This window comes from Pagrus major, chromosome 23 (assembly GCF_040436345.1).
Source record: "Pagrus major chromosome 23, Pma_NU_1.0".
Taxonomy (NCBI): Eukaryota; Metazoa; Chordata; class Actinopteri; order Spariformes; family Sparidae; genus Pagrus; species Pagrus major.
Window position 1 is genome coordinate 7,100,377 of NC_133237.1, and position 144,179 is coordinate 7,244,555.

The 144,179-nt window shown below is 41.7% G+C and overlaps 3 protein-coding genes across 7 annotated transcripts; 1 reads left to right on the forward strand and 2 right to left on the reverse strand.

Annotated features, from left to right (window-relative positions):
- Positions 1 to 12,181: 12,181 nt before the first annotated feature.
- Positions 12,182 to 16,378, reverse strand: LOC141019906 (uncharacterized). 2 transcript variants are annotated; one of them, XM_073494933.1, is made up of 3 exons: positions 15,207 to 16,378; positions 12,844 to 12,929; positions 12,182 to 12,443 (listed from the first exon to the last, which is right to left on the reverse strand). In XM_073494933.1, exons 1-3 carry the CDS (start codon positions 16,288 to 16,290, stop codon positions 12,345 to 12,347), a joined length of 1,269 nt encoding a protein of 422 aa, XP_073351034.1. In that variant the 5' UTR covers positions 16,291 to 16,378; the 3' UTR covers positions 12,182 to 12,344. The 2 variants fall into 2 exon arrangements, with proteins under 2 accessions (XP_073351034.1, XP_073351033.1); XM_073494932.1 differs by having other exon boundaries at positions 12,182 to 12,446.
- Positions 16,379 to 19,951: 3,573 nt separating this feature from the next.
- LOC141019049 (uncharacterized) lies at positions 19,952 to 54,120 on the reverse strand. Of its 2 annotated transcripts, none has more exons than XM_073493824.1 (8): positions 53,968 to 54,120; positions 30,929 to 30,980; positions 29,630 to 29,710; positions 27,157 to 27,275; positions 25,529 to 25,664; positions 24,504 to 24,528; positions 23,013 to 23,093; positions 19,952 to 22,237 (listed from the first exon to the last, which is right to left on the reverse strand). In XM_073493824.1, the coding sequence occupies exons 2-8, from the start codon at positions 30,971 to 30,973 to the stop codon at positions 21,381 to 21,383; spliced, it is 1,344 nt and encodes a 447-aa protein (XP_073349925.1). In that variant the 5' UTR covers positions 30,974 to 30,980; positions 53,968 to 54,120; the 3' UTR covers positions 19,952 to 21,380. The 2 variants fall into 2 exon arrangements, with proteins under 2 accessions (XP_073349925.1, XP_073349924.1); XM_073493823.1 differs by lacking the exon at positions 53,968 to 54,120 and adding an exon at positions 41,957 to 42,234.
- Positions 54,121 to 61,184: 7,064 nt separating this feature from the next.
- plppr2a (phospholipid phosphatase related 2a) lies at positions 61,185 to 118,905 on the forward strand. 3 transcript variants are annotated; one of them, XM_073494335.1, is made up of 8 exons: positions 61,185 to 61,699; positions 67,449 to 67,569; positions 94,633 to 94,821; positions 111,411 to 111,531; positions 112,131 to 112,381; positions 112,601 to 112,777; positions 114,038 to 114,181; positions 115,138 to 118,905. In XM_073494335.1, exons 2-8 carry the CDS (start codon positions 67,501 to 67,503, stop codon positions 115,171 to 115,173), a joined length of 987 nt encoding a protein of 328 aa, XP_073350436.1. In that variant the 5' UTR covers positions 61,185 to 61,699; positions 67,449 to 67,500; the 3' UTR covers positions 115,174 to 118,905. The 3 variants fall into 3 exon arrangements, with proteins under 3 accessions (XP_073350436.1, XP_073350434.1, XP_073350435.1); XM_073494333.1 differs by having other exon boundaries at positions 114,038 to 114,165; XM_073494334.1 differs by lacking the exon at positions 115,138 to 118,905 and adding an exon at positions 114,870 to 115,016.
- The last annotated feature ends 25,274 nt before the right edge of the window (positions 118,906 to 144,179 follow it).

Here is a 144,179-nt window from a genome sequence, read left to right on the forward strand (position 1 = left end):
CGAGCTTTAATTGCAGTCTGATGTTGTTGAAGAAAATCCTTTGTTCATGTCTCCTTTATTTTGGCTCAGGGAGAAAATCCCTCTGCAGTGACACAGTGTGCTGCGGAAGTGTGCTGCACCAACACAGCATCATCAAAGTACATGCCAGCTTGACCTCGTTTCACCTGCTGTATACAGCGTTATGTAATGTGATGACACTGAGTGCCATCAACCGGCATTATACAAGATAAGAGAGGCTGACGTTGAATTTGTTCATGTCAGATATTAACAAATAAAAATAGGGTCTTTTAATAAACACAACTCTCTCCTGACCCCCGCACATGTTTATCACATTAAATCATATTAGCTGTTTACCCTGCCTCTTGGTTCTGCTCCATCTCTTCTACGATTACACAAACACATTGCGTTATATACACACTGTTCTTGTGGCTTATGTTGTGTCACTTTTGAACTTGACTAAAAGGGAGACTGTGTTTAAAACAAACATGGAATAAAATGTTAAAGGTACCGCACAGTGTTTTTAACTGGTTATGAAAAGGTCTCAATTTAATATGAATGCCTCTATATGACCTACATATGCGAGAGACCATCAGTGAGAAGATTGGCTAGCTCTTATGGTTTTTATAGTTATTCTCAAGGCCTGTCTCTGAGTCACATTACAACTTCTGGGTTGGATAAGTCATTAAATTAAAAAATAATAAGAATTTGGTGGAGTGCTGAAGATAAATTTAAGGGACTCTGTAGTCTGGTGGTATGGCACTACAACAAAGTTTACTTTGTTTCACCATCGTCATATTACAGTAACTACATGAATTAAGAAATATATACATTAACTTATGGCTATGCATCCAACAAACAGCTGTGTTTAAAAAAGAAAAATAGTGTTAAAAATGTGTTTCGACTTTAATTCATTCACTTACAAAATAAACGCACTCACTCGCCGTATCAAGATCTTTACCTCAGAGGCAGTGCTGCTCATACCGCGTTTGTCCACAGGGGCCGCCAGAATCAAAAAGAAACGAGAGCTCGTTGTAGCCGCTTTAATCGGTGAGCTCTATAGGTGCAGATAGGCAGATATTATTACTTTCAGACAAAGCTAGGCTAGCTCTTTCCCTCTATTTCCAGTCTTGTTTAGCTAAGCTAAGCTAAGTGACTGCTCGCTATCACTTTATGTTCATCTTGCACATATGAGAGTGTTATCAATATTTTCATCTAACTCTCAGTAAGAACGTAAAGAAGCATATTATAAAATGACAAATTAAATGTTAAGTCGGCACTTTTCTCCTACAAAAATCTGCATCTTACTTCCAAATCTATATCTGGGAACATTCGTAAAAGCAGTCCACATTTAGCTGTCTTAATAATTATTTTTCTTGGCCGGCGACTAAGAAAATTGCAGTTTAAAAAGAGAGCCCTGCTCGTGTTATGAATCACTGCTCCCCTGAGACATGTATGCGGAAACGCATTTATGTAACAGCTTGTCTATACCACAGACACACAGCCGAGCCTCTATCCAAGGCTCATGCACATGAGGGATGTATTGCGGTAGCTATAAATAGACTATGACTCAGATTGTTTGACTTGGGGGGCTGTTTCATAACAAGCAGAGCGTGTGCGTGTGTGTCTCTGCGCATGCGGGTATATGTTTATTGATAGCATGTTGTCACTACGGTCATTTATATATGGTCCCTCTATATGTTTCAGTCATTCCTCAGCTTACTGCATCAGTTATGATCCCCAGTGTGCTCCAAATACCACCAGCCAGGTGATGTTCTCTTTATCTGGGAAACCACAAGCAGGTAACCTCTCCCACAGTTACGACACACACCCTGCTGTCTGCTCTGTAATCACACAAAAATTTCAGCATCGTTTGAGCATTAGCCCCTGACACACATTAGAGGAAAACATTTGGAAAGGCACTCAGACCAATTGTGAGGCAGAAGCCAAGAGCCTCAGACCCGCTTTCCTCCTCATGTTTCTATTCTTGGGCTCTGAAATACGTCACGCTGTTTCCAAAGCAACCACTTTTGATCATTTGGGGAGGAGGGGGGGCTCATAAAACAAATTACATATATTAGAGGGGACGTGTCTTGGGAGAATGTGGAAGTATTGATAAAAATACCAGGAAAATCTTTACAACATGCTCACAACTGTGGACAGAATACAAGCAAAAGTCTTCTCAAATCTGTCATAATCACTCACACCATGCAGGACAGGGTCGAGCTATATCCTGAAGTGGTCTGGAGGAGCAAAGAGCTGTGTGACATAATGATGACAAGTTTGTTTTGTTTTCTTCTGTTGACCCAGAATTCAGAGCAGCTGCAGCGCACTTCAGTCTGCTGCACTCCCTGTTGTTTTCCCTGTATGCTTATTACAGTCACTATTGATATGCAAATGCATAAGAACAAAATAATGGATTGTATTTGCAAGTCATTTATGTAAAACCAGAGTTTAGCGTTTGTTTTCAAATACAACAATGTAAAACATTAAAATCAAACAGACAGAGAATTGTAGTTAGAGAAAAGAGACTGTATGACTCTATTCAAACATTTCAGTTACATGATGCTTGAGTCGCATGGCTGAGAGTGTTTGAGCCGTTTCTACCAAACAGCTTCTGAAGAGCTCGCGGTCAAATATCAAAACAAAAGCCATCTTTGTGATGAAACCATTTGACCTTTTAATTTATTGTTATTTTTTGTTAAGAAATGTTGAAATGGGAAAAATTATTCTGGGATGAGAAAAAGTTCAGCACACAAAGCCCTCTCCTTTCTCTGACATGCTTGTCCCCGCTAATAATTTCCAAACAGTCCCTAAGATGTCAAATTTAGTGCAACCAAAGCAATAAAAGCAAGTTTAGGAACATTTATTTTGACCAAAGATTTAAAAGGAGATTTTAGCAAGTCACATAGTGTTTTCTACCTCACCAAGACAGAGTGTTTATTTATTCCCTGCATTCCCTGCAACTGCACAATGTTATCAGCACTATCAGTCATTTAAGATAACTCTGTGGACACTAAATAAACACATTCATCCCAGAAGCTGTATACACACACATTTATCTCATCCAGCCACTGGATTACGCTGGTGTCATAATGAACGTCGGTTCATAACAAAAACAGATATAAATCACAGCGCAAGGAGGAGTTAGGTGTCGGAGCTACATAACATATTTGATTAGATGCCAGGCGGGCAGTGAGCTCAGAAGGGGGAAGGGGGTTGATTATTCAGTTTGGGAACAACGGGTGTATGGCAGAGGAGTGCATAGCTGGTTATGTAAAGCATGCTTTGCGGTTGCGTAATCTGTTCATAATCAGAGGGTAGCACAGATATAGATGGCCCAGTTTCTGCAATGTTCATTCCAGCATGACAGTGGCACAGTGTCCTGAGAGCTCAGGTTCACCCGAGGCAGCCTCTGCATAGAGCTTGACATTGTTGAACTTCAGCCATCGTAACAGAGCTCGATAGTCATTTCCCATGAAGAGACAATTAATGCTGTTTGTTTTTCTCACTGCGTGAATATGGACAGATGTTGATGTTGCTTGTGGCGTGAGTCATTGTGTGTTTGTTCAATAATCTCACCAGTCCCTGAAGCCCTTTGCCATGACACATAGTATACACAACATAGTACAACCCCTCTAAGCCATGTCACACAGATTATATCCAAAGTAGACATGCAACATTATAAACAATGTTGTTACGTCTCGTTATACTTCCCAGGCTCTGAGTGTATAATCCCTCAGTGTGCCACTTACAAAAATCACACAGGATACTCGTGTTTCTCTTTTGTTTTTTTCCTTTGTTAATCGTTGTTTTTCGAGCAGTTCCAATCTTATGTGGAGCGCTATTTTATAATACAACTTGCAGCTACAAGACACAATTACACATCAAAACACATACAACCAACCTGCCCCTAAAGGATAAATCAGCACTTTGGATCTTGGGCCATAATCACCAGATTCAGACTTTGTCTTTAGTACGATCAAATTAATTCAAGTGATGGACTAAACAGTGTGAACAGTCACTGCACGTAGATGTACCATGATGGAAACACAAAGGCTGGAAGCAAAAACAACAACACATTTTTTTAAGGTTGATACTGAGACATTCAGCGAAGTTCCTCCTCAGTAACCTAATCTGTTCTTGTCCCATTCGGACATGATGTTCCACAGGTCTTATTTTTACCTCCAGTAGTGAAGATTGACACTTTACATGACTTGACTGTGGATGGGAAAGTGTCGCATTGAAGTTATCAAGTGGATACAGTATGCCCCTGAGAACCTTTTAGATGTTTGTCAGCAACACAGCAAAAATTGACACAGCAGCCTCATACCTAAACAGCTGAATAGGTCGATTGCCAGTCACTCCCAAAATCACATACTTTATCACCGTTTGCCAAAGCAACATGACTGTTGCAGCGTATCAACAACAGGCATAATGGACCTTCGTGGTACACTCAGTTCAGGCAAGAAAAATACTGGTTTAGGCACTAAACGTACTTGGTTAAGTTTAGGAAAACTTTGTGGTTCAGGTTACAATAAGACTTATGTAACTTCAGTTATGAATGTACCTACTATATTACATAACGTCACTACATTAGTAAGTTGAAAAAACTCACTGTTTACTTTTGGTTTCACACTGGACACAAACTGTGGTCTCCTGGGTAAAAGTTCTGTGCACGTTTGACCCGACTATCAGCCCCTGACCTCCTCCCTATTTGGAGTATTTCGCTCTATATACTACTTCGCCTGACTTCCTCCTTTACTGCCGTCTATATAGGCTGTAATAAGCTGCTTTCAAAGTCCCCCGGTATGGTCATTTTCCTGATGAACACGGCTGATTAAAGTGTAGCACTAGTTAGTTCTATAAGTATGTTAAGGAATAGCAACAGTTACTGTTTCTGTTTCTATAAAGAGTAGGACAGAGCTGCTAACGTTAGCCTTAACCTTGATACCGTTCAGGACTGGCCTACACTCAGTAAGGAACTACTACACAGTGGATTTTCTAATCATGAACAGGCTTTTTTTAATAGTATAGTGGTAAGTTACGAAACAAACCCTGTGGTTTGTAACAAAAACAAACCTTGTGGTTTGTTATAAAAGTGTGTCTTGATTAAGAGTACTCACTTGTACATTTCCATGAAACTCTTGCATAATGACATTCTCACTTGGTGAAAACAATGTCTGACATCAGTCTGTCACTTTTGTTCCTGCTCAGAGGAACATCCTCTGTACTTTGAGGACAGTTTGAAAAGCTTTGACATTGATGTTACAGGATGAATTTAAGACTGCGTGGTTGTTCCTTTGTCTTTTCTCCTTCATCTGATGCATCAAACTGCCACGGTCTTCATAAAAAAAAGAAGCAGAGTTTATTATGTGAGCCGTGTTTCATAACATGACGTGGATCTTGTTGCATGAGTCTCATGCTCCTGTGACCAACTAAGGTTAGGTTTCCTGAAATTCCTTTGGCTCAACGCTCACAGTATCTCCTTTTCAAATCCACATTAAAATCATGATTGTGAACACAGCAGAACTTAGATGATAGATTTATGATGTGACATGAGGACTTATGTCTGAATAATTTCTGTCAAAGCTATAATCATGAAACTGACTTAACAAAGATGTCTTAAATGAGTCTCATTTATGGCCATGATATCAAGGCTGGGCCGGTCCTACGGGTAAAACTTTCCACAATAAGGAACACAGTGTACTGCAGAGTGCACTTTTCCTGACCTTGCATTTTTTTTTATTCTTTAATAAGTCTTAGCCTAATCCTGACACAGGAACCAAGCTGGATGTATTTTCTAATATTTATGTAACGTTCTATATGCTCTGATGCAAAAAGACTTAATCCTACTTACCAAGTAATCTTTTCATTTGTTTTCGATTCTCACAGCATAAACATAACCGATCGGTTGTGTTTGTTTTATTCTCTTTAACAAAGGCACAACAAAACCCTCATAGGCGGTTGTGTTGTCTACAGTTTGCATGTGTCTGACAAGCATTCTGTTGACGCCTTTTGAAATTTCAAGCATTTTTGTAACAGACCTAATTTCCTCCTCAACACTGAAAGCTCTGAGAGTGGTTATACTGTAGTCGTTCTCATGGGAGGCTTCCTTTTTTGGTTTAAGGATCTTCACTTTTATGTAACGCAGACCGCATCCTAATCCCAGTGGTGTTCCATACAGTGGATTGAAAGGATTTTTCAGGGAGTCATGCAAGAATACTGTCATTCCTTTAAATCCTAAAATAGAATGGGAGGCAGTTCAGCTGCAGCGAGCAGAGAGGCAAACCATGCAAAAAGGGCTTTGAACAATTGGCTGAAGGGGCTTAACCCAAAGTGAACTGCTCCGGATGCCCAAAGCCAACGGCCCAGGCCAGCAGCCAAGGGAAGGAGGAACAATTTAAAAGATCAGAATCTTGTTCAGGGAAAGGATTTGCCCCAGAGTGATCTCTGAAGTCTCTGCGCCCTGAGACCACCCTGCTCACCCATGATCCAACCATTCACCCTGAACAGCTACAGCAGCTTTGTATTTTCCTACATTTTTTTTTTCACAAATGACAATTATAAATTACAATTCAGGCAGATTTTGGACTTCAACAGATATAGTAAAGAATATGAGTTGGCAGGAAGTGTTTTATCAGGAAAAAAAAGAAAGAAAAAAAACCTCCTGCACACTGTCCACAAGATAACCTGATCAAGGTCTAAGTACCGAAACGTTGTTGTCATTAAACTCAATTTCAAGTGAAGTGGACAGTGTGCAGGAGATTTTGTCGGCCCTCGGTCTTCTCCTACGTACCTGCTGATCTCAAGGTGTGTAAAAGCTGTACTCTATGTAATAATTGTCCTCATCACTAACTCAGTACTTTCTGAAATCATCAATTACACTGTCATTGAAGCAGATTGTGGTTTACGAGCCGGCTACTTTTGGAAAGGCCAGAATTACAGAGTAGCTCGTGGCTATGCTGTCGTGGCCAAGTCATGAGGTTTCCCTCTGTAGGTTTAGTTTCTTTGGGTTTTTGATGTTTTTTTCATCATTTATTGGTTTTTGATGTCCACATCTTTTCCCCAGTAAGTTGAACCAAATGTTTCACATGTGGAAACGTTAATGCACAAGTGAAAAAGCCGATGAATGTGAAAGAAAACGTAAAGCGATAGAAAGCCAGTCTCTTATGGAAAATGTCCTGTTCACATGGGACATCATTTCATTTTTGCATGCTTAGATTATAGTTCACACTTTAAAATAGCCAGTTGCATTTGAAAATGCGTGAAAATGTGTAATTCACGTTCAAAGAAGCAGATTTGAATATTTTTATGTGGCATGTTTCGTTTCCAGAAGAAGTCATTCACATACTGTGAGGAAGGTTCTCAGTCATCCAGGCCACGGTAATTCTAAGTGCTATATCGTAGGCAACTGGACTTGTTTCATTCACATATAAATATACAGTATGTAATTCACATGTGAAAAAGTAAATTTCAGGTGTGTGAATCTTCATTCACATGGGAAAAAAGCCGACCACTTGTGAAAATGTCCAATTCACGGGTGACATTGTTTTCTTGTCACGTGTTAAATTTTGAGTTCACACGTAAAATAGCCAACAGCAGGTGAAAATATGCAATTCACATGGAAATTTCACATGTGACATTTTTGTAAGGGACATTACAGTTTCCACTGATAAGTTTAAATTACTGTTCTGTACTGAACAACTGTACTGCACAGAATCAATCAAGAATAAATGGATTTTGTAAGTGTTTTTTTTAAACCAAACCGAAATAAAAAAGAAGAATGTAATTAGAAATAATAAATCTGAAATAGCCCTGGTTATTCTGTAAAAGATATTGTGCAATAAATCCATATTTGAAGAGACTTTGAGGGGCAAATACGTGGAAGTACCAGTAAGGTGCGGTCAAGTCAAGTGACGGTATGATGTTGATGAACTCTTGCACAGCTCCTGTGACACCGACATTTTTTTGACCAGCTATACAAGGAAAATGCAGAACAATGGCTAAATGAAATTCCTGAAAAATGCAGCAGCGTAACCTAGACAGGTCTTAAAAATAGAAAACCAAGCAGGCAAGCAGACAAAGAGGAATTGAAGCCTTGTACCAAACACATTCATCATCTCATCATGCACGACTTCTTTATATTACTGTTGGCTGTTGTAATGTGTGATCATGGAATTAGACAACCGAGTTTTTCATTGTGCATAAGAAAAAGTGCCGGGAGGCGAGAAGAGGAGGAGGGGAGTGTGAAAGCGAATGGAAGGGTTTGTTGAGGACAATGCCTCAACTAAAGCAGGGCCATCTGAGGTCTGTTGAGTCTGGTCTTACCTCATGCTCCCACAACCTAATGTTTATTCATTCATTTCACTTCAGTAATTCAAGACGAAGCAGGGGCAAGATAAACACTCAGAGCATGTCTCTCTGGAGTGGACTGAGAAAATATGAGGAAATATGCACAGTTTCTGTTTAAACACGCGTAGGACAGTGTATTTCTTGAAATACTGCATTTGAGGGATTCCCAACCTTTTGTCTGACGGTCGTGTCAGATGGACTGAAGTCGCGCTTCATCAACACCACGATGCGTTCCAGATGTGTTCGTCTCAATTGATTTGAAACTGGATCATGTTAAACACGGCAGACTGTATCAAAGTGTGTATTGTTACAATATTTCTTCATACAATTTAACTGTCAACGTTCAGGTCATTTGTTAATACATTCTTAGCTAACTAGGCTTATTTCAACCATAATTAGCCGAGGCCTACTTTTATCTATTTGAAAAATGTATCCTCTACTTTTAGCTAATTCAATTATTTATCATTCAGCTATTTCACAACCATTTATTCTGTACTTTTAGCCAAGCTATTTATCCATTAGCCCACTAATAACTATTTTCTACAATTCATCTATTACTTTTAGCTAACAGTATCGACCGTTTATACCGTTTTAGCAAATTATTCTAGCAGTATAACAGCTGTCTAAAAGCTATATACCCATTATAGTTATGGACTATTGCAACCATTTATCCATTAGCCTACTTTTAGCTATAACTCTGTCAACAAATGTAACCGTTACTTTGAGCTAACCATTTCTTCTGTGCTTTTTGCTAACTTTCAGCCATTTATCCATTACTTTAGCAAACTCTTTAAAAACATTTAACAATACTTTAAGCTAACTCTTTCAACATTTACTTTAAGCTAAACATTCATTCTATACTTGTATCTAACTTTCAGCCATTTATCCATTACTTTTAGCAAACTATTTCAACCATTTATCCATTCCTTTTAACTATCAGGCTACAACTGTTCAATCTATTTTGCTATCTGTTGCATCTTCCCGGCTCACTTGCTTACTACACACTCTGATTTGCAGCATGTGTTGTTCAGGGGACTGAATACGTGGATTGAAAACAAACTAATCACATTTTCCCTACCATTTCGGAGTCTGCTACATCTTTCCCATTTCCTGTAGCGTTGGAGCTACATGTTTAGCCTTCCCCTGAGTGAGACCTTAGTAATGTATGAAGTATGTGGAAGGGTTTAATTTGGAGCTGAGTGAGAGTTCCTTGATGATGGTTCCTGACGGTAGGAAGTCGTGTGGGTGGAAAGAATGAGTCATCCATCATCTGTCCATTGCGTTAGGTTGCTGCTGCTGCTGGTGCAGAGCCGAATCTAGCCCCATCGCACGGCACTGAAGGAGCGGTGATGTCAGAGCTGTCGCTGTTCTATTCCCTCATCAGCTCCCACTCACAATGCTCCTGGTATTTGTGAACTCAGGGCAGGGTGGAATACAATAATAGCACTGAGTGGAGAGTACCGTCTTCATTTAGCCCCCTGTCAGTGTGTTGTTGGGCCTATTTTCTCATTTCTTGGTCAGCTGTCAACCTTTTTTAGCTTTTTTTCTGACTGGAAGCTTGCATAGTAAGGCTGCCAAAAGTTGGGGCTGAATGAAGAAATTAAAATGAGTATTTTTCTCAGAAATGTGGGAACATTATGTGTCCCTGAGTATCCACCCTCAACAGATTTGTTTCTTCCCCACGGACAAAGTTTTTTCCACTCCTGTTCTGCCTCAGTGTGTTTGTCAGAAAGAGTGTCCAGTGCTGGTGATTCAAGAGCGGTTTGAAATAGATAACATGCTTGTGAGATTCATCTCATTGACGTGTTGTTTGTGTTGTTACCAGAGCAGAGATTGTTTCTTTTATTAAGAACACCCAGCCTTAACGGAGCTCTGTACATGACAGCCCTCATGAATGACTCAGAGTGTGAGCCAAACATCTGAAGAAATGACCACCCACGTGCTTTTGCTGAAAATGACGCAGATGTTCTCTTAAGCAACTTTTATCTTCATCTCAATGTACAAAGAATTGATAATAAATGTAGCTGGTGGCTGTAGTTCTGTGAAGTAAGTGACTCATCATTGGAGAAATTACAAAGGTTACGTAACTGCTGTACTTTCTCAGCATATGTTTAATTCCTGCTTATGCGGTGACTTCTAGGTATTGTTGCTAATCCTTAACAGCAATTTGAACAAATCTTAATATGTGTAATATGTGTCTGGATAAAGTGATGTTACGTTACAGGTTCGTGTCAAAAGATCTAGGCTTTACTGTCCTGTTGGAGATATGTTTATATTTATTTTTTGTCATTTTATCTTACAATCTGCATGAAAACTTCAACTCTATTTATTCAGCTGTTTACATGGCGCTTCAAATACTTGCGTACTTTGGCTGAAAAGGGACTCTAATGGTCAGGATCATGTCATAAGACAAGTTGTCCCTCCAACACTCTCTTGATTATTAAGGCTATACCGCCCTCTTCTGGTACATGATGCAAAATCTTCACGTCCACACCGGAGAGATCATTTGTTTGAGTTATAATGTTTATATACAAGGACTAATTTAACAAAGCATTGAATTTCCTCTGTATGGAAAACAATCTGAAGAATCAAATGTAGTTTTTTTCATGATCACCAGCAAGCCTTTTTAATAAGATCATTAGTATTACCTAGATTTGTAACATATTGATTATTGTCTCCTCTTTGAGCCAGTTGTTTAAATAAAACCTGCAGAAACATGCAAAGTTGAAGAAGGAAAGTCTCTTTGGTTCACTCACAACTCACTGAAATCCGAGACATGGGGTTATCCAGCTGTCCAGTCCATTAGAGATTCAGCCATATCAATTTGAGGATGGATTCAAATAAAGCAAGACACCAGCAGGACATGTCAGCTTGTGAAAAATTCCATCAGAGCAATTTGAAACTTAAGGCAACTCTGACATTTTGGATCTGAATTAGAGATGTTTAAGGAAGCCATCTTAGAATGTCCTAACATCTGAAACCTTGGCCTGGCCTGCTGCTTGTGGGTTGGTGAGAAGTGCAGCCAATTAACACGGGGATATGTGAGCCAGGAAGGGCAGAGCGAAAGTCCATCCTCTGTTGGCAGAGTCGCCGGGGCCAACAGATGGTACTTACACTGAGGCTAAGCAGATTGCTTCTGTCAGTGGAGAATTAGAAACCAAACTCTCTCTAGTAGCCATGATCTCCGGTCAAGCAGGGGAGTTTTACTGATGGCTTCATTTACCATCGACTTCTTTTATTTAAGCATGACACAATATAGTCTTTGTAGTAATCAAAACAGGCTTTTCAGCTGCCACTTTGATTGACAATAAGTTAGTGATTGACCTCTAGAGGGCACCAAAACAGTGATTATATTTTTCATCTAGCCTGTGGAAAGTATACTGTAGCGCTCTTTCTACCATCACCAATAACCATTAGGCAGTAAACTTGTCTTTACTTGTCTTGAGATTATTTTTTAGGTTGACCAGCATCCTACATTCCCAATAATTCAATCTGAAAGTTCCTTTCACTACTCAATCCCTGCCCACTAGTCACCCATGCCTTTCAAACTCAACACTTCCAGTTTGTAACACAGACCTGACCTTTATGTGTAAAATCAGTGGAGTGCCCCTTTAATATCTCAACTGTGATTTCTGAAAGTAGTGCGGTACAAAAACGATAGAAAAATAGAAAAAGAAATAGCAGTGGGACCTCAGATTGTTGAACAGCAGTAGGTTTGGTTTACATTACCTAGCTGATAGAGACTGAAAGAGAAAAAAGAGACTGATCAAAGCCATACTTTTGCTTTATTTACCTGCTGATACAGCTAATGTTTAAAGATATCAAAAAAGGTATATTTGACATGGATACAAAGCAGAGTTAGAAGAGCCAGAAAGCATGTACGATTGAACTACCTCCAGGATTTTGATTATAGTGATTAATCTTGCACTTGTGTAGCTTTAGCATGGCAGATTATTCTATTTGAAGTGTTGAAGACATCGGGATGGAAAATATCAGTTCTTTTCCTTTGAAGGCTGCCCGTTGACCAGGCCGGCCTCCCAGCGCTGCCACAGAGGAGCCTTCTGTCTTCCAGCTCTGTGAACTTTGGACTCCTGCTGTGAGATAAGACAGAGCAAATAGCGGGATTTAGAGTGGGAGATTAGCTGCCTATTCTTGAGTTTGAGATCAATTTCAGAACCACTTGTACTAATCCAAGCTTTTGTCAAACAAATAGTATTGCTAATTATTCAAATCTAATGTCCCTTTTCAGCATTTTAGGATCCAGTCATGCAGGAAGATACCCCATGATACAGAAAGCCACATATACAGGACCATATTTGAAACTCATTTCTACATGACTTTTCTTCCTAATATGGCGAACCTCACCTTTAGTAGGCCTTCATAACAGTGCTTTCAAAACAATTCATAGCAATGATAATCCTGTAGTGTTTCCTTCACACTATGTTCTTGCCAGCTATTTAAGCTATTTAGTAATTACACCTGACACATCACCTGTGCCTGTTCAGGTTTCGCCTGGTCTTTTTTGGAGGGTGGCGGCCAAACCCGTTCCAGTTTCCCCCTGGACAGTCGTCTGTCATCTTGAAGGACAGGAAGAAGAAAGGAGCAGGTTAATATGAAGGGATTTGATTTCAAGCAGCAATTAAACCATTAAAGGCACTGACCCAAAGTGTTGTGTTATGACGACCTGGGAATGAGACTCGACAATCGCCTACTGCACCTTTAAACCACTGAGGATTTCACAAATTTAACAAGACTGAACCTCGTTTGTTTGTCTGCCCTAATGTAGGCAGCAAACCATAGCAGATCGGGCTAACTAGTTTACAACCCACAGTAGTAACAGCGGGAGCACTGCTTCCAAGGCCAGCCAAATTTCATGTGACATTACTTTGTGGGTTTTCAGATTATCTGTCTTTATTTCTCCATTGTGTGGGAGCTCTGTAGGCTGATGCTAGCGGCAGAGGTTAGTCCTCATCATAAATCCTTGCTTGTGTACGTACAAGATAAGATAAATGAGCGAGGAAAAAATGCTCACGTCAGCCTCCGACTTGTAGGCTTGTTACGAGTTGGAGATATCGATGATCATCTCCCACTTAATGATAAGAACTGCAGAAATGTCAGCAAACTGTCTGCAGAATGGCCACAAATGCTCCCCTGCTAAGAGTTACTTCAAAATAAAAACCAATATGAACAGTAATAGGCCTACCGTCAATTCTGCTAAAGCTTTACTCTAGTAGCTAATTTAGACAGGTTATTTGTTGTGATTTATTAGATTAGCACTCAGGCTAACCACCACCTGGGACATGTAGCTCTAACTTTATGATATCCTGTATGTAGCCATTTTCTCAGTCAGTTTGTAACATCAAAAAGTAAGCCGGAGAAAGAGTTTTCAAATGAGAAACCTCTTTTGTCAACTGAAATCAAGGACCTATAGTTTTGAAAATTAAACTTGAAGATATCACAAGGTTATACAGTCTCAGACAGTACAGGATTGTGTCAAGGCTGGTTAGGATAACACACTACAACTTATTTGACCTTAAGTCATTTCCTTCAGTTTAGCCAAGTCCCAGACATATTATATTAATGTCACATGTAGCTTCATCATCTTCACCTTGAGTCAACCTACACATCATTATCGAGCCGCTGTGGCTGAAAATATTAACATGGTGCTACATGATGACACACTCCCTGGCTGGATATGCTGTTTTGTCAGGCCCCCCAAGCTGTCCTGCTGTGCATGTGGGCAATAACAGCAGACATGAATAAAACATGCACTCAAGCTACTGTACATACTTTCAACAAGACATATCAACTGTCTGAAGTAATCTGTATTTACACAACACTATGACAGAACCAGAACTGCCCATGGCTCAAGCTGCGCTGCAGATAGTAGTCTTCATGTTGTCACTCAGCCCGCTGGCATCAGCTGACTCAGATCAGGGCGCTGCCAGAGTGATGTGCCCTTAACCGTCTGTGACAGGGCTGACACTAAGTTGTCGATAAGATTCCTTAGATAACACTATGTGATGGTAATGTAGAGAGGCATTCATTAAAGTGCTCAGACTGACTGTCAGAAGGCTGGGATGTGCAATGAATAAAGATCTAAATGACTCCCATCAGACATACTAGTATCTGATGCATCTCACCATCCTGATGGAAATAAACCATAAATATTTTAATATTTTCTACTTATGGTTTCTCAACATTGTCGGTAATATTCATCCAAATGATCAAATTAGGTTTCACTGAAATGTTCTTAATTTGGGAATTAAGAATAATGAATGTACAAATTAATGCAAAGTCACTCACAGAATACAAATACTCTGGAGGATCAAGTTTTCTGATCATCCACTAAAGTAAAAGTAGCAATGCAACAATGAAAAACACTCCCTTACAAGTAAAAGTCAGACATACATAAAATAGTATAAAAGTATAAAAGTGCAAAGATAACAAAAGTAAAAGTACAGTTATGCAAAATAATGGCCGATTTGAGTGTTATTTTACATATTCAAGAGATAAGAAGGGCACATGTGACATTTTGAGTGAAAATGAGTGATATATATCAAATGAAACTTCTTGATGAGTTCTTTCTTCTACAAAAGAGGCACATGTGAATTCTAATTGAATCCAGGGTTATTAATGAATAACCAAAACACTAAACACTATGAACTTTTTGGGGCTCAAAATGACAAATAATAATAATAATAAAATGTTTTTAAACATTTCAAAATATTGTTCTTTAAATATATTGTCATCCATGGATTTAAATATTCAAGACTGAATTTAATAAACAAAGTCAGGACAAAGTGTGGTCACCTTTGATACTCTTGATACTCACAGACACCGTGCAGACTAACCTTGTTCATGCGCTGATTTGAATCGTGACTTTTCTCCGTCTTCACTGTTCTGCCTGTTCTCTCCGTACAGAGTGCTTCTCTGTCTGCGCAGCTCCTCTTCTCTTTCTTTGGCCTCTCGGATGTCCTTCTCTACCTCGGGCTGCCGAGCCAGGGCTGGTCGCAGCTTGTAGAAGGGGTTTTGTTTGATGATGGGAGATCCTTGTATTGCGTTCACTTGCCTCGTCTCCATCTCAGACGCATCAGCGCTTATGGAGTCCATGCTTCTGTGCAGGCGCACATGCTTGTCTTGTTTGGGGTAGGGGAATAAACGTGTTTTGTCTCGAGAACCACCGGTTGGGCTCTTTGATCTTAAGTCTTCATGGATTCTAACTGCCTCAGAGGTTGATTTGTACAGCCTGAGGGAATGTGTTCTGGAAACGGGGTGACTTTTGAGTGAGAACATCTCCAGGCTACGTGTGCGCTCTAACACAGATGGGTAAACGTGACCTTTCCTCAGTAAGGTAGGGGATCTCCGGTACCTTGTTGGACCCTCTGGGTTATCCTGCTGGAAAGCCTCAAACAGTAGTTTTGTCTCCTTTAATTGACGGACTTCCCCTTTGCTGTACCCCCCTGGGATCTTCCCCTGGTTGACCAGCACCAGTTCTCTCTGAGTCTCCTGACTTATCTCCTTCTGCATCTTCTGCTCGGAGAACTGCCAGTCGCTGCGCTGACCTGGGCTGACTGTGGTGGCAAGCGGCTCAAGAGAGATATTGCTCTTAAAGGGAATCTCAAGCACATCTGGATCATCTGCAAGGTTGAAGAGACCACCGGCTTTCTGCAGGTTCTGCTTCTCCTGTGCTGCCTCATGGATCTGCTGGTCAATGGAGGTCTCAGAGGTTGAGAACTGGTGACAGGTGGAGGGAAAAGGAATTTCGGCAGAATACGCTTCATGGGTGTCATCAGAGTCACCTGCCTCTGTTCTGGCAGTCATGTCATGCTCAGGCTGTAGAGGCATTGCTGACGAGGACACCCTGGCTTTCGTTTCAGCGTCTTTGTTCTCATTCTTTTCATTGTTTTCCCTCTCCCATTCTCCCGTTAGGTTCATCTTTCCTCCCTCATCGTCAACAATGTGAGATCTACTCTCTCCCGTCTTATCTCCAACTGTCAGATCCCCTTCTGTTTCTGTCAGATCATCTTCTTCAGCCCCAAGTACACCACTTTCTTGGACAAGCTGATGGGAGTTATGAGGGCTCTCCGGTGAACATTCGTCCTGTCGTAGCTGCAGTTGTTGCAGACGCTGAAGAAGTTGCTCTCCTTGTTGGATTTCAATACTTATACTCCTGCGTCCATCTCCCTGCTCTCCTTTTGTAACCGTCTCTTCAGTGCCTTCAAAGATTGGGAGCTGGGGCACTTGTGTTTCTCCACTCTCTCTCCTCGCCCAGTTGTACTTTGTGAGGTTATAGTCCAAAGATCTGGTGTCAACATACTCTTCATTCTCTGTTGGGATCTCTGGTACCTGTGGTTGACTGGTTGTTGCCTCCATGTTGGTTGGGTTGTGTTTGCAGAGTTCTTGTGGCCCGCAGGACTCAAAATCTTCATCTCTCATACTGAGATCAGTCATTGTTGGGTCATTTGTCTCTTCACTGTCGCAGTCGATGTTTTGTGTCGTTAGTTTTGAATCTATCTCAGCAAGACCAAAAATGTGTCCGGATGTTGTTTCGTCTTCTTTGTTGTCAAAATGCATCTCATTTACCAAGTTTTCATCAATGCTTGAGGGTTCCTGTTTTGGATATTTGTCTTTCTCTGCTTCACTTTCCCTCAAGTTTTCCTGTCCTCCACTCACACTGACCTCTGGTTCCTCACTTGATTCTTGCTCTCTTGGATGGTGTCCTCCGGATGGATCATAACATGATTCCACCAGACTACCTGTGCCCTCCATGGCTGTCTGGTTTTGATCCTTTGGTAGAGTGGAGTCCTTGTCTTTGGACAGAGATAAGGTGTCCACAGAGTCCTCAGAAGTCTGCACTGTACTTGCTTTCACTTCATCCGCCTTGTTGTATGCTGCCATTAACTGCTCCTCACCATGCCAGTCTAAGCCACTTGGATTACCTTTAGCCGCTGTGGCGTCAGATGCCCCATTTGCAAGGGTCACACTTGAATTAGTCACAATTGCGTCTGTGCTGCCCTCTGCTGGCAGCAGAGGAGCCATGGAGGATGGAAGAGGTGGTGGGACAAAGACTGCATCTGCGCCCTCATCATCCATCACACCGTAGTACCTTCTGATGAGTGCAGGGGCAGGGGGCGTGAATTGGGTTTCATCTTGGGGCTTCTCACCACAGGGTACCGATGGGCTGTCTGTGTGGTCTGACACAGGGTTTGAATCTGTCTTCATCTCCAGACCACCATCATCCTTGGACACCAGACCTTGAGGGTTGGGTCTGGGATCTCTTGTTTCCATGGTTACAAGCCTTTGAAGCAATTTAAGGGTGTTTCTTCTTTATTTCCCTTTAAGATCAATGTGAGAAAGTGACACTAAAATCCTTTACTTCATTTACTTTTACAAAACAGAACAAGCTTGTTTGGATAAAGACTATTGTCTAGTCTAGCTATGAGCAAGATATGTTAATCATATATTTGCAGTGTGACTGCTACAGGGCATAGCCGACACCTGCGAGGGGTTCCCATTGTGAAAATGAATTGATGGGCCCCCGTTAACTCCATTGTTAATCTCATTGTCTCTGCAGTGTGTATCAGTTTTCTGTGCCGTAATACTATCTTGCCCCAGGTTGGCTGTGATAACCTGATTCCAAATTAATTTAGGAATATAAACTCACAACCTGATGGCAAGTAGTGCTCAAGAGCAATGTTTGGTATTTGTTCTCATTCGCATACAGGAGGAAGCACATGCATACCAAGGGTGTACATATTAAAAATTCCTGCCTATGGGTTCACAGTATTTCGCTGAACTACAGGTGGTTGAAACATGTATGCAAGAAACGCACCAATGTGCCGACAAAGGCATCGAGGAAGAAAACTGCAGGCAGGCAAACTTTAAGAAAAATCGTCTTTTGTAAACGTTTATGAAGCTAGAAATGTGTTTAGCATGTATATTAGGCCTTAAGGATACACACAATGTGTTTAAGTAGGTAATTACTAACAGAATTTTTGTTATTTTACAAACAAACTTCAAAGGGCACTTAAGGCCCTTATCATGCCTGTTACATTACCACAAACCAGTTAACACACAGTAAGCCTATCGAGCCTCCAGGGCCCTCTGGGACTCTGCAGCCCCAGGACATTTGCTGTCTGTGCCCTGTTGGTAATCCAGCCTTGCTACAGTGCCTTCAGAAGGATGTGAAGTGTGCAGATCTTTCTCTCAGCTTTGATGTTTAATTATCAGTATTTTTTAAGAAGCTAAATCTTAAACCCTTCTGCCTAAAGTCATTGCAACAATAGTAATTAGGATGTATTTTTTAAAAAAGCCCTGAAATAATCAAAAGCTACATCACTTTCTGGTTGTTTTTTTTTTGGCAGGGCATGGAGTGTTGTTCTGTGTTGTTTGGGTGACTTTCTCCCCCCATGCTGTGACCTAGCACAGCCAATTATGCTGACAAAGGGAAAGAGTAATCGGCTTTGCTGTGTCTGTTTTGGCCTGCACGCTATGTACAGTATTTGAAAGCCTGGCCGGCCAGAGACTCTCATCATCTCGCCGGTTCGCCTGCTGAGAATTATGATTTTCTATCATTGTGTCTGGTATAACAGACATTAACTCATCCAGCTAATGCCTGTTATCCATGAGCCACATTGACTTGAACTGTCAACTGGACATGTGTTGTGTATTTACACTGATGATGCTGAGGGCACACTCTGCAGCACCATTGGATGCTTTTTAGAGATACAGTGTATTCTCCTTAATATTGATATAGCTTTAGCGTTATCTTGTTCCTTGAGTTGCAGGTTTAAATCTATCAGTCTATATTCACACCTGCATTTAGGGGCTTAATGCCAGTCACACTGTATTTCAGGATTACCAACAGCAGCACCGTAGTGTATATAAAGCTCAAGCAACAGGAGATATTAATGCGCCTTAATGAGCTTAACCTGTTTATTCCATCCTCCTTTCAAGAGACATTTTCTCCGCTGTTGTTATGAAGGTTCTTAAAGATTACTTTAAATGCTATTCAAACACTTTGTCACACTACTTAACTGACACTATGCATGCAGTTTCATGATTCTATTATTCATTATTTGGTCACAGATGTGATATTGACTATTGTGTTAGTAGTTTACATGTACTTATTGTGTAATTCTTATCAATAACTACACGTAAGCTTTTATCTTGCTATGACCAGCAAAAGCTTAACTATTTCCTGGCACTCAATCAGGAAGAGAAAAGCAAAGGCCAGCACATATTAGAAACATGTGCTAGAAATTATAAAGGAAGAGACTCACCTGACTGTAACGCTGCAGTCATCTTCAGTGCGTGATAGTACCGACCTCAATGGAAATATGAATGATCCAGCTGAGCTACTTAGCACCTGTACCTTCCTGTCCTGTGTCACGTGAGCAAACAAAATCCTCCTCTTTGAGAAGCAGAACGCTGTTCAAATGAGCCACAGCAGCATTGTAGTGATTCAGGTGTATCTATATGTATATATAATTGTGCAACATAGAGATGTGGAACGTCTGCATACAAAAGTGTTTTGTTTTGTGTTTATGTAAAACTGTGAGTAAAACTCTAAAGAACTCAGACACAATTAACAAAGTAATTCTAAACTGTTTTATGAACAATATTCCAGTTAAAATCCACAATTAATCCATTTTATACCAAATTACAGTGATAGAAATAATAAAACACTTCAGCAGATATTTTTGATCATCCACAGTCTTTTCTCACATGTTATATGGAAGTGGCTCTCAAACTCGGGTGCGGGGCGGGCGAAAAATATGTGGTGAAAATAAGTTGAATGAACAGGATTTATGCAGGGAAAATAAACAAACAATGGTCAGCACAAAAGCATCAGCAAACTCTTACAGCACTAAAATTATTTTTTTAGTTGTTGCTTCCCCTATGATTGTTAATGATTGATAAAACTTGTGGGGTGGGAGGCGTGAGCTTTATTCGTCTTCTAAAGGGGGGCCTGAGAGAAAAGGTGTGAGAACAACTGTTCTAATTTTACTGTAAAATTATATCAAAATATTCTATATATGGAGATCAAATATAATTGCATTTCCCTGTACTATTTTCTAAATGCAGTTTCAAAGCTTTTCCCACAATGCCAGGAGGTATAATTCTGGTGGAGACATACCAAATCCTGTTACTTTAAACTATGTTTCGAGTCTAAAATACTCAAATAGTTTGACATTTTGAAAAATACCTTAAATGAAGAGATCAATATCACTCACATGTCATATGTACCAGTTTATTTCTTTGTGCTAAGCTACCTGAGAATGGCATCAGTTTTCTCATCTAAGCCTCAGCGAAACAACAATTAGGGTATTTCCCAAAATGTCGAACTATTAGTGTAAAGCTTTTGACACTAAAACACACCCTGCAGGCTTAAGAAACTATTCTGACAATACCCCCCCCCCAATTTTTTGTATCTCAGTGGTAGTTACAGCCTTGAGTAGCAGTGGCTAAGAAAGTAAAAAAAGTATCAAAGGCTGTTAAAACTATGACAAATCTTACTTTTTCTAATTAACATTTAATTACCCCAATAAATCATCTCATCGTTACTGATTACTAATATTTTTTTCCCAAAGCTATAACATCTGCATATTCTGCTCTTTGGCAAACGATGTTAAATATATTGAACATCTTTCGCTGATGAAGCACAGAACAAATCTGAAGGCAGAGAGACATTTGATGATGAGATGATGTCTGCGTGCCTGCAGGAGGGCATGTTGAAGTTCTCAGCTTTGTCCACCAGAGGGAGGAAGTGGATTTTTATAGTCCCTCAGAGCTGCTGTCAGTCCACAGCTATAAAAGACCTACAATATAAAGCATGTCTCTCTCTTTGGCAAAGTGAAGTGAAAGGTTGGATGCTCAAAGCCAAAACCAATGTAATTAGATGATACCAGATGGTGGTACATTCTCTTTTACTACTCATTAAGGCAGCAGTGCAGCATATAGTGTCTAATGGAAGGCACAAATATTAAAAATGATAGGCTTCAGGCTAATGAGGGAATCTCTTCTTACATGACAGAGCAGCACTGACAAGTCTTGCGCTTGGAAGTGCCTCCTCCTTCTGCTATACTGGGTAAAGATGAATTATGCAGCCCCTTATCACCCTCCTCTCCCTGCACTTTAACTCCTGCGGCCCCATTTCCTTCCAGGGGAACGTCCTGAAACACTTGGGGTTGGGACTCTTTCCCTGCCTGAGGTGTAGCAGACATTTCAGGGCCAATGACATGTTCTTCTCCCTCCTCTGTGATAATCACTCGTTCCGCAGTGAGCATGCCCTCGAGGTCCTCTTGGCCTTGGTCGGTTGTAGAATCAGCGTATCCCAGGAACACAAGAGTAACAGGGCCGTCCTCCAGGCTTTGATCCTCCACGTGATCTACTTCTCCTGCAATGTCTCTAACCACCATGATGCTTCCGTCCTCTTTTCTCTCCTCCCTTCTTCCCATGCTTGCAGCACAGTCCTCCATCCCCAGCTCAGCTTCCAAGGCGTAGCTTCTAGAGCTGTCTGAAAGTGTATTATCCTCTGCTGACATGGCATGACGGGTAGAAAAAGACAGGACTTCTCCCTCTGGGGATCTGCTGGCTTCTACATTCTCTATCTTTGTCTCTGCCTTATGTGGCGTCACTGTGACCTCATCCAGCAACACTTTCATCCCGACCCCATCAATGACGTTCAAGATCTGCCCGAGCTCTTCAGTTGAGGGTTGACCTCCAACCCCACCGACGGTGTGGATACTTTTCCTGCCATCGTCGAAGATGGCGGTAGCCATTGGAGCACCAGCCGGTGAGGACACGGGGGCCACTGACCTGACGACGGTGGCACCTGTCCTGGGGTCTCTCTCGACTTGCACTGCCAGTGTTCCCATGACTGTAATAAAGGAGACAGAACAGACTTTAAATCTAGATGATAAAATTAAGAGGGAATACAACTTTAAAGGTTATATTACAGATAAATATTAAAATTCTCTGCAGTTGAAGTCAAGTCCTTGTTTTTATCTAATCAAACTTGTTGAACTTTCTTAAATGTATCATAGGCATGGGTTTAATTAAGAGGTGAGAGGTAAAAAGGTTAATTCCAGGTCAGGATCAGAGCTCTGTGTATCTAATGTGAGCCGGCACCATAGACAATATATAGAGACACGATCCGCAACTGCAGCAGCTCTTTGCTCTACACAGCCATCCAGCGGGCATAAAGAATTAACGAACAGAAATAATAAAGTGGGCTAAATATAACATTGTTTCCCAGGCTGCTCACCTCAGTGCCATCGTTAAGTTGAACCCCGAGGGCAGAGCCATATTAAATAAAGGGGTCATCATTTGCAAGAGGAGAGAAGACTAGACAGATAACTGATGATATTCTGATGTTATGTAGCTGAAATGTCTTATATTTATCATATTCCACAGTAAGACATTTGGCGTCTGTTACACCACTGCTAGGTCACATAATCACAAAGAGCTGTAGTTAGACGGGACCTTTATAAACTCATCATGTGACAGTTATTAGAGCTAAAAAACACTTACTCAACCAAATTTTAAGCCAAAAGTACTGAACATATGACCACAGTATCCTTAATCTGGTAATTACACCATGCTCTATACTGAGCATCCTTTTACAGTTACAACAGTCTCCTCTAGAGCCTCACCTGATCGCCCATCTTGTCTACTCTCATGAAACATCCTTTGTGCCATTTGTATGGAGAAGTGATCCTCAGTCTGTTTATTCACTGAAAAAGAAAACATACATTGTTGTTACATTTATATATCATATTTGCTTAGAAATCAGTATTCTTGGTGTTTTTGTTTTGATTTGTGTAATAATTTGCTGAACATTTTAATTACCAAATAGAAGAAATTCAAGTCTAGCTTCCTTACTCCATGATTCTGTATGTTAGTTGAACTACTGACTATGTGTTGTGATTCAAAGCACAGAGTAATGAAGTGTTGAGTGTACAGGACCAGCCGTTCCTGTGAGTTTTGACAGTCTGATTATTTGCTATTATCACAACTGAACCCATGAAACAGAGACAGCTAATGATAGCTAGGCTGTCTCCTTTGTTATAATGTGAGGCGAACACAACACTCAGTGTGTAGAAGGTGCCAACTGATGACACTTTCTAAGGTTGAGCTACATTTCTATCTTCCACTTTCCGATTGGAATACAAATGTAATGTACAATGAGTCCTCTCAAATGGATCAACACTCAGGATCAATACTTATTTGTATTTACTGCAGCCGGCAATAGCAACTGGAAGGTTAAGAGACGAAAACGAAATCAGAATACCAAAAGATGAGCAGGCCGCAATGTCAATACAGAACAGTGTTATCTGCTCACAACACTGGCTCCTAAATGTCTGATAAACACTGCCAGGGGAAACGCCTTCACGGAGGCCAAAACCTTAGACACTGTTTCCACAAATATGCCAATTTTTCTGTGAAAAAAACAAACATTTGCTCAATAGCTGCAGTATCGTCATAATTTCCTTATGCAAAAACTGAGGAGAATTAAAATTTAAGCTTATTGTTTTTAATTTTCTGTTAAGCTTTCAAATTAAAGAGTGAAACAAAGCTTTAGGAGGATTTAAGATGCTAATACGACTTCAGAATGAATCCCAATTTCAACCCAACATTTTTTGAATGAAGTCTGGAGGGAAGAAATTCATTAGTACGCTCAATTTATTAAAATATTCAACTGCGTTGCAATGTTTAACTTTAGTTCTGGCCTGCGGGCCACATCTAGCCCAGAAACAACCTCTGAGTGACCCATAAATCTGATATTTAACTCAATATGTCAACTACATATATAGTGTCTATGTCTCAGGCACACATTTCAGATCGGCTGAAAAGCGTTGGGATAAATATTTTGCTCTCTTGGTGTTCTTGTCCAGCAGAGTGAGTCATGCAGGCAGAATGTAAGTAATGTTGTAACAGTCAAAGTAGAGCTGTTTCTCAGCCGCGGCTCCATTCTGTCACCCTGATTTCGATGACTATTCTTCATGCAAAGACTTAGTTATGGTAAATTATCATCTGTCAAGAGAGAAAAGATTCTCGGCAGGCACAGTCATGAGTGTGACAATGAGGGGATGGAAGCTGATGGTAAGCTGATGACGACGATTACAGCCCAGCTGACTCCTTACCTTGTGCGTCCTCGTCAGTGCCAGCCTGCGGGCGAAGAAAAGAGACAATTCTAAGTGCTCTCCATGGTCGGACACTTTAAACAGACACTGAGTCTGCAACTTTAAACACATACCTCCACTCCCCTTTCTGGAGCCCTGCCCTACTTGTGCCCTGCCATAAATATTTCACAGACATCTTTAGAAGTGTTGAACCGAGCTGAGTCCCATCATGTTAAGAGATGCTGAGGTTATTTTGCCTAACAACAATTTCAGTCCTGCTGTTGGTTGCCAGTGTTAGACTGAGCTAAATGTGGGCTGTACAGTTAAGCCAAACATTTGGTTGTGTAGAGTGCAAAGTTCATGTGCTGCCATATGATGCATTTTCTTGGTGTAAGAAAAACATACAATGTATGATAAATACAGGCTAATCTTCTTGTATTAAACAATAAATCCCGGTTAACTTTAGGTTACTATGGAAAGAATCTAACTAAGAGAAAAAAATTTATAAATGTATGATTTTCCTGAAAGAGAACATTTGTTTCATTCCTCATCAAATTCAGTGTAAAGCTGTGGTTTGATTTACTCATGCAGCGCTAAATCCTTACGTCGTAGCACTGTTCTCAATGTTTTATTCATGATACATAATTGGAAGCACTCACATCCCAGCTGTACAGGCTAGTAGATTATTTTCTGTTTGTTGTACTATTTATTTATTTAACGCTCAACTGCCTGGGATGTGGCAAGAGACCAAACTGAATATCATTGTCATCCTCTGACCTCTATTTCATATTCATAAAATAAATGAGATTTAAAAAAATTCAGCCTTTTAAAGAGACTTTTAGCTAAAGGGGGGCTTGGTGTTGTTGTTTATTTTCTCAGTGCCATTACAGCAGCTCAAAACATAAAATATTTTGGGGCTGTTTATTTATGTCTCTTAATTTTCAAACTTCAAGTAAACCTGTAAAATGTTACACCGAATATGACGAAATCTCTCAGAAGTTGCTATTTTGCCTGTGTGTGAATTTATGATACTCTGTCTATCTCACCTGATAGTGTTTGTCTGCTCTGGCAGCGGTTGAACAGTTGACAGATTCTTTGTTTTCTTCTTGTGAGGCTTGTTCCTCTTTTCTGGCATCAGCTGCCTCCTCGTCCTCAGGCGTCTTCTGACTTTTGGTTTGTTCCCTGACACACAAACACACACATGCACACACACACGCACACACACACGCACACACACACACACACACACACACACACACACACACACACACACACACACACACACACACACACACACACACACACACAGGCTCAGACGTAATATGTGTCTACACAAAATGCTGCACATTAGAGCTCGTAACATAAATGATTCAGAGCAGCGCACCAAGAAAAAGAAACACTGGATACACTGTGTGTGTGTGTGTGTGTGTGTGTGTGTGTGTGTGTGTGTGTGTGTGTGTGTGTGTGTGTGTGTGTGTCTATGCCCTGGCCTAAAATCCATCACATCATCTGTCACATGGCTGCCTTCTATTTGGTCTTGTCATGGTTAACATTGAAGTGTATCTGTGACGAAAATACTGTACTCCCTGCTTCATGGCAAATATTTCCATCTTTAGAAATGCACATGTGATCTCTGCATATTTTCTTACTCCGTGCCAACAGAGTGCAACTTAAAGGTCGAGTGTGTAGGATTATCTGGATTTATTAACAGAAATGTAATATAATATTCATGATTATGTTTTCATTCGTGTATAATCATTCCACTGCAATGTTTCAACAGTTGCCCAGAAAGGACAAAAAAAAAAACTGCTTCTTAAGAGGGCCTTTTGCATTTTTCATGTTTTTAGCAGCCAACGTAAGGAAAGATGAGGCGAGGGAAATTCAGTTGGTTGCAATCTGCAGTGTCACCGCCAGATGCCACTAATTCCTACACACTGGGCCTTTACCAACACAAGTGCTCCAGTGCCCCCTATCATGAATGTCTTGAACACTATTAACCGCTTTCAACCAAAGCGAAACAAGTGCTGGTTCTGGGCTGGTACTAGTGCTGGTTCAAAGTTGGTTCAACCTGTGAACCTTTTAAGAACTGGTTTGCTTTTCCATGGGCATGACAGCCACTATAGAGTCACATCATTTGGTCACTGTATACAGCATGTCTCCAGTTTCCCAGTATTGTTAGGAACAACTATGTATCTGTGGAACCTGGAACAAATATGACAACATATGACTCTTAACAAGTGTTGCTCCTGGCTTTGCATGCCTCCAATTGGCATCCAAACATGACTGGTCCTCTGACCACTATTGCCTCGATTGGTAAAAATAGCTTAAATCTTTTTGTTTATTTTCTAATGGATAAGGCAGAACACGCTACACTAGCTCTGGTTTTCTAAAAATGGTGGTCATCAGCATTTTTAGTTGGTCCTTAGTCACAATAACCTCATGCCTAGGCCCTGATGTAACCAGTTCTTTGTTCTAGACCAGCATAGTGTTGGTGCCACTCAGCAAACACTTTTCCTGGGCTGGAGCCAGTTCTTTGGCTATCAAAACACAAAAACCATTTTCCAGAGTAGGCACTGGCTCCAAACCAGCACCTAAACCGCCTTGGTCAAAAAGATGTATATGACATTGTAAAGTTGTGATTGCATCTGAATAAAGCAGTTAAAATGAGGCTCACGTTTCTGTGTGCTGCTCTGCTTCGTCCTGTAGTGGTGGACGGGGCCTTGAGATGTCAGGCGATGCAAGGACAGGAGCTGGAGCTGTTTCACTGAGCCACTGCTCCCTCAAGTTCTGCCTCTGTAAGAGAATACAGAGAAAAAAATCAAGGAGAGTTCAAACTAAAGATCAGACAGACTTAACTTGCATGACAGCTGGAATCACGATCTTGTGATCATGTGATCTAAAAAATTAATATTGCCAGGCTTTTGTGCTTGTGGCCGAATACAGTGGTTGAACCAATCAGCATCTTATGAAGAACAACTGGCAGCTAAGTTTTTATTACTTTATCCAGTTTGTATTTTAGGGAGAGTGCATATTAAACAACAAGCAAATAAGAGCAAGCACAGACATGACATGTAATTTACAGAACAGTTTGCGAAAACAGAACAGCAAGGACAACCATAGGCAGAGACTGATTTGAGAAATAAGACGCAGTTAACACAGATAAGTACAGTAAGAACAGTAACACAAATTTTGGTCAAGCAAGAGAAGCAACTGTTTACATTTGAGCAAGAAATCACTCTTATTGCAGCCCCATACTCGGCTTTAACATGTGGAGAAACCCAAAACTTGACAGACCTACTGCCTTGTTAAGGTTGCTAAGCTATGATTGGACAGTTCTTGTTCTGGGGATGGGTCTTGAGTCAATTTTGTTGCACCATATTCGTAAACAGACATAACCAAAACAAACAGCACACCAAGCCATCTGCCTGTATTGACACACAGTCGGCCACCTGGCAGCAATCTGCCATTTAGGCTTCTCCACAGACCAAACTAGGCCTGGCCCTGTGGTGCTGCCATTTTGGATCTTGCTGAGGATGAGTAAGACCAGAAAGTGACAGTGAAAAGGTGTCACAGCTCTGCACCACAGCCCCGAGCCCCACACATCCTACTCCTGGAGTTAAAATACATCTGTCACTCTTTCCTGGCTGCGGTGTGAGCAGGAGTGACAACCTGAAACCTGACAAATGCTTTTTTTTCAAACACTTGAAGCCCCAGAATCTTGATAGATGGGACTCTCCACACATATCTGGGCCATGTATCCATGTACAGGCCCTGCTGTTGATGGGTGGGAGCAGGAAAATACAAATCAGCAGTAGTTGCAGGAAAGACGCTGAAAATACCGTCTTCTCCTTTGGGCTTCAGTAGAAGAAAGCAACACATTCTGCCTCACATTTAACCGCCACAGAGATGAACGAGACGTTGTGTCTTCAGGCAACACTCATTCAACTGCGGCGGGGATGGGCTGTCCCTGCCGCTAGCAATGCACTTACCCCGAGGCAACGGGTGGTTTGAGAAAGCAGAAATGTGTTGCACATTGTTGTGTGGGAGGCTGTTAGAGTGTGCATAATGCAGCACTGGGCTACAAAGATAATGTAATTTGTTATGTGTTGTTTATTTTGAAAAGAGCATGTCCTGAAGGGAACAGTGAAGTGGCTCTGTGCAAAGAATCCCCAGCTCATACAGAAATAATGTCCCTTTTTTCCCTCTCTATCATCACCACTTCCACTCTTGCAGTGGACATCCGGAGTTTTAATTTAGTTTATTTCCTCCAGTGGGCCGGGTTGACATAGTAACAAAGAATTTTTGGTTCTGGAGCAGGGATTCTAATGCATCATGCGCATGTAACTAAAAACTATTTGCTTATGTGTTGCCGGGAGTAAATCTGCGTCACATTGAAGTCCGAGTGACCCCACCCAGAACACTTGAGATAGGGCGTCGACTAGCGAGCCGCTAAGCTTGGCAACAGTCATAACACGTGAAATGAGGGTGGGACACACCGACGGTCAATTTATAACATGAAGCAGCTGTAAAAGAGGGAAAGAATGAAAACAAATCGATTGGGCCCGACCCTCAGTTTTCAAAGCTTTTAATGAAAAACATTTCAGGATGAATCCTTATTTGGTTTGCGGCCAAGAGATAGATGAAAGGATTTATACGACTCTTATGTCTGAGTGATAAATATGAAGCTACAACTAGCCGTTGGTTAGCTTAGCTTTGGACAAAAACTGGAAACAGGGAAACAGATAGCCTGGCTCAAAATCTGCCCACCAGCATGTGCAAAGCTCACCGACTACTGCATCATGTGTTGTTTTTTATCTGCATAGAAACCATGTGTGAACCAAGTGTTTTAATTTGTGTGTCTGTATCCTAAAGCACAGACTTTAGTGTAGTATAGGTCTTCTCGTCCAACTCCTGGCAGCAAAGCGTCATGAGCTTTTTTTCCAACATGTGTGCTGTTTGGTAGATTTTGTTACCAGGCCCAGGCTAGCTATTTCCCCATTTTCAAGCCTTAACGCTAAGCAAAGCTGACCCACTGCTCGCAGTAGCTTCACATTTATTGTACAAACATGAGAGTGGTATCCATCTTCTCATCTAACTCTTGGCAAGAGAGATTAAGCAAAAACTTAAATCCGTGTCATTTAAATCACCTTTTTCTGGGCCGTCTTAAACCGCTCCTCCTCTGTCTCCCTCCTCAGCTTCTTCTCTTCTTCCTGCTGTTGATGTCTCTCCTGGCCACAGAAGAAAAAGGGAAATCTTTGAAGAGGTAACGTGGGGAAAAAAAAGAAAATGCAACCCTCTTGGAGAGGATCGTTCCTTCCTGTCTGGGTTGCTGAAGTGTGTCATGAAGGAGAGGTGCGATAACTTAGCAGTTAAAGCACAATCACAGAGAAAACTTACTGAGACAGTGACATCTCTGTGAAAGAAAATCTCATATCACAGCTGATAAGGCAGTCAAATCCACTGCTTTAAAGTGTCTAATATAGTCTGAAGACTGAATCTGTACTCAATCCCAACGGCCTTTTACTTGACTGCAGCAACTTTCGCAGAAAAATTCTATTGATAGCGACTGTCTATGCTGCCTTGTGAGGATCTACGTTGTTTGGAAGTCATTTCTGTAGCCTGTATTCACACATAAAAGACAATTAATTCAATCTTTCCAGTAATGTTATCACTACTTACCCCTCCAACTCACACAAAGTCTTCCTGTAAGTTATCTCTTAACAGCAAAACACTTGAATTATTCCAAAAAGCGCTGGTTAATGTGAACTGAAACAACAGCTGTATTTCTTCTACTAACAACAGAGAGAACTTGATCCAAGAACTCTGTGCTTATGGTGGGTAACACCCGCTTTTTAATATAATTCTCTGGTAACACCCCTCTGCAGTCATGGTCCCTGAAGACAAGGACTTCTTCTGTGTGAAAGCAGAGTACTGAGAACGACCAAGAGAGAGAGGGGATATTTTTAGGGGATGTGACCGACAGATTACAGGCAGGCAGATACAGCTGGCAGAGTGCAGGAATGCCGAGAGAAATAGTTCAGTGACGCAGCACATTGCATGCATGCTGACACTGTATCTGTACTGTTAATGTAAGCTCCAAACATGCTGAGGTCCACTCCGGGCCTTCGCTGTCTCTGCTGAAGTGGGTCACCCGTGTTTGGGCAGATTTTTACGTTCGAGCGAGGTCAAGCAGCATCCACTCAGGCCCTGCAACCTTTCATTTCACAGTTCAGTGATTATTGGCCAGAAAGTTAACTGGGGAATGTTCTTTGCGTGTTCACTTCAGGCGGCGCAGATCAAGCGAGACCGTTCCACCGAAGTGACATAAGACAATGTTGGTACGGTGAGATTATTTTGACATGAGGTGAAAGGTCCAGTTGGTTTAAGGCAGACAGAAGTGGTCAGTAAAAGGGCAAATGTAAAGACAGACAGGAAGACGTTCTCACCACTATGGCTTGCAGCCTTTGTTGGTACTTCTCTGCCTCGTCCATGCTGGGCCTTAAAACAAATACAAAAGAAATACTTAGAGTTGGAAAGGACAGGGGAGCAATACAGTTGCAAACATCAAAATACAGCCAATACAAATGTGCTGCAAAACAGGGAACAGTAGAAATCAGCAGATCATATGCCTCATCAGAATACTGTACATCCAGAGGACTTTAAAACCTCTTAATAAAAAAAATATTGGATTAGACACATCATTTTTCCAGCGCTGATTATGAAAGTTGCAAAGGAGTGAAACACCTCGCTCCTTTCTCATCTCTGTTGAGAGCTGCACATGCACAGTATCCACTGGGTAGCCATCAGTTAGAGTAATCAAATAATGTTTTGATTTGCCATCTGCAAGGAAGGTTGAGTCAAAATAATCTACAGCATGTTTGTTCATGGTAACAAAGGAAAATGTCAGAGTGGAGCTCTCTGGCAGAGGAAGAAGATAAATCAGGCTTTGGCTACAAAAGCAATACTTGGGAGTACTTTCATGGGTTGTGGTCAATTGGTTGACGGTATAAAAATATCAGATTATCCCCTGCTTCTTTTTTATTTGGGATGATAGTGTGACCACGCTGATGAAAGTCTGATTCCCGTCATTCTTTGGGTGTGGTGTATTGGACTTGCATCCTCCACATTATGAACCGCACAGATTTGAAAGGAAAAGTCTGTTCGCCGCAGGTGATTCAGTGATGAGCCTTGACACTGTAAAGAAAAGTTTGGGGCACAAACTTCACCGGTTTTGCCTCCATGTTAATGAAGAGGCAAGTACTAAGGAATATTAATAGATGGAGGAACACTCACTCACTGAGATAGAAAAGAGGATGACTGATAAGTCACTGTACTGTACTACTTACAGTGGATATTGATCCTGACTCATAGATTAAATATTTAAGACCTTGCTGTGTTCAGGCTTACAGTCAGCTCTGACAGGCATAGTGGGAGTGAGTGGAGCCTGTAGTGTGAAGCTATAGACAGATGTCTCTCACATTCCTCACACATTTTACCTGCACGCTGAACTTATCTTAATGCGGCCCAGACCTTTTTTCATACTTAGTTTAGCGATTTCATGGATTTACCACCATCACTAAGTTACTGTACAAGCAACCCTGACAGTTTTTCAGTTTTTGGAAACATCTTGTGACTGTAGGATGTCTGTAATCAAGCAAAAGTAAAGAAAATAAAAAAAAACGACAGTAACAGGTAAAAGAAAGAAAGTGAAAGTAATTTTCCTTTTGAACCTTAGTGATGCAAGATAAAAGATTAACAGATATGGCAGATGATCATATTAAATGCTTCTAATACTTTAAACTGTAACCAACCAATTTTTTAACCGTGATATTATCAATTCAATTTAAGTTTCTCCAGAGATATTACGCAATGAAGCTTAATATAAAAGTAATGCTCCTTGGTTCATAATCCTGTAACAGACTTCAGACTTCCTGCACTCACATCACATCAAAGCTTCTCACTGTGAAGGACCGTCTCTTTGAAGTCAGCGGGCTTATAAACCCTTTGAGATGTATAATAATTTACCATTAATGACTGTTTGTTGGTTCATCCGAGATGAGGGAATATCGGCTTCAGGCCCCCCGTGTGCTGCCTGGTGAGTCAGCGCTCCGCCCAGCTAGGGAGCGTTAACTTCAGATTCCTATCTGAAAATGAGGTGATGGAGTTCTGCTGTCCCTGTGTGCTCTTTTCTCAGCCATCGCTGTGACCTCTGTGCAGGGGGAGTATTCATCCCCAGTGGGAATTAGTACCACATTATCAGTATTATATGATGAATAACTACATTAAAGCAAGATTATGTAACTTCACCTTAAAGTAAGAGCTTCAAAATCAATTTGACGGTACAGTGAATTTGAAATAGGGTGAATGGTGTCTCCGTCTCAGCCTCTCCACCCCCCCCCGTCACTTGTTTCTGCACAATGTAACTTCAGTGAGACATTATTAACATTGTTATGATGTAGTGAGTTTAATTTGTAGTTAGCACCTACTGTACATCACGTCTGGCGTCTTTCCATAGCGGCACCCTGAGGTTGATATTTCTGATTTTGAGTGAAAAAGCTATAATTATTGGATGGATTGTCACTAATTTGATACAGATATAGTAGAAATTGTGTCCATCAATTCTTTGGCTTATGACAAAATACCTGCAAAACTGACAACATTCCCATTTAGCCTCAATTGTACTTTGTTTAGTGTTAATATGCAAACATTAGCATGCTCACACACAGCAGAGCACCCTGCAGCTGGCCTGAGGATCCTTGTAATTCTCACTTTCTATCGTTTCTTGTCAGCCAAATCTAAAAGCTTGCTTGCTCTTCCTCTTGAGCCAGCTCCAGGAGTGCCTTGCTAGTACTGTCACTGTGAGCCATGGACATATAATGACAACTGGATTCTGCTCAATGGTGCATGAAGCCAAAAAGTTCGACTTCCTGGTATAAAATGACCCGGATCTTCTGCACTGTGGGGCCCATAGAGTGTGTGCACGAGAGCTGAACTGACTAACTAGTTTAACCCCCTGCTAACTTAAATGCTGATGAAATGATTTGATCTTTCCAAAAGTTATGGGACTGAATGGATCAAACTATGGCAGTGAAATTAGTCATTTTGCAGGAGCAAAAAAAATGTTTCCATTGTTTTACTGCCACTTCTTTCACAACATAAGCTTATGGGACATTTCTCTTTTTGGACCCCTGTGCATCATGTGACGTTGTAATTACCTGGTTTGGCCACTATGTCAAACTGGCATCAAAGCCTGGTGCTTGTCCTGGGGGTCTGCTGTGAGCATGTTAGCATGGTGGCATTAGCAATTCATTGAGGTACCAATTTTATGAGATCATTTTAACTCATAGAGGTCAAATTAACAAAGATTTCCTCAAGAAAAAGTTCACAACCTCACAATTTCTAACTTGAGTTATTATTCAGTGCCATATGGAATATTTTGTTTTACTGTGTCCTCAGTTCAGATTTGGGTTTGCCCAAAACATGCTCTGCTTTGTCTAGTCATGATGCTTCACATTTGCCGCTTTTAATAAACTGTTATGGATTCAGATATGAGTCATACCAATTTTGAACTGCCCATGGGAAGAATAAACATTCTTGTTTAGAGCCCTGTTTTCACTGTCTTTTATCTCCAGCTGTTGTCTCTCGTCACGACTCTCATCTGTGTGTGTGTATCTGTCTGACTCGAATCACTTAAGGAAAAACACAGATTTGATTGGCTGAGTAGCATCATGCGAGTGATTTGCTCAACACATGCAGTTTCCTGAACCACTAGTCCCATAAAGGCCAGAAAAGCTGCAATGATTTACATTGAAACGCTCTGCCAAATGTATTAATTTTTTTATTATTTATCAGTTATAGGTCTGCGTCCAGACAAGATAGTACCTGTGGCCAGACATAGATAGCGGTTCGCCCATCAGTGATCTCAGGGGGATAGAGAGGGATGGCAGGTTAACAGGGGGGCGCAGTTTGGTCATTTGCTAACAAGGGGGACAGGCGTTCCCTGTACAGCTGTATCTAAACACAGAGTTAAGACTCGTAGTCATGTTTTTGTGGCTATTCAACCCCAATCCAGATCTTTGCTGGTTTAAGAGGAACACGTCTCTCAACCTTATTTGGCACCAGCGCTGTATTTTTCCTCAAGATGTGCCATGTGGGACAGCTAGCTTCCTTTTTTCCGCAAAACAGCTGTAAGCCAAGTAGCTTTCGCCGTACGTTACCACTTTGTTCAACTGGTTAGAGAACTGGTTATCCCTGTGCTAAAGGCTGAGATGTATTAGCATTTGTTTTTGGAATGTCTTCATTTGTGTGCTGAAGACCTGGAAAATGTTGTGTTACCAAATCTACATGTCGTCTTTTTGGGTATTGAAACTTTATTAAAAAATTCAGTTATGAATATGGAAAAGAAAAAAACTTGCTCACCCTTGCCAAGTTCTTAAGGCCCCCCAGGGTGCAACATGACCCAGTTTGGGAGCCAATGCACCAGCTCATTGCTTAGACCGTACATATCATGGCTGCATTTATATTATATTATATACATTTATATTATAAATTAATTTTTGACTGCATATAGTCCATATTGGGTTATTTTTCATTCTGTGTACATCTTTTGGTATCATTCATTCATTTACAGTTGGTATGTCAGTAGGCACTTTGTGGCTATTTACATGTTCCGGTTAGTTGCCAAACTGCATTTTGCCGTAGAAGTTGCCGCGCAATGTAAGATTAAAATCCCACAAATCTCTGCAGCTCGGCTCCAAAGATCTGGAGGAAATCCTTCTTAGGAGAGTGCAGGCAGTTACAGCAACATGTTAATGCTCATAGATTTGTAATGAGACGCTCAACAATAACATCTTGTGTTATGTTCAGATGTACACATGAATATGGAGAAAATAGAAGTCAAAGTGGAGATGAACACAGTGGGAGTTGGAGGTACAGAAGTAGCAGTAGGAGGATGAGATGTAGCGGTGACAGCTGTACGGTGGTGTTACTTTATAATTTCACTGACGGAACTTTGTCACTGAAAGCCAAGTGACTTCATACACAGAACAAAGCAGCGCAGAGATCAGAGGAAACAAAGATCAAGACGAACTCGATCTGTGACACATAACAACATTCGGCGCGTCCACAGGTGGGCGGCGTTCTGCGTCTCTGTGTGTCATATGAAGGAGGAATAATGAGGAGCTGTGACTGTTCATGAAGCTGGAGCACTGCTGGGAGTTTTCGCTCTGTTTGAACATGAGAAAGAAGCTCTTTGAGAACCACAAGGTCACTGACAACCTCGGGGGAACTGCTATCTCCTCATGACAGCAGCCTCTGCACACACACATTCACGCAACAACACAAAACAGCAGGCAACACACTGCCTCGGAGTGAGTGAATATGAAAATGATACTGTATATGCGGTGGGTGTATGAGTGCGGGAGTGTGTCGCCTGGAGGTTAATGAGATGAGATATGTGTGACAGGGGTGGTTGATGTTTAGTTGGCAGTGTAGACTGTGTTTCACATACTGTACATCGTTATTCTCATGGCGGCCCTGTGGCTTATATGATGGATGTTAATCATATGAGACCATACGTTTCACTTCCTGTGGACACACAGAGACAATGAGAAGAAAGCTAAACAGCCTGATGATAAGAAGGTCACCGGCTAATAGTGCAAGGATGAAGAGGTTTGGAGCGTAAAAATGAACAAAGGCGAACAGATGTGGATTGAATTCCATGGAGGTTTATGACCCGGGAGGAATCCCCAGGGTCTAAAGAGCAGAACAGGAAGTCTGTTTGCATAATACACATGACTCACAGTTGGAGCTGCAGCCGGTCAGTAGGCTGACAGTAATTTTAGTGTACTTTTAAATGTACTACATGAACTTAGTTAACTTATGGTTATTCATATATGCCCCTCAATTAGTCTGTTTCTGACTTATTCAGGTCGACAAAGTCATAAAATTAAATCAACTTTGTGGTGGATTGCTGAGAATGAAGCCTGAGTCCAGCAGTACGGAACTAAAACATTGTTGACTTTGTTTCACCATCGTCATATTAAAGATTTGTATCCTGCAAACAGCTGTGTTAAAAAAATAATAATACGTTGCTTCTACCTTTCGCTCGCTTCCACATCAAATGCACACTGGCCAGATCAAGACTTTTATTAAGTCAGTGTTGCCAGCGAACTTGTGAGTGAGGCGGAGCTGCACGGAGAGAGTGAGAAGAGAAGAGAGACCCACACTGGCAAGGTGTTACAGAAAAAAGGGGTTACGCTCCACAACTTCACCCTCTATCGAAATAAACAGTGTTATCTAAGACAGGCCTATTCCACTACTTTTTTAGAGGGGCCATATTTGCATAAAAGGTAAGTGCCAAGGGGCCGGACTTTTACAATCCTTATGTCTGACCTGTAAAGTTTGGAATTTAAATGTATTAAAACGTTGCCCTTTTTATTCTTTCACTCCTCTTTTTGTATTAGTTTTCACAATTAGAAAAAAAAAACACTATATACACAAAAGTACAGGGGGAAAAAAACAATGAACCTTTTTAAACTTAGAGGTAAGTTGTCAGTTTGATTCTCCTAAATTCCCTCTGCCTAAACAGCCTGAGTTAAAACCTTTCGACAAAATAGGAGTATTTTGGGGCTTAGCAACAGACATAACTAATGAATGGCCTTTATTGGCCTACTAACAACATGATCAAAGGGCCAGAATGAGGTTGTTAAAGGGCTGCATCCGGCCCATAGGCTGCCAGTTGAATAGGTCTGGTCTAAAACTACGTATCTTAAATAGTCGTTGTAGCACCCAGCTCTACAGGTGGGCAAAATAATACATCATTAGTGAGGACGATATTAATTACATTATCGGCACGTGCCTCTCGCCCTAAAGAGGGAGGCTGTGTGCATTTACACAGGAGGCACAAAAGACAGGATTGGTCAGGGATCTACGTATGTTAGTAATTACTGTGTTCATCTACACATGCGAAAGGTCTAAAAGACAGCATCCTCATGACAGATCCTGTGCTCCACCAGAGCTATCCAAGATATTTTTTATTTGAGAAGCTTAAAGTTTAAGTCTATGTTTACTCTGGAGAGTTTCCCCTTTCCTGTCAATTTTATACAGCTCTTAGCTTTGCTGCCACATGGGCCACGATATTTGCTGCAGTGACACTACTGCGCATGGAAACATTTAAAATGATTGAAAACAACCATGATAATCATCAAAGTAAAAACCAATAAGGCCAAGTGAATTGTCCATGAGCATGGGGGTCCCTTAATTAGATTAAATCATTTGTTCAAGTGGGAGGCAGGTGGAGAATTCCTGCGTACATGCGGATATGGATGATGTCAGAGCCAATCAGCGTATCACCACCGCCAAGTGCGTCTTTTGGCAAACTAAAGCAGTTGTTGATCACTCACAACCACGATCAAGCGAGTAGTAGAGCTTGATGTTTCTGTCGTGAGTTGTTAGAAACCAAAAAAGGGGTGTAAAGCAAAGTGAATATTGGACTTACATTAATCAGGAGGATAGAAACACGTAGCGTTTCTTTGAAACCGCTGAACGGGTACATAAGAAACTGGAAACCTGGTTCACTGTTCTGTTTACGAGTCGTTTCAGCTGTCCCAAAACAAGTTTTACAAGTTTAACTAGCTGGAGGACTGATGTTGTTGCATCAGTCCCTGAGCACACTATTCCTTCATGGCTCAAATCACCAGATTATTGTATGTATGGAGTGCTGAAGCTACAGAACTACCTGCCTCTTTGAATTTTGCAGTCCCACAACTCAAATAATGAAAGCGAGACGGCTAAAGCTCCCGAGTTTTGAATGTTGTAAATCATTCATTCCTCATCATTCATATTCAAATAAGTCATTCCTCCTGGAAATAATAAGTTAATAGACTTCACCAGATTGTTAAAAAGTGGCTTAAAAAGTCAAAAAATATCCCTCTAAAGTGGATATCACATACAAACTATTGAAACTATCGCTTTCATACATTAAACAGTATGGAACAATACTCCTCTTGCGCTCCGGTGGAGCTGAAGGACATGCAACTAATTTATACTTTATAAATTAGCAATGTAGAGAATGCCGATGTCTTATTTATAAACACAGTCCATTAAACCATGAACTTGCAAAACAATTCCCTCCACCATTAAAAAAAGAGACGGGAAGCTACCTGAATACAGAAATAAACATCATTAATTATCGAGACAGTGCACAAACAGGACATACACGTTACTGAAATAACACACGTTTCTTTTGCTTCACACTTTGCCTTTGTTGATAAAGTTTGAGTTGGTTTTTTACAGTGTTTTAAGGAGGTAACATTTTATATCTTAGAACATATAATAATGCTTGAAGCTGTATGTGCAGACAAATCCACAGTAATCATGTACTGAAGATATATTTTTGGGCTGGAGAAACACAGAGGAGAAAACATGCTTTTTGTTCTTCAGCAAGAATTGACCCTCGCTCTTCTGTTCTGTTCAGTGCAGGAGAAGCTGGACAACATGCAGAAATCATTCCTGCTGTCTGTCTCCTGTGGTTTTCCTCTTTTCATATATACATTTTTTTAATACAGCCACAACTGGAAGCTCATTGTAAAAAATGAAAATGTTTACTCAGGCTTCTGATGCCCACAGTTAAAAGCGCACATAGAGCAGAACACATAGCGGTGGGTAGGTAGAAAATGCATTTCAAGCTCAGCGTCGTGCTCAAGCAGCTTTTGATGTTCACATTAACAATTGAAATCAAGGAAAAGGATTCTTTGCCTTGCTCTCTGGAGCTTTTGGAAGGTTCTCCCAAATTGCAAGGCAGGTAAAATGAATTGTGGATATTTTTTTGACATTTAAAATGTCTCTCTGGCCGTTTTAGTGCACCATCATGATTTGTGTGACTTCTCCCTCGTTGTATAGGAGAAGCATTTTCTGCAAGCCAAAGAAAAAGCAGACACATGGATTTTCAAAGCCTGTATCACTTACAGGAGGGGCGATGTCTTATCTCCTCCAACCTTATCTTCTCCCGGGGGGTTTGAAATGGCCTTTTACAGCTGTCACTTCTTTTTATCGAACGACTTACTTGTTCAGGTCTGCTAAGAAGTAATGAGAGTGGGTGTGAAGTGCATTGGCGGTGCGCGGGAGATGAGGCACTGTATGATTCTGGTTTTTAAAATATAATTAGAACAGAAGTGCCTGCTCTTCTTCTAAAGAGGGGGAAAAAAATCAAACGACAGACTTCTTCATAACTATCTTCAGAGCAGCAAAATCCCAAAGGGAAGGCAGTTAGGAGGTAGAGATGAATCTTTTATTCTGTTTTCAACGTAAGGCATAACAGACTTGCTCTGTTACCGCTTGTGCTGTCACATGTGATAACGCAACCACAGATTTGTTTGCAAAGTTCATCTGAGCCTGGTCAGTTAAGTAGGGGAAAGGCCAAGATGCAGATGTTTGAGCCTCTGTGGGGACAGAAACTCCCCACTGTGTAAATATTGTGTTGTTCCAGATTCTCCTAAAACTGGAATCCCAAATATGGGAAGAGGAAAAATATGCTATAGGGGTAAACCATCCCTTTAAAGTGACTAAAACCAATGTATTTATAACAATCAAATGTAGTGTGGAAAGACTTCTAGTGACAAACACACAGGGCATTATCACAGAATTACAGTGTCAGTGTAGCCTCTTTTAGCTTGTTTTGGTTTGACGGCACGCAAATGTACTGTTTTGGCTCACTCTCACAGGTTTTTCAACAGGATAATGTTGCTGCGCAGCTACTGGATTTGCAAATTGTCAAAAATTGGTTAACACTGTACACCATATCAACTTAAAAGGTGACAATGTTGGTGTTTTATTCACATCTTGTTTCATGCCCAATGTATTCATGCAAGTTTGACATTTGCAGCATCTGATTTGCTACTCTGATCATTGAAACATGTACATATACACCAATCAGCCACAACATTAAAACCACTGACTGATACAATTCAATATTCTGCAGGCAAACCTTTGGACCTGGAACTCATGTGGATGCCACTTGACAGGCACCACTCACCCAAACACAGCTGCAGATTAGTCCACCCCCTTATGGCAAAGGCACTCCCCAATGGCAGTGGCCACCCCAGCAGGACAACGTGCCCTTCCGCACCAAAAAATACTGCCCATCAACGGCCAGAGGATTGTGACAAAAAGCTCAAAGCATCGACCTGGCCTACAAATTCCCCAGATCAAAATAAGATCAAGCATCAGTGGGACATGTCCGACCAAGTCTGATCCATGGAGACCTCAGCATGAATCCGACTTGGCTCTGACCCATCAAGTCATGGACACAGGACCTTCAGGGATGTACTGTGGTGTATGGCTTTGGGCATTGGCTTCAAGTCCTGTGGGTTGTAAGGTGGGACCTCCATTGTTAGGACTTGGTCTGCCATGTCCCATGCATGCTTGATCGCATCGGGATCTGAAGAAGTTGGAGGACAGGTTGGCTCCTTGAGGCTTATGTCAGGTTTCTTGGGCCATTCCTAAGCAGTTTTGAACTGATTGTTCTAGACAGCAGCCAGTCTACCTGATCAAGTGCTACAACAAAGAGAAATTTCTGTCTGGTAAAAATGAATGTTAAGTGTTTCTCTATCTTTTGTTTTTTCAGTTTGTTTAGTCTGTTAATCTCATTTAGGTCAAGAAGAATGAGACTATGAACATTTAAACGAGGCGGTCTGGGAGAGTGACCTTTCTTTGGCATGAGTTACTCTGACATTTTCACCCACACATAAACAATGTTTGAGGGGTGGATGTATTAAATTATAGATACTGTGCTATAATGGTATACTCCAATTGACAATCCAAGAAGCCCACCGACTTCACACAGTGATTTTCCAGGTGTGCAGACATAGGAAAGTAGGTAGGAACTTCTCTCTCAAGTGTTGTGCACAACCAAGTGCAACAGTATGAATGCCTTCCAGAAAAAAAAAACTGCTGTTGTACAGCAAACAAACTTTGCTCCCTGTCCTCTATTGTGGCCATTCGCAGCAGTTGGAAACACTTTTGCATTGGAGCTGTTCAGGTGAGCTGCCGCACAACCTTTTTTTTAAAAATCAATATTCATTCATTCCTAATATGGCAAATAAACTTGTATTTTGTGGCAAACATGTAAACAGTTACCTATTTACACATCCAGCAGACACAGAGCAATATCTGCATTAATACCCTAAATATACTCTGGGCAACTAGTATAAACTGGGTTTAGCAAAGTTTTTTTAAATGAAAACAGCTGCTTCCAGCTGGAAAACACTCGAATGAGAGCAGAGAGACTGAACCAAAACAGTAAATTGTGAGGCCAAAAACTAAACATGAGGTAAAAGACAGAAAAAAAAAAAAAAAGATTGTAGAGAAAAACTGTTACGGTGGCTTGGCAAGGTGTATTGTCAGTTACTGTCATGTCTAAAATAACACAATAAGATAGCAAACCTACATCAAACCTAAAGAATCTGAATACTCACTCAGAAACGTGACGCAGAGGTTATCGTCCAACACCGCCATAATACAGAGATCACTGTGTCTGACACAAAAACCAACATGACAGCTTTGTGTGGAGTGAGTCATGACTCAGTGTTGACCAGTAATGGCAGAGTTTTAGCACCAGGTCCACAGTGGCTGTCCATGTGTCAGACGCAGGGGGAGACTGGGTGGCAGCCAGGACTGGCAGCCTCCTCTCAGCTGATACCAGAGTGCTTGAAGCGTGAGGGGAACTCAGATCAATGTGCTCTGTGAGACTTCCCTGTGGCAGGCACACCCACACACACACACATATGTGAATGTGCATAACACACACTTGGATTCATTTATTAATTCATACCTGTGTTCTGTGTTTTTCTACACATGCAGGTGTGAGCATACATGTCCGTACATTTATGCGTCCATTTACTTCATATCGCATTGCATCACATCCTTCTCATGCAGGTAGTTGTGCGCTCTGTCTTGTTCCATGTGAATATTCCATTTCACTTCAGCCTTCGAGGTGCTCCTCCACTGTCAGATGGGTTTATCTGTGTGTGGTTGTCATCTTGCGGCACAGATTGTGAGCCATCGTGTGTGTCTGCTCCCTTCAAAGGCCTGCGTGCAGCCTGATGTCAGTGTGACTTACTTCATCATTGGCTCAAATCAGCATCAAAGCCCCAGCAGACGAGGCTGCTGCAGATGGCTGCTGTGTGCTCGGGTGCCTTGTTTGTCTGAGCGGCTCTGTCAAGTACTTGTTAATTAGAGAGAAGGGGACGCCCATGCTTCCCAGCAGGGTGAACGTTGCCCTGCGCAGCCTTCACTATTTAACCCCTCCCTTCTGCACAAACAACAGATCAGTGAAATATGATGTTGCTCACTGTTGCACATTATGTGCTGAGTACTTTTCTGTCTCAGTTTGCTCCCCTGTGTACACTCAGACTTCCTCTGAGCACCCCTCAGTGCACACGCTCTGATGCTCTCTCTGTTTTGCTAGAGAGAAAAATGAGGTATTATCTAGAATTTGTCTCAAATGCTACTGTAGTCAATACTAATCTGTAGGAGTGGTCAAGCCAGTGATCAGTGTGTACAGAAACGTTGCATACACTTTTCACCACACATAAACAGGTATTTATAAAAAAAAAAACAGATCTGTGAGAATTGAATGAAATAAAACAAATAAAGAAAAAAAAGAAAAGAAAAATCTCACACATATTTCCAGGTATTCATTTTGTTTTCTGGAGTGAACCAAGTATGACCTGGATCCCTTTTACACTGGACACTGCTGCGTTCGTGACATCGATTGTGACACACCGGAAAAAACATAGAAAGGAGGCAATCTGATTTTTTAAATTTTACCTGCGTCTAAAAAAATTTGCATATACACACTAACTTTGTTGTAAAAATGGTAAAAGAGAAGTGGAAATTAAACATATGCTTGAGAGGGAATCTAGTAATAAAACATGATTTATTCAACGATACAATGTTAACCTATATCACAAAGCCTGTCTTGATGTGATTTCAATTAGATTTAATTCAGCGGCCTGCGATCATTTACAGATGATATTGTCTGCATTTTACATTGGATAAATTATCCTAGCAGCTAGCAGACTTTTCCTCTACTCATAGTCTAACAAATTACACAGGCGCAAGGGTTGAATTTCAGTCTGCGTGCATGCTTCAAGAAAAAAAGCAGCTAACACTACTGTAGTGAGAGCAGTTAGTTAAGTGAGTTAAATTGCACTTATTCTCTGTCTTTGATTTCACTGACAGGTCTTATTGGTGCAGCAGTATTGATATGCAAACAGTTGGCTCAGAACACGCCTACATCTATTTATGACAGAGTTTGATGATGGTTGAGATTCACAGAAACAGAACTATAGATATGCACAGCTCTGTGACAGTTCTTGCAGGCATATGCATATTCCTGTCTTTATGGTTTGCCATGTTAATGGGCCCTTAATAGGTTCAGACATAACCACAGCATCTGCACTGCCCTGACATGTGTTACTGTTGGTTTACATTTAAAGTGCGAACACAATGATGGCTGGACAACTATTTGTGTCAGTTATATGCTTGTTAATTAACTTTTTACTTTGTTTGAGGAAAAAGTGTAAAGATTGTGAGAGTTTTTCAGGACAAATGGCATTCACAAACTGTTGACTTGGCAACAGCCTCAGCAAATTGACACTAGTTGCTGTTTCAGCCTCTTATCAGCTCCTATAGGACAGATGTAGCATGTTTGTGTAGTGCAAGAGCTCACACACTTAACATGCCATGGCAGTGTGTTAAAGTGGTGGTGTCATAACTCACGCTGGGATCACCATGCTCACTCTCCGGCTCAGTATCACCTCGGGCAGGCCATTATTTAAATGTTGCCACAGTTGCATTTCATGCTCGTGCCTCCTCTGCTGTGACACGCCAGCCATGGCAAATTGAGCTCATTCCAAGAAGTGAACCAGTCTAAAGATAATGAGGGGGTACTTGTGTGTGTAGAGCAGACGAATTCAACACTATGTATGCAATGATATCATAAAGCTCATATAAGCAGTGCACTTCATAGGAGGAATTATTCAAAACTGCACTGAGGGAGGTGGAAATGCCCTATATATCCATCAAAGTAGAGTACTGAAAAAGATTATGAGACCTAAATATCAAGTAAAGCGATGTGTAGCTAATGTCCTAGTTTGAATGTCAAAGTTACTTTTACAGCTAATTTCTCCTGTCATACGCCCTTTTACACAAACTGTGAAGAAAAAATACCTATCTAAAATGTGGGTACATACTATTTCTGGCTCTCAGTCTCCTGAAATACCCATGGCTTTGCTTTGGTCAGAAGAAGCTGACCTCTGCAGGACTGAGTGAATCTCATATGCTGGCCCAGTACTTAAAAGCCTCCTAATCTTTTTGCTCCTGCTGCTCCTTCTTTTTTAGGAGTCAGCTGAACACTCATAATGCACGACTACGGCTTGGCAAACTTTGCTGTCCCATTAATAATCACACAAAAGACGGTTAATTTTGTTAGAAATTGATCTCTAAATTAACAATCAATACATGGTGTGAAAATGAGTGCTAATGGAGCTCATTATTTCTATAGCTCTGCTATGAAATTCCTTCCAGCCAGATTAAAACCACCCTGCCTTCCAATCGAGCTGACCATGGCATAATCAGTATAAGTCTATATCAAGAATCATTAGTATCAATAATAGTAATTACTATATGGATGGCAGCGAAAATAATGAACATTTATTTACCAGGACATTAAAAACAGCAGTATAGTATAACGACTCAGTGAGTGTGTGTGTGTGTGTGTGTGTGTGTGTGTGTGCGCGCATGTTCAGCAGATGAGCAGTGCAGCCTCACTTGTTGGTGTCTGACCTTCCAAACTCACACTCAGCTCTTTTCCAGGCCCAGATCTACTCAATCAAGTTTAAAGTTATTGGCAAGTTACCACAAAAGCTGATTAAAGCAAATGTAATTAGACATTTGCTGCATGTTTGAGCAAATGTGTGGGAGAGTTATTCTGTGAAGACCTTAGTCAAGCTATTTTGGTACATGGCTGACATCCGCACTGATCTCTGACCTTAACTTTTTAAAGTTGCATGCCAAAGACAAACAAAGAACCAAGGGTGGACTTTACTCTCCGGCAAGGTAGGCATCTGCCTGGTGCCCCCAACTAAGAGGGCCCCTTATGGCTATGTCATACTGTGATGTTTAGATATATGTTTATTCACTCTGTGATAATATACTCTGCATTAAAATATGCCAATGAAAAGTTGTGCAGTCACAACTTCATGCTATCAATCAAGTCATCAAATAAAACAGAACACTGCTTCTGGGGGGGGAATGCAAAATCAAAATGCGGGACTGTCATGCACAAATCAAATTACAATGTAACGTTAGCAAACTAGCTAGTTAGCTTCTGAGACATCAGCAAAGTAGTAGCGATTGTTCTATGCTTGTGAAAAGAAAAGGTCCAGAAAACAATATAATAATATACTATATAGCTATATAGTTTGGACAGCCATGTAGCCCAAACACTTCGCACCTTACCCTACAACCAACGAAGAATTGGGACACCCTATCCCTGGGCGTGAATTACCAAATGGAGGGGTAAGGCTAGGTGGCAGGGGCAAAGGGGTAAGAATCTACAGCCATGCTCGTAGCTCTGTGAGGTTGTATTTAAGCACAGCTGTGGAGCTAAAGGCTAACGTCAGCATGCTAGTATATTCACAATGAAAAAGACAACATGCTGCTGTTAAGTAAGGAACAAAATGTCTGACAAAATGTCCATTATTAGGAATTAAGGGACGACGTGTACAACAGAACAGTGCGACGCACAGCAGAGTATGGCTGCATCTGCGGAGTCGATTAATCTGAGATGTCGTTAGGTAGGTTTCAAAGACGCAAGTTGCTTACCTGGAACTGTCACCGTTACTGTGGGCGCGCTGTCACAGTGATTTGGTCTATAACTGGAACAATCATTACCATCCCATAAGGTTCTTATGCAATGGAAACATTACTCACCTCTCTAGAAAATAGGACAAACTTTAGATACACCTTCGCAACGGGAGATATTTCTAGCCCAATTAGCTCATAGAACGCTTAATACCAATAATATCTTCCACCAGGGAAAAGGTGAGAAAAAGGCATGAAAAAGACCTTGTGCTGAGTTTTCCCAGGGCCCACAAATCACTAAATCTGCCTTTGCAAAAGAACACGCAGCGCTTGTAGGAAGAGTTAACTGTATACAACATAATCTTCTGTTCTCAAAATCTGCGGCTTTATTGCCATACAGTATGTCAAGGTGTCTTTACTTGCTTTCAAAGTCATCTCGGCTTTAATCATCCATCTTCCATTCGCTTGCTGCTGCATAAAGCTAATCTTTGTGCTAAGACGCTATAAGCCTACAGTACCTCTCCATGGGATACTTCCCTCCTGTTGAAGGAAATCAAAGAGCTGCTGCAGCCTACACAGTATGATCACACACGTATTCACCCACATTCTCAACAGGAAACATATGATTTTACCAAATGTGCACACATTGATCCACCCACAAAGCAGCCAGAAGGACACGGCATGCTGGCTCTTAACCAGCTCAGGGCAAGAACATGCAGCATGCACTGACGTTGATAGACATGACACACATGAACAGCTATTACGCAGCATTGTCTCTCTGTCCTCCCACTCTAACTGCAGATTGAGCTCTGTCTTACTCTATCTGGCAGCACTGCTTAATTCTTGTTTATTCAACACGGGACAAGGAGAGCTGGCGGCACGCACGCAGAAATCTGATCTGTGAGGGAATGTGTCTGTATGTTTTGTACGACTGCACTGTGCTGCTGGCTACTTGTGAGCTAAATCCACATACAGCAGCAACGCCCCAGGTAGACAGATAAACAAGAGGCCCCATCAAAGCCCAACAACACTCTTCTGTTTCATATTTACTTCATGTCCATGTTCGAGGCTTCCCTTCCTCTCCTCTGCCCTTCACATATCTCTCTCCTCCCCTGAGAGGATAGAGATGCACTATGTGTGCAGGGATCAGTGACGGTCATAGAGTCAGATATAATGGGTTGCCATAGCATGAAAAAGGATTACCGTTTACTGAAGGTCAATATATGGCACTAATTGTAGTTTAAAGGCGATTACGGGAGCATTTACAACATGTGTTGGCATATGAAATCGCATATGCTACACATTACTGACGGCCGTTTTGTAACACATACCGGACATGAATGCATTATTTCACACTTTCAAGTGATTTCACTGTGGTATGAGTATCAAATTGTACAGTCTTAAGACTTGTTTCATGCAATGTAGATAATTCATCAAAATTCTGTTACTTATATATCCAAGTTACATCATCATCAAGTTGCACTGCAGTTTGAGCAACATTCTTTCATCTGTAAATATCTTGCAGTGGGTTGCGTCTTCAAAGTTATTTTCAGGCGTTAGCTGTCCGCCTTAAGAAAACATTTTTGACCAGGGTGAAACCAGCGTTTGAAGGCAACATTTCAACACATTGGGCAGCAATGCTCTGCTCCTCTTTCCTGCTTTGCTACCTATGGCAGGCTGGTAAACCAAATGTGACATTACCCATAGGTCTGCAGACTATCATTTCGAAGCCTCAAGTTTGGTAATACAGCCGTCACCATCTTGTTTTTTTGGAGTTAGTCAGAAATTACCATATTTGGAGAAGAGGGTGGAGCTGGAGAGGATATCTTGATTGAGTTTAAAGTAAAAACAGTAATCCTTAAACCTGCAATAGTTGATTGTGTCGGCCACTTGGGGGCAGCGTCAGCACGATGTGAATGCAACATCGACATATCATCACCTTTTAAGTTTATATGGTGAACTTAGTTGCTTATTTACACATCCAGCGGTTACGGAGCAACATAATCATTCATTCGGAGTCGTGTTGCTGGACAACTGACAAATTTAAGTTAATTATTCTCCTTTAGGACTGATTCTGGTGTCCTGAGGGAAATATCTGGCTCTTTAGCTGCCAAGTGCTCTTTTAGGAACAAAGTTTATGGCTAATCTGTTTCAGTGCTGCCACTTCTAGACTGAAACAGCCTTTTGAATATGGACTCTCCAATAAAAATGATGTGACTCCAATATTCCAGTGCCCAATCACACCATATTTTTCCCTTTCAGATGTCAGCTGTTACAGATACCAGTATAGTAAAGAATACTCATTCTTACATGTGAAAAACATATGCATTTTCTTTCCCCTTTTAAATGGTTAGTAACATGATCCTTTACCTATCTAGTGTCAATTGGCAATAAAAAGGGATGGAGGGAAAACTATTTTGGGCAACAGCAAAGATATTTTTGGCCTCTGCTGATGTGCTTTCCTAAAATAGCCTTCTGTGTCTGTGTTGCTCCAATCACCTCATATTTCTACCTCATTTATATTTCCACTTCGCTTCATCTCCCTGGCTCCCTGTTTAAAGATGTAAAACAAACTACCACTGTTATTAGAGCTTTAATTCCATCGTGAAGCAAAGGGCTCTTCACCACGAGAAACCCCAGGATCCATTTAAGAAACTAACCTCACTCCCTGGCCCTGAGCTCATTAAATCATACAAATAGCTGGCAACTGGTCTGTGACCCATTTTTTGAATCCAGACTTGGTTTAAACACTGATCTAGAGAGACACAAAGTGCTGCAGCTGAGGAGTTATCCAGCTAATGGTTGGATTAGGCTAATTAAATGTAGGAAGGACAAACTATCATCATCCAGTCACTTTCCAAATGAAATTGATCTATGTACATGAGCATTATATTTTCCTCATGAAAACACTTAACCGTTTATGACAATGGCAACACTGCGGGTTAATAATACATTGTGTTCTAAGCAAATGTTCCTTTCTCAAATAGGAATCCCATTGCTTAGTAGTGTCATCAAGAAGATTGTAGGTAGGCATTTTTAGTTGACTACTGCATGTTCATCAGCTTCACGATACATTCAATCAGGTTTCTGTGCCAACTACAGTAAGGGATTATCTACTTATAATAGTAGCAATGGTGGCATTTATATTTTAGTATGACCAGATTTGATCTTATTCTATCTAAAACATGACAATTTTCTGGAATTTTACATCTAGGAAAGTAAACATCATTGTACATTGTTGTGATACCCCTATCTTTAAAAAGAACACAACAGTTGTCAGGGCATGAAACTAATGATGAGACTAGATGATAGCCGTCAGTGTTCAAACCAAAAAAAATTCTTAAATTAAAAACTGAATCGAATGGAGTATTCAGGGAATCGTGAAACCCTGATGATGTAGCCTCTATCTGTCCCAAGAAAGTACCACAGAGGTCAGAAATATGGGTTTTCTTTCTGATCCTGACCTTGATTTCTGGAGCCATGTCACTAACATAGCGATACTGAACTGCATCATCTTCACCTCTGAGCTAGAGTGGACTCTGATTGCACATTCAGCATCTGCATGAGTGGACAATCTTTCCATAAATGTTGATTTATGATTCCCATGGTGACCATATCTGCGTTGCAGGCTCCCCCTCATAACTGGGTCACCTGATGAGAGAGTAATGGGTCTGTAGGACAGAGCCTCATAAATTATGCAGCGTAAGAAAGAGGTAAAAGACAAAGAAAGAGGTAGATGTAAGACTGTGACAGGCAGCTGGGAAAGAGAGAGAGAGAGACTGTGAACGGTATTGTTAGATGGTCTGTAATGAGTCTAAAAAACGATGGCTTTGTTATCTGCAAATAACAAAATCAGGGCAGAGGTCATCTGTCCCAGTGGTGCCCATCCGTCATGTTGCAGGGCTGATTCACGGGTCGTAAACTGACAGCTCAATGCGTGCTGCAGGCCCCTACAATACTTAGCTCTTTTTTCAGCTTGTCACCCTGCATCGTCTTGATTTTTTTCAAGCCACATGATGGACATAGAAAGCCTTGGAGTTCAAGCCAGGACAGAACTGAAATAGGTAGGGGGGAGGGGAGCGTTTCCGGTTAATGCTCAATGCAAAACTGAGTTATCCGTCAGTGTCATTGTACTAGTGAGTGTCAGCTTCCTCAAGCCAGGAACTAACACATCGGAGCAAAGCAGGGTGGAGAAGAGAGGTGATAATTGAGTTCATGCATCACACACAAGATTCTCACTTCCACAAGTTCAAATTAAATTAGATCTGTTTATAAACAGTGTTGAGCAAGACATATTTAGAGTAAGTGAACAGCAAGTGAACTAGTGCTACACTGTACACATTATTGACTGACTGAGAGTGAACAAGAACACATATTTCCCAAATGAATTAACTCAATTTGATGTTGCTGTTGTCTGACCTAATTGGCTCCAGGAAACATATAATAACAGTCAAACTGAGGCCATTGCAACCAGTTTAACACATCCTGCCCATTTACATGCAAGCAGCATGGATGTTTTGATGGTGATGGTTAGGGAAGTTAATCATTAATCATTAACCGATTTAACGCTGTTAAGAATTTAACCGATTAAAAATGTGTTAATCGATAATCAGAGGCAGGCACAAATAGAATAAAAAAATATTTTACAATAACAGATTAAAGATACTTGCTTTTCAAATATATCCAATTAAAACACAAAATACTGGTGTGAGAAAATGTATCTAATTAAAATACAAGTAATTTGTCATTTAAAACTGATATTACACAAAACTAAGATGGTGAACATGGTAAACATGGTATCTTCTAAACTCTGTTTTTTTGAGAATGTTGCCATGCTAGCACTAGCATTTAGCCCAAAGCAGGTGGAAATCATGAATGAAATTACTTTGTTCAGTTCAGGTCAAAGTTTCTTTGTCAGTTAGTTCACTTTTTTCCCCCCAAAGTTCAGCAACTGAATCACCTTTCAAAGGCACAGGGTCCATAGTATGTTCAGTATGCTGTGAGTCCAAAGTGTTACATTCAGCTTGGAACAAATCTAACCTATAAAATCATTTCACAAAAGGTTAATAACTCAAAAGCCTGTTATTTATGACTGAGTTATCAAATTATGATTTTTTTAATCAGCTTTTAATGAGGGAGTAACACACTCTGAATCACAGCTGAGCTGACAACGGCCCTGTTAGTCACCAATGAAGCTACTGATTCAATCAGTGTCAACTGTAGTGTATAATCATTCGTTCACACATGCACTGAACACCTCACAGCCTTACAAAGGCGCTAGCGTGGCTATAGACTCTAGCCTTGTACTACCAGCTTATGAAAAGTGCCGGTATGCATGAAAAATTCACGGTACGTAAACAATAAAATACGTGCCGGTACTGCAGAGATATCATAGATGTCTAGAGTCAAGTAGAATCATTGCCAAGAAACTATTCTGGAGACTGGAGACTAACTACACAACGGTTCTGATTAAGGATTCCCATCCCTTTACATAAAGGCTACTGCCCATACTGCATCTGAGCATTGGTTGTGCAAGTCCTCATAAATGAATGCTACAACTCTGTAGAATGCATTTAAGTGCATTAACGATTGAGGCAATATATAAGGATGTAAATGACAGGAAGACACAGAGAGAAACACATTTACAATGACTTTTCAAAGGAAACTTTCCAACTGAGATGACCTTGAAACTAGCAACTATTATTTGCACAAAGTGGAGAACGATATTCACTGATAAGAGGATGTAGAAGTTGTTCCTTCAGGAAAGAATGTGAAGCCATTAAGGAAAAACACTGACTCTAGCTCACCTAGCATCTTCTGCCACCTCCCTACCACTCCGTTACTCACTCACTGTACTGTACTTGACTTGACTTTTTGGCCTCAAAACCCCATTATGCAATTGAGTGTGCTTGGCCAGTCGTCATTATACCATATGGAGGTGTGGACAGTTCAAGTCTGACAGCTCAGATCCTGCTCCATTTACACTAAGATGTCCGTTCAGAGGATTTCACAGTGACCTACAACCCCCCACCCTTCATCCATGTCATCAACCCTTTGAACCAAAGTCCTGACACCGCAGGAGCATTTTTAAAAGATTCTGTCCAGATGGAGTGTGAAGAACTATTCCCTTCATCTCTCTCCTTCTCCCACCCATCCTCTATTTGTCCTCCGCCCCCACCGCTGCGTGTCCTACCTAATGAGGCGCTCCGCTCCAGCATGTGGGTGTCTTATAGTGAGTCTCAGCAGCCTCGGGTTTCCGATCTGGATGCTTGTAACACTGTCAGGCCCTCTGTGTGCTGCAGATTTAACTCTGTCTCTCTCTCAGATGCTTGCAGACAGATCCAACATGCAGACACATATAAACACCTACAGCCAAAAGCAGCATCACACCCACACTTCCCATGTCTAGCCCACAGCTCGTCAAGAAAACAAAGAGCTGATTCCTTTACATTGTCTTACCATGCATGCTGCAAATGATTAATTATTGGCTGATATCAGGTAATTTCCATGGCAATTTTGCCTCAAATACGGGCAATCCTATGGCAATATCACCATGCGATAATTTATTGAATATATGCACACACTTTATTTGAGCTGATGTTGATGTTTGATGTTGTGTTTTGCAAATGACACATTTTTTTTGTCGTGAAAAAATTTTAAAAAATCCACACCACAGACATTTCTATTAAGACATCAACGCCCGTCACTGCTGCCAGTATGGGTAACACATTTTTAGCAATCATAAAAAAGCCACACACGTTGGGCACTTGTAAGCATGATCCGGTGGAAATCAGTCTACACAGTATTATTTTTAAGTTTGTTTGTAACCGCTTGTTTACAGATGAAGAATTGATTTAAAAAGGTTTCTGTGCAGTCTGTGTCCACCGATAAACACCTCAGACAGATTATTGCCACAGACATGAGAGGAAAAAAAGCAGCTGGACAACAGAGAGCAGCAGGAACAGAACAAATCTGAAGTTAGAGGGAGCAGAGGCCAAATTGGTGGCAGAAGTGATGAGGACGATGACAGTGATGCTGATAGGTGGCGGTGGTGTAGCTGGATGGCAGCCACCACCATTAATAAAAGCAACTGGACTAAATGGACTTCATGTGCCTCGGGTGACAGAGAGAGGGTCCCACAGCAATTTGTCTCCTTAACAGTTGGGTCATATCAACTCTGTCTGCTGCAGCTATGGACGGAGGACTTTGTTATTGGTGGTGTGTCCACTGGTGGGGGTGGATTGTAAGTCACCCATGAATGACTTGTTGTTTACTGTGTGGTCTGAACTGCATACAAAACAGCTATTTTAGATGCAGGAGACTGTAGTTTTATTTGCACCACCAGTCTTGCATTTGTACAAGGATTATGAATCTTTGACAGCACATTCTTGCATCCCATCTCTATCCCCCCCTCCCAAAAAAATTAAACTGCTGCTTCCTCCTTTCATTTCCCTCAGGCACTAATGTGATTCAATGTGTCTGGGCTTTTTTGTTGTGCGTGTGTTTGTTTGTGGAAGTAGACGACGTTTTCTAATGATAGGTTGTCAGAAAGTTCATAAAATAATTGGTTGTTCAGCAGGAAAAAGCTAAGAAAAAAAAAAGAAATAAAGCGTCTTACCTTGCACAACTTGCAGGTGGGAGAGTTCACAGCAACTGAACAAAAATGTAATTATTCGGGTTGCAAACAGTCTGCACAAGCTCAGTGTGTACTCATAAATCCGTGCTTTTAGCAGCAGTAATGTCCTGAATGGCTCGGACAGTTTTTTGGGATCCCAAACTGACCGCAAGTTCACACACTGGGAGGTGGGAGTGACTTTAGCCTGGTGTAACTGGAGAGGACCAGGTCGTGGCGCTGCAGACTCCTCTCATTAGTCATGTTCAGTCCCTGGATAACAAGGCTGTGGGCCAAAAGCTTTCCAGTAGCTGACAGGCTGCTGTGGGCCGCAACCATCACCAGAACAACCGTTTATTTTACTGTTTTCTCTGTGAACTACAGAGTCCAACAGGAAGAACAACAAACTCCCTCTAACTCTCTCCGCCAATCACAGCTCAGCTCTGTCTCACACACGTCACCGTCATAGGCAGCTGACATGACTGACAGGCGTGTAAGATGTTCACTGACAGCTTGGAAATCTCAAACCTGTAATAATAATTTTTACCTGGGCTGAACTCCTATCTGTGTCTTTACTGAGCAAGCTTATTATCATCCTGCAATATAATATTAATCCTTTTCAAATGAGCAAGTTCTGCATTTTTAATTAAAATACTCGTCGTTGCTATAACATGAAAATCTTACTGAACATCTTGAAATGGGGCCTGCTTGAGGCCCTGAAGAGGCAGCAGTCAGTAAATACTGCGCCACAACACAGTCTATCCGTTGCAGCCGTTGTTTTAAGCTAACTCACAGGATAGGAGTACGCACTGCTAATAACCTTTTATTAATCATAAAGGCATCATTTACCAGGCGTATTATGCCACAACACATTAATAGGCTATACGCCGACACATCAGTACATTCCTGTACCAATGTTGTATTAACTTATATCCGGGTGTAAACAAGCTACAAGTCATTTGACGAACTTGTTAGCAAAGAGTTGCCTAGCTGCACATCCAGCAGGTAAGCTACATAGAAACTTATGAAACTAATGAATTTAGAGTCGTCCCTTTGCCCCCCTAATGACTGTAAGTGCACTATTCACTCTCTCTTTAGTTTTTGTTCTTCAATATCCGAGGAAATATCTGAATTATTGGCTTTTTAAATGTTGAATTCACTGTGTTAACCAGCTAGCTAGCAGTGCTATAGAAAGTACTCAGATCCTTTACACGTACTTTAGTAATGCCACAGTGGAAAAATACTCCCTAACAAAAAAAGTCCAGCATTCAAAATGTCACTGAGTTAAAACTACACAGATATTATTTTTAACTACTTTATATACTACAGGTAGTTAAGCTTGTAAAAATATGTCATTGTATAGGTTTACCATACAATATGTTTTGTGTGTAAAGTCTTACTATGCAAAGTAACTAGTAACTATAGCTGTCAGATAAATGTAGTGGAGCTAAACTTATTTTAAAGGAAAGTGCTCAAGAATAATAAACTTATTTATATAGCATGTTTCCAAAACAAGGTTTACCAAGTACTTGATGGGGTAAAAAACAAACAGGAGTTATGAGGTGTTAAATATCAATCAGTATGGACAAAAGCACCCTCAATAAAACAAAACAAAGAATAAACAATAAACATAAAATACTAATAAAAAATATGACAAGTAGTGGGAAGTTAAGCTGGAAGATCACAGGGAGGCAAGACAATATAATGCATTATAAGTGCATTTCAAGAGGAGCTTTAAATAAAGAAATAGACTTCCTAATCAGCTCTGGGAGGTTGTTTCAATTTCTGGGCGCCCTGATGGCAAACGCACTGTTACCTTTGTTTTCTAGTCTCAAATGAGGAACCACCAAGAGAGCAGCATATGAGAAACAACTGCCCAGCAGATCCAGCTAGGCTTTCTAGCAGTCTTGGAGTAGTGACTGCCGCTGAAGGAGATCATGTAGGAGACTCATGTAGGAAATAGATGGGGTAAGTAAAGTCAATTTAATCTGTAGGCACCTCTCCTATTTTCAATGCTCAAACCAGGTCCTTCAAATGTCTCACCCAGGGATAAGTGTCCAATCCAAAGGTAAAAAATCCTCACATGTACGTTTATATGGAAATAGTACTTTAGCACAGTACTTCAGTATATGTACTTCGCCTCTGTCCACTGCTGTACACTAGTAGCTAACTGGGGCTGTGTGTTTAGTGCTGCCCAGGTATTGTACACTGGGTTTTTGGAGCTTTTTCTCTGCTTCCAAGATGCTGTGAAAGCAGTGAGAGTCAACCAAAACAGTAAGGTGGCTGAGATGCTATAAAGCTCTGTAGAGCAAAGCAAAACAACAGAGTCAGCTAATAATTTGTGGGTTCATCACTGCAAGCGGCCCCCATTAAACATAAATATTTGATCTATTGTTATTGTAAAATATTGATTTTAGATGCTTTAGTAGTGGCTGGTGGGTTTCTAATAATAGGTCCCAGTCTAAGAAGGGCTGTGTCCTCAGCCTAATATACAATTGTGATTTATTTGCATGCAGGTTTGCTACCTGTCACTTACTTTGCACTGTCATCCATTGAAATGAGCCTCCCTGTCACCATCCCCAGCCTGAAGTCGCTTATATTTACATCTCATTATGAAAAGATTGCTGCTCTAGCTCCTTGCTGTCTGCTTCAGGACCCCATCTGGTGTGTTCACAATGACATGCATCATTTCCCTCTGTGCCTGAGGGGTTTATAGCAAGCTTACATGACCAGGGGACCACTCTGCTGGATCCCGTGTAAATGGGTGGGGTGATAATAGCCAACTGCAGCTCAGGAAATCAAGTCACATGAGATGGAATTTATTTTCCAATCACCATGAAAGAGGGGAACACCTGCTGTAGGCCCCCCCCCTGATATTTGCAGAACCTTGCCCTTGTGGTGTTGTGTTCATGGTCTGTCTGTAATGGCATTTTCCAAGACAGCAAGAAATTCCTCATGTTAGCATGAAGCAGCACAGCTCCGTGTTAAAACATGGACCTGAGACAGGAGACTGTATTATGAAACAAGTTCATGAATAGAAGCTCTTGGCTTGAATGAAATGAGAATTACGAGGAAGGTACAGTATTTAATGTGTAGACAGCTAAAATAAGTCAGATAATATTTAAGTACATTGATCCTTCAGTATTTTATTAATGATCTAACAGCTGTTAAATACTTTATTAAGACAATTCAGTTCTGTTCTGTTTAGTTCTGCCATGTGTCAGCACAAAAGGAAATACATTTTCCCTATGTGTAGCTCTAATATATTAAGATTGTAGTTTTATTCATTATTTGTGCCAATTAAACAGTGTTATGACAATATATTCACCTCGTAATGACACATAACAATGATAAGAAAAGTTGACAAAGGCTCATGTTTGAAATTAGTGTCCTCTTCAATTGTACTGAAATATACATTTAATTTCACTTTCAAATTACATGCCATATGATGACAATGTATTATGTATATTATAATATATTTTGCAATATATTGAAGCAAAATTACTATATATTGCCATGCATTGTCAAAAACAAATATATGCTTCTTTATATTCCTTGTATTTTTAGTATTTTACATTGTATTTTTCAGTATATGTCAATATATGATTGTTCTAAAAGGGTGCATCTGTCTTGTTTTTTGTTTGTTTTTTTGTTAAATATTCACATATGAACTGAATATTTAGGGATGGAAAGTGCTGTATACTCAACAATAAGTAGCAATGCAGACAGGCGTGATGTAATAGAGATTATCTGGTTTGAGAATTATTAAAAATAAGAGCTTTGTTGTGTGTTTAACTGGCAGAATTAGCCCAGTATCAAGTGGGAGGTCCAGACAAAGGAGAGAAAGGATAGTGTAGGAATGTGGTGGTCCTTTGTTGTCGAGTCGAGCTGATTAATGATTTGCCCCTGTAGACCACAGCTGGAGCCCCCGGCATAATGATATAGGGGCGTGTGTGTGTGTGTGTGTGTGTGCCGTGGGGGGTTGTGTTTGGAGAGCTGTGCAGGAATTATGTATGGTGGTAATGGGGGGGTAATGTGCATAAGGTGTGTATATGTGATAGGCTTGAAAATGGGTATTAAGGTTGTGCACTTACTTATGTGCCCCATTTTGTCTTATGCACCCTGGACCGTTCAAACATTTAATATTACGTGTATGTTTGGTCTGTGTACAAATCAAGCAAATTAGATAAAATTTGTTGATCAGTGAGAAAAAGGAAAAAACATTGCTTTATACAAGTAGTAGTGTTAATAACATCCAGATTAAACTCAATGAAAATGAACACATTTGCAACATGGTGGGTGATGGGGCTACTTTTATATGGTATTCTGAGTAGACTATTTTTGTTCTTGCTCTTGTCTCTGCTTCATTGGCCAAACTTCTTGCATTAAAGCACATTTGATGTTTAGCTGACACTGGATTGATCATGTGAATTATTTACATGATTTGCATGTACTGTATAGTGCCAATATGCAGTAGATGTATAGGAAGACATCCAACTGTACCAAGGGTCCTGTGGATGCTTGTATTCATGCATGCATGCAGTGCACAGTTTACAAGCATTGCTGCATTTACGGTTATGCAATGTGCATGAATGAGTAAATGTGTTAATGCATACACAGTACATATAACTCACGTCTCATTGACTAAATGTGTTTTTCTGTGCATGCTTCTGCATTCAAAGGCAAAGTTTCCGAGGTACCACAAATTCACACAGCTCAGCAAGATCTCTGTCAGATCCAACCTTTATCACTTTGCCCTTCTGTATCCTCTATAGTGCTTGTTCTCAGTTTTCGCCTTCCATCAGTGAAGGACGGAGTTCGGTGGGTGTCCACTGTAGGCTTGAGGATGGTGCAGCTTCCAGAGAGGGGGATGGACAGAGAGATGGAGCAGGGTATATGGCCAGGAGGGGAGTAGACCCATGGGACAGGCATCCAATGTGATGTAAACCATAACGGCCCCATAACAGGCAGATTTCTCATTTCCACGATGCTGGGGCCATATCTCATCTACCCTCATGACAATCCCACTGAGACCTATACGAGGCGAGACAGCACACTCAGCACTGGAGGAGGGGAAGTTGGGCCTGGTGAGGTGATGATTTGGAGAGAATGACAGAGAATGGAAATTAATTTCATCGACAGGACCCCAAAAAATTCATAAAGATTTGATTTGATTCCTCCCCAACTCATTGGTGATAAAGAATTGTGAATTAGGGATTTTATTAGATTAATTTCAAATTTAATCCAAGTGGATTTGGCCATTTCCTCATATTTGCTGATTTTCCTTCTAGAGATAGCTTCCCACATCAATCATTTCACACTTTCACACAAGTCAGTGGTCCACCAGTGTTTTTTGCCTCTTTCTTGATGTATTGTCATTCATAAAATATACATCAGATGCTGTGTGCACATAAAAAGGGCTAGTGGCTACTTATGTCTCTGAGGTAATACCATATTAATGAAGAGTGGGCGAGGCAGAAGCCACCAGCAGCCCAGCTAACAGAAATGCCCGAGGTTAACCTCTTCATTCATTTAGCACCTCTGGGTCTCTCTGAGCTGCAGGAGTCCACCTTTCCTCCAGTTAATGTGTGCATTGTAGAACATGGTGATACAGTGTATTGAGGTAGATCAAACAACTTGTTTCTCATCAAGGCTTCTTGCAAAAGGTGATCAGATCTGACGTTGTATTTTTAAAAATTAGGAACATTACCTTTTCAACTATTTTGCAATAAGCTGAAGTAAATAATGGCGGTCTTTCCCAGTAGTTAGCATAGTTCAGTATTTACACTGGAAACATTCACCTACCAGCACCTCTAAAGCTCGGAGTTCGGAGGTAATCGCGTGCTGTTACTATTTCTTGGGCAAGGTTATGAAATAAGCATTTAGCTTCGAGCTAAATGCTAAAGTTCAGACATATAGCAGGTATGTGGTTGTTCACATTCTTGGTTTAGTGTGTTAGCATACTAACATCTGCTAATTAGAGCTTAAAACAAAGCACAGCTGGGGCTGATGGGATTGCCCAGGTGTATTAACATTCAGCATTTTTCTCTGTTCCATCCGAGAGTACGTGGCCATCCGTGATTGATTAACTAGTGGACAATTCTTCCTCGCTCTACTCCCCCCATCTACTGACGTTCACACGTGCTGTGCAGATGAACACACACACTTCCTGTACACACTCTCATTGTGTTGTTGCAATGTCCCTCGGTACCAGGTTGGCTTTCTATAGTTTGCATCATTAACAACAAGCCTCCTCCACATGTAGCTCACCTGCTGTGTAAACAAAATCAGGTACACCGTCATTCTGTGGGAAACACTGCATCCTGAAATAAACATCTATGTCCGTACCCAATTCAGTGTCGATCCATCCAATAGTTGTTGACATATTGACACAAAACCAAAAACATTGACCTCATGGTGGCGCTAGACGAAAAGTCAAGGGATCACCAAAGTCATTTTGACTCATTCTCTTGGAACCATGAATGTCTGTCAACCAACCAACACTGCCTTCCCTAGAAACATGCTGCTAGTTTGACTAAAAAGCCTTCATCCAGTATAATTCCACCACAACCTCCTCATCGTTTGTCATAACTGCTGTAGGCAATGGTGTCCTCTCTGCAGCTGTCTGTATTATATTTGCCTCGATCCTCTAGAGAGAAGTAAAGTGTCATAACTGGCAGAGTTTTAAACAGCAGGATGTGCCCTCAGCAGATTCACTGCTGACGGTGATGTATTGTTTTAATAGCTAATTCTGTCATGACCAGCTTATCTTTTTCCTGCATTACTTCACACTCTCATTCACCTTTAACACTGACATAGGCACATGTGCACAACAAGCACACACACGCACTACTGTCCAGACAGTCTGGCCGACCTCTTTTCCTCTGTTACTAGCTCTGACCTGTGATGTTACATGTTCTCCAGGAGCGCTAGATCAATAGCCATGTATCATTAACCCACATCCAGAGTGTGCTGAGCTGTAAACACACACACACACACATGCACATATGCAGCTTTCTTTTTCTGTTGTAGTGTGCAGCATCCATCCTTCTTTCCTGTAATGTATAGGTCAGGTTCACGTCCTCTACTTCCATTCACGAAGAGAAGGCGAGGAAAAGGGGAAGGGAGGGAAAAAGGGGGAGAGATGAGGGAGGAATGGATGGATGGAGGGAGGGAGATAAGGGGAGAGATGGACAGAGGAGAGAGAAGGGGAGGGATGGAGAGGGAAAACAAGCTTTGAATACAAATGAGCTGACACACATAATGCATGCCCTCCCTCTCTCCCTCTCTCTCTCTCTCTCTCTCTCTCTCTCGATCACCGTCTCCCTCACACACACTCTTACTCCCTCACACACACATGTTCTTGCCCTCTCTCCATCTCCCTCCGTGTCTCCTCATTGGACCCTACACTGCACAGGAGGTAATTTCAGCCACTTAATTTATTAGTCATCACTGGTTGTTGGAACAAGCTAATTAAAAGGAGGGTGAGTGTGTGTGTGAGTGTGTGCATGTGTGGAAGATTTGGAGACACAGACGCTGCTGCTGCTGCTGCTGCCGCTGCCGTCTCTCACGCTTCACCGTGGAGAAGGAGAGAGTAGAGGGAAGAGAAGAAGAGGAGAGACAGACAGCTGGGTGGAGGGAGATTTTCACACCACTTTACCATCATTGATCTGGCATGGCCACCGCATAGGAATCTGGTGCCACGGCAACCGTCAGCTTTGGCGACGAGGTATCAGAGGTAAGGAGGGAGGGAGGGATGGATGAATGGATGGATGGACGGCAGCTTTTCTCTCCTCTCCTCCATGTGATTTGAACAGCCGGTCTGCCTGAGGAGCCCATGCAGAGCAGTGATGTTGGGGAAGTCACTGTTTTGCATTTTCTGTGCTTTAAGTAGATCTCTTGTTATCTGCTTCTTCCCAGGGTCTTTGAGCGTGTCTGTGGGCGTGTGTGTGTGTGTGTGTGTTGTGTTTGGGGGGAGTGTCTCTCTGTGGTATTCTGTGTTTTGCGGTGGTATTCCCCAAACAGAAGCTCTAATTATCCAGCACTGGGTAAATCCTATTACGATTCTACTCTCCTCCTTGACTTTGCTCTATTAATAGTAGGGAGGGGATGCCTTATAGGCAGAGGAGTGGGATGTTTGTTGATTGTGTGTTACTCAACTCAGGTGTCAGGAAAGGTGTATTGTTTGTGGTTGTAGCCTGCGTGTGCACAAGAAGTATGGCTTTCTGCATTGCATCTAGAATATACATGTGTGAGTCTGATACAGCGCGGGGTCTGAGGTGAAATTAATTTTTGTGACAATGGAAGGGCCAAAAATGGGAGACACACACACATGAAACAAAAAAAAAAATCCAAAGCAACATGAGGGCTGAGGATTGCGATGCTTTGCTCAAATCGACAGTGACAGCTCTGGGCTGCAGGTAAATGGTAAAAAAAAGGAGAGTATTTCCATCAGTGAGCCACACTGAAAAAAATGTTCTGCAGTCTTAACTATCCAGGTTATGACAGAGTTATCTCTGAAACTGAAACAGTAGAATGTCTGGCTGACAGTTGGCATTTTAACGCTGCATTGCTGCTGCACCTTCTCTCATGTTTCTGCTGCACGAATGTGGATTTATGCATAAAAGAAGATGTGACGTTAAACTCTGCAAGAGCATTGTATGGCAATGCAGAAATAACCATATAATCAGTCATTATCCAAATTGCTTTGTCCAATTAGCCCTTGTGTGTGGGTGTGGGTGTTTGTGTGTGTGTGTGTGCTCACATGCACAGGCGTGTGTACTGTATGTCCTGGGGCAGGGTGGTGGACTGCAGAGGCAGGAGAAAGGACATATGGCTGCCTGGGTCTCTACCCTCTGACTGGAGTCCTCAGAGCAGCAGGAAATTCAAATGTCCTGCTCTCCATGACGTGTGTGTGTGCATCAGCGTGTGCAATGCGTGCGTGTGAGTGTGTGACGGTGCTAATTCAACTTTCCCCTCTGCAGCCCGCTTTGCTTCTCTCATCTCCACCATTTTGATTTCAGTTCCCTGATGTTTTTATTGTGATTGTGAGAGTGTCTCTGTGTAATTGTGTCCTTGGCTCATGTCTTTGTCCTTCTTTGTCCCCCCCATCTGTCTATCTACCCATCTCTGTCTGTGTGGACAGGTTGGATTGGTTTTCTCTGATTGATTGATGGACTATCAGATTAGGCTCCTTTTCACTTGGCCCCACTGATCAGATCAGTATACAGCTGGAGTCCCTCCTCTTTCAACATTAAGTGCATTTTAACCAGTGTTACTTTTTAACATTACAGTAATGTGATTACTTTTCACTGATATCAGTTGATATCAGTGTCTCTCTGTGCTAAGAGGACAGATTGGACTGGGACTTGCTAGCTTAGCGCAGGGTTCAAGGTATTGGGTTTGGCCTCATTTTGCTATCAGTAAGCCTACATTTAGTAGTTACCTTGGTTTAGTTCAGAGTTGGTAGGTATGTAAACCCCTAACAGGACCACTTAGGTGCTGCATGGAGTCACTGTGGCTAACGTTAAGGTAGCTATTCATGATGAGTAAATACCTTTGAATTGCAGACTAGCTTGTTACACCACAATGTAAGTCTATTTTTTTATTTTTATCTGTTCAAGGATAAGGTCACCCAAAAATAACAGTTCAGTCATTATCTATTCACTCCCATACTGATCGAAGGTCGAGTCAATTTTTGTAGTCCACAAAACGTTTCTGGTGCCTTACAGCCAAATAGCGTTGCATCATTATTCTAAACAACTGGAAAAGATTGGGACTTGTTAATCATAAAAGTGCTCCATACAGCTCCTCTGGCATAATGCAAGTCCCCAGAAGCTCTAAGCTTCTAAATTTATTTGAAAAGAAGTTATTACATCCTTTTTAAACTGAAATCTTCACTGTAGCTGCTAAGTATTAGCGCGCACCCTGTCTGAAATGGGTGCTCAAGCTTGACTATGCATCATGGGTGTAAATAAGTAAGTAATCCCAATAATGTGGGATCTCTGGGATTTCCATGACTTGGATTATGCTGAACAGGTTGTATTGAGCTATTTTATTTTATGGTTTTGTTATCTCTATATATATATATTTTTTTTTTGTAGTTTTCTGCTACTCCAGTTGTTTAGGAAAGTGCTGCACCACTTTTTGCTGTAAGGCTCCAAAAATGTTTTGCAGACTACGAAACTTCACCAGACTGTCCATTGGCATGAGTGTGAGTAGAGAATGACAGAATTTTCATTTTGGGGTGAACTTATTCTTTAACCCCCAAATAACAGATGTTTCTGGCCACTTGGGGGCAGCGGAGACAGGTTTTGAACACAACACTGGACGTTTTATCGTCTTTTATGTTGATGTGGGGAACTTGTTAGCAAATATTTGCTCATTTACATATCCACTATTGACAGAGCAACATTAGCATTCATTTGGAGTATTGTTTCCAACCACCTGGTGAATGTACGTCCGGTATTCACTCGTTCTTAGCTGAGTATTCGCTCTCTCCCAACTCCTTAGAGTAATATCTGACTCTTTAGCTGAGCTAGGTTATTAGAGCTGTTTTACTGAAAAGAGTGAGCCAAAACATTACAGTGTAATTACTTTTAATTAGTAATATCTAAATAGTTACATTCCTCAAGTAACTCTCTCAACACTGGTTTTAATGCCCCTCAAACAGTACATGGACATTAAAACTTTCCATGTCCTTTATACAAAGCAGTGGCCAGATTTTCCATTACAACAAGCTGCAAACTTGTCACCCAAGTCAGCACTCAGAAAAGGCTTCTGAGAAAAACTCACTCACACCAAATGTGCGTGGGACAACTAAGAAATCTGCATACACCAATTGGGAGTGTAACAAGCTTTATTATTCCCATTCTTTAGGTGAATTCATCCCTGGCTTGGTGTCCCACTTATCATTATCGTAATCATCAAAAGCTCCTCCACCTCACTCCGGGCCACCCGGGTGGTTTTTCCCAGAAAAACAGTTTCATCTTCAGGAGATCTGCCACCACCAACTCACAGCTGAATGCGTGTACTTTCTCAGCCGGTGGCCCAAACTGTGGGAGGGAGTCTCTTTTGTGCTGCCTCCCACTGAGGGAATCAAACACAAAGTTACTCTTCCCATCAGCCTCTGGTGGCGAAGAAACAGGAAAGATTCCTCCCTCTGTCTCTCTGTTTCTCTTTCCCTCACTGTTGGTTTCCGTTACCTGGGGCTTCTGCTTGTTCACCCTGACAGCTACCTCTTTTTTTTTTTTTTTGGACATCTCACACACACACACACACACACCATGCATACGCATACACACAGTCCAACCAACCCTCTCTAAAAGCAGTCTTGGTTTGCACATTGCGTTGTTCTGCGGGCTGCTAAGAGCTTGGCTTCATGCCTTATTCATCCCTCAGGCCTATTCTTTCCACCAGTGTAGAAGGAATTAGGAGGAAGAAAGCTCTCGAGCACATGACACACCACTCACCGGCAGAATGGAGGTCAACCTGACAACTTCTTTGAAACAAAAAAAGTCCTTTTTTTCTACCTCTCCTCTTCCCTCCTCTTCCCTCCTCGCCCCTGTTTCTATATATTGTATGTAAGTTCAAAATCTGTCAGATGGTTCAAGATCCATGCCAAGGAGAGTTTGTGTTCTAAGTTCAGTGGTGGTATGGATGGAAATCTGAAGGCCAGATCTAACCGAGCACTCCCACTCACTTTTGAGACTGTTTGCAAAGTGTGACAACAGGGATCACACTGTACAAACTGCTGGCAGTTCTTCCCTTTTGTCCTACTTAATACAATGTTGAAGCCCTTGTCCTTTGTCTGTGTGTTTAATGTGTGCTTGTTTACTCCTGTCTTCTTGTTTTTCTTCCACTTTATAGTGGAAATACAGTGAGGCATAGTTGTCTCTTGCTGAGTAACATAAGTTGTAGCTTAAAGGAACAGTTTGACCTTTTGGGAAATACACTTACACATTTCTGATTGAGAATGAGATGTGAGGATCGATTCCACTTGCACGTCTGTGCATGAAATATGAAGCTACAGCCAGCAGCCCGCTAGCCTAGCTTAGCAAAGACTGGAGACAAGTGGAAACAGCAAGCTGGCTCTGTCCACCTACCAGAACCTCTAAAGCCTCTAAATCCATACAAAAACTTCATACTATCATATCATGCGTACTAGCCATCCAGTTTCATATGCTGGAGTCTAAACTGCTCCACAAAGCAGAAATGGAATGTGGTCAGTCATTAAATCAGGAGTCCTTTGTAGGATATACCATACATCTTTTAAATAAACTGTATTTTTTTTTTTTTTGGTTAGTGACTGAGCCGGCCAGCTTGATAAGTCACTTAGCTTGGTAGTGTGGATGTATAATGATAACTGGCTACAGCGTTGGAGGCGGGGCTTAATTCATTCCTGTGAAAGTTGTCCAGTGGGGCATGTAACCAAAAAAGTTCAACGTATAAAATTGCCTGATGATTCTGCATAGCCTCCACATTGTAGGTATGGATCCTGTGGTTTAGCCCTCTGCTAACGTGAATTGAAAGGAAATATTTTGATTGGGCAGCTTTTCTAGACTTTCAAAATGTAATCAGACAGAATGGATCAAAATCTAGTTGTGAAACCAGACATTTTACAGAGGTTGTGGCGCTTGGAAAAAGTCCTCTCAGGACCATATGCATCACCTGATGTTATAATAACATGGTATGGTCCCTATGTAAAAGTAGCTTTAAAGCTTAGCACTCTTCCTGCAGGTTTGCTTGATAGGCTATTTTTGACTGTAAGGTGATGGTCATGTGACCGATAGTGGTGGCTAAACAAGCATTACCTCTTTAGAAAATATGACACATTTCAGTCAGAATTTTGTTCTTTTTGAAAAACATTGAGTTGTGCTCTTGTCTTATTTATGCAGTCAGAAGTGCCACTTATTTTGCAAGGACAACGGAATAGATTTAGCCTTTAGTTCACTATTTATTTAACTTGTGAAATATAAATTGTAATATATTGTAATCATTTCCATATGTACATAGATTTCAGATCAAACAATGTTTCATTATTATGGTTAGTAGATGATTGCACCTGGCACTGTTATCATTAAATAAAATGCCAAACACAGAGATGTAGATTGTGAAACAATTGGCAGAATTTATTGAAAGTTCTTTGTTCTTACACCTGGGGGGCAGCTTCAAAACATGATCAAAATGAGTAAATGCATTTCAGTGACTGCAACAGTCAGCTGCTGAATGCACATAGCCCCCAGTGCAAAGAAATGAGTTCAGTTTTTGTGCATGTTTTAAATATTCATGGATGTATCATTTAAATAAACAATAAAAATGGCATCACACAAACAATGCCCTGAATAAAATAAGCAGCTGTGTCGGGAAGGAAATCCTCAGACCTATCCAAGGCTCGTTTCTCCTGATTGGATTCCACTTAATCTCACACTCTGGACGTGACCTCAGGTTGAAAAGTGGACTAACCCGACTTACCCTCTTTCCTTCAGGTAAATAGACAGAGAGCCGGACAGAGGGACGTCCACAGGAACAGAGAGAGGGATGGCATTGGAGGAGAAGCCGGGTGTAAAGAGCAGCAGCTCCATCGTCCCCTGTTTCCTGTTTGTGGAGGTAAGAAACATGAACCTGTTATCAAATTGTTCACACTTGAGGGAGTTAAACTTCTTGCAAAGACTAGGTAATTTTTCAAATGTAAGGTTGTTGAGGCCTTGACAAATGATCTTACCTTTATCCTATTGTTGTCATATAATAGTAAGTGAAGCTTCTGGAGGTACGTCTTGATCATATCTGTTTCTATTTCCTGTTTCTTTGGGCTTGGACTTGTGATTTATCTCTGTGATTGCCTCTCTCGTCACAGAGGGGAAACCTTTGTGGCTCTGATATTTGACTCTCTGTCTAACCTCCCCTTGGCCCAACGTGATGCACTTTCCTCCCTTCACAGCTCTACAATCTAAGCCTCAGTGGTAAATATTTCAGGCTGAATAGTAGAGTTTGGGACAGCTCAGCAAACACGTTCTCTGTTCCTGACATTCCCACTCAGTGTCACACATCCCGCCCTGTTCTAGCACCAGGGGCAGCTGAGGCTTTGTAAAGTGACTACAGTTGTTCTGTGGTGTGTTGAGTGTTTTCCAGCGTATTTGTGAACTGCATGATTCATTGAGGTGGTTGCAGACATCACAGCACAGACACAGTGGATTTTCAGCAGCTGCACTGTGGGCTTTGGAGCTGTGTTGTACGGATCATGCCAAAGGTCATTTTCTGTGGCAGACTAAGAATGCTCAGAGAAACACAATACATACACACACACCGCTGCATCCCCTGTGGAAGCGTGCTCTGCATTGTTTACGCGACAGCAGTCAGGCAGATGACTCAGAGGGCAACGGAAGTCCCAGGACCTTCACCAAATTGTAACTGAGGTGGAGAAAAGCACAGACTGGTGAGCTAATCAGACTGTCTGTAATTAACTTAGACAACCCAAGCAGTCAAGAAACTCGTTGGCTTAAGCCAACCATCAGCTTTTCAGCCGGAGTGCACCTATGCATTCAGCGCATTGTTCTGCAACAGATTCAGACAGGAGAAGCTCTTTGTATTGCATCGTTGCATTGCAGGTGGGTCATGATGTGATGCAGATATGTCGGATTTACATGCTTGGATTCACTTTTATAATGGAAACGCATGTGCAAAGCACACAATTTAACTGTATGTGTTTTGCATTGTGTCTTTGATAGTTTTGCACTGTTTGCAATGTAAACTCGTTGCATTAATGAACACATTTTCAAAATTAATTCTAACATATATAGCTAGTTGCTGTGGTTTGGAAGCTGATTTGGACCATTTCCCAAAACAGTCAGCAGTTGCATCAGCAGCTGTGACAGCAGCATATAGAGGCAAGGGTAAAGGCTACTTTTAAACTGTAACTGCTGAATACATGGGGCAAGGACATGGCATCCATTATACTCAACAGACCCTGGAAGCCACATTAAGCGGCGTAGCCATCACACTGGTCATCTCTATTTTTACACAACTCGTCTATTCGTTTTGTTCTCTACACCAAGCTACATGGTTAAGAGAGCAAACTTGTGGGTGTTTTTACATTGCACATTCCATGATCCTGTAGTTAAAACGATCTAGTTAATTAATTCAGAAGCAGTTAAAAGAGCTTATGCTTCAAAACCCTGCGTAACCAACTACATTATCACTTGAGAGACACAGTGAAGCCACACATTACAAAAACGGACTCGGTAGCAGGGTAAAAAAAACCTACAGTAGAGCCTGATTTACGACAGAATTCGTACTACTTCCCTGAGTCATAACTCAGTAAAATCTGAACATACAGACATAATACAGATTCAGTGTGACCTTCATTTTCCAGGATATCACTTTTTCAGATGTCCATTGCGAGTAAACGTCCATAAATGCTCCGAAAAGGACGCTCTAAGTGACTCCAGAACTTGCCTGAGAATCATCACAATTTGTTACGTTGTCTTCAGTATCAAAGTAATCCAGTGACAGCTGTATGTACACCCTTGGGTACATTGCAAATTAGAACGGCTAATAGCTAATTTGGCATACTTTTAATAGTGTCAGTTTTCTAGATGTAAACAAATATACCCTAACATAACATGATGGAAGTTTTAGTCCACAGCCAACTGAAGGAGCCTATGGCAGCATTATACTTCCTGTTTACATCCCTCCAAAACACCCAAATTATTAGATCTGTTGTTCTAATACTTGAAGCACAATTGTCAGTAAGTAAGACAAAGAATAGTAATAGGAGATACAAAATCCATTTATGTTAACTCTTTTCATGTTTACTATCAATATTTTTTGGAGGACCTGGTGTTTTGGGGATGCAGTTGTCTTAAAATTGTCTCAGGGAGGTCCAACCGTGTCAGAAACAAAGCATACTTGGTAAATTCAGCAATTTCTACACACAGTTTTGTAGTTGGCTGCAGGCAAATGTATCATGAATTGAGAGGAATGTTGCTCAACTTACGTTGCCATTTACCTGAACACCTCAGTGAGTCTTCACCGTCTGTACTGTGCCTCTGCGTGCCTGCACCCAAAGGACGGACCAGAATACAATAGTTACACTAACCCGCCCCGCCCATGTGAGCCTGTCTGTGTTCCTCTGGTCCCTTTGGTTATAATACACTGTAAAAGCTCTCCATTAGACCACTCCGCCATATGCCTCCCACACATCAGCGCTGGGCCCTCAGGTCTCAGTCAATTCCCTCGCTAACTCTAAATCTATGTGAGTGTGTCTGTGTCTGTGTGTGTATGATAGGGGGAGAGAGTATTTCTATCTATTTGTACTGGGATGGAGAACCCTAGTAAGAAGTCAGGGCCAGGGAAAGGAGGCCAACAGCTGTTACCTGTAATGGAGGGCAGTGAACACCACTGCTGGTCGAGATGACAACATGGATGTTGAGGGACAGGGACAGGTTAACAGAACAGACAACTTGACAAAAACTGAACTGAAAATGGGCAGGGCAAATGTGGAGAGAAAATCAGGCCGACAATAAAAGGAGACAGCAAAGACAGGAGCATGATGTTCTACTTGTTCTACTTGCCTTTACCATCTTAATCATTATATCCACATCACTGATTGCTTACCAAATATCTCATCGTGTTTATATTTTGTGAAAGTACGAACAGTCATCTCTACAGTATTGCTGCAATATAGATATTGAGGTATTTGTTCAGAAATATTGTAATACTGTAGATGTTTTTTCTGGAGAAGACTTATAATCTTATAAAAGACTTATAATAAATTAATAATAACATTATATCATATAAATATAAATAATATTATTTTAGGGCCCGCCCAGCCCTAATTCATATATTAATTCCAGTAATTTACTCCAAGTGAATAATTGGAGTCTTATATGATACAGTGGAGAAAGTGTAGTAATATGAGGTATCAAACTGGAACAGTACTGTATTGAAAATTACACACAAATATAAAGTACAGCTGCAACAATTAATAGATCAATCTATTATTAAATGAATCACCAGCAATTTTGATGATAAATTTATCATCATAGTTTGAGTAATTAAAAAAAGAAAAAGTCTATATTCTCTGATTGCAGCTTGTTAAATATGAATATTTTATCGTTTCTTTACTCCTCTATGACAGCAAACTGAATATCTTTGGGTTGTGAACAAAACAAGCTAACTGAAGACGTCATCTTGAGCTTTTGGAAACACTGATCCACATTTTTCAGCATTTTCTGACATTTTATAGACCAAATCACAAATCAGTTAATCAAGAAAATAAACCATAAGCCATAATTAAAACACCGGAAGTGCACCAGCTGTGGAAGTGTTGGACAGAGCTGAACTGATTGGTAATCCTTGGTAATTGGTAATAGAAGGGAGGGTAATCTAATTTACTTTGGACAAAACTAATTTTAATCACAGATCTAAAACATCTACACTACTACTACTACACTATTATGCATTTGGATTCAATATGGCAACTGGACTCATGTTGATGCAAGTGGGAAATCAGGCCACTGACTCACAGTATGAACTGGCTTTGGAGGAGTTGATCTCATTACTGATGCTGTTGCTAAGCAGACAGAAAGAAACATCACAGAGTTTTCTCTTGTTCTTTCTCCTTTGTAAGAGTCCAATTTACATTCAGGCATCAAAGTTTCCACAATGGTTTTATAACTCTGAAATCTGGAATCTGATATTATAAGATGCTTTTATATTCAAATGATACACCCCCTCATTAACACAGTATTATTTCCATGATGTGTATCATGTCCCTGACCTGAAGAAACATCCTTTGAAATAACCTCATGTTCAGTTAAGTGCCGTAATGAGGACGGCAGAATATAGGTTTTCATTAGCGAACAAATGAGAAAGTAGGGTTGTATTAGTAACTAATACATAAAACTAGATTTTAGGTTCTATATCTGAAGCGATGATGTGTTACGTCTTCACAAACTGAAGAGGCGAAATTGGCCAAGTGAAACTGGCAGATTTTGGCACTCCATGAAGCTACATCTCAATATTTTTGTGCATTTGATCCATTTGTTTACTGAGCTTTACACCAACACCCTGTTTCATCCAACCATCCAAATCCTGGATAGGTTGCCAGTCTGTTGCAGGCCCGCAAACACATCCACAATCACACCCCCCATGGTGATTCATTGAATCCACATCACAAGCACCCTTCTTCTTGCAAGAAGGGTTGCCAGTGCTTCTTGCTAAGCCACAGAGCCACGCTGTTGCCTTAAACAAGATTACTGTTATTGACTGCGAGGTGCTCTAGTGGTAAGAGCTGTCAACACTATAGCGAGAAGGTTTCAGGTTTGATTCCTGGTCCTTTCTGCTATTCTGTGGTTGCCATGAGTTTATTTGGCCTAGTTTCTGGATAATGCCCATAGCCATAAACATGAGTGAGAAAGATGGTCAGTCTGTCTGTGTTAGCCCTGTGATGGTTACATGAGCGCCTCCCTTGTCCTTGTGTACGCTGGGTCAGGTTATGTTCCATGAGACTCAGAAAACATGAAAACTAAATTGAAAAGTAATAAATTATTCACATAAAAACAGTGAATGATGATGATTAACAGCCTGTAACATGCTGAATCACCACAGCTCTTGCTGCAGAGCTGCTAAGTCAGTCAGTCAGGGAGTGAACTATTAATATGTGAACACACAAGCTTTTTGCCAGAAGGCATTCTGGACTGGACAGTAATTTGTGTGACGTAAATTGGTGAGTAGCTGTTGACATTTTGAGGAATACATTTCTTGATGAGAGCTAGATGAAGATGTTGATACTCTAGATTGATACACTGTTGTGTGTATGTCGAATGTGTAAAATATGTGGTTCCAGCCAGCAGTCAGTTAGCTTTGCTTAGCTTTTAGACTTGAAACCAGAGCCTGACCAATGTTTTGGGCTGATGCAAATACAGAAAGTAAAAAATTCTGATTGACATACATCGGCCTATATACACACATTTTTTGCAATGATCACTCAAATGTGGTTATCAAACACTTATGACAGAGATATAAGAAAGAGGCAGGATGTTACAGTTAAACAAATAAACTATATTGTTAAACTGAAAAATATTCTATTGGATCGAGAGCCCATATGTTTGACAGTCCGTTAAAACTGTCTGAAAAACAAACACTAACTACAAAGGCCTGTTGTTCCGAACATACTGGAACTGTAGTTATTTCCCCCTGAATATCTCAGTGTATTTGGATGTGCTGAAAAGAACGGAGTCGGGTTACCTCTGCTGTCATGGTAGCAATAATAAACACGTGGTTAAGACTTGCAGATCGGTAAGATTTAGGCATCAAAACAACTTCATTAGGTTTGGGGAAAAAATCATGGTTGGTGTTAAAATAAGTATGTTTGTATGTTAGATAAGTTACAAGTGCAGGTTGGTGATACCAGAGTGAGTATTTTCGGAACAATGTTTATGATTTCCAATCTTAAGATTTCCAGTCTTTGTGCTTAGCTAAGCTAACTGCTTGCTGGCTCCACCTTCACATTGAAGGAACAGATATGAAAGTGGTATAGATCGTCTTCATCAAACTCGGCATGAAAGCTAAAATGCTAAACTATTCCTTTTAATTATGATAAATGAATAGAGGAGCTGATTCAGCCTGTGATGATGAGGAGAGATGGGTCTATCAGCCATGTCCCTCCACACCCTCAGCATTGAATGTGTGTGAGAAATGTGACAGTGATCCTTACCAAGCCAGAAGGACCTGCTCTTTTATTGAGCCCCACACCTCATCAGCAGTTACCATGGAAACCAATCAGCCAGACTCATTCTCCATCTCGACTCTCTTTCTTCTGACTCCTTTCATCCTCCCTGCCCTAATCACAAGTCACAACCTTTTCTATCAGTGCTACCCACTCAGCCATCTTGTTCTGTGTGTCTCTCCTATTCCCTGCATTTTGCTCTATCATTTCCCATTTTTCAATGTGATTCCCTGCAACATCATCTTTTGTCTTGGATATTTGTGCAGATCTCTCCCGGGCCATGAGCAGCACAGATATCGACTTCACCTTTCATTAATCTCTGATCAGTCCTGTTTTAATGTGTACAAATCTTGAACGTCATCTCGCTTCCTCATTTAATTAAATTCTGCAATTCGGCTGATGATACAGGGAGATCAGTTATTTAACCTTTTCTCCTGGGGAACAAAAATAATCAGGCAGGCACATTTTATTTATATTCTGTTAATGGTTTTCTGTTTGCTGTTTGGACAGATCAAACTCACTTTACCTTCACCCTTTAAAAAAATACAATTATTCTGTACCATCTGGGGACACGGGAGCAAATCTGCAGTTTAAAAGTAATTTCTGTTTAAAGCTAATCTTCTGTGTGCTTCAGTGAATGGGGTGTAATGGAGAATGCAGCTTTCTATTGTGAAGAGCTTCTGATTAGGCACTTATCCAGACCAGTGGAGGGGTGAGAATAAAACCCTATTCCACCACTGTAAATACTTTATACAACAACCCTCCTCTCAGCTCTGTGGGCTGCTGCCACGATCGTGTGACACACTGAGCAGTTTAATGTCACCTTTTGACCTGTACTAAAAATTTTGTTACACCACTTACATTGCAGTTTTACCACTCGGCCTTTTCATTCCAGCTGTGATTTAGGACATTTGAAATTTTAATCAATAGCTATTCGCAATTTGTGCCTTTACAGAGCCATCATTTAGGAACTGTACGGAAATTATTAGGAGGGAAGAGGTAAGAGAAAAGGTGGAGGGTTATGGATTCTTGCTAATTGCTGAAGGGAGGGTGTGACTTTTCATCCTGGTTTTATTTTTTATTTCACCCTTCCGTTGTACACTCCAATCTGCTTCTTTTCTGACAACTGAAAAGCATTGTATGTCTCTAGACTAGGGGTGCACAAGATATGCTGGAACAAGTCTGATAAGGTCAAATTTATATTAACGGCTATTTATTGGTATCTGTACAAGTTCTGGCCGATAAATAGAGCTGATAATATGGAACCAAATTGCTTCATTTAATTTAATGCACAGCATTTACAAACTGTAACTTTCTTACCCTCAGGTGAGCAAAAACTACAGGTTAAGAAATTATTTTTCAAATCAGTATCAGCCATGACAAGCAGGTAATTATCGGTTATCGGTATCAGCTGAAAAAATATCCAAATTGGGCATCCCTCCTTGAGACCAATAAACAAGTCCATATGCTAAATAACAGACCTTATTTCTCCAAAAGAACAACATGAAAAGTCCTGAAGCTGTTGTAATATAAAAAAAAAAACAAAAAAAAAAAAAAAAACAATTACAAAAATGGAGTTCGGCACACAAGGTCAGTTCTTGTGAAATAAGTTAGATAATAAGATTTAATGAGTCTTTTAAAATCAAGGGTCCAATATTGATAACACTGAGGAGAGCCTTGCTTTTTTTTAATAAAAAGAAATGGAAGATATCATTCCCACCTGCCCACCCCCACCCCTTTCATGCAGTCCCTTAACTTAAATGTAAGCCTAAAAGCTTTAATATGAGGTGGGGTGGCTGCTCATATTAATTACATTTTGGGATTTTAGCACAATACTGTGATGCTGTGTCTGAAACACTGAATCTCCCATGTGCAGATCCAATATCATGTGTTCTTAATTGGGTTAGTGTGGGTGTGATCATTTCCTCTGCCATCATTTAAATCAAACCACATTTTAGGGGCCAATGTCTTAATCCTCCACTGTTTCCCCTGAGGCCCATATGTTTAAAACATTGACTGTGTGGATGGATGTCTTACATTAATCTTACGGACAGAACAATTGAATTCAGCAAATACGTCTTTAGTGCTTTCATGTAACATAAATGCAATCTGTAGTATGCTGTTGCTTTTGTTTTCTTTGCCAAAGTGCTTCATTACCATTTTTATGCTAGTTAACATGGATTTGTGCAGCATGACTATATTCTGTTTGTGTTACCATTACTCTGATGTTGTTTAAGGAGGAGAGTATGGAGAAAAGTTGAAGCCAATTCTCCACCAGAGGGCACTGCTGTAACGCAGCTGAAGCTGCCTTGCAAGCTAACAAGTTCTGCAAGTTGTTTTGAGCTCTGGAGTGTTTCACATAGTTTTGGACCTGATTTAGGAGTTTTGACAGAACCATCACTAAGTTTTTTCATTGCTTATTTTTCTCACATAATTCACTTTGACACTTGTGGGGGGGGGGAGTAGAATCTCTGAAGAGTGTTTGTGCTGTGCACACATATATCCACACACCAAGTCTCACAAGCCTCATTAACACCTGAGCGACATGCAGAGATCAGACAGAGAACACATCAGCGTGTCTCTGGCTGCCTCCTCCGTCTTTATAAATAGGCCAGTGTGTTTAATGGTGGGTAACACTCAGCTAGCTTCACACCTGTCACAGGAAGACTCCCCAGTCTAGCCAACATAGACCCCCCACACACATACACACACACACATGCACAATCACTCACACATAGAACGAGCACTCAGTAAAGACATTTGAGTCAACACACAAACATCCTCACAACGATACCGGGGTACAGCAAATACACACCCACGCAAATAAAGACAAACATGCCGCCCACACACAGTGTCTCTGAGGTGTGATCGAACAAATTGAATTAGATGTAACAAGCAGGTTTTTCTTTGGTTTCCAGCTGGTAAACTTCATAATCAAGACCTTCTGTTTGATGCTATGTGGCAGCTTTAAATTGATGCTGCGATGCATAAAAGAGACTATCAAACCTGCACACTGTTGCATAAGTAAATCATGTCTTTTCCTTTTCTACTCCCGTATCACTGAAACATTTTATCCTTCACCTCACCCTGTCTTGTCACCTTTACATATTTCCTTTTGTTGAAACTTTGCTTTTACACAGCAGTTCTGTCTGGTGATATGCTCACAACTTTGACGTGTTACTTCGGGGGGTTTTACTGCAATTGAATGACATCAAGTAGATCTTAAACGTTTGTGTTTGAGAATTTTTTTTTGAACCTGTGAGATAAAAAAATAAAAGTTGTAAAATTCCTAAAAATTGAAAACTGATGATATGAAACTGTAGAAAACCTCAGATGTTGCATCTGTTTCTGTTTTGATATAGTTTCTGAAGGCAGCCCTTGTATAGTTTTCCTCCCTGCAAGGTTAACCTATAGGAACTTCATTTGATTTACTTCCTTGCTGTTTCCATGGATTAAAGTTCTCCGTCATTCAAACTTAACAGAGGCGACTTGTAAGATCAATGTAGATCGGAGGAGAACTGTTGGCTGATTTTTATTGACAGATTGTCACACTCTGCAGCCAATGGTATCGTTAACAGCGTGTGCTCGCCTGACCAATGACAGTGTAGTGACCTACACAGGGCGGGATCTCAACACGGAGCGGCGCTAAAGTTTAGCTGCTTAGCTAGCAAGGACTCGTCGCGCTGCTACGTTATCAGCTGAGTTTAGTCAGCACGTGAGAACTCGTCTGACACGGAGAGTCTCCTGTTGTGTGCTACATGTGTGAAATAACAACTATAGTCTGGACTTTGTCTGCAGTGTATCTGTGTAAACGGCTTCATTCAGCGTCTCTCTCTCCCCTCTGGCACCGTGAGTTACCATGGTTACAGGAACGCCCTGAAACTTTATAATGACGATCAATAAGAAGTTTTTGGTTAGTTTCACTGTACAAAATCATGAATGTAGGCTGATTGTAGCTCAATGCTTAAATCTTGTATTATAACATATAGAACAAAGCCTCAGAGCTTCTTTGATTATTAACAGTATGTTAGTGATGACAGAAAGGTGAAAACTCGCCATCAGACTGACAAGGCTGCAAAAGTTGCTGTTTGTATGATGTATTTTTTCTGTTAAACGATAAGAGGCCCACTTTAAACAATAATAATAATAATAATAATAATAATTAATGATGATGAGAAGAAGTAGAAAAATAGCGTACTGAAAAGTTCTGTAGATGGTTGATTATTTGAAAGAATAAACTTGAGAGAAGCTTGGCAAAAAAAGAGGTTGATTTCATAGATTGAAAATTACATTGAAAAGACAAAAAACATTTTAAGTGTGAATAGAACAGCTGTTCAGATCATCCTCCTGTAAAACACTGTTGGTCAAATATTTAAACTTGATGTCTGCATTAGAGAACATGGTGTGGGGTGAGGCTGTAAATCTTATTTTTTTAGCACGTGTCAAGTAAAATGCCCTGTAACATGTTTCACAAATTACAAATTAGGAATATGACTTGGCTACAGCTCGAAAAAACATTTCAGTCAAAAGATTTTTTTTTGCTTTAATCCATGTGTTTCTGTTATATAACTGGTGATTGTATGGCTACAATGTTATCCTAACATGCAGTTATTATATTAGGTAAAACTACGACAGCAAGAACCAGTTGTAAAATACCAGGATTTACCCCCATGTGCTGAGGCTGGTGTTATTCTGTATTTTTTTTATCATCATAAAATCCCACAAAAAGCCCAAAACTAACAATGCATGTCTGTCTCGTCCTGTACTAAAATACTTCTCGACTCCCCAACGCTGTTTTTGGCACTCATCCTCAAGCTTATTTGTTAAAGCTGCACTAATCAATATATGTTTTAGTGCTGGCTAAAGAGCCACATATTTCCCTCAGGAGCTAGTGAAGACACAAGAACAGAGCTAAAAGGAGAGTGAATATTGGCTCCAAATATGCTGGGTGTGTAAATAGGCTTACTTTATAAAGTAATAATAAGTCAATGTTGATTTTCAGCTTGTTCTGTTGTTCTCAAGTAGCCAAGAAAAGAAGAAAAAGCCGATATGCTGGTTATAAAACGGGTCACAAATATACAGTTACACTTTTAGCCTTGTTCTCAGCATGGCTCTAGTGATGGGACTGTCAGTCATTTGGTCACCATTTCAGTCAAGAGTGAAGAATTTTAATGTCCATCAGAAGGATTGACATGAAATTTTGTACAGACATTCATGGTCCACTGAGGATGAACCTGACTGACTTTGGCTGACTTTTACTTACCACCAGCACTGCTGTGCCTAGGTACAGTCTCACAGAGCTCATTTTAGACTTAGTATTTTTCAGAAACATCCGGGCACTGTAGTTTTTAGTAAATGGTACTAGTAGATATAACATTTGGTGGGGACGTTTTGGAGTGCAGGATGGCGTATGTGTGCTTGCTTTAGACTTGAGACTTGGACTTGTCTGCTGTAAGACTCGACTTACGTGAGACCTGAATGCCTGAGGTCTCCACTTGAGGCTTTAAGGCAAAAAACTGAGGAGACTTGACTTTGTGACCCTTAAATACGTTTGAATACTCTACTGAATGCAATTGCGTCTTTTGGAGCTCTGCCAATCTGTCACAAATAATAAATGACAAAACCAGGATACACGTCTCCATTACTTAATGCACACTTTCAGTTGCAGCTGCATGCACCAGAATAAAATGGAGACAACTCTAAATTCAGATGAGAGAAATTAGTCTCTCATTCCAAAATTAGTCTATACCCATAAACGAGTAGCTTAAAAACACCCACCATATCCAGAATATGCCTAATTTCCTCCCTGCAGCCTTGAAAATAACTCATGCCCCCCGCCATGTTTTAAACAAGCAAATCGAAGGGGGCCTCACACCTACTGTGTGAGATATTTGTGATAATAATATCTATTAAAATATTTTTGTATGAATGCTTCCACAGCATAATGATAAACGATCTTAACTGCTGGAAAGTCATCCGTGCACAACGATTCGTATGACTTGTAAAAGCAGCCGGGACACTGTGCTTCCCAGTATGTCACCCAGTGATGATTTGCCTTTCAGGGCTCCGGATTTACTCAAAACATTTTGTCCATCATGACATAAGCCTGTGTTCCCCTCGTTCCAACCAAACGAGTCAAGACAAACTCCATCATGTGTTCATAGTAATGAAGGAACACCCAGTGCAACAGTGTGACTCATTGATGTGTTTGTGACTGCTTTTGGAAAAACAATGGAGCTCTATGACACGGAGATATAAGACATATCACGTTTTGGCTGTACAGGCAATACTCGTGACTAAGATCAATCATCGTTTGTTTTGTTGACGATGAGAAAAATAGAGAATATCTCAGAATATATCCTCAAAGTTACCTCTGCACTGTCTGCTTTTATTTATGGTAAGTTTTAGCCAGCCAGAGAAATCAGATAATTTGTCCTCATCAAAAAAGTATTCAGACCCCGGCTCTTTAACCGACCGCTCTGCACTCTGGCTTCTTCGCTCACATCACTCATTAATGAGGAGTGAGTAATACACAGACTGCAAACTGTATGATTTAGCAGACAAAGGAGTTTGGAGCTTGGGGGCAGCTAGCAGGCCTGTGCTGGCTGCAGTGTAATCTCTGTAATGTGCATGCACAGGGTTTCCCCGCGGTGCTCTGTGCACCACAGGGGCATGTATCGGGCCGCACTGAAGACATGCAGAGAGGTGGATCCCCAACAGTGTGTACAGTTGTATTATTATACTGCATCAGCTGTTTAAAGCCTATTGTAAGGCAGTGTACATGATGGCTGGCAGGTAATGAAATGGGAGCAACACAACACAGTTTTAAAAAGGGAGGGAATTTGACTGGAGGATGATTAAAGCGATGCTCCTCTCATCTCTTTTTCTCACAGTTCCCATCGGACTCTCCTTTCCCTTCAGCCCTTTTTCACACAAATCCAGTACAAAAGCTCAAAAGCTCCCACTCTCTGTTTCTCTCCCGCTCTCTCCATGTCTGTTCTCACCTCCCAGAAAACACACACAGTCAGAGAAACGCTGCTGAAAGCATGTAGGCCAAAACTCTCCAAGCAACCCTCTCCATTGCCAGCTCTCCTCTCCTCCCTTCCTTTTCATTCACTCACCCCATCTCACCCCTCTCCCATCATCCTCCCACCTCCCTCACTCCCTCAACGACTCGTCCTCACCCTCTTCTTTCTTTTCTTTCCCCTGCTGTTGGGACTACAACAGCTCTTTGAACGCACCATTGGTTCTGCCGCTCTCTTATTCCAACTCCCATTCCTCCAACATTTTTCACTCTCAAGTACTCCGTCTAAACTTTTATAGACTATAAATTACTCCTCCCGCTCTCTCTCTGTCTCATTCTCATTCATTTGCAAACAACTGACAAACCTCTCAGGGTCATTGTTTTGAGGAAACCATTTATTCAGCACTCAAAGCCTATTTATCATGTTCTCCTCTGTCAAAGTACGAGCAAAGATTGGGTACGCAAGCCAGCACCAAACATTATTATTTTAATGTAGCTGCTTGTCATCATTTGAGCAAGATATCAATAGAGAGAGCGATGGTGCATGTTAAAAAGAGTTGTGGGGAAAGAAAGTGTCGAGAGACAGACAACAATTGCATTTAAAAAAACAATGCCAGTATGGTGTCAATCAAAAGATACCACTACAGATTCATAAGGGCTCAAAAAATGAAACAGTTTGGATGGTGAGTCAGAAACAGAAATACTCCAATCAAACATCATGTTTCCTACAGCTGAATCACTTTCCATTAACATGAATCAGACTCAAGTGAGCACATGGCCAACTTTTAGCGAGCCACGTCAGGCGGATCACATTCAAACAAAATCAATAATGAGAAGATAGTGTCGACAGATTGGTAGATGAATAGCTGCTGAATCATTAGCTTGTACCTACTCGTACTCTACTACGACTGCACAAGTATGGAACTACGATTTGACCAAGAGTCTCAGTGCAGCTGTAGAGGATACGAAATTTTAATCTCTAATATTCATCTGGATCAGTGTGCATTTAAATAAACATAGAGATGCACAATGGGATAAAAGCACAAGATTTGGTTTGTTTTTTAAGTGCGAAGCAGTCTCTTTTTTAAAATCCTTTGTTCAGCCTGCATTATTTAATATTTTGGCCACTTGGGGGTAGCAGTACAAGCTTACATGAACATATTACATCTCACCCATACTGGCATCCCTTCACTGGCTCCCTGTACGTTTTAGGATTGATTTTAAGATTTTATTGTTTGCCTACAAAGCACTAAACGGGCTAGCTCCAACCTACCTTACTGACCTTTTAAAACCTTATGCCCCATCAAGGTCACTCATGTCCACCGACCAGCTGATCTTGGTTGTCCCTAGGTCAAAGCTGAAGCACAGGGGAGATCGTGCTTTTGCATCTGTGGCCCCCAAACTCTGGAACGAGCTGCCTCTAGATGTTAAGCTGGCCCCCACACTGCCTGTTTTTAAATCTTGCATCAAAACACATTTTTATTTCTTGGCTTTTAATTCAGTATGAGAGTGGCCCCTGTCTGTCCTTGTGTCTGTCTTAACTGGTCTTTGTGTTTTTACTATGTTAGCCATTTCAGTTTTATTGTACAGCACTTTGGTCAGCTGTTGTTGTTTTTAAATGTGCTTTATAAACACATTTTGATTGACTGATTGATATTATCAAGGGGTTTTATTGTTTTGTTTTTTGAATATGCCAAGTTTTTCCTCACTCAAATCTAATGTCTTTCTCAGGTCAAATGACCGTGCAGTAATCACGGGTGTTAATTGGCTTCTGTTCCGACCAGCTGTGAAGATGGAATCATAACATCCAGGTGGACTTTGTAATTTCCACCCAGTTTTTGGGTGTGTTGCCATAACGTGTGTTGAAGTTCCAGATGTTGGTGCGTTAATAGATTTCCATCAGTCTTCCATCAAGCAGCACTCAAACATAGTCGGTCTGTGTTGGGAATGAAACAGAAACTTAAGAATATGCACTAATATTGGTTTAAAAATTGTGTAACGAGAGCAGTGAGACTTAACGAAAGCAGCGACTCTGTGGGCTGTAAAACCAAAACAATGACCTAAAAGAAGCTAAAACATGATTAGAGCTGAGGGGAGCTGCAGATTCAGGTGATAATCTGCTGTGGATTTGTCATTTCAAGCAATGCCTCGCTCTTTAAATAGAACCATTTCATTCATTGATTATTTGAATTCGAGCAGTTTTAACAATCTTTTCAGGTACCATCTAAGCTAAAAATTAAAACAAACATGACCATAAAGCAGGCCAAAACATGGTGGCTGTCAGAACGTCGCTTTAACCTGAACAAGAACCAGTGTAGCATCCAGCCAGGTTCATCCCAGGTTTGTTGTTTCCGTCTCCCAGTCCCTTCAGTCCCAGTCTCAGCGGGGAGCCTCTCTTGTATTTAGAATGACAGATTACAGATCAGTACAGACCACTGAGCTAATCCAACTCCTGCTGCGAAGCTGTAATTAGCACTGACCGCCTGTCAGATTCCAGTTCACACAGAATTACCCACATTAGGATGGCAGAAACCGTCCTGTTTGTAGAATTGTGTCGGAGCATGTCTTTTGTTTAATGAAAGGTAGAGAAGAGATACAAAGGAATGGGAGTATGCGAGTGGGAGTGCGGTGTGTGGGTGGGGTTAGTGGTTGTGCTGGCAAAGCGGTGGTTGGTAGGAGGTTTTTGGCTTTAAACCTAGTTGAGGAAACAGACTCCAACGCACTATTAAACAATACAAGGTCACAGTCTTCTGAGATCAAACATGTTTTTGTGGAAGATGTAACAGAGGAAACCAGATACACCAGTTGTTCAATAATTTATGGTGTTTTGTTCTGTGCAGTTTGTCAGAGCGTGTAGTGTCTCTCTGCTGTAACGATGAAAAACTATATTGTTGAGTGCTGTTGTCACATTTGGTTGTGTCACTGCAGATCAGTGGATCTGCTTCAAACACCTGACACCTGATACCAGAACATCCAACCAGACCATGAAAACGGGTTTCTTGCTCTTGCCATCCAACCCATGAGTGCATTTTTTATGATCTGCCGCTCAATGTTTAAGGGAATAGCTCAGCGTTTTCAGAAATAGGGTTTTTTTATGAGAATTGGACGAGAAGATTGATGCCGCTCTCATGTCTGTATGCCAGCAGCCGGTTAGTGTAGCTTAGCATAAAGACTGGAAACAGCAAAGGGTTTGCCTGGCTCCTTCCAACGGTCCAAAGCTCATTAATCAACACATTGTACCTTGTTTGTTTATTCTGTTGAAAAAATGAAGTCTAAAAATAGTACGTTATGTTAAGTTGTGTCATAGCCTTTGCAGCACCAAAAAAGAGGAAATGCTAATGCAAACACACACATTTTCTTGTTGCCTGACAGCTGTCAAACACAGCCACCAACACTAACCAAGCAAAGAAAGGTGTATACTTTATTATCCTATTTTACATCTCCTGCATTTCCCTTTATGCTGACAGCTAGTGGTGGGAAATCGTTCAATTTTAGATCGTGATTGTGATGTTTAATGTCTGTGCCGGCTCGCCTGTTAACTTCGCTTCCTATTTTATTTTATGCATTCCAATTTGTTTGACTTCCTGTTATTGTTCAGTTGCACGCCAGTTTCATTCAGTTTTCACTTATCCCATCAGGCCTTTCAGTACATATACTCCTAGTGGTTCACTACCTGTTTGCCAGATTGTCTTAGTTCTCTTTGATGACTAGCTTTCCTGCCATCATTGTCTCCTTGTAGTTTCCTAATATACTGTATGACCTCAGTCTGTTTGGACTTTGATTATTGCCTAATCCACAGTAAGTGTTGCTTTGTTCAATGTTTTGGACTGTTCTTGTGTCATGCCGTTTGCCAGCTACTCATCTGCCGCTGACTGCCACCTCTGTGTTTTCCTTTGAGCTACAAACTTTAGCATTTTGAGTCCTTTTTTTTTTTTTTTTTTCCTGGCCACCTCAATGTCCTTGTTCTTCTGTTTCCAAACTTTACATAACTTCATTGACTTGCAGATCCCAGCTACATGAATACAGAGTGAGTGACTATGCCAAAGATGACTATGCTGATTGAACAAATTACTACAGTACACTTGGCTCTTCTTTGAGTGATGTAGAATTGCACCATTACATCATTGATCGTGATTGAGACTAAATTACGTGATATAATTTTTTTAGCCAGATCAACCACCCCCACTAACAGCACTGAGTATTAGGAGAGATGGAGAGAAGCAGACATGTGAGTACAGATAGCAGTCAAGAAAAGAGGACACAAGGAAAAAGAAAATAGAACAGAGGAGCAGGTGGTTAAGTTTTTCGGCCACCACCCTGAGAGCTGTGCACCTGTTCCCTAACACCCCTCTTTACCTACACTACACAATTACACTCCTCACTCTGATATTTCTGTCTTCCATTGCCTCCTCTCTCATTGTATCTTCTCTTTTGCCTCTCTCCCTCCTTCTCCCCTTTTTGATCCCCCTTCCTTCTTCCATTCTTTTCCAATCCCCTTACATGCTTCTGCCCTCCTCCGGGCTTCCTCCTCCTCCCCCAGGACTCCTGTCATGCGGGCCAGGTGCAGTGTAGCGTGTGTTGATGGCAGGCCTCTTAATGGACAGCATGTGTCTGACGGTGGACCCCTGTGCCTCACCGTCCTTCTGCTCCAAATCCTCCGTCCGTAAAACACAAAACTGCTCTTTCAGGCAACATGGCTTTAACAGCATCCAGGGACCCGACTGGACCTCCAGAGAAAGTGATAGAGAAAGAGAACAACACAGACAGACATATTGACTCTTGTTAGGGCTTTGTGGCTGTTTCCCACCCTGTATAGATCCATCTAAAAGGTGCAAAATGTATAAGTAAGTCAAGTAAATCTTATCTTATATCTTTGCTCCTTCAACTTTGAGGCTTTCCTCAAAAGACCTGTGATCAAATGAGATTATTTTTGTGAAGACTGGAAGCTGCAGCGCTGCATTCTGGTTTAATTCTTGTGGTCGTTCGATTGATTTACAGCACCACACAGGAAGAGGGCAGTGTACCTCCAGCACAAACTGAGCTGAACCTCTAAATAATTGTGGCACTCCGTTGAAAGTGGAGGTGTTGAAAGGATGATGGAAAAATGTCCCTCCTAAATATTTATTCTCTGCACTGAAGCAAAACAGAAAGCATTGATCGATGCCAGGATGAGGAGGTTAAGATCTTTTTTGCGAGAGGAAGCAGATGGCATCCAGAGTTGTTGGAGCTTGACCCATAAAATTCAGGATATTTCAGCCTCTGGTGCATCTGTTTGGACCATTCTGTTGTAATACTTTATCTTTTGTACATTTTTTGATGCCGTGATCATCAGATTCAGGCATTTCCATTACATTATAGTCCACACTTTACTTTACACCACATGAACGTGGGATGTGGGACCAAATTTATTGCCACTATTGGTGTGACTAGAAATTTCAGAGAAAACAGTGTTAGTATAGTAACTTTATGAATGCTGATATTAAATCTTAGATACAGTAAAATTACCTCATGCTCAGTTATTATCCTACAGTATATTGCAGGACTTTAAAATAAAAATTTAATATTTTTATAATGGCATTTACTCCTAACAGGAAATTCTCACAAACAAAAGCAGGTTTGGTTGTTACAGTCTAATCCACTGACTCCGTTGACTGGTAATTTCTCAGATCAAGCATAACAAATACAAGACCCATTCAGAATGTGCCTGGTCAGAACGGGCCACTTGCTTGCCCTCCAGTACTGCTGCTTGGAGCTTCCTCAAGAACTGCTCATGCAAACAGCATTACACTCCATACTATACTTCCTTTGGTCCCCAACAATATACCCACCAAGAATGGAATAGGATGAATGGTTCATGAGATACGCGAAGGACAGACAGACAGACAGTCACACAGGGGGTCCTTGCTTTATAATTGTCTGTCTGTGTCTCAAAAAGCTCATTTTAGCCTAACAAATCATTGCTAAAGGCTAAGTAAACCCAAAGCAGAACAACACAGGTCACTTTGACGTAAAAGAAACACACCTGTACTGCAGGATCATGTAACGCCCACAGGCTTAAAAAAGACTTAAAACTTAAAACTAAGACATTTTTGTCACAAACACCCCAAAGCTCCAGAAGAGCCATATCAGTTAATCATTCTATGTCATTCATGTGTGTGCGAGGAGGCGACAGAAAGTCAACTGACTGAGCCTAAGAAAGTCATTAGCATGTATGCTCTTAACTGCCTGGGCCAGAAGAAGACTTGAATGGCCTAGAAACAACTTTTTGCAGCTTTAATAGGAATCAATCTTGGAACGCAGTATCCAGTCTTTTAAATACATCCAGACAAGGACAGACAAGTCGCCTGGTTCGGGAGCCCTGCTGTGGTTTTTGTTGGCTGACCCTCACAGCAAAAAGGATAATTTGGGCTTCAGACTGCTGCACTGGTGGGATTTCATATCCACATTTTGGTAAGATTTACAGAACAATAAGTTCCAGTTGAAATTATAAACCCAGCAAATACACCAGTCATCTCATCCAACCCTCTCAACCATTAATCATGTCTAAAGCTCGCTTCTAATGTCTTTAACTTTATTTAATTGTCCAAATTAGCTCACTGACATTGCTACAATGAACGGTGCTTTCACACCAAGACATTTTCTGTGTCTGTTATAAACAGAACAGAGCTAAATACGCAGATTTAAAACAGAATCTGAAGGAGCTGAGAATACTTCCTAAAATCTAGACCTCCTTCATATTAATAAAGTATTAATACAGTTCATCAAGTATGGCTGACCTTGTCAAGCCATCTATTGCTTCTAAGGCTATGGATTTGTGCAAGGATGGCATGTTTTTTTTTTATCCAGGTTAAGGGAGGGAGGGAGAGGCTTTATATTTTATTTTAAGATTTTCACTGAGCTCGCTGCAGTAGGTCCTTCACACGCCGTCGGCTGTTGCTGTTCCCTGGACTCGCTCCCACAGCGAACCCAAAATGCTTTCCATCTATCTGTGCCGTGTTTCCAGTCGTCTGGATGTCACCGCTGTTGTACAACCCTTGCTGCCTCTTGGCATCACAGAAGTGGAGGAGGTGTTAGAGGGATGTGCGAGGAATGATGAATGACAGAACCAGCGGAGACCCTGGGGGGATTTTTAGGAGGTGAAATTATAATGGAGAGGGAGGGGAGGCCGGGTGTTTGAGCGAATGTTTTTTAAAATGCAAAAAGGAGAATGGAGCAGTTGAAAGAGAAACACACAGCAACATTTCTATTGTCTTTAATTGAGATATCAGGTGAAACAAGGTAGTCATCTAAGAAAAGGGCAGAATCTCATCCCGTAGTGCCTTTGGGAATGTGGCGGTGCTCTGAGGGTGAATACCTGCTGAATGCTGTGCCCTTTCAGAGAAAGATAATGTGCAAACTGAGGTAAAATTTTTTTGACTTGGGTTGTCTGTTGCTACTTTGGGTAACATTGACTGGGGTTGCTGGAGTGTCAGCTCATAGTGATGTTAACATAACCTTTAACCCAGCAAACCCCTGTTAGCTGATGATGATACCCTTGACTTTGGAAGTAACGTGTGGTTACTGGGGTAGTTTTGCTAGATAACAGGACACACTAATGACTCCATGTGATCCATTCCTTATCATTTGCACACTCTTTAAATGCAGTGTATTGCCCTCACTACAGCCCCACGCACACTGATTCAACATGTGGAAAATTCTCAAACCTGATGTTTGGACAGTCACTCTTCCTGTTGCTAAAACTGAATTTTCATCGTCTGAGGTGGCAGCTCAATATTTTGAAAATGAAAAAGTGCAGCTATGACTGATTGAAACCTGATCTATAGTGATTCAGATCTAGACCCACACAGCCCCCAATAACCAAGTAAATTCTAACTTGTCATAGAAGTGTAACTGTAGTGGAACAAAACATGACATTTTTTCCAATATCTGGGTGAAAATAAAGTTTTGTTCCACAAAATACCCAAGTATGTTTAACTTTTTCTGACAGGTGCGTCTTGTCCCTCTCCCATTCAAACAGATATCCTTGCATCCCGGTTGGTTAGGCCAATCCCAACAATTTATCCAATATGGGACAGGTTTAATACGACGAGTAACAAAGGATCTCGCTCCTGTGATTGGTTGCAGGTCTATCTAATTGTGTCCACATCGAGAACATCCCTTGGAAATCAAAATAGTACTGACAGGCTCTAGACTAAAACGCATTTGCGAATGAGTCATGGCAACGCCAGGCTATCAATTCTAAGTATGTGCACTTAATAACTGACTGTTGTCTTTTCATTTATAATAGATCAGTCATGAAGACCAGATAATCCCCTCTACTTATCTCCGATGAGCGCTTCTCATACTGCCTCACAGAAATCGATGAAAAACTAATTTCCTGTCAGACTTGTTGCAAGTTTTCACAGCATGTGGAAGAAACTGAGGCTTGTTCAGAATATCCTGATACCTGAAATAATTTGAGACGGATTTATGTCGGTACCTAATGAGGCGATGTGTGGTAATGGCTTGAAAATCTGCCAGGCATTAAGTATATTTTCAAAGCAGTGATATGAAGGCTGGCTCGGAGGGAGAGGATGACATCTTAAGAAGGATAGAAGAAGAAACTCGTCAGTCTTCACACACTCCTCGCACTTGTAGCACACAGCCTCATGTCTCCCTGTGACAGCCCCCAACTTGAACTGTCTTAATGTGACCTTTCATCTTGACAAGCACTTTCTTCGCTATTGATCTGCCTTTCAATCTCCACGCTAAAATAGGTCAGACTAGGACGGCTTCCCTACTCAAAGCCTGTCCCCTTTTTCTATGAATAGCATCTCTTTCTTTTGATGAGAGGTCAAGAAAGAAATAAAGGGAAAGGGAAGAATACAGGAGTCTCTAGGTGATGGTGGGTAGAGGGGTGTGAAGGAGCACTAAAGGGAGGGCAGGGGGAGTATAAGGAAGCTGTCAGGGTGTGAAAGTGCTGCTGTCATCCACGTTACAGGATCAGCAAAACAACTCTCCAACAGCTGGCTACATTCAAACTTTCCATGGGAATTAATAGAAGTTATGGAAATGTGTGGGAAATACCTGGAATAAAGTGGAAAATAAAGGGGTTACTCGCTTAGGCTGTATTAACAATGTCATGTGCAGATAGAGGAAAACACTTTTATCATATCATAAATCAGCAATTTAGTTCAACTTGAATTCAATGCAGCTAGTTCACTCTAGTTATATAATCATGTTTTGATTGAAAGCCCAGTAGCCCTTTGGCTCAGACAATGCAGTAGTGTGGGCTGCATATGTGATGGGAGAACGCAGCATGCATGGAGAGTGTTGTAATTTAACTGAATTCTTATCTAATGGGATACAGAAAAGATGCCTACAGTGTGCTGCTGAATGCAGTGTATGGTTACAATTCAATTAAATGGGCATACTTACAACCAGAACATGCCATGAGACCCAGTATTGCTTATTATGTGTATTTCCATTAGCAAAGCTCCTGCTTGGCTGCTCATAGCCGGCCAGCTCTAGAGGAGGGAGTCATGTGCAGAGCCAGAGGGAGGAATAAACACCCAACCTGAGTCACACCGGACTCTGTTCTGATCAGGAAAACTCAGAGTTACGGTTGGGGCGAATAAACACTTCCATGAGCAACACAAATAGACACAAATGTTCCTGCGTTCAAACTCATTTGAGCAACAAGAAGCGAAGTGTATACACACCATTAAACAAACTTCACTCTCTGACTCTCTCCCAGTAGTTAAAGCAGCAGGTGGCCAAATGAATCACACCGTTATCTTGAGTTAACTTGTGGATTTCCCCTGATTTGAACATTATTGTAAACATTTGGGATAATGTAAGTACACAACTCAACTTGAGACATTTTAATGCAGAAATGTTACATGTTATATCTGTAGATATAAAAAATAATGTATGTTGCAATTGTGCTTAATTTCCAATATTTTTCAGTAATTTACCAACCCTAGTTGCACAAACAGTAATGTTAGGTATGGAGAAAGCAGCTCACACCGGTTTTAAAGTTGCATAAATGCACACAGTCTTATGGTACACTACGTTTGAGTTTGTGCTGCTTTGTTTCCCAGCACAGTTTGGTGTTAAATGAGGTGATGAGATAAAAGCCAGAATCAAAGAAGATGACTCACCAAAAAAGCATTGCCTCTATTAGCTGGACATGTGGATATGCTGGTTTAAGTTCAATACCATGAACTCTGCCCCACGAATTTGCAGAAGCTCCGGGCAAAATCACATCTCCACCACTCTCAGACTTTTGCCCTTTTCATGGTTCTCAGAAGGAATAAGGAAGGCTTGTTAACAGCTCAACTCTAAGTATGCTGCTGATTTTAAGGTAGTGTCCCCTCATTTAAGCAGTCTCAAGTGTGAGTCAGAGCCAGTCACAATACGCTGGGTAAATGCAGGGGAGGAGCACTATGGTATATGGTATAAAACATTGAAGGCTTGGTGAGTCACACATATCAAACACCCCCTCTCGTCCAAAGCAAACCCACCAAAGAGTTCCCAACAGGTGTGTATGCGTGACCCAGCACATACAAAAAAAATGCACAGACAAATAAAGCAACTAGCAATAACTGCTGGTATGTTTTCTGTTCAACTTTGGTCTGAAGGTGTAACGTTGACACCACCCTTACTGGTCTTTACAGTGACGTTTTTGATGCACAAGCACTAAAAATGCAGAATATTATAAAACTGATTCCTCTGTCATTTCTTCACCATGACAACCAATGATAGAAAAACAAATCTTCCTCAAGGGAGGCACAGATTAAGGCTGATTTGATACAAATAAAGAAACGGTGAAAACAACAGAACTCCCATTGTTTATACATCTACACCAGACCTGCTGTCCGTGTGTTTGTGTGTATGTGTGTTTGTGGAAGACATGCGTGTTTCTTTTTATGTGTGCATGTGGGTGTTTGGTACCTCTTGTACATATGTACAGTACATGTACCGTATGTTTTAGCGCATGCTGTGCACAGGTGTTGGTGTCACAGCTGTGGGTGTAGCCATTGTCTCTTGGCTGTTCACAGTGATGTGACTTTGAGCTGAACATCCCAGAGGGCTTCAGACCGCCACTCTCACCTCTCCTCTGTGTCCTCAAGTGCAACACCTTTTCATTTTATCCAGTTCAACACAACATTTGCTTGCAGATACTGAATAGTTGTGTTTCAAATGGTATTCAAAATAACATTGGAAGAACTAAGGCTGAACATTTGTCCTCTGTGCAGGAAAACTTATATTAGATTTCAACATTAAAGCTGCACTAATCAAGTTGTTCAATTAAAGGGTAACGGAAATTTTTCTTTAAAAACGTGCAAAAAATTAACATCATCAACAGAATATGAATAAACACTAGTGTTGATGCTTTGTAACATATTTTTATTTACTAAGTTAGCATGCTAACCAGCTAGCCCCGGCCCGTCTTACCTCGTAATACCACTTTGTACCTCAAGAGGTGGTAGACTTATAGCCCTAACTGGGATGGATGATTGGTCTTAATTGACCCCGTCAACTTTTGGTCCTCACATTCTTTAACATTGCGGGGGGGCGTTTTTCAACATTTTCGTTAATTTCTCAGGGAATGATGATTAATGGATCTTGATGAGAGGTGTATTTAGTTGGAAGCTTTCTATGAAGTCCACATCTAGTGGTTTCAAATATGTTTTATTTGATGTTCGATTATACAGTTTCACCTTTTCAAGTTTTGCAGTTGTTTGCAAACAGTCGTCTCTTGACTAGAGGTGTGGATTCAAGTCACATGACTTGAACTTTGGGTGTATTCCCAGCAAGTCGACACTTAATTCCCCAGATCCACTTTGTTGGAACCAATCCAACAGCATCCAAACAAGTGGCAGGAGAGAACCATGAGACTAGATTCAATACTAAGCTCCAGTAGGAAAGAATATATACCAAAGATTTCATTCATGTACAAAAACTATGTGGTGTTCAACAAAAACAATTGGTGTATGCAAAACATGCCAGTTGAAAATAACTGATGGAGACAAATTGGAAATTACTTCAACATTTGAAGTTGCACAAAGAACAGTAAGTAGAGGCTCTGTTGTTAAAATGGTACTGCCTTTGGGCGCATACATTGAAGAGTCCGTTATGACTCGAAAGTCATACTTTAGGACACATCCAGCAGATACAGAGCAACAGCAGCACACATTTTGAGTTGTGTTTCTGTCCACTTGGTCATTTTATGCAAGGCAAGGCAAGTTTATATAGTACAATTCAGACACAATGCAACTCAAAGTGCTTTACAGAGGCATACAAATTGCATTCAAATACATTAAAAACAAGTAGGAAGACATCAAGAAACAAAACATTAAAACAAGTTAAGAAATAGGAAAGTAAGCTGAAATAGAATAGGTTTAAAAGAGATGAAGAGACTAAAGAATAAAAGTCACAGTGCAGTTCAAAGCCTTAAAATTGCTTCAGTGAAAGGCTGTGGCAAACAGAAAGGTCTTCAGCTTTGACTTAAAGAGGTGAGAGTTGTAGCGGACCTGCAGTTTTCAGGGAGTTTGTTCCAGATATGTGGCGCATAATAACTGAACACTGCTTCTCCATGTTTAGTTTTGACTCAGAGACCTGTACCTGACGACCTCAGAGGTCTAGATGGTTCATGACGTAGCAGCAGATCAGAAATGTATTTTGGCCCGAAACCATTCAGTGCATTATAAACCGAACAGTGTAGCAGGATTTTGAAATCTATGACAGACAGGAAGCCAGTGTAAAGATCTGAGAACTGGAATAATGTGATCTACTTTTCTGGTTCTTGTTAGGCTTTGAGCAGCAGCGTTCTGAATCAGCCGTCTGATGGATTTTTTTTTAGAGTCCTGTAAAGACACTGTTGTAGTAGTCGAGTCTGCTGAAGATAAATTGAAGTTTTTCCAAATCCTGCCGAGACATGAGTCCTTTTATGCTGGATTTATTCTTAAGGTGATAGCAGGCTGACTTTGTAATTGTCTTAGTGTGGCTGCTGAAATTCAGGTCTGAGTCCATGATTGCACCGAGATTATGCCAAATTTTTCTCTATTGTCTCCATCAACATGTGAGAAAAATAGCCGGCTCTTTAGCTGGTAAATGCTTCACTACATTCACATCATAGTTGCTAATTTTGTCTCTGTGACATTTGGCGCTTAGCAGGTAGTGTAGAGTGGACCACACTACACGCTCTATATTTAGCACTATCTTCTTAAGTGTTATCTTCTCTCTTTTGTGCACAAACTGAAATGGGCAATCAGCATGATTTTTTTTACTTTGTCCAATAACATCAGTTGTATACGAATCATTGTTTCTCATTCCAGACATGCATGTTGAAATTTAGACATTAAACTTGAAGCAGGGACGCCAGCTGATGTTGATAAAAACAAACTTCACTGTCACACACATCCATCTATTCTACACACAAAGTATCTAACATATACACCCACAGCTCAACTTCATGAGTGCTGGCAACATAAAGGCTGCTCCCCTTTTCTCTCCCTCCCACCCTTCCTCTCTCTCTCACTCCATTACTCTCTCATTCTCTCGCTCGCTCCCAATGCAATTCTTTGTTTTTGCTGCTTGTGCTGCTCTGGAACCCTCTTTTATTCTGTTTTTTGTTCCCGTTTTCATCTCTTGGAGCGAGAAACCTCCCCCTGCAGATTTCCTTTCCTCTTTCTCGTCTTGATATCACTCTCCTTCCCTCTCTCCGATCCAAAAGCTGAACCTCTCTCACTCTGTCTCTCTCTCAATCCGTATTTCCTATGCATCTCCCTGTGGCTGAGGGGAACAGGGACTTGACTCTCCCCTCTTCCTCTCCTCCTCCTCCTTTTCCACCTCCGCCTCCTCTGCCTCTCCGTCCTCTTCTTCACCTCTCGTCCTCTCGCTTCCTAACGGAGGGATAATGTTCTATTTCCAGCTGGTGATCATGGCTGGGACGGTGCTGCTGGCTTACTACTTCGAGTACACGGACACCTTCCCCGTGCACATCCAGGGCTTCTTCTGCTATGACAAGACCTTCTCCAAGCCCTACCCCGGCCCGGACGACACCAGCAAGATCCCCCCTGTGCTCATCTACTCGCTCGTCACAGCCATCCCCACCATCACGGTAAGACTTGGGTTGTATTTATACCTCAAAGTGGAGAGAAAGAGGGAGGCGTGATTGAGTTGCATTAAAACGTGTGTTTGTGCATCTTTATGTTGAAAGGGGAGCGTGGAGTAAAAGGAAAGGGCTTTAATAGAAAGTAAGAAGTTGTCAAAGTTGAGGTAGTGAGCTTGAATTTCTTCCTGTGAGTATGTGAGAGCAATGTTCGCTTTCTACTTTGTATAATTTGTGAGTTTTTGCAGTCTTGCAATGAATCATCTCCGGTGTGTGTGCTGCACACTGATAGCGAGCAGATTGGCAAGCTGCGTGGAGGTAACCCCCTCCATCCGTGACAGGCAGGTGTGTGTGTGTGGAGGATAAAAAAGAGGCAAGAATCAACACAGAGATGTAATGGGGAGGGGCAGACAGGTCTTCAGAGGAAGAAAGAGAGAGAAGCGGCGAAAGAGAGGCAGACAGAGGCAGTCAAAGGGATAAACACGAAAGCAGTAGAAACAAACAGTTCAAAAGTTGGAGCTGAGACAAGGCGATAATGGCAGGCAGCAGATGCCGTCAGAAAAGAAAAACCGAAGATGATAGGTGAAAAAAAAAAACAATGAGCACAAAGGAAGGCAGTTTGAAGGGTGCATGTACTGTTCTTGTGTGTGATGTGTGTGTGTGAGGGTAGCAGTTGAACCCCAAGTGAGACGGAAGGCAGTGAGCGTGAAATGCATAACACCTGGCACTCACTCCAAGCACCGACACAAACCTTACATCCCCGACAGACCACAAAAACAGAGAGAACACCATAGACAGAACCAGCCTACAGCCGCAATACAAAGCAGACAAATAACCTGAGCGGATTACACGCACGGACAAAACCCACAGCCTGCACGTACTGCAGAGACAAGAATATCTGAGGATTGCAGCACACAACAGACACAGATCCTGTTTGTGTGCAGCAGTTGATGGCGAGGAGAGGAGTCGTTGGTTATGACGATGTTCGACCACATGTGCAGTGTGTGTGGAAAACAATTATAGTAGTGCTTGGCTTTGTTTCCACCCATAGCAGACCAAAATGAGGTGCATGATTACTAATCTTATAGGCTCATATCAATCATAGCGGTAATAGATTTGAGTCTGTACAGCTGTAGTATTGATTTATGTGAATTATTAGAGAGGGGAGTGAAGGTTCATACAGTTTCTTGTAGGGGAGGGTTAGCTCAAAGTGTTTGAATGGAGTGTGTGAAGGTTTTTTTTTAATCACTTTTTCTCACCCCAGATTGTTTTTGTTTTTTTTTGTTTCGATCTTCCCTGTGAGATGTATTGTTGTAAGAGTTTTTTAGCAGCTCTTATCTTAAAATAGAGCGGGAGCAGCTGGATTTTTTTCAAGATTAATTAATTTTATCTTTTTACAACTGGGTTATATAACAAGATACCGTTTGTATTCCCTATGTGCTACTCACAAAAACTATACAGATGGATTTGTAGATAATAAGTCAGAAAAATAAATAATTTTTTATATTGTAGTGCGCAGGGCGAGTTAAGGAGCCTCAGCTGCTCCGTAGTCTGGTGGTACAGCAGCGGATACTTCTGTATCTTTTGCCAGGTGGCAGCAGGGTGAACAGACTGTGGCGTGTTGTCTTTTAGTATCCTTTGGGCTGTGCAGACATCTCACTAGTTAGTATCATAGATGCTCGGTAGATGGGTACCATTGATGTTCTGGGCAGTTTTCATCTCCCGCTGTAGAGCCCTCCTGTCTGTTTGTGATATTTCCAGTTGGGGTGTTTACTGTTGCTCCTCTGTAAAAGATGTTATGTTTGGCATCAATGTATTATCTTGAAACATAGGAGAGAGGGTGTTGCAGTTTTTACAAAGTCAAGGAGAGGGTTAAAAAGAAATAGTTGATAATGCAGATGATCCTCACTTTTGAATACAATGAAATATAATATTCAGCCCCATTCCCCACCCCTAACTATTTGTGGGCAGGTTTAGTTTCTTACAGTTAGAAATCCTGCACCATAAGTTAATTATTGTTTTACATTGTTGAAATATGCAGCAGTTGCACTCTTTAGAGGCAAGCTCAACTCACTAAGCAGACTTTTGAAGCAGCCCTAGCTGAGGGTAAATTACTTAGCAAGTTGATCTGCGTCAAAGCACATTACTTACACCAGCTAGGCTGCCCTAACCTGTGCTGACAGAGGCTTTGGTGTGTGTAACAAGCAGCAAGGTAAATCACAGCAGTAACTCCCTGTGATAGTGCCAGTCTGGTGGAAAATGTGCTCTGCTATTTGCCTCTGGTTCCTGAGGATATCTCTTTTTGTCCAGTGCAGCAGAGCTTTTGTGTGGTTGCATGGCACAAGAGCCAGCCATTGACAATAGGTAACAGTAAGTAGGCGGTTTGAATCTTTCACAGCATTTTCTTGCTAATGTGTGTACCATTACATTTTGAACAATTCGACTATCTTTTTTTTCAACACTTTATAGCACCGAATACAAGAAAAGCCAGAGATATACAGGACTAGAAGTAACCGTAAATACAGATTAGAGGTTGAACTTGATTATTAGAGCTGACAGTATAAAGAGGTTGACCCTACCCGGCTGAGTTACTGTAGGTAATAAGCCATCGGAGTATTTGGGTCAGAGCCAGAATCCTCCAAGCCCAAAAGAGGGCACTCTAGCTCTCTGTGAGCTCCCAGTAGGGTCTCAGCATCTAATTAAAATCATCAATCACCTCCTGAAGTTTAGTACGAGGAGCCGAACCACTGCTCAGGGACTGAAACAGACCTGACATCTTCCCACCTCAGTCTGTTGGTTACATTTGTAGTGTGTGTGCATACACCTTTCTGTAACTTACACTTCACTGATTGTGTATAATCTTCGTAGTTAGTACAGTTGGTGGACATTTACGCTAAACATTTTAGCTCTGCCCACTATCTTAATGAGTGTAGTGGTCCGGATTGTTGGTCCAAAATGTCAAGAAGCAGAAAATCCAAGAAAACATCTTCATTTCTACTATTCTACAATTGGACTGGAAAGTTTTGTCTCCAAAACCAAAAGGTTTATTGGGTACACCTTGAAACTAATGTAGTCTCCTGTAATAAATTGTACCTTAATGAAGGTTATGATGTTCAGTTTCTGTGAAAATGGTAGCACAGGGGTTGAGTCATCATTTTCATCGTTTTCATCATTTTGGCGGCTTTAGTTTGTGTTGCTGTTGAATTATGTGGCCTCATATTGAAAGCTGTTTCTAATATTTTATGTCCTTGTGTAATATATATTTTGTTTTTGTTCCTATATTTTTTTGTCCACCCAATTTATATAAATGGGTAGGGTTTACACTTCCTGAAAGCCTTGTTTTCGCTGAGGTACAGGTGAGGCATTTCTCAAACCTTTCCCTACCCATTACCACACTGTTGCACGTCCACGTGGAGGGTCCGCCACATCGCTGGGTTTGGTACCGTCCCAAACCATTTAGCCTGCAGTGGAGGTGGGTTATGAAACTCTCCAACAGGGAGTTCATACCGATGCTATCTTACCGACTATGTTGTGTGTGTCAAATACTGTAGGATGCTCCATTGAGATCAAATATACCCTTCTCTAGACTAGGAAATGGTAGACGTTTTTAATTTGATGGTACAGTGTTGTGTATTTACTGGGACTGTTGCAAAAACAAAGCAGCTTATAAACATCAGAAGATCTTTATAAAAAACAAGAAATGCTGGAGAGAGGGAAGTTCATCTCAAGGTGTGCACCTGCCCTATACCTTAATAATGGGTGCTTCATTCATTGATTGTGAGATGGAGTAGGTAGCGGCCAGTTTGAGAAAGGCCCTTGTACTCCAGGACCTGGTGATATCACTGTTGGGTGTGGCTACAAGTTAAAGTAACTTCCCCCTCACTTGGATTGCAATGACAAAGACATGATCCCTCACCGGCTTCCCACCAAGTTAGCACCGCCTATTAACTGTTATTCACACTTCACCTTAGTTACTGTTACTATGCTATTGAAACAATTTTAGATTTTAATTTGGCTGTAGTTTTTGAAGCAATGAGTCCTTGATTTCAGAGGAAGACATAAGCAGCTTTTAATTTGTAGCGGGGTTAAAACAGAAATTTTTAATCATTATTTTGTTTAGAAAAGAAAAACCAGTGAACTGAATCCTACTTCCTTTTTATTAATAGATTAATGCTGCCTGATTTTACCCCCAAGGCAAACTGCTATATCTGCAATAGCACTGAGAATTCTCCAGACAAACACACACTTAGTGTTTTGTTCATTTTAAGGCCATCTTGAAAGTTTGCCTAATTGCAAGCCACTTAAGTCCAGGATGAATTAACTCATCTACAGTAGCATAGATTCAATCTGACAGTGTGTAAACAAATGTGTATTCATGCTCCTCTGTATATCCTTCTCTTGATCAGTTTTGTTTTTTGTCTCTCTCTTAGCTCTGTTGCTTGCTCTTTCACGACATCCTTTCCCTATTCCACACACCACTAGATCTTATTCACACTGACCTTATGCCTTCATGTTCTATTCATCACCATTCCTCCTTTCTCTGTGCCATTTCAGCCTCATCTGTGTTTAGTCTAGCCTTTTTTCTCTAATTGGGAATCTGCAGTATTCACCCCACTTCAGTCATCCAGCATTTCTTTCTCATTTTTAACCCGACCACTGTCTCTGGCTTTTCCAAGAGTGCCTCAGGTCTCATCAACACCTCCTCTACCTTTTCAAGCGTTTCATGCCTTTCCCATTCTGACCTCTCCACACACCTGTTGTTTGTCTCACCTCCCAATTAACACATCTTGTCTGTGAACTGACGGAGCTTCTCACCTTGTCTGCTCTACAATCGGTGGCGAGAGTGATAATCAAACAGACTCCAACCACGCAGAAAGACATCACAATGGTGTTCCTCTGTCCCACTCCCTGCTCTAAGAGGGGAAGAAGCTTTGTATTTGACTGGAGTCATACTGAGATAAAAGGCACACACAGTGAGAAATGAATATTATTTGAATAAACAGGAAGAAATGTCAGCTTTCAGTTTTTGCTCTGACTCATCCAGTTGAATTCAAGCAAACCCAAACTAGTTAAGACACTACTGTGAGAAAGACAAGGTAAGCTCCAATAACCTGGAAGCAGCATGTAGCAATATCTCAAGTGGTATCTCTACTGATGGGTAATAGATATAAACTCTGATTATGAGCCATAAGAACTAATTAGTACTTACTTATTTACTGCTATAATAATAACTTGAGTATTATGATAAAGCAAATAGTTACAACTTGTAAACCAGATATAACCATATAACCCCAACATGACCTCTAGAGTTGTTGGTAGGTGGAATTTGGTACCTTTGGACAGGGCCAGACTAGCTGTCCGTTTTCTGTCTAAGCTAAGCTAAGCTAGCCTGTTGCTGACTGCAATTAACATTAACTGTACAGAGTCTCATCTAGCGCATCTAACTCTAAGATTACTACATTAACCATGCAGTAGATATTGAGAGCAGCCTCTAGAACCCTTGAAAAAAAAACAGCTTTTCTTTACATCCTAAGCACTGTATGCTTCACTTATTTTATGCAATTTGTAAATGACTTTGCTTTGCCACTGTGTATGAAATGTGCTACTGTATATAAATCAAATTATCTTGCCTCACTGATCCTCCCCTGGTCACATGATGGCGCTTCTCTGCTTGTGACCCAGGCCTGTGTGCTGCTGCATTTTATTCATTTTTATCACATCGTACAAATTTATCCTGTTGACAAGCAGTCTTGACAGTACTGACCCTTGGGTGAACTGGGAGTGATGGAGAGTCAAAAAAGAAGACTGTCACAACTAATTACATGTCAGATCGTCTGTTGTTATTCAGTCAATAAAATTGGTTCTAGACGGTTTTGAGACAGAAGTACAAGTACATCTTATTAATAAATATAAATATATAAGAAATAAATAAATAGTATTTCTGAACTTTTCATCCCATTAGTAAACGAACTAACTAGCTTGCCAGCTTACAGTTAAGTCTTGGACACACTACATTCAAAGTTGTTGGATCCTTGTACTGTTCACACAACACAACTTTCTTGGATGCAGTCATTGTGGTTTGCACACTTCATGACTAATCATTATGTTACAAAATCACACATGCGAAACGTGACAGAGGAATGATGTGGTCCAAGCGTTCCAAGTTTTTTGTCACTGATTTGCAGTGAAAAAACAAGCAAGAAAAAGAGAAGAATATTGGTGAGAGAATGGATTAGGATGCAAGGGTTGTCCGTTGTGCATAGAGAGTTGGACGACACAGTTACAAAGACTGAAAAGCTTGTGCCCATGTGTTCAGATTGCAACTATACTGCTATGCCTGCTTCGTATAGATAGATGCACTATAAGACTCCAGAGAGCCACTGCAGATGACAGCAGAGGAGAGGAGGAGAGAGGGAGAAAGCAGTGTCTGCTCTCACTTTCTGTAGCTTGTTGCTTGGCTCCCTGTCCCGTCCCTGGCCCGATATTAAGGCTCGATCTAAATCTACCCCTACTCCTCATTTTCAAGTGCCTACTTTCCCTTCAGGACAGAGTTACAAGGGGTAGCAGTTGAAATCTCCCCCCATGATATGGGACAACCTTTCAAGACCCTCATCTGTCATCACTTGTCGTTGGTGGAGTTTATGTAAACAGACGTGACCGGACATTTCCAGTAAGCCATCTTCAGCTGTGATGATTTCTCTTGCGTTACTGTGACAATCCAGGTATTATTACAACGCCATTTACCATTTATTTGATGGAGATAGGAAAGCGTGTTCGCTCGTAATTCATCCATAACTTCACCACCATCAATCAAGTAATCAAATAAGACATAACACTGTTTCATTACCTGGCCACTAGCAATGCTTTATAGGCTAACATTAGCAACCGTCAACTGCCATCAAGGTAGCGATTGATTTATGCTTGTTATAAAGGAAGGGACCATAATACATTGTCCTTTAAGGCAAGTCTTGCCACGTGACAGCCATCTTGGCAATGCCCCTGGGCAGTTATTTTGGGGTAACAAGACCAGGCCCCTATCTAAGTGAATGGGGAGAGAGACATAACTTCAGTTTCAATGGTCACTGGGACATATGAAGTACAGTACATGAAGTGATGATAAAGCGTCATCACTTTGTGCATCGGAATTTAGCGTGTTAACCTAGAAAAGGGGTGTAAGCGATTTTTGTATTTGTCCTGTCTTTGACCTCCGAGGATATTTCGGACACCCTGCACATGTGTATCTGGATGTAACAGAGGTGTCCTGTCATCGTCCACGTAATGTCAGTGGACTGACATCAGACTGTGCTGTGCCTCACCCAGAGGAGCCATGACCTCACACTCGCCTCAAACAAAAACTCTCACATTTATGCACAATTGCTCACACATGGACCAATGCCTTTCTGTCTGTCCGTCTGTCAGCCCCTCACTCAGTCTTCTCCCTCTTAAGCTTTTGCCTTCCATTCCTCTTATCTGACCATCTACTGTTTTGACTTCACTGCATGCTTTATAAAGCTTTTGTTTGCAAACACAGACCCACACACATTTTCAAACAATCTAGGCCAGTGTGCTGCTAACCCAGGTTAATGAGACAGATGGCAGGGTGGGCTCCATGGTGGGAGAGGGAGGGCATTGGTTGCTGTGACACTGGCTGCCATGGGAGCATATGTGCCTGGGTGAAGGCTTTTTGCCTCTGCCCTTTGACTCCTGTTCTCTATTCTGCGATTGAAATGGAGAAAATGTGGGATGAGGGGGTAGATGATGAAAATAAACCAGCCCAGAAAAGATGAAATCTTGACAACCCAAAGAGAAACTGATTCTGATCTATTCATGGAAGGGAGATGTACGTGTTGTTTTCTTCGCTGCACATTAAAGTGTTTCTATCTGCTCTAACTATCTACCCTGCTCATATCCATACACAAGTATAATTTACCGCAGTATGCACAGTTCCCACTCTGCCTAGAACACGATCACAGATCTGATCCCACGATTATATTCACCCTACCCAAGCCAGCATAGGATTGCAACACGAGGCCATTTGGATGTTTGCATCATTAAACAATCTCCTTGTTCCCTCTGTGCCGTTTTCTTCTCCCTATCACATTAACCAGTTCATCCCTTTCACTCTCTCTATAGTCAGAGATGCTCCATGTGCTATTTCCCTGGCAGGCCCAAAGTGGCAGTTGCACCATTTTGATTATATACCGTGATCGGACCGGGAAAGAGAGAGAGAGAGAGAGGGAGAGCGAGTGTGCTCATGCCTTCCTGTTGCCTATCTAGTGGTTTCAGCAGGAGTCACCCATTCCTGTGAAATAAGATTAGACCGAACAGTGGTTGTCATTTCTGCTTCTTCGCTTTGATCCATTTTTCAGTCGGGCAGAGAGGAGAGACACCTCAGGGGTCCTTGTGTGGCTGGTGGACTGCCATGCTTCAGAGGTCTCTGACGAATGCCAGTGACCAATCTGCATTCACAACAGGGGTGCATCCCAGCTCACCACCCTCTATTCTTACATCTCTGCCTGTGGCCGCTGGACAAAATCTGGTTTTCTGCACATTTCACCCTCACTCACACAAGTTCTCTGCAGAAAATTGTCAGGAGAGTTCTGCAATAAATCAAAGTGATAACAACAGATGAATGAATGAGTTGGAAGAGGAGGATGAGTGCAGTATTTACTTGTCACTCTTCTGTCTCGGGTTTGGAGGTTCTCCTGTGATTTAAAAATGACTGCTTTACAAGAGTGTGTCATTAGTTTGTTAGATTTAGCAGAAATTAAGTTTAATTTTATACACAGACCTGCTGATGATTAATCATATAACTTATATTCTAAGGTGCTGATTTCATTCATCCATATTCATCTGAATACGTGGTTATATTTCTAGTAGAGCAAAAATTACTTTTAAAGTACACTTTTTTGAAGTGGAAAACACAATGACAACATATATATATACGGTATATTGATGATATCAGAGCATGTGGCCATTTTCAAAGTGCTGACCTGAGGCAGTGAAGCTGTGGAATGCAACTTGTAACTTTGGTATGTTGTTGTTTTGGTAGTTTGAGGCATGAGACACTAAGTGAATAAGTTGATGCTCGTGTTGAAAGCTGCTCTGCTTTGGGGATAGAGGCCTGTATGTCCAGTTAGACCACTTGTTGAACAGTCTGCATTCATTTAAGGCACCTGAAGATCAGACTTTGTATTTGGCGACAACAGTTGTGTTAAAGTTTGAATATAAGATTCTGGTCCTGGTTGATTTGGTGCCAACAGCCAGTGCATTTTAATACTACAGCAAACATTCGTAAGCTACTTAGTCAGAAATCTAACAGATGAACAGTTGGTTTGTCTGTTTACAGTGCAGCCAAGCAGCCCAGTTCAGTTCAGTCACTCTGTTACACATTGGAATGGTTATTTTTGATGCAATTAAAGAACAGGTTAAAACACTTACAGACGTCTCATTGGTCAATCAGAACAGTCAGAGTTGCCATGTCATCTGCACTCTGATGTGAGATTTCCCAAACTCACATTTTCTTTTTCGTCAGTCTTTTGCACAGGTTGTTTTCTTGTAATAATAATAATAATAATAATCAACCACAATTGCACACAATTGGCTGAAATGTAAAGTATAGGTCACAGTGTTAAATGCTTTTAATGTGAAGCTGAGGGAGTAGGAGGCAGTAACACAGCTCTCATATGTAGGAGAGTGAAGGGTAAACAGAGAGGCTGATAACAGAGGGGAAAAAAAGATAACCCGCAAGGCTGGATTATATAAATGCATGTTTTCCTGTGAATCCCTCAGGTGTGTGTGAGGGCACTTTAAGTCCAGCATGGAAATGGCGGACCCACTACCAAACAAATCTACGCTATAGAGAGGCTAACTCGGTGATCAGGAGCCGAGAAAATAGGTGATTGTGTGCAAAAAGATGGAAAAAGAACAAAGAGGCTGGAAGAGAGACAAAAACAGAACAATAGAGAACAAAGAGAGACATAAAACAGCTTGCAGTCTCGTGGATGCAGATGTTAAGGAATGTAACAGAGCAGATTTAGAAAAGGGGGGGCATGTAATTGAACTGGAGAAAAATGGAAGAGGAAAGACATAATGTTGTGTGTAGCCTATTTTTCTTTCCAGTGTAAAAAAAATAAAGGAACAATGAAATGATGATAAGAGAGAAAGAGAAAGTGTAGCACAATGATGAAGAGGTTTTGCTTCTGTAAAATGGAATACATCTGTGTTCCTAAGAGTATGCCAGTATGATACTAAAAACAAGTGTTTGGGTGTCAGGACGGATTCTCAGTAGGCTAACAGTGGTTACGATGTGCAATCACACTTTGCTCAATGGAACGAACAGAATTTCTCTGTGTGTATGTGATTTTCTAATCTGCGTGCATGAATGGCTGTGCTTTTGCACAAGCCTCCATTTCTGCAGATGCTGTCAGGTTTGTGCAAAGCGCCCAACGCCGTTGATAATGCATTTGTGTTGATTATGCATGTATGTGCTCTGTGCGCGTCCATCCATGAATGAGATCATGTTCTTTTCTCAGTCGTCATTCTTCATCATGTCAGTGGATTGAGGTACATGCTGTTGTTTCTATTTTGTCTGTATTTTCAGTCCGTCTCCTGTTAGCGCCCGTTCCACGCAGTCAAAATCTTGGTGAGAAACACATGTGAGTAAAGGTGACGGTGATCCTGATGGACTCAGACAGGTGCAGTTTCTTTCGCATCATCCATTAGTCCAAATCTCACATATACACTGCATTGCAAAGATTGAGGTCGCTGTAGATGATGACAGATAATAGGATGCCAGTGACAGCCAGGCATCTCTTTGTACTTCACACATGAATAGCCTCCCCAATCTTGTCAGAAGCATTAGGTCTTATGGCTGCAGAGCTGCGCTTCATAGAAATGGCTCTGCACTTGGTCTGTACAATAGAAGAGCTGCAGTATGCTTTCATTACATTTGCTGATGAGAGACTGAATATATCATGACAGAGGGTTTCTGGTAAATAATTTACTTCAGAGTGATTTTCTTTCTCGACATTTAAAGTTTAATATTCAGATGAGATAAGATGAGAGATCAATTGAGATATTAAATTCCCTTCATCTATTCCTCCTCCTCCTTGTCAAATATGATCAAACTAACTGTAAATATAACAGGTTTGAAGGTTTTCGGTCAGGTTTCACATCAACAGATCTGTCTAACTAATCAAACATGAGGTCCACTCTCCTAGCAAATATGTAGGAAAAGATTTTAAACAAATATTTGAATGTTTTGGGAAATACCCTTATTTGCTTTCTTGCAGAGGGTCAGAAGAGAAGATTGGTCCCACACTTGTGTTTGTATTAATTATATTTGAATAATTGATGAATTAGTGAGATTTAGAGGTGCTGGCAGGCGTATTTTGTTACTTTTAGACAGAGCCAATGATAAAATGAGCTAACTGACTGCTGGTGGGAGCTTCGTATTTTCCAGACAGACATGAGAGTCATATTGATCTTATCATCTAACTCTCAGCAAGAAATTGAATAAGTGTTCTTTCCAAAATGCAAAACTACACCTCTAAATAAAGCACAGACATTAAAGCTGTGATATTATTGTTTCCCTCCCTCTGTGTGATGAAAGGATTTTCACTCCACCATTGAGTGTGGCTGTTTTAAACAGCTATAAACTCTTTTACCTTCAGCACTGTTTGATCGTTTCAAGCAAACCCTGGCCTTAAGCACTTTATCTTCACTAAGTCAAGACATCATGGTTAAACTATGATTTGTTAGCTTGACAGAACCAAGACTACTAAAGAAATGTAGCACTTTTTAAGATATCAAAAACCACCAATAGTTCAAAGTAGTAGACTTTTGGGTAGTCTTTTAGGATTAGGATTTATACAACGACGCAGTCTACGTGCTTCTTGTGAAGTTGGTCGATTTGATATATTAGCTCAGAGTTAAGCATACATTTTATTTCCAGCTGTTGTCTTATGTTTGTTTTGTTTCTCTCCCAGCGTATAATGTCACTAATACAAGCTGAACAGAGTCGGTTGCTGTCAGCAGAAGAGAATACCAATGGAAGCAGTCTGCTTCTCACTCCTCGGCTGCTGTGCTTTCACTCAGACTTATTCCAGGATGCTCGATTTGTCCTCACAGCTTTATTGACATCATTACCACATGATGATAGCACAGCAGGCTGTTTGTCTCCTGCAATCTCACCTGTCTTTAGACTAAATCGCGGCTTCAGACAGTCTTTAATATACAGGAAACACAGTAGTAAAACTGATTTTACACAGAAATGAGATTTTACAGACTCACCAATGAGTTTAAAAGATCATTATCTTTATGTGGAGAATCAACACAGATCCTTTTATTTTCTCCAGCCTCTGAATGACTATCTCCTGAATAATTGTTTATTTAGTCAAACACTTATATAAAATGTATTCATCTAAAATCTATTATTGCCTCCTCCTCTTCTCTTCTTGCTCTCTTCATCCCCCCACTCTCACTGCTCCTCCACCATCTTCACAATCCTTTTCATCCATCTCATCCCTCGAAGTAAAACATCCCCGATTATTGTCTTCTAATAGACACGTCTTCATAAAAAGGGCCTCTCTAAATGCACACTCACATTTGACTAATACCCACTGACACAAATCAAAATCTGATTACTTACACACACAGAGCAGGATCCTCCAGGACAAAAATGGACTCTGTTCTCACGATGCCATTTGTGCACGCTCTCCGAGTTAATCATGTCTCGTGTACGCATTAAAGTTTCATTCCTTCACTCCTTTCTCTTGTTCTGCCCCTAAATCATGCATGTGACTACGCATGTAATACAAGTCTTTGTCCACGCTCAGCTATTTCCGAACGTGAAGCTCATCCTGTTATTTCTAGAAATCCTCATGTGTCCTGAAAGCCACGTTGCTGGACACGTCACGGTGCTGTTCCTCTGCATTGTCAGGAGTGTAGACTGGATGAGCAGTTTAATTTCAATGAATTATTATCCGCTCGTCCCTAAACTGCAGCGACAACCTCGTCATATTTAACCGTGAGTCCTTGAAGGAGCGGTCGGGGCAGAGGCAGGAAACGCATCCCACTGCGGTGGAGAGATAATTTAGAAATGTTGGTTGAAATAATGCGCTCCATGATTCACAATGATGCCATCCATGCATGAATAATTCATTCCTGCAGTATTACCCCTAACCCCTTCAACATTCTACCTCCCCATCTTTTCGTCCTACTCTTCAACTTTCTTATCGTGTTCTCATACTCTTACTTTTTCACTTACTCTGTCACAGACTCTCAGACCTTTATCTCACAGTGCATTGGTTTGGTTTCAGAAGTGATGGGTGGCAATGTAGCTGTGAGTTTGTTTAGTTTTTGCAAAGTAGTGTGTGCAGATGAATCTCTTAGACTTATTTAGACAAAAATGGGGCTACAAGTTGTGAGGACATTATAAGCATGTAAAGAAAACACACAGATTTACCTCATGAACTGTGGTTCAAAGCAAATTAACAAAGCTTTATTATCCAACTTTGAGAACTGACTACGTTTGCTTCATAATAAACTCTGTTACATTGTAGAATTGTATCAGTGATATGAAATCAACTCATGTTTCATCATTAAATCAATAAATCAGAGTGGCTGAATGTTCATAACCCATAACGACTAAAGGCTTTTTTACTCAACGCATCAAAACAAGTTGTTGAGAAACATTATTAGCTTATTAGCTTGTATTTCCCCAGCATGTGTTACATTTGCTTTTGTGATCAATTTCTCCTTTTCTCTTTTTTTCCCTTCTTTTTTTTCTAAATTAAAGACAGTGACATGATGGAAGCTTGTTATCTTAATTTTTATGTGTCTCAAATAAGTCATGTGATCAATATCCAGATTTAATTTAGCATAAAGACTAAAAACAAGGGGAGACATTTAGCCTGGCTCTGGTAAAGGCTCTAAAGCCCATTCTCATGTTTGTTAAAGCTCTACAAAAACCAAAGCCTAAAAGCTTAACACAAAATTTCAAAGTATTGCTAATCAAACCCAATTAGCAACCGGAAAAGTTAAGTTCAAAGTGTACAGATTTCTTACCGACTTACAATTTGATTGAAGTTTGTTACTTTTAAACTGCGATTAAAAAGTCTAGCAGGTTAAGTTGGCAAGTTAAAGGCATTGCTTGAAGAACATGGTACAAACCTATAAGAGCATTTTGTTTTTGTTAACCGAGAGCTTCTCATTCATGTGAGTGATGGTGGCCGGACAGTAAGAGGATTTATAGTCAGTTTTGAAATCTGTTTCAAGATTTCGGCTTAAATCACTTATTTTCAAAACAGTTTTGAGATTTGGGAATTCTGGAGAATTGTATCATGCTGAATTAGCTGTATGGAGCCATTTTATGTTTTTATTTGGTTGTTTTTATTTTACATTTGAAAACAAGTCCCCATCTACTTCGGTTGTTTAGGAGAACGCTGCAATGCTGCTTTGCTAGGAAGAAGTTTTTTGTGGACTACGAAACTTGAGAGGATAATTTTAATTTTTGGGTAAACTGTTCTTTTAAGAGGCCTATCACAGATTCATAGCATAAGCTTTCACTTATAAAAACAATATTGGACAAAAAAGGCGTAGTAATAGTACTACTGTGTGCTTCTAAAAAGTCTAAACACCCACTGGTTGACAGCTTTGCCCGAGGCAAGTGTTCAAGAGCACTTGTTCGTGAGTGACAGTACACTACCATCATCTCACGTTGTGCGGTTTACACATGCTCAAACCCTTCACAGTCCAACAGTCCCCATGGAAACAGCCGCCATGCTGTCTTTTAATTGGCCCATAAATTGTTTTCCACAGTGCGACGATGACCCCAACATCTCTGATTTGAAGCCACTGATTAAAGCCCTCAGCTTTGATTTCGTGCTCGTGTTAGTGTTTAGAGGGTTGCCATGGAACACCCAGTAGGGTTGTGTTTTACTAATGGAAGAAAGCACTCGGCCGGGCACGCACTTCACAGCGCTGCTGCACTGACTGGGTCCCTGCATGCTATTAACTCATTTGATTTGGCTGGACCCGCTTGGCAATGCCCAGAAGCATTAGACCTAACATGATCATTTTCATCTCTCTTTTGTCTCTCTCCTGCACAGTCTTTCTTTCTTTCTTTTTTTCTCTGTAGTTCTTTCATTTACTGCTGCTTTCTCTCCACAGACAGCAGTGCTTCAGACATTGTCACTGTGGGGGGATAAATGGGGGATTATGTCAAATATGGAAAAAGGAAGAACGAGGCTGATGGTTTTGTGGAACACGGTCAGCGTTAAAATAGGTCCCGCTACTGTCACAGCAGAGCATGGAAACTGTCAGGGTGATTTAAGATTAAGTGTGTCTCTGTCATAGATATTTATTCATTGAGGGAGCTGAGTTTTAGTCCGTGCCAGCATCTCTGAGTGTTGGAGGCTCTTACACTGATGAGTCTCACAGTTGCAGTCCATTGAGGAATCATCAGCCTGGAGAAGCGCCGCTGTTCAGACTCACAGGGAGTGAATTGAACACAATCACCTGACCATAACCTCCTGATGCTCCTCACAAAGAGGACAATAAAGCTGTGAGCACCCAGCAACAATGGCTTCTATTCTCGACCACAGCCAGGGAGTCCACGCTTATTAAAACGCATGATGACTAAGGTGTCTCAGTGCATTCATTTACACTGCGAGGGGTAGTAGTAGTAATAATTATACCTGCAATGATTAGTAAAGTTTCTGGCAAGTCAACTGATGAAACATTTATTGAATTGGATAATAAAGTTGTTTCTTCGAGCATCAATACCAAAACTTTGCTACTTCCAGCTTCTGAAATGTGAAGATTGTACACTTGTCTTCGTCATACATCAGCTGATAGTCTGTCTTCAGATTTTAGACTGTTGGGTGGACAAAACAACGCATTTCAAGAAAGCTACAGAGTACAGTTGAGGCTGATTGGAACGTCATTATTTTTTTGTCATGAGTATATTGTTAAGTATTGTTTAACAAATTTAAATTTAGACCCGCTTTATGTGCTGGGTGGAAAGTTAGGGAAACATCAGAGTAATTTCAATCCATCCTGAGGGGAACATGTATGTGTCATATTTCCATCCATCCAATGCAACCCATCCAGGCGCGGTCTATGGTATTTCACTCAAAACCACCGCATGATGGTGCTAGATGAAAGGTCAGTGGGTCACCAATGTCTGCAGTATCCAACCTCTGGGGACCATGAATGTCTGTACAAAATCGACATGGCCATCCCTAGAGCCACGCTGCCAGCACGACTTAAAAGACAAAAATAAGATTCCAGTTAAAAACATTTCTGTCAGGCAGTTGGGACAATCAACATACTTTGTTGCTGCATTTACTTCTGTCTTGAATGTCATTAATCAAACCATTTCTAGCAGTTTTAGAGGTTGTTGTGTTGTGGCTGACCTGTGCATTTGACTTATGTTTGTAAGAGTGTGGTTGAGTGTTGTTACAGAGGGGCTGGGCGGCAAAACCCCAATACATCTGGTCATTCAATACATTGAACTCAGTGCACCAGATGTATGTACAAAGCTACTCTCATCATTTTCAACCACCTGCTCTGTTTTCTTTGTGTGTGCACAGATTCTTGTCGGAGAGCTGTGTGCCTTCTTCACCAAGGCAGAGGGAACCCAGGAGAAGACCATTGTTACTGCAGACTGCTGCTACTTCAACCCCCTTCTGAGACGCATAATACGCTTCCTAGGTGAGCACACCGTTTTGTATAACACAGCCCCTCTGCTCTTTGCAGGCCCGTTAAGGTTCATTTTTGTGTCTAGGTGTTTGGTTTTCACAGGGAGAGTGAGAGACAAATTAAAAAAGATTAAAATAACATGAAAGAAAGGTTGACTTGTGAGAATGTGACCTGCTACACTTCAGAATTTGCCAACCAGAGCAAGGACATGTAGCTGTTAATTGGATGATAAACTGCGATATAATCTTTGGGGTAAAATATGCAGGATCGTGGCACTTGTGAATATTAAGCAGTCTACAAATTTGCATCTCGAGCTGAATCAGCTGAGGTTGAGGCTTCTGTTGCAATTTCACACCTCAGCTGATAATGTGTTGGCGCTATTTTAGGGAGGAAAAACTTATTATCACCCGTTTTATCTCAAAGTTCTGCTACGCGTTTTGATATCTCTCTCTGTCAGACATCTTATGTGCTTTTCTTCATCTTCTGAGGTGTCTTTGAACTTTTCTCTCTTTTTCCATCTACCTTCTTTGTTTTTTACTCCTTTTTTTATTGCCTTTCCCTCACACACCCCCACCTCACCAAACTCTCCCGCATCCTCATCTCCCACCCAGGTGTCTATGCCTTCGGCCTGTTCACCACCACCATCTTTGCCAATGCTGGTCAGGTGGTGACGGGAAACCAGACGCCTCACTTCCTGTCTGCCTGCCGGCCAAACTACACGGCATTAGGCTGCCAGTCCACCATGCAGTACATCGCAGAGCGCCGGGCCTGCACAGGCAACCCCCTGGTTGTCATGTCTGCACGTAAATCCTTCCCATCAAAGGACGCAGCGCTCAGTGTCTTCTCTGCGGTGTACACAGTGGTAGGTTTTAGCATGCTGGGAGTGCTTCTACAAAGATCTTTAAATGCATGCCACCAATTCAAATTGTAAAAATTGCTGAGAGAATTTTCAGTTTTGGCAAAGAAATTCAATTTTAAATTCAGTTGGGTTGTAATGATGCATACGTGCCTGTGTGTCTTATGTTGCTTCCTTTGTTCGTTGTACCCTACTGTGCGTGCCCTTCTGTATGCCTTCCTGCAGATGTACGTGACACTGGTGTTCAAGACCAAAGGCACGCGGCTGACCAAGCCTACCATCAGCCTCACCCTGCTCTGTCTGGCCATGCTAGTGGGCGTGGTCAGGGTGGCTGAGTACCGCAACCACTGGGCTGACGTCCTGGCAGGATTCTTCACTGGTGGATCCATCGCTGTGTTTCTGGTAAGGAGAGACTAGACAAGAAAGGAAGACATGTTTTAAACGTTTCCTCTACCAATTTTACACATGAAGCTTGGTTTGCTTTATGGACTACTACTCAACCTATAAAACAGTTGTATTATATCTAATGAAGGGAGGTTTCAAACATCTCTGCCTTCACATAGAATAAACAAAAGCAGTCTTTTCATTTGTAGGTGATGCCTGTCACTAGCAGATTTTAACAACTATGGTTAACTAGTGTAAGCCAGCTTTACCGCCAGTGTGTTGCAGGATGGCGGCCCACTAGGCCTTCATTAATTCTCCGCTGGGCCTAATCGTAGACATTTTTTTTTAAATGTATTTTCTATTTTCTTTTTAATCTAAAATGTGTTATACAAGTCGCAAACTTGTGTGCGTAACGTTAGCGAGAGTGCGGCCCGAGAGAGAGTGGGAAGGAGAAAGAGAGCCTGTGTGAGGTTAAGTGTGAAGTTAGCAGTAACGTAATAGCTGTGAACATAGCGGTGCAATGTGTGTACAGACCCGAGCCAACATCCCGTGTCTTGCTTGCCACCTGCTGATTAAAGTGAAGGGGGTTAGCGTTAGCAGCAACTTTGACCCAGACTTACTTAAGGTGGACTGACCTTTTAAGGTAGACCAGCTATTCTTATTTGAGTGACAAGCCACTTCTCTGACACCCCATTCTCCACTTGGCTGCCAGGTCTAACATCTTTTATGGCAGAGACCCTGGTAAGCTAATGCTAAAACTCTAGTATGTGAGTTGGTTGAAAACTCAATTTCAAGCTGACTTGTATATAAGTCAAGTTGACTCATTTTAAAAAGATAAACCTGCAAAAGGGTCTTAAATACAGGTAAGCACTTAATGGCTTTATACATAATACGGTGCCAAAATACTGACGCTACATGTCCCGAGCAAAAAGTTAGCACCCTCATCAGCTGGTGATGAACGTCGAAGTCATGGAAATACAGGAAGAACTTTGCACTAGTATTTGTAGTAGACTCAAGAAATTCAAATGTTGTACATCTAATGCAAATTTAGCCGGACCAAATAAAAAGTAGGACATCGCCCCTACTGTGACTCTGAACTCTGATATATTAGAATCTTGGCTCCCACAGGATGAATGTTCCAGTCCTGTGCCTAACCCCACAAATGAGTGTAGTTAGCTGATGCTAATGCTCATTATTATCTATGATTGGATAACCACAGTGGAGTGTGAGGTTTAGCACAGGGTCACTTCTCATATCTTTCCTTCTTTTTTTCTCCAGGTGACCTGTGTGATTAACAACTTCCAGCAGATGCAGCCCAGTCCTTCCCCACCGCGACCTCATCGCCCCGAGTCCGTGCTGGGCATGCCGATGGTGACGCTGCCCTGTGTGGAGAGTCCACTCGAAAAGTTAAGTGGCCCTCAGGTAAGGGGCGGGGGTGGGTGTGAGGCACGGCTGCGCTCACAAGAGAGGGGCTGAGATACTCGCCCCCCTTGTCTCCTACCTGAATCCGTTGTCCTCCTTTTTCCCCAAAGAGAACAAATCCCCAAACATGCATGCTCCAAGCCCCACCTGCACCCCCAGTCCCAACAAAAACACCAAAGTAAATCCTTTAAATCTCTAAGCCTTGTTGTCGGCTGATAAGGACGCAGCTGAGAGGACGGAACAAATTCTAGTGTGCACGCTTGCTCTGGAGAGAGGCGATCCCTTACACTCACCACAGTGTTGCACATTTCCTTGTTTTCAGGGGTTTAGAGAATCACTTATCTCTTTGAGGTGAGTCAGCAGTTTGGCTGACACGCTGTAATTTACCATTCTGATATAATGCAAAGCAGTTGGCTGGAGGAAACCTGTGAATTCAGCTGAGGCTAAAAGAAAATAATTATAAAACGTTGTAGGGAGCACAGAGGTCGCCTCAAGTTCACTTCAACAGTGCTGCATTTTTCTAAATATATTCTCTCAGGGGGGTCCACGTCCAAGTTTTTAGGAAGATGTCTTGCGTCCTCTGTGGTCTGTCACCGTCACTAACCCTCACCTGACTGCCTCTTTTCCTCTGTCTCCCACCTTGCCTCTCTCCTCTCAATCTGCTCCCTTGTCCCTCACTCTCCTCCAGCATCCTGCACTCTCCTCCTCCTCCCCGCCTTACAACACCTACGTCCAACCATTCTAACCAACTTTAAAATCTTTTTTGCCTGTCATTGTCACCCCTCCGTCATCTGTTGCCTTATTTCTGTTTCGGCTCTATGCATCTGTTTTTCTCCTCTTCTCCCGCCCCTCATCCCTTGCATTGCTCTTGATTATTCTTTTCTTCACTTTTCTCTCTCCTTCGCCTTCTCTCTGCCCCGTCCTCTCTCTTTCTCACTCCTCTCTTTCCCCTGCAGACTCCGCGGGGATCTCCGTTCACCGAGATCACATGACCATCAGCCCTATCGGTTCCCCGCCACCCCCGATGTCCTCATACCGTCTCGCTCCATTTCCAGCGAAGTCTAGACCAGTCGGAGCAGCACTCGCCGCACTGCGCCGCCCATCCGGCTGGGCGGTACGCAACGCTGCATCGCTCCTATTCCACGCAGGTCTAGACCTCCCCTAATACACACATGCACACACACTCCCACCTGTTGCCCTCTCAAACCCCGGGGAACCGATAGGCAAACTTTTCAAAGACTTTCTCTTTGCTGGACAACCAGTAAAGTAAAAAGCTGAACATTCAGTACAGAGTCAGGTACATCTCTTTCGTTTTTTGTTTTTTTTTCATTTTGAATATTAGAATTAAAGATTTTTGTTGTTACTTTTTTTTGTATGAACTCAATCATGTGAAGCTCACTTTCATCTTCAGTGGTGTGCTCTCTGAGGAAAAACACATCAAACTGTGACCACTGAGATTTCTTTTTTACAATGGTATGAATGAGTTTGACCCGTTTGAAGGAAGCACAAGCTGAAAGCTAAACGTGAACTCGCCGTGTGACTCCCAGGACGCCGCTTTGATGTGAGGAGGTTGCCATGTTGGACCAAAGAAACCTGCTGAAGGATGCTGCTGAGATTTACCCGTGAAAAAAACACCCTTTTAGGAAGCCATACGCACACACACTCGCACTCTCTTTTCCTCCATTTGTCTCCTTTTCTCACCCCATTCACACACACACACACACACACACACACAGCATCACACCCACTTCCTAACCTCACTCACACTGTAGTCTGAGTAGCAGTGCCCAAGTCAGCTCCACACAAGGTTTACTCGGATCAAAGAATCTATTTCGTATCTCACAGCAGAAGTGTCAGACAAAAGCAAACAGGATGAAAGTACCGACATCTTCACTTGGCTTTCTTCTTCATGTTTTTTCTCTCAGATGGTTGCAGCTTCGCCAAAAAAAACGATGTGAAATACAAACACATTTGATAAGACAAAGCCAAGCTCCCGACTGCAGGTGGCACAACAGTGAGCCAAGTAAAGCGCATCGCGTTCAGGAGCAAATATTTGTTTTTTGTATGTTTTTTTTGAGACGAGAAGCCTTCATACAAAACACTTCCTGTGATGCCAACAGACTTCTTTATTTTTGTTTTTATTTCACTCATGAACGGTGTCGCTCACCTTGAGCTGTCATTTCTGTCTCGGCGAGGCTCGAAAAGACTTGCTACGGACTGCCCGAGTCATGTATTTATTGCGATTAATTTTATTACCAGATTTATTTATGGACATGTATATACGGTGTGGTTGCCATAAGCGCTCCATGTGGCGTGACAGTTTTGCTGATTTTTGATTTGCACACTCCCTCTCAGAATCCATGTTTTTTATTCTCCCTCCTCTTCCTCACACAGCACATATTTTTACAACCTCTGTTCAGCTCTCCTCCCTGTGGTATCTCGACTATAATACCGTCACTGTGCTGTGAAATGTTTCCCTCTGCTGGACAACACACATGAACACACACACACACACACACACACACACACACACACACACACACACACACACACACACACACACAAGAATAAAGACCTGTTTTACAGAGCACACGTATATTTAAAACAAATTCAAAAGCACACACAAGCACAATCACACTTGTATCCCCTAACCTGGCTGTTACCGTACGTCCCTTCCCCCTTACTCCACTTTCTATCACTGAAAACCATTTGTATGATATTGTACATAACTCTTTTTGTATCGAGAGTGTGATTTTTACACAAGCATCACCAACACTCAGTGTAGAGATTGGGGGAAAATGTTGTATTTATTTTGATGATAAAGAACAGTGCGTATAAAGGTGCTGAACCACTCTGAACCAACACTGGAGTGGCTGGAAAACACCCCAGATGGCTCACCCTTTGAATCAGACTACATGCCCATTGGACCAAGGTTCAACTGAGAGAGTTGTTCACTCGTGGTTTACAACATACTGTGTGTTCATTAAGTTGAAACTCTTATTCATTTTAGTTATCATATGAGCATAAATGGTGGACCTGAAGTAGTTTTTCCCTCTTTTGTTGACAAGTCTTTAGACATGTTCACAGTGTTACGTTAGCTTACACAGATAAATATTAAAGCCAGGAAAGCTAGCAGAGGAAAAGCCAACACAAATACAACATGTTTAAAGGATCATTTTAGTAAAAGCAGCTGTCATTGACCTATTAGGCTTGTAATATTACGGCTAATTTATAAGCACTTATTTACACATCCAGCAGACACAGAGCAACATTAGCATTAGCCTTCATTTGGATTCTTGTTTCTTGCCGCCTGATGAATGAAAATCCAGTATTCACTACTGTGTTAATTCTTTCTGTTTCCACCAACTGCTGAAAAATATCTGGCTTTTAACTGATGAATGCTCTGCTATGTTTAACAACTACTTAATAACTTTTTCTGTGCAGGAAACAAGGTTAATGACGGCTTTGAGACTGATAGATGCTTAAACAATCCATAGAGTTTATTGCTATCAGCAACTTCTGTCACATCATGCAGAATCATTTGATCCATTGTGTTATTTTTTTTCTTTAAGAATTTCAATCTAAAACCTGTGTGATTTAGTTGGAAATTAAGTAAGTCCCCAAAATCAAGACAAAAAAAAATGTTGTTAGCACAAGAAAGTCGAAACACGTTAGCCATGACAACTTTACAAGGTGATAATATGTCCAAAAATGAACAAAAATCACTTAATGCTGCTTTAATATCCATGTTGTATTTTTGTTAACTTGCTTTGTGTCAGCTTCACTGGCTTTTACCTCGGGCTGTGTGAACTAACATACAACCATGAACGTGTCTTTAACAAAAAAAGAGAGAAACATTTTTTTCACATCCAGTATTTACCTTAAAAAGGTATCATGAATCACACCAGGAAGCTGCTTTTTTTTATATATAACTTCAACCGATCCATGACCATGTGGTTGTATGTGCAGTACAGTCATTAAGGAATTACCCTTATCCGCTAGAGCTCTCATATCGCATGTAAGAAAGATGGCGTAGAGATTGACTCAGCATTGTGTACTTTGATTAAAAAATTATATATATATCTAAAAACTGTGACATGGCTCAGTCAGCCAAAGCACATCTACCATGTACCTGCAAAAGTTGTGAGTTTACTCGTGACCTTTGCTGCATGACATCCCTTTGTTTCATATTTTTCCTCATTGCTTTCCAGTCTTCACTGTCCTGATGAAGCAGAAATGCCTTAAAATGACCTTAATTGAAAAATGTAACCATAAAAAAAAATACATTAAGTACTTTCAAACTAGTGACGGCAAGTACAAGCTCCTCATTTGTGCAAAATCTCAGCAACTCATTTACTCATCAGTGAGTCAGCGTCTGAATCAGAGTTCACTGTGTGAGCGCTGCTTCGGCACGATGAATAAACGTCACAAGAAAAACACCCGTCATAAACAGCCATACTCCCTTCAGGTCTGAATATGTCCTCCTCTGGCTCAACCGTCAAACCACAGCTTTACTTTTCCTGTAAAGTCTGAAGGTACTTTAGTTAAATCAAAGAACAAACACAGCGCTGTTGAGTGACATGTGAGTAAAAAAAGCACCAGTCTCCTTCAGATCTGCAGCTCTGAGGGAGGAACACGTTTCCTTTGATCCTGTTGCAGGAAATCCTCTGTTTTTGTAAAGATGTGTGTGATGAGAACAATAAATGGATATTGCAATAAGAAAAGCTGTCTGTGTCAGTGTGCTCTGTTTGTTTTGTCGCAGAATTCACACAGTGATGCGGTGTGATTTTGTGTGTGTGTTTGTGTGTATATGTGCGCACTGGTGTTCTGTGGGCAGGTGCGTTCATCTTCTGTGCATGTACACACAGGTGTGCAGTATGTGTGCCGTATGTGGGGGGGTTATTTGTGTCCATTATAAGGAGAGAGGATTGGACTGTTTTTTTGTCCAATCACAGTGCAAGAAGGTTTATAGATACTGAATCTGGGGTGCAGCATCTTGTACACACAGTACTTGAAATGGTGATCTTACCAATAAAAGGTGCTCTTTGTTGCATCATGGGAATTGCCGCAACCAGTGTTTTTTTTAGCTTGAAATCTGTATCTCCCCTTTTTAACATACTGTAAATGCAATAATACAGACAAGGATCACTCACTAGCTTTTTCAAGAGCTTTCAGCTGCATCTCACAGACTTCTTCCCCACATGGCTCAAGATCAAGGAGGCCACTCAAATCCAACCTTCCCTGAACAGAGCGGAGGCATCCCTCATGAGTACGTCTTCTCATGTGACTGTCGATCCACTTCTAGTCCATGTGCTGACGACTCTGCCTTCTTCATGACAATCAGTAAGTGGATTTTTTTGTTTTTTAAAAGTAGTTCCAAAAACACAAGACTCTGATTCTGGAGCTTGATCACTCCTTGATCCATTCATACTACATTTAATAATGACATCATCAAGCTTACTTTCTCAGGCTTTTCCAACTTTAACTGTAAAGTCAGCAGAATTCTCTTAATATCAACAGTATGACCCTAAATATATGATAAAAACTAAAATATATCCAGTGTCTGAATACTCGCTGCCCTGACCTTCCATTAGTGACACAACCTGCAGAGTTTAAGGAGACCTGTTCTATGCTGAGAAAGGCTCAGTACTGCCATCATGTGGACCAATATGTTCTTACCCACCATGCACCTTAGATGGATCTGAACCTTCATAAGGATGCATCATGCAAAAATATAAAGTGAGATTATAATATCTGACTGCATTCTTTTTTAAATACTGTCTTAAAATGTGCAGCTCTCTCATGTGGATGACAAGGAAGTTGAATTGTAACTAATGCAGGTCGGGCAACAATAAAATGGAACTACAACACATGAAATTTAAAGATGATACCAAAATGAGCAGTTTCCTTAAGGTGACTCTAACATACACCTGTTAGGAATATCTATATGACTCATGTCTGTCAAGAGGTTATGCATTTGCAGGTTAAATCCACAAGATGGCAATGTACATCATGTGCTCGTATATGTTTTGAAAGGGCTTCACAGAGACAATCCTAACCCAGCATTCATCTTTTCAGACATCTTACACGGGGAGATTTCTCAAGCTGTGTCATGAAATGAAAGGAACAATCACAGTCGTTAATGAGCAGATCTGCACCTGTGCACGCTAATGAGACATAATGAGATCCATTTTCTTAATGCCACAGATAATGGAAAGGATTACTTATACATCAATGTCTCCACAGCCTTCACTCTGCACGCTTGATTTCCACAGCGAGCGCCTTTTTGACTCGTTTTTTAGGAATCCGCAGCCACAAAAACACAGAGAACACTATCCCCGAATTACACTGAAGAGCTGATCAAAGAAACCTTACAGTACGGCTGACACTAATTACAGCCAGCTCAATCCTCCAGACTTTAGAGAGATGCACCTGCAATTCCTAAAAAACCTCTACTTGACTGAATTTAAACGACCACCAAACATCCCAGTCAGAGAGGTTCAAAGGATGACGCTGTTTCCTTGGTGAAATCCCACCTGCAGCGTCTTTCTGCCTCTTTTTCTCTGCCCATACAGGCCTCATTAGTGTGGGCAACACAACTCCCTCTGTTAGTTTGCAGGGAATTTTAATTCCACCGCGTTCCTCTGCGCATTCCAATCACAGGAGCTTTCTAGTGATTTTAGGTAATTTTATTTTCAACCAGCATGCTTATTTGGTTTGTGAAAGGTAAACGTGATCAGTGTGACCAAATGTTTTAATAGCAACACAGTGCTGAGTGTTTTACAGATTGTGGATGACGGTGCATGTAAGGGAAAGAAGCCGCAGAGAAAAAGGGACTAGAGAATAAGATGTAAGTGATATTTCTTGGAGGGTAATCATATTGTGCCTCGGAAATGAAAATATGAAAATGAAAATGTCTGATATTACTGTCTTATTGCGTGTGCATTACTACGAGTAGTGTATAAGGCAGCATCACAAAGACGAGGCACCGTTAAATGAGGATAATATGTGGACATATAGAGTCAAGTACTTTCATTTTACTGTTTAAGAGGAAAAACAAATACCGGTATACTGTGGATATTAAGCTCAAGGAAACACTAACATTTTAAATAAGATTAAATTATAAGGTTTTTTTGGTGGATTGCCAAAAACATCTTGTTCACACTAGCTGCACTCTGAGAATTTAGACCGATGACCTCAGCATTTCCAACTTTTGACCTTTCTATAACTTATTCATTTATTTGTCCATTGGCTATTCCCTTGGCTTTAGTTAGCTTTGGAAACCTTAACTGGACAAAGTAGTCCTGTAAAGCTTACAGTGAAGAGGAGACAGAGCAATACTCTGAAGGCTGGGTAAGGAGTCGAAGGTACTATCTTTATTGGTTTTTCAAACTCTGAAAACACAGGAGAAGTAAAACAAATGGATTCAACTGTGTTTACCTGCTCTAACATAAGCTGCATACCTTAGCGTGTCCAGCTAACTACTATCTACGGTAGCCTACAGTAGTAGCTGAGCGTTACTTACAATGGCTATTTGTAACATGAAGTATGTGGAGTTACTCTACAAAAACCCTGCCCCAGGCATGAACTGTGGATTATTGTCTCACTGTTCCCTGAATGCTGCTAGATTCGAGGGTGACATCAGCAGCTGTGTCCAACTCTCACTTTTTGGGATTTGGCAAATTCACACAGGTAAGTTTGCCAAACACATTAGTTAGTCCCACTGGGATAGGTAATCATCCTACAAGCCTTTTCTCTTGTAATATTAAAGCTGAAAACACACTGTTTGAAACTAAGCTTGCAAAACAGGACTGAGTTAGAAGGCAAAAACATTTTGTATTTTATTTTGTTGGTGTTTTTGCATGTATCACAAGATGTACACTTCCTGTTTTTTTAAAAATGACTCAGCTGAAAACTGGAGACAGCATTTCCAACTCATGTAGCTATTGTTGGCTTAATTAGCTAGCTAGCTTAAACTGATCGGCTAACATTTCAGCTGTTAAACTGACAGTGACCAGCTAATAACTATGAATTTCAGTTTTTACATCCTACTTAGGATTTCAGGTGCTAAATTTCCCGCCATTACAGCCCTCAGTCTGTAGAGAAAAGGGATGAACGTAGCATGGAACGATGTGAACGGCATCACATTGTTAAAAAGTTTTAATTCAGTTCATTTTCTCTCTCAAATTTAGTCACAGGCCCTAATTTACATTCTCATTCCTATTCAACTTTTTTTTTTTTTCAGCAGTGTGAGCGAGCAGGTGGCAGATGAGGAGGAAAGGGAGGCAAGAGGCACCACGGAAAATCCATAACAACCAGACGACGGGGCATTCCCACTCGAATCTCAAATTCCATCCCGCCCCGTGTTGTCTTCTATCTTGCTGGGACCTGTTTCTAAAAGCAGGTGCTGTTGGTTTCAGGGGCATCAGTTTCCCCCTGACAGTTGGGAGGTGAGGCGCAGTCAGCTGAGGCGCTCCATTGAGGAAGTTGCACATGTCATCATCGTGGTTAAGTGGAGGAGAGGAGGAGAGACAAGCCGGATGAGTCATGATGGGACAGACAGAGACGTGGAAGGGAGGCGAGGGGAGGAGAGCGGGTTTGTGTGTGTGTGTGTGTGTGTGTGTGTGTGTGTGTGTGTGTGTGTGTCTGTGTGTGTGTTTGTGTGTGTCTCTGTGTGTGTGTGTGTGTGTGTGTGTGTGTGTGTGTGTGTGTGTGTGTGTGTGTGTGTGGCTGGTATTGAATTTGTATAGAGTGTAAGCTACAGCAGGTGTAGAGCTACTTCTTATGTTTCTCCTCTGCCTGTTCTCCTCTCTTTTCTCTTTACATGAAAAACAACGCACACTTGTCTCACACACGCACACACTCACATGCACACATACCAGATGTCAGCTCAATATTAATTTAGTTAAATTATAATTGTTCAGGCAGAACTACAGGCTGACTCAATGAAATTACACATAACCGTGAGTTATTGATTTTGTGTTATGTGCAGAGGGTGTGAAATAAATTGAAAGTATTACTACGGCATCAAAGTGTGCAGCGCCCGACAAGAACATAATGTATACACTTAAATCGTCCCTCTAACATGACTAGCAATTACAGATACCCATTGAAAAGCAGGAAGATTCAATCAGGCAAAGTTGAGACTCCCATCCAGCTGTGGAGCGGGGGGTTAATTAGTATACATGGCTTTAACCAACCATGCAGGATGTTGAAGGGGTTGAAGGATAATGTTTGTTTAGATACACGGGCCCAGTGTCCACAGATAATGTCTTCATTAACTATTGATGCGCTCACACACACGCGCAAGGCAGATAGCCCCTGTATCTCCTCCAGCTTATACCCTGCACATCCCTCCACCTCTATACCATTCTCCTCCTCTCACTCTGTCTCCTCTGCTTTATCTGAGCAACCAAGAAAATCTGTAAATCCACCACCCCCCTCCACACACACACACACACCTCTCCCACCCCCCGCGGTTTTTCACGCCTGCACTCTCCTCTCCCCCTCTTCCCTCGTCTTCATTCTCTCTTTCCATCGCTCTCTCCCTCTTTCACTTGAACATAAGCGCAAGGTACACACCGTCCGCCCGCCCATCCTCCCTCCACCAACCCCCAACCTCGACTCCCCCCCCACCCCTCTACACACAGCCCTTCACTCCTTGCATTATCTTTCCCGGAAATTGCATTTCCAGCACAGCCAGGGCCCCATTATGAAGAGGGAGCGACATGCTGTAACCTTTTTAAAAAGCCATTAGTGATGCACCTGCCCCTCCCCCTGCCCCCCCTCCCTCCTTCACAGCACCCACCCCTTAGACCCCCACCAACCCTCACCCTTCATACATACCCCCACCCGCTCACCCCACCCCATCCCTTTTTTTTTCACCCTGCCTGACCCCTCCCCACCCTTATGGCAGCTGTAATGTTATTAGGCCGTTTCTACAGCCATTACTCGGCCAGCTCCCCACTCCCCGGCTGAACATGGAGCAGATGCAGAGGGAGCAACACAGGGCAATGGGAGCAGCGATAAGTGTGTAAAGGGTCAGGTGTAAAGGAGGGTTTGTGGGATGGATGGATAAAACTGACCGTGTGCTGTAGAAAAGATAGGAATGCGAGCACGAGATGAGAAGGGAGTGCAATCGATAAAGGTAAACAATGAACTGTCTATCTCTCCATCCCCCATCCCTGCTCCCTCTTTCGCCTCCTTATCTAAACACAAACAGCAACTGTAACACCAGACCTGGGTATCACACTCGCCACGCACAAATATGTAAACAGACACAGTATAAGCTACACACACAGCGGCGGCAGCAGCTCGATACACAGTCAGTAGTGAGCCTGTTGAAGGAGCACTATTGTTGTTGCACTGTCATGTAGTGTTGTAGTTGTGGACCACACCGGCTGCATTATCGCCCAATTAGAATGCAGAGACGAGCCAAGGAGGGCAGTAAAGAGGGAAGTGGAGTGCCATGGAGCGGTGGAGAGAGAGGGTTGAGACAAGCCAGGCACACAGACAGACACTAAATCCAATTGCATGGGCAGGTTCCAGGAAGCGGATAGCGAGAGATAGAGGAGGAGGAGGAGGTGGAGGAAAACGTCTTTTTTTTCTTTTCTCCCTTCTTCTTCTCTTTCTTCAGTATAGCACACAGCAGAGCATGCGAGCCCCTAATGCAGCAGCTGTAGCTTAACTGTACTGTACAAGCCTACACAATGCACTTCGCCATGGTTCAGCCCACTGACTGACTGTCAATGTGATGGAGGTGCTGCACTACACCGAGGCAGCGGAGGGAAACCCAGAGGACACAAATCCATAAAAACAACCCACTGTATATTTTATGATTCTGCCCACTTCATAAAATCCCACTATCACACTGGAGGATGTTCATTAAAGTAATTATTGGCACGATGACGGAGCAAAGCAGGCCCGTTCTTGCGAGGTGACGGCAGTGAATGTTTATTAGAATATCTCATAAGTCCATATATTCACACCGTTAATGTGATCCTAATGCTTGGCAACATATCGATCAAAACTGCATGAGATGTTGAAGTAGGTTTAAATGATGGCCGGAGCTGGCAGGAAGGTTTGTAATCCTCCCCCATACAAGTCCCCTGTGTGTGCTGGATGGTAACAGGGCTTGATTCACTTCACAGTAAGCCACTGAGCGCAGCATCCTCCCCACACTCTATCTATCTATCTATCTATCTATCTATCTATCTATCTATCTATCTATCTATCTATCTATCTATCTATCTATCTATCTATATATCTATCTTTGTTACTTTTCTGTCTGTCTCCACCTAACCCCATCAACCCTATCCTCTCTTCCTCCCTCTTTTTTCTATCTATCTAATCTATAAATCTGTAAAATGTTTAAGAAGTTGGCATAAGATCAATGGTGGAAGAAGTATTTTGATCATTTCCTACTATTCCCTGTCTTGCAGAGAATTAAATGAGAATATTTATTCCACTCCCACATCTGCCCACAAAATATGAAACAATAGCCAGCAGCCAATCAGCTTAATTTGGCGGAAAGTTGCTAGGTTAGCTTGGCTCTTTTCAAAGGTAACAACACTCACCTACCACACTTCTAAAACTCCCTAATTGTCATAGAAAATAGGTACAAGGTTCATTTATGTGTCATTCTACAACAGGTAAGAAGCTGCTCTGTAGTCCAGTGGTACGGCAGCAGATACTTCTGTGTCGCTTGCCGGACGGCAGAAGGGTGAACAGGCTGGCTGTTGCTTCAAATTCACTGCACTGAAATGAGAGTGGTAATAATTTTATCATCTAACTCTGGATTAGAATATTTATACCACACCCATGTCAGGTCACTAAATATGAAACTATGGCCAGCAGCTCATTAGCTTAGTTAAGCATTAAGGCTTGAAAAGGGGCAAAACAGTAAGCCTGGCTCTGTTAAAAGGTAACAAAATCAACCTACTGCACTTCTAAAATTCCCTTCTAGTCATAAAAAAGTTTAATTTACTTATCATTCTTCAAAAGGAAAGAAGCTGCACTGTAATCTGGTGTTACAGCAGTGCATACTTTTGTATCACTTGCCAGGGTGAACATGACTGTGGCTGGGGTGGTGTTGTATTTCAGTATCCTTTGCTCAAGCGGACTGATTAACATGTTATATCTTGTTTGTTTAATTCAAACATAAAGTGCATAAATAACGACATTTTTTGGGCTATTATGTGCCGGTAGGGGGATGTTGCTACCTTTACATGGAGCCAAGGTTTGCTTTTCCCCCCTGTTGATTCTACTGTAAGCTAACCAGGTAATGGCTATTGCTTCATATTGAATGCACTGACATGAGAGTGGTATCAATTTTATCATCTAACTTTCAATTAGAATATGTATACCACTCTGCTCTGTGTTGTGGTTGTATGGGATTGGATACTTCTGTATTGCTTGGCAGACAACAGCAGCAAGTTTTTCCCACTGTTAATTCTTAACTATTGTAAGCTATCTATCTATCTATCTATCTATCTATCTATCTATCTATCTATCTTTGTTACTTTTCTGTCTGTCTCCACCTAACCCCATCAACCCCATCCTCTCTTCCTCCCTCTTTTTTCTCTCTCCAGACACTGACACCAAATCCCACAACAGACGCCCTGCTGATCGATACCATGACATCATCAGGCATGGACATCATCAGTGGGCTGTGGGCGAGGTGCTGACCTGAAAAACACACACACACACACACTCACAAACACACACACATGTGAGGGCGCACACACTCATCCGCACACATACAGGAGGACCTGAGGGACTTAGCCAATCTGAGCTGCCTCGCATCCCAACCCGAGTAACCCCTGCCTGCCTGCCAACGCTGCTGCTGTAGTAAATCTGACTGATGACAGGCACAGGACCTCTTTCACACACACGTAAACACATGGACAAACAGCGAGATAATAGACAATGAGGACATTCCCCTTGAGTGAGCTGTTGAGAGGAGACCGGGCTGATGGGTGTAAGTACAGTCGAGACAAGTCAACCGCACTGCAGCTGTCAGATTTGCACTATTTCACCCTACTTATCAGGATAAATGAAAAACAAGCATATCATAGTCCTAATTGTGTGTGAAGCATTAAACGTCACTATAGCCCCCCTCTCCCCACGGTCTACCTCACAACAAAACATTTCATTCCAGGCTTGACTGAGTGGCTGACTGACTGAGAGAGTGATTGACTGACAGACCTGGTTATTGTCTGACAAGGCCTGGACAATACATGTACATGCAGTTTTATGTGGGTGCTACTTGTCGGAAGCTGTCACCGGCTTTACAGCCAGCTGAGAGGCTCCGGTCTGAAGCTGGACAGCCAGGATCAAACAGCAGAGGAGGAGTCAATATCCATAAAGCTGAAAACACCTCCCAGTCTGCTTGAGACAGCTGAAAACGGGAAAATCGCTCAGTGTTTATGGTTGCGGGGCTCGGCAGTGCATTTCAGCCTTCAGACGGACAGACGGACTGACAGAGAAAGACAGGACGGAGGGAGGCAGGCGGAGATGTCGAGCAGTGATTTGTTTTATGGAATAGAAACATCTGTAAAACGTTGTAAATATTTGTACATTCGTCTGTCACTATAAGCTGCCCCTGGCGTTTTGTTTGTGTGGAAGCTTGGCCTGTCATGTAGCTGAAGGATGGGGCTCCAATCTTAAAGCAATAAGGTTTGACATCCAAGACTTCTATAAAAAAAAATATTGACAAATTGGTAATGTTTTGAATTGCAGGCTGCAAATAGCAGTGTAAATATGTGGTCCATGCAGCGTACCAATGAAATACTTTGTGGGTAGAAGGACAGACGTAGAGGGAACAACAAATCTGTGTTTCGGAGGGACCTTGAAATAAATATTACACAGTACATACTGAATCATCACAGGGTACAGACAGCAGACCAACAGGCTTATTTGTCCTTTTACAATAGCTATGTCATGAATAGGAGCCATTATATATGTGGCAATTTTACTTAGTAAATAATTAAAGCAACATTATGTAGAAATCAGCATGTTGTGCGATTTGGCGCCCCCCACAGTTCTTGAGTGCAACACCACTGTCGTAAACACAAATCCCAGGTCTGTAACAATTTGTCACATTTAATATAGGTGCTAACTACAAACAAAAGTCATTACGTCATAACAATGTTATGTCCTGAAAACTTGTATCTTGCAGTAAACATGTATGTAACGCTGTGATCCTACCCTCTCACTGAAGTTACATAGCGCAGAAACAAGTGATGGGGGGCAGAGTGGCTGAGACAGAGAAACTATTCACCCTGTTACAAGACACTGTACCATCAACATGATTTTGATGCTGTTATTTTAAGGTGAAAAAATTACATAATGTTTCTTTAATAATTTACTATTAATTTTAGTGAAGCACACGCCTCATAGTGAGGAATCCCTTGCCACACCATTTACTGTATAATGTCCAATACAGAACATTAAATTTTGTTTGTGAGTTAGTCGGAAAGTGTACGCATTCACTAATAGTTCACTTGGCCACGCCACAAAAGCATTCTAATGGACTGCATTACACCATGCTGCAACCACAATCACTTCTTATCCATCTCTTACCCTACTTGCACCTCCGTCCTCACAGGAGGGCCAAAAATAATAATAAAGATAAACATCATATACGGATATCTTTTAAGTACCTGCGGATCGCTCCACACTCTAACTCATATATGCATGCACCGCAGCACTTGAAGAAATCTCCTTGAAGAAATCTCCACATGCAGTCACCCACATACACTGCACTTCTATGGTGCATCTATAGTGTCTGTGGACATCCAACAAAACAAAATCAAAAGCAGTAGGTTTTTCTTTTCGCATGTATATGCATGCATGTGGATGTGCGCAACAGAAAGGCCCTGCAGGCTATAAAACATACATCTGCAGTATGTTACAAATCAGCTCATATTATTCCTATTTCTGTTTCTTGTTTTTTATATAGCTTATATATGTTTTTATATGGTAGCTTCAGTTATAAAAACAGCCTTCTTTGCAAGTTCAGCCAACTGTTTTTCCCCAGCAGCAATAAAAATGTTTGCACATATATCATAATTTTTAAAAACAAGTGATAACATCACTAATACCAATGCAGTATTATCCTTGTCACCTGGCTTGCCCAATGTTCCCTGTCTTCCTTTCTTTTAGCAACAGGATAGACTGATGTATAAAATAATTCTTCAGCCTGCTGCCTGTAAATGTGGGGACTCTAAATCACCTATTGGAAGGTAGACATAGGTATTCGTCGTTTAGAGTGCTAAATAATCACACTGTAATCTAAAGTGTTGCAACAAACTGTCTGTTCTTCCTGGAACGTTCATTCCCCTACTGAAAGCGAAACTATCGCCGAGCTGAGGCTGGTCTTGAATAGCTTGGACTGATATACTGTCAGATACACTGTCATACAGTACTTGTGGAAATTCTTTAACTAGCTGAGGGGGGAAATGCTTGATTTATTCCGCAGGTAATGCATCTATTTTCAAAGCTATTCCAGTGAGCAAAATAGACAAAGTGTACCTCACCTCATTTGAAATTATATTCAAATATGTTTCTGCCAACCAGGAAATGTATTCATTACATGTCTGCGCCCGGCCTATTTTTCCTACCACATTTTCACTTGTCCTACTCTGAGACGCCACTCGAATGTAATAGACAATTTAAAAACAGTTATGTGGAGATTGTTTTTTTTGGTTTTGATTGGATAAGCCCCCTTTTGAATCATGCAATCACTGGTCATGTTTGTTGATATTGTTTGGCTGTGTCAGTCCCCGACTGAGCAGACTGGACACCAACTGTCACTGTTTGCATTCAAAATATTTACCAACCACATGGCCATAAACCTCAGACTTAGATCATAATGCAGTCATGCAAAATTATAGCTCAAATTCATGTTATTACAGGACCTTAACAGATTCAACTCAAATTACATCCTGGAATATTTATTTTTTTGGTTTCTTGGGAAAGCCACTAGAATCAACACTGTGTAGCACAACTTCAGCGATGATTAGATGCAGATTTTTCTGATGTGATGTTTCTGACAAGGTGTCAGTTCACTTCTCACTCATTGCCCAAACTGACTCAATCGACCAATTGATTCAATCAGATACAGTTGATCAAACTGAGGCAGCTTCGATGAGCTCAAAACCCCAGATGTGAATGTGAATGTTGGTCCGTCTATATGTGTGTATAAGCATAAATCCTGCAGAAACTCTAAATAGGATTATGGCTGACTGGATGGCGCAAGGGCTATTGGTGTTAATCATGTTGGATCCATCATACAACATACTATTTCCACACCTGAATTTATCACTAAAATTCAAGTGGATTTACTATCCAAAGCCCCTCTGTAGACTGCAGCTGTCCAATCATATCTTAAAGCAGGCCACTACATGCCAAAATAATAAGCAATGTGTTTTTTAAAGCCTTTTGAAAACAGAAAATACAAGAGCAACAGTGTGAGTAGTGGATAAACTGTTTTTCTGCTCAACTGGCTGACTAACTTACTACCTACAGCAGTAACCAAGTATTAAGCTCCTTTCAAGTCTAAGGAGCATTTAATTCTGTATTATTTTATGGTGTTACATGTTAATTAAAAAAAAAAGGCTATTTCACAGCTACCATATCAACTGTGTAGTATTCAGAGTTCAGGGTAACGTTAGCAGCTCTGGCCCGCTCTTTGGTGGCAAGATATCATGTAGCCATTAAGTGAGATGTCAAGCAACTCGCTGAGCTAATGTTACCTTTACTAGCAAACTGCAAATGATAAAAAAAGACCACTGGTAGTACTGACTGTTGTTGTAATCATAAAAATTTGATGGTCACGGCTACAAATGGAGCCCGATTGCCAAAATAAATGCTGGCAATGCCACAAACTCGCAGGAAATGTCCCGAGGTTTGGGTTTCGTCACCACAAACGGCTGGAGGGCTGGAAATAGTCTCGAGGTCCCCGCGAAAATATCACTTACAAATGTTGAAACGCATTCTCGAGCTGCGGTCACTGGAGGGGCAGCCTTGTGGCCTAGCTTAACCCCATCACCCCTTAAAAGTCAGGTCATAAATATGTAATGTAAACCTGATACGACACATTCGGTAGCACGTTTGTGTCACGTGTACAAATGTGAACAAATCAGCGGTTTGCCAAAATGTTAACTGCCAACATTTAATTCTGGAGACTGGCTAATGAGAAGCCTTCTTTGTCTGAAATCAGGCTATTGATCAAACCTATTGTTTTGTTTTGTTTAAATAAAGAATTCTGATAATAAATACGTCACCACTGTCATAATAAAGTTATAAGCCTGACAGGAGTAGCAACAGTATAGGGGGGCAGGGCGTAGCTAACTGTCATCTGTGGCTGCCGTTGCTTTGGTATGTGGAGCAGAGTGACTGTATCTCTTGATGTAGCGGGGTGCCATTTCAGGCTGTCACCCACAGCCTGCTGCCGGACCAGATGAGACCAGGCAGCAGAAAGCAGCAGGGTGTATCACACCTCTCCTCCAGCTCAAATCCGCGGACTCCCCATGTGTCCTTATATGTACAGTAGCGTGTAATGTATGTGCCTTTCACTTTAATCTGCCCTGTCACTTGAGCCCCGGGCAGACTTTGAGGAAAGGGAGATTTCTATTCTCAATTCGTCTCCTGTGCGAGGGCTCCTTTTCTATTTTCTGCCCTGTCCCTCCCTCCTGCCATACCATATTCTCGTCGTCCAGAGAGGAAGGTACAGGGGCGCGACCCTTTCCTTATTCCCCCCTCTTACTCAAACATTGCACATTCAGAGTGCGTGGTGCAACAGAGTGAAGTAGGCCCATTGAGCCAGGTTGCTCCTCCCTGCATGAATGTGTACGTTTGGAGTGAATTGAGCTTGACTTTGAGTCCCCACGACCCAGCCCCCCTACCACCACCACCAGCACCACCACCACCACCTCCTCCTCCTCCTCCTCGCCCACCCTCCCCTTCCATAGCAGGTGGCGCCACTGGCAGCGGGGCAGAGAGAGGGCTTTGATTCCTAAGCCAGTGGGCTCAGTGCATATTCAAACTAGGGCCTTTTGTTTGTGTTGCTGCGAGGCCCGAGTCAGACTTGCATGCAGAGAATACAAATCAGACCTTTGACAGGAGCAGTTAACCTGCCGCTAAATATAGCTGCCCTGGGTCTGAAAGAGATGGAGGGAGCACGGGGAGAGGGAGAGAGATGGAGGGAGCACATAGGGCGGGAGCGATGTAGAGAGCGAACAAAGAGAGAGATGAGGTAGGGCGAAGAGAGCAGTGAACATATAGAGGGGAGAAACGAGAAGCCTTTCTTTCTTTCTCTCTGTCGCCTTTGGTTTTTCTGCACAAAGCCGAATACGGTGGCTATAGATGGAGCTGAAAAGTATGTACAGAAATGACTGCTGAGCAATGCATTGACGCATGCAAAGCCAGTGCGATGTGTGCGTTGAGGAGGGATGGAGGGAGGGAGGGGGCAAAAGAGAATAAATAAAAAACAGAGAGAGCCGGAGAGTGGGGAGCATGGTGGGGAGAGTGGCAAATGAAAGATAGGGAGAGTCTGTTTAATAAAGCAGCAATCTTGAGGGAGCGAGGGTGAGGGAGAGAGGAGAGGGAATGAGAAATGTGCTCATACCACGGGGATCTGAGCAGACTGCAAAAGAGGGGGAGAGACAGAGGAAAGACAGAGAGTAGAAATTAGAGAACCAAAGAGGCAGGAAACAGGACGGGGCGCAGGACTTACAACTGTCCTGTCTGGGGCTCCTCGCTCAGCCTCTGATCACTTCAGATTCCCAGCACCACCGCCTGACCACCGGGGTCATCTTGGCTCAGAAATGACCTCAGCATGTTGCCTTGACAACTCGCAGCCTTTATGAAACGTCTTTTGTCCACATTGTGCATGTGCTGAAAAATCGAACCATTGAGTGATTGACAGACGGCATGCAGCAGTATTATGTAATGCTACAGCTGTATCAGCCGCAGAGTGATAGATGGTCAGATAGGGTGTGTGTGTGTGTGTGTGTGTGTGTGTGTGTGTGTGTGTGTGTGTGTGTGCTCTCTCAGCCCGGCCCTTCGACGATATAAAGTAAATCCGCCTTCAGTGTCAGCAGAGTGAAACCCTGCATCCTGATACTGTTTGACAAATAATAAAACCATGATGAATGGTGGCGCAGTCCCACAACATGCCCACCTCGTCAGCTATACTGAGCTATTATGCAATGATGGAGCAACACCATTCACTTCCACACCATCCACTACTACTACTACTACTGGAGTATACTACCTCTACTTCCACTGCTACCCAGGGAGCTGAGCTGTGTAATCCCCGGGCGGATAAGGCGAGGTTTGGGGAGATTTGGGAAGCCCAGATCCCGCTGAAGCTGCCAGTCCTCTTGCTGTGGAAATTCAACGGCTGGAAATCCCATGGGATTGGATTAGGATGGATATAGAGCCAGTCACTGAGAAGTTGCTGTCAGGGAGCTGCAATGCTCACAGTGGGCCACGGTACACACACATATACACACACAGATTGCGCTCTTGAATGGGCAGGCGGTGAGACTTCCTTTACTTGTGCATCAGGCAGTAATGCACTTACCGTCTGTCCATCAGCTTCTATTATGTGCCGGCGATGGAAAAGACAAAAAAAAAAAAAAAAAAAATGTTTAAAGGGGCAAAGAAAGGAGGAAGCTAGAGGGGCCTAATTTTATGCACAATGATGATTTTGGAGGGAGGGAGGCGGGGCCCAGAATTAATAACAGAAAATGTCGATCATTCCGCCCAGAATTTAAATGCGGGACCATCTGTAATTTTGAAAAGTTAATTAGCCTAACGCGCAACGCGGTCATGTTCGGGGCAAACGGCTCCAAAGTAGAGCTCTCCAGGCAGCCTGCCACTGCCTAATGAGTGTCTCCCGGTGTGCAGGTTTATCATTTGAACACTTTGGTGAAGGTTACATTTGAATAATTTCCAAGCCTTAGTTAGAGACTATTGTTTAATGTGCTTATTATAGCCTAATGGAATTAAGACATTGAGACAAAGGAGAAAAACTGACTCTACACACTGTCCAGTCACCAAAATAATGGAGACAAGTTAACACACTATTATTATCATATTATTATTATTATTATCATATTATTATTATTATTATTATTATTGTTATTAGACTTACACCCAATAAATACCCCAGCATCCGAGCTGTCACCACATCCTGATCAGTGTGCATCACCATCACCGTGATGTGTGAGCCTGAATCTGCTTCTTCTCCTCCTCTGTGAATCCTGAATCGTTGAGTCGCCTCCGCCGCGCCCCTTTGACCACGCTTGATTCGCAACAATGGGAGGACAGGAGGGAGGGAGGGAGGGAGGACAGGAGGGAGGGAGGGAGAGAGAGAGAAAGAGAGAGAGTGAGAGAGAGAGATGAGGGCAGAAGCAGAGCCAGAGAGATTCCAGGATCTAAAGGGAGGATAAAGGGTGTAGAGTGTCTGCCTCTCGGATCTCTTTTTTTCCCCTCCTCTCTTTTACCTTCATTTTTTTCCTGCGAGGGAGAGGCTTTTTTTTTTCTTTTCTTTTTTTTTTTTTAAGGAGGGGAGAAAGAGAAAAAGAGAGAGTTAGAGAGGGGGCGTTTCCCCCCCCCACCCTCCCTCCCCACCTTTGCTCAGTGTGATTTCCAGATATTGCCAATACACTGCCGTCGACTTGAGCGCATGAGGAGGAATTGACAGACTTCCAACAATGGGGTGAGTATGGAATAAATCCTCCAGAGATGCTGCTGCTGCTGCCTCTTCTTCTTCTTCTTCTTCCTCCTCCTCCTCTTCTTCTTCTTCTTCTTCTTCTTCTTCTTCTTCTTCTTCTTCTATTCTTCTCATAATCCGCTCGACTGTGTAAATAGAATTAATGCAGACGCGTTAAGTCACGCAGAAAAATGTGTGTGCCAATATGGCCCCGGCGCCGTGCGGGAAGCTGTCAGGTTCGTCAGGTGGGCTCCTTCACATGTTTGACCGCCGCGCAGAGAGCAGCCTCCCCTCTCTCCCTCCGAGAGAGATGCGACGGGGCGGAGAGGAAGAGGAGGTGGAGGGAAAAAAAGCCGCTCCAGTCGCATTCAGAAGGAAACAGCGGTGTGGTGGCACAATAACCTTGTCAGACCACACTCGCTTTCTTTTCTTCTTCGTGTATTTTCCAACTTCCTTCTTCTTCTTCTTCTTCTTCTTCTCCTGTGTTTGTTGCTTGTATCTCTGAAGTGAGATTAAAGAGTTTGACGTGACTCCGCTTGTTGCTTTACATTTGTGATGACTTCTCCTCCACCGGCCTGCACTGTGCTGCAGACATGAGTGAGTTTTTTCCTCTCTAATAAATCCCCCAAAACACTTTTTTTTAAAAGTAGAAACATTTGCGACTAATAGGAGAAAATGGCGTCTTTCGCCGGAGTTTTATTTGATGTTTCCCGGGCAGCGCCGGGCTGCTGTGTGCTTCGTGGACGGACCGTGTACTTCAGGCTCTCGGGCCTTCATCTGACATTCTCTTTAATGTTCCACAGCGATCTTGTGCGAGTTTTTTTCTGTCGGTGTCCTCTCCATGTGGGCTAAACACTGCACTTTAAAACATCTGTAAGGCGGGAGCTGCTCTCACACAAGGGCTCCTGTAATGTGGAGTCCTCCTCAATTGATTGCTTTCAGTTCACTTCAATGAAATATTCAAGCTTCCCCTCCTATAGATCCCTCCTCCCCCTGTGAGCTGTGTCATTCAATAATCAGTGAATTATTATTTCAATGTGTATCCGCCTATAGCTTGTAATCGATTGGATTTATCTATTATATATATGTAAAGAATTTGCAATTCAGTGTCTGGCTTTGGGCAGCTTGTGTGTGTTTGTGAGAGCATGTGGCAGCGTGAGGTGCGTGTGTGTGTGTGTGTGTGTGTGTGCCATAGAGAAAGAACATCAATTTGAATGAGAGTGTGTGTGTGTGTGTGTGTGTGTGTGTGTGTGTGTGTGTGTGTGCGTGTAAGCTCCCCGCCTGCCTCTCAGCGTGCATGTGCTCAGCCCCTCAGGCACGTTGGCAAGCATGAACTCCCTGAACTCAATCCTTGTCCATTAAATTCCTATTGATCAAGCAGCAGAGAGAGACATAAAGTTCCATCTCCTCGGTTTCATGTGGGCTCGGCTTGGAGCTAGCTCTCCGTCTTTTAGGCTCTCTGGCCCCCCCACCCTCTATGAGGAGGAGAAGGGGAAGAAAAGGAGAGGCAAAGAAGAGAGGAGGAGGAGGAAATAGAAAAAAAAAAAAAGATTGGCTGAAGCCTTGGGAATCCATTAGGAGAGATGGATGAAGAGGAGAAAGAGGAATGAGCTAACAGTTGATTACTAAATTGTACTTAGTGCCTGGGCGCATGTGATTGCACATGTATATGCATGTGTGTGTGCTTGGATGTGATTATAAGCATTTCCTCTTGTACACACTTGTTTGTGAGTCTTTTGCGCAATGCACATGCATGTATGTACTTTATGTGTGTGTGTGTGTGTGTGTGTGTGTGTGTGTGTGTGTGTGTGTGTGTGTGTGTGTGGACAGGGGGGGAACTTCCATTTAGTAACGCAGCAAAGCGGCACATATCTCTCCAGTGGGAGCTGTCCTTGGTTCTGATCCGTGGCCCTACACCCCTCCTCCTGCTTACCACCTCCAACACACACACACACACACACGTACACGTACACACACCCTCCCCAATCATCCCCATCCTGCCTCCCCCCTCCTCGCTCCACCCTGTTGATTGACATCCACATGCTCTCCATTTGGCTCACTAAAGGCTGTGTGTGTGTGTGTGTGTGTGTGTGTGTGTGTGTGTGTGTGTGTGTATACATACACGTGTGCACTTCAGTTAGTGTGACTGGTGGAGGGTGTTTTTTCGGGCGGTGCGGGGGAGGGACTGGGCCATCCTCAGAGGGCCTTGAACAGAGAGGATGCTGGGTAAAAAAAGAGGAGAAAAAAAGGAGTATGGAGTGAGAGGAGGAAAAACAAAACATCTGTGTGGTAATTGGGCTCCCCTTAGTATTGTAACGCATACATTGACATCTGTTTGATAATTGGCTACCCTGGCTCCTCGGCGTGTGTCATGCTAAATGCCGGTTTGGTGGAAAGGAAGAGAAAGAAATGAGGAGGGGTTGGGTGTGTGTGTGTTTGTGTGTATGTGTGTGTGTGAGCACATGCATTTGTGTGCATTTATACCAATGGGGGAAGGGATGCTTAGATTTGTTAGTACTGTGAAAGCTCTACAGGTCTCCAGTGCACACATTTACCACCATTGTCTCTTTCATGAAAGAAGGCCCTACCTAGAGTATGCACGGCTCCGAGCGGAGGTGTGCGCGAGTTCACCGCCTGCATTTAGCCTGACAGATCAAAAAATATAAGTGCTAAAGTGTCAAGTGATTGTTTACAGCCTCTTGTGCTCAGCCTCTGGGGTTTGCAGGCACGGTGATTTGAGCCACAGACCCAGGAGCGATATTAGCTGCTTCCGCAATTTGTTCAGAGCTTTAGAGGGGAGAGGCCGTCAAATTGCATAGATAAATATGTTGAATAATTGATGCGGCGCATAGTGGGGAGCTGTTTGGGAGCACACTAGAGATTGCCGGTGATGCCTGTGCAGCCTCGCAGACAGTCTGTCGGTTTTTTAGACGAGCCTGGCGTGTGTGTTCTATCCTCACAGGGTCTAAACATTACAACACTTACCCTTATCTCGATACGCTCAGATCTGCACAATCAATCCTCGACGTGTGGGTCCAAGCTTTATAAAGGGCTTGTGATCTGAATTTTTACATCATCCTTTAAGTCTCCTCTCCGCAAGAAAGCTCTTGTATCAATAGAATTAATGTTTAAAAACTCCTTTCACTGGACCTCTGCGTCATCAGACATGAAGGTTTAAGCTGCTACTTAAAAAAAAACTAATTCCTAGTAATACCTTATAATACCTACCTATTCTATAATCCTGCAGATCTATACAAGAGTGTCAGAGCTTATAGTAATGGGTGTAGGATTAAATTGGGGATTTCTCGTCGATGACACATGGGAAGTGGTGGACTGAGTCGCAGGAGAGCGGCTGGACAGGCCACCGGGACAGTTAAGAGCTGAGATGTTAAGTCCTGCAGGAGCTGAGCCGCAGGGGAGTTGCTCCTCCTCGCTCCATCTCCCTCCCTAATGCTGTCTAATGTGAGAGCTTATGGTGAGTGGAAGAGGAAGAAAGAGTTGTAAAGACACAGGGATTTGAGCTCTCAGGGCCTCGCTACCACAAGGGTACTATCAGGCTACAACCTCCCGAGAAGAATCCCAACGTTTTTCAAACCAGCCGTTTTCTGTCTTCCTGCCTTTTCATCCTTCTCTCCACATCCATCTCTTTGAAAAAGTGTGGTATTTCACATGCAGAGGTGTTTAGAATAATAGCAGGAATCACTCCTTTCATGTAGTCTCTTTTCAGTGCAGAGGAGCGCGCGGCGGTGTTCTCCACCGTTTGATTCCGGGGCCTTGAAGATGCGAGGGCAGAGGGATGTGAAGACTGCTTATCTCTTCCTGACACAGCCAATCATGTCGTAGAATGACAGTCCGAACCCAGCTGATACCTCCCCCCCCCTTGTCTCTTTCTCTTTTTCTCTCTCACGCACAAACACACTCCCTCCTGCTCTCTATCCGTTTCCTCTCTTGAAATCACACACACGCTTCCTCGTTTTTTTTCCCATTCTGGTTCCTGACATTTCCCTTATTTCTGCCACTCGTTCTCTTTCTCTCACTGTCACGTCGCCCGTCTCCTGTCCTTTTCCATCTCCCTCGAACACATAGAAAAATCACACGTGCACGCACCGCCTCCTCTTCCCGTTCACTGCCTCCTCCTCTGTATCTTTTCGCTCTGTTTTTCTCTCCTTCCCTTTCTCCTGATTTCTCTCATGTGTGCACTATGGGGGCTCGAGCTCGCAGCACTGCGGGGGCAGCCCTCACTCCCTCAAATGTACGCGTGCGACTGTGGCGCTCGCTGATAAACACAGGGACAGGGATGGCAAAGCTCACATCTCCCACTTCCTTACTCGCACTCAGTCAGGGGTTCCAAGCGTTGGGGGGAAAAAAAGAAAAGAAAAAAAGCCAAAACTTTATTGCACCCTGGCGTGTGATGACAAAATGCCTATTCATGTGAGCGCGGCAGTCCATCACATTCTCGCTCTGCTTTTTCTCTCGTTGCTTGCCTGCTGCTGACTGCAGATACAGTTGGTGTGGCAGAAGAAAATAGTGAGTAGAGAATATTTACGACGCTGGAAACAACGGCAGCTTCGTTGTCGCATTGTGGTTTACAAGAGATATTAACACCGAATCGTGAGGACTTCTGTACAATAGAGAACAGACATCTTGAACAAAGCGCTCATTCAGACGGTTAAAACTCTTGCAAATGATTCACTCTCTTCTTTATGGCTAGTTGCTCAGTATTCATCAGTGATTTTCTCTCCCTTAAAGCAAATTGAACTTGAATACACCTGTGTGGCGTCCACAGACAGCAATCTGAAGGTGTAGTATTGCATGTCTTGAAGCTGAAACAATTAGTCGAGCAACAGAAAAATAATTGGAGCGATTTTCAGCATCGATTAATCGTTTCAATCAGGGATGCACGATATCCACTGTGCTGATATACTCCTTTGGCATATATGCACTTGCTTTTTTTCAACATAATTGCAGAGAACATGAAGTCTCTCCTGCAGTGGAAATAACATATTATTATGTCTACTCTTATCATAATGGCTCACTGGCAGATGCAGACATACAATGCTTTTTAAAATGCACACATTCACTGCGCAGAATAAGAAAACTGCTTCACGTCATGCCTGCATGTTTAAAGCGTCGCTTCGACAGAAATGTCATTTCAGGCCGATGCCAATATTTCATTTTAAAGCTTCGATCTGATGATGTGATCATGCATCTTTAGTTTCAATCCTTCTTCAAACAAAAAAATAGGAATAAAATGGCTTCTCAAATGTGACAATTTGCTGTCTTTCTTCGTCATGTATCATTGTAAACTGGTTATCTTTAGATTCGTAGGCATCACCTCTGGAAGTTGCGGTGGCCCTTTTTTTTCTACTTCTGTTAAATATTTTCACATACAATTAATTGGTTTGTGGGAAAGTTTTGTGCTATGTAATAATCATTAGCTGCAGCCCTAATTATTTGATCAATCAGTCGCAAAAGAGTTGTGTTCTCTCTCTTTTTTTCTTGCAGGACCTGGACAGTTTCAGCAGCTTATGAAATCCCCACCCTTCCCTCCAGCTCTCTCCTGCTGTATAGCGTCAAACAGAGAAAAGGGGGGGATGGGAGACGAAAGCGAGAAAGAGAAAGAGAGAGAGAGGAGAGAAGGTGGAGGGGAGTGAGGTGGCATGACCGTTTGCTCCCGTCTCGACTACGGGTATTCTTGGGTTGATAATACAGATGTCGATGTTATTGCTTGAGAATACGCGTAGCTGAGTGGAAGCCATCCTCGTCGACAACAAACGGATGTTAGTGTACGCCCTCCTCCGGGCACAAACCTGATGTGAAGAGCATCCATGGTGATGGTAATCCTCTCCTAAAGTCCTGGTCCTGAGACTCGCCCTGATCCTCCACCCAGCATCCTCTTGGCCTCTGCAGGAAGTAAGATCCTTCCAAGCGTGCATCACACACCTTTTTAGCTCTGATTGTTCATCCGCTTGACAGATGCCCTTATCAGAGTGCGTGGTGAAGAGGGGAATCCAATAAGTGCACATGGTGGAGGGGTGGGGAGGTGGGGTTATTTGGAGGGTCTGGTTGTGTGTGTGTGTGGTTGGGGGGGGGGGGGGAGGCTGGGCCCCCGATGGCAGGAAGACACGACTCTGCACGACAGGACAGAAGGTCCAGCAGTCGCACTAGCTCCTGTGGCTCGCCGTGTATAAGGTCACAGTCAAAGAGCAAATCCAATATCCAGACAGGCTGGCGGGCAAACAGGCTCGCAGGCAGGTAGGGGCACGGGCAGGAACGCATTTAGAAAGTCAGAGATAAATCTCAGTCTACTCTCAGCTGTTCTCCAAGCTGCCTGGAGGAGGGACGGGAGGAGAGGGAGATGGAAGAACAGAGACAGGGACAATCAGACAGACAAACTGGCGGCAGCAGACAAGTACAGCATCAATGAGGGAAATAGGGGAAGTACATTTACTCAAGTGTCGGAGATACTTGAATATTTCCACTTCCTACTACTATAGACTTCCAATCCACTACATTTCAGGGTAAAATACTGTACAATTGATATAACTTCACTACATGCATCTGACAGCTATTGTTATCAAGTCATTTTAGTCAGAGAACGAGTTCTTAAATCAATATTTATATAATAATTACGTATCTAATGAGAATGTGAAAACAATGCGACAATATGGAGGAGAGATTATCACCTGCTCCACTCAGCTTTACAGAGCTTTGTAACAAGTTTCACAACTTTACTATTTTGGATTCACTCTCGCTGCTCTCATAGCACCATTTTCGGCCTCACAGCAGGAAGCTATTTTCAGAGAAATCGCTCTAAAAACTCAGTGTACACTACCTGCCCAGCACCAAACAGCAGACAGACCACAGTGAGCGTCACAGAGGAGTCAGTGGAGATGAAAAACATGCTGAAAGAAAGTGAATATTGACTTACATTCATCAGATGACACAAACACCACTGTACATGAAGGATTTTCAGTCACTGTTGGAAGTGTAAATGAGCAACTGTTTGCTTACCATATCAGCTTAACAGGTGATGACATGTCAATGTTGTGTTTACAACTAATTTCCACTGTTGTTGCAGGTTTAAAGTCAGTACTTTCATTTGAGGTTTTTTACTTCAAAAGCACATAATAGAATGTTTCACACGTGATCATTCCCTTGTATATTGACGAACTGACATACGCAATAAACATTACAAACACTTTGATACAGTACACTACAATTATTCGACAAAAGCGCAAACAAAACAGCACAAAATATAGGCTGTGGGAAAATATAAAGAGCAAACTAACAACTATGATTGTCAGTCATAAAGTTTCTGTCTGTGTTAGATTTATAAAAAGATTCACACAATGAAAAGATGTTGAAAGATAGGCTTTTGTATACAGAATAGCTTTATAGCTACAATAGTAAGATTTTACTTACACACCAATACATCAATAATAATGAACCCTGTATTTATCATAACATTTAACACAAATTAAAAGTACTTTTGTTTTGTGGTACTTTAAAGGTGCACTGTGTAGTTTTGGAAGAGATATTCAAACTCAGAAAGGTAACAAGGTATTAATACAAATTCAGAAATATCTATTTGATGATACTCGTAAGTGAATAAACAAGCCATCCTCAGAGGGGAATAAGGGCCATGGAACAATGTTTGATGCGACAACGGTGGTTCTTTGCAAATATAAACAGTAAAACGATGTGAAATTGCAGTGTCCTGTGTTGATAGTTTGTGTATTCAGCTTGTTTAGTCATGAAAACACATCAATGAAGATTTCTATCTTCTCTTTCAAATTTCTTGCCCAAAACTACACAGTGCACCTTTAAGTACTTGTTTTCTGATATCACTAGTTTAATGCTGTACTTTTATTGAAGTAACTTGAACTTTGAATGCAGGGCATTTACTTGTGGGGTAAGTTGAGTACTGTTACACTGTGGTATTGTTACTTTTCAAGAAAAGAATCTGATCATGTTTTCCGTCACCAATCAAATCACTGATTTAAGATCTGTAATGTTGGTTCAGCACTCTAATAAAAACACTATTCCCCTGATATAAATTGTTATTTTTGTGATTTACTTGCCCCGTCTGTGGCACCCTGTGGGGTGGTCAAAAAAATGTCATTTCCCCATGCTGGTATAGTTTGCAGGGTATTGGATCATATTAGTGTTATTGTAATGGGGTGTAATAAGATTATTCAAATCCCTCTATTTCACAGTGGGCGAATGTGATGCTGGGGCTCATCCATGTAAAAGGGCCCTTTGACAGAAACTGTGTCTGTGTGCTAAACCCTGGAAATTCCCAGCCAAGAGGATTCTCCACGCCACTCCCTAGAGACTCCACTCACATCAGCGCCACTGTCTCTCAGTCACTGTGCATGTGCATGCGTGTGCATGGGTGCGTGTGCAATTTTTCTGTCTCTTCTTCCACACAGCAATTAAAGATCCAATTGATTTCCCTGCCTACACTGATTACCTGCCTCACTAGTTTGGTTTTTCTATGATATCTGATTAATACTGCGAGTCTATACAGGGAGCTGACGCAATAACAATGTATACCTCACATTATTATACAATAATGCCCTCAAAAATGACAATTTATAGAGCTGAAACAATTAGGGAAATAATCAAGTAGTCTATTTGGAGAAAATGTATATTAACTATTTTGATAAGTGTAAGTTTTAAAGTAATTTTTTATGGAAAAATACCAGTAACTTGCTCATTCCAGCCTTTCGAGAGAGAAGATTTCCTGTTTTTCTTTGTCGTTTATGGAAGTAAACTTAATTTCTTTGGGTTTGGAGTTCTATTTTTATGACAAAATATAGAGAATAATAATCAACGAAGTATTTGCCGGAAGATCCATCACAAAAATAACAATGAATTGCAGCATCATTACAAAAAATGTGCAGCATTGTATTCTGTAGCAATGCATGTCAGCTCCATATACATTTAGTTGTTTTCAAGACAATTCATACTCAAGACCACAAATGGCAACTTCACGGTGGCACTTAAGGAGAAGTTATATCTGTCAGATCAGATCATCAGAGTCAGGATCCATCCTGCGGGGACAATGACTGTACAACATTTGATGTCGTTCCATTGAATAGATGCTGAGGTATTTCACAGCTGAAATTATTTTATGTTGTTCCAGAAGCAGGTTTACTTTCCTGAACAGGAAAAGTTAGGTCACCAAAGTCTCCAGGGTTCATCCTGTGGGCACCATGAATTATGTGGAAATGTATATAATAGTTGATGAGAGATTTCTGTAAAAAT

What these genes read in the sequence shown, in the direction of transcription:
- LOC141019906 (XM_073494932.1), bottom strand. Translation starts at nt 16,290, where the DNA reads ATGAACCTAACGGGAGAATGGGAGAGGGAAAACAATGAAAAGAATGAG. An exon ending in CAAATCAGCGCATGAACAAG is followed by an intron (nt 12,930 to 15,206) that starts GTTAGTCTGCAC and finishes CTGTCCTTCAAG; the next exon opens with ATGACAGACGACTGTCCAGG. An exon ending in CGAAACCTGAACAGGCACAG is followed by an intron (nt 12,447 to 12,843) that starts GTGATGTGTCAG and finishes CTTATCTCACAG; the next exon opens with CAGGAGTCCAAAGTTCACAG.
- LOC141019049 (XM_073493824.1), bottom strand. Translation starts at nt 30,973, where the DNA reads ATGGACGAGGCAGAGAAGTACCAACAAAGGCTGCAAGCCATAGTG. An exon ending in AAAGGCTGCAAGCCATAGTG is followed by an intron (nt 29,711 to 30,928) that starts GTGAGAACGTCT and finishes TTCTGTGGCCAG; the next exon opens with GAGAGACATCAACAGCAGGA. An exon ending in TAGACAAGATGGGCGATCAG is followed by an intron (nt 22,238 to 23,012) that starts GTGAGGCTCTAG and finishes CCTTTATTACAG; the next exon opens with TCATGGGAACACTGGCAGTG.
- plppr2a (XM_073494333.1), top strand. Translation starts at nt 67,501, where the DNA reads ATGGCATTGGAGGAGAAGCCGGGTGTAAAGAGCAGCAGCTCCATCGTC. An exon ending in GATCCATCGCTGTGTTTCTG is followed by an intron (nt 112,778 to 114,037) that starts GTAAGGAGAGAC and finishes TTTTTTCTCCAG; the next exon opens with GTGACCTGTGTGATTAACAA. An exon ending in GTGGAGAGTCCACTCGAAAA is followed by an intron (nt 114,166 to 115,137) that starts GTTAAGTGGCCC and finishes TTTCCCCTGCAG; the next exon opens with ACTCCGCGGGGATCTCCGTT.